At 39.2% G+C, this 140,586-nt stretch overlaps 1 protein-coding gene, 2 non-coding genes and 1 pseudogene across 5 annotated transcripts; 3 read left to right on the top strand and 1 right to left on the bottom strand.

Annotated features, from left to right (window-relative positions):
- Positions 1 to 20,970: 20,970 nt before the first annotated feature.
- On the top strand, positions 20,971 to 21,112 carry LOC136307061 (U4 spliceosomal RNA). Its single transcript, XR_010725756.1, has one exon. It is a non-coding gene; the product is annotated as a U4 spliceosomal RNA (small nuclear RNA).
- Positions 21,113 to 26,870: 5,758 nt separating this feature from the next.
- On the top strand, positions 26,871 to 36,757 carry NABP1 (nucleic acid binding protein 1). 3 transcript variants are annotated; one of them, XM_066280809.1, is made up of 7 exons: positions 26,875 to 26,983; positions 27,195 to 27,462; positions 27,774 to 27,912; positions 31,274 to 31,345; positions 32,967 to 33,042; positions 33,654 to 33,702; positions 34,730 to 36,757. In XM_066280809.1, exons 2-7 carry the CDS (start codon positions 27,372 to 27,374, stop codon positions 34,897 to 34,899), a joined length of 597 nt encoding a protein of 198 aa, XP_066136906.1. In that variant the 5' UTR covers positions 26,875 to 26,983; positions 27,195 to 27,371; the 3' UTR covers positions 34,900 to 36,757. The 3 variants fall into 3 exon arrangements, with proteins under 3 accessions (XP_066136907.1, XP_066136905.1, XP_066136906.1); XM_066280810.1 differs by lacking the exon at positions 27,195 to 27,462 and having other exon boundaries at positions 26,871 to 26,983; XM_066280808.1 differs by having other exon boundaries at positions 26,871 to 27,462.
- Positions 36,758 to 39,394: 2,637 nt separating this feature from the next.
- Positions 39,395 to 114,016, bottom strand: LOC136306464 (2,4-dienoyl-CoA reductase [(3E)-enoyl-CoA-producing], mitochondrial-like; annotated as a pseudogene).
- On the top strand, positions 57,672 to 57,815 carry LOC136307280 (small nucleolar RNA SNORA48). The gene has a single exon (XR_010725937.1). It is a non-coding gene; the product is annotated as a small nucleolar RNA SNORA48 (small nucleolar RNA).
- Positions 114,017 to 140,586: the final 26,570 nt, after the last annotated feature.

The raw sequence follows: 140,586 nt of genomic DNA, 5'->3' as shown, positions 1-140,586 counted from the left end.
CAAGTGAGATTTATTACTGGGTTGCAAGGTTGGAACAATATCTGAAAATCAATAAATGTAATACACCACATAAACAAAATGAAAGATAAAACCACATAATCATATTAACAGATACAGAAAAAACATTTAACAAAATTCAGCACCCTTTTATTATAAAAACTCTCAGCAAAGTGGGAATAGAGGGCACACATCACAACATAATAAAGGCCATACATGATAAAACCACAGCTGATATTATACTCAATGGACAAAATCTAAAAGTGTTTCCTTTAAGATCAGGAATAAGATGGGGAATTTCGCTGTCACCGCTATTATTCAATATAATACTGGAAGTCATAGTCACAAGAATCAGACAAGAAGAGGAAATAAAAGGCATCCAAATTGGAAAAGAAGTAAAATTGTCATTATTTGCAAATGAAATGGTATTGTATATAGAAAATCCTATAGATTCCACTACAAAACTACTAGAACTGATAAATGAATTCAATTAAGTAGCAAGATACAAAATAAATATTCAGAAATCAGTTACATTTTTATATACCAATAATAAACTATCAGGAAGGGAAAGTAAGAAAACAATCCTATTTACATTGCATCCAAAAAAAACAAAAAACAAAAAAACCCAAAACCTAGCAATAAATTTAACCAAGGAATTAAAGAGCTGACTCAGAAAATTATAAGATACTGGAGAAAGATATTGAAGAAGATACAAACAAATGCAAGCATATACTGTGCTTATGGATAAGTTGAGTTAACAGCATTAAAATGTCCATACTGCCTGACCAGGTGGTGGTGCAGTGGATAGAGCATCGGACTGGGATGCAGAGGACCCAGGTTCGAGACCCTGAGGTCGCCAGCTTGTGTGCGGGCTCATCTGGTGAGCAAAAGCCCACCAGCTTGAACCCAGGGTCGCTGGCTCCAGCAAGGGGTTACTCGGTCTGCTGAAGGCCCGCGGTTAAGGCACATATGAGAAAGCAATCAATGAACAACTAAGGTGTTGAAACGTGCAATGGAAAACTAATGATTGATGCTTCTCATCTCTCTCCGTTCTTGTCTGTCTGTCCCTGTCTATCTCTCTCTCTGACTCACTCTCTGTCTCTGTAAAAATAAATAAATAAATAAATAAAATAAAATAAATAAAATGTCCATACTGTCCAAAGCAATTTATATGTTCAATGCAACCGCTATCAAAATACCAATGGTATATACTTCACATAACTGGAACAAATAATCCAAAAATTTATATGGAATCACAAAAGACCCTTAACAGCAATCTTGAGAAAGAAGAACAGAACTGGAGGAGTCATATTACCTGATATCAAACCATAATATGAGTCCATATTAATCAAAACAATATGATACTGGCAAGAAAATAGACATATAGATCAGTGGAATAGAATCAAGAGCCCCAAAACAAACTCATGCCTATATGGGCAATTAATATTTGACAAAGGAGGGAAGAACATACAATGGGGATAAAGACAGTCTATTCAATAAATGATGTTGGGAAAATTGGAAAGATACATGGAAAAATCAAACTAGACCACCTTCTTACACCATATACTAGAATAAACTTAAAATGTATTAAAGACTTAACTGTAAGACTTGAAACATAAAATTCTTACTTAGAAGAAAACATAGGCAGTAAAATCTCTGACATTTCTCTTAGCAATATTTTTTTTTCTGGTATATTCCCCCCAGCAAGGGAAACAAACAAAGAAAAAATAAACAAATGGGACTACATCAAACGAAAAAGTTTTTTCACAGCAAAGGAAACTATTCAACAAAATGATAAGCCAACATACTAAATGGGAAGATATTCACTAACGGTACATCAAAAAAGAGCTTAATATCCAAAATTTATGAAGAACTCATACAACTCAACACTAAAAACACAATAATCCAATTTAAAAATGGGCAAAAGTCCATGAATAGACACATCTTCAAAGATGACATACAGATGACAAGAGATATGATCATATGCTTATTGTCACTTCCATCATCATAAAAATTAAAATCGTAATGAAATATTACCTCAGACCTGTCAGTATGGCTATCATCAATAAATCCACAAATAACAAGTATTGGTGAGGGTGTAGAGAAAAGGAAATTCTTGTGTATTGTTGGTGGGAATGCAGATTGGCACAGCTGTTATGGAAACAGTACAGTTTCCTCACAAAATTAAAAATTGATCCAGCAATTCCACTTCAAGGACTATATTTGAAGAAACCCAAAATATGAATTCAGAAGAATATATACACCCCTCTGTTCATTCCAGTGTTATTTATAATATCCACTATGTGGAAGCAACCCAAGTGCCCATTAGTAATTAAGTGGATAAAAAAAGTGGTGGTGAATATATACAATGGACTATTACTCAACCATAAAAAGGAATGAAATTTTACTATTTGTGTCAGCATGGATGGACCTAGAAAGTATTATGCTAAGCAAAATAAGTCAGTCAGAGAAAGATAAATACTATATGACTTCACCTATATGTGAAATCTAATAAAAATAAATGAACAAACAAAATAAAACAGAGTCAAAGATACAGAGAACAGACTGATGCTTGCCAGGGGAAAAGGGAATTGAGGGACTGGGTGAAAAATGTAAAGGGATTAAAAAATACAAATTCAGCCCTGGCTGAGTAAGTCAGTTGGTTAGAGCATTGTTTCAATACGCCAAGGTTGTGGGTTCTATCTCAGGACTCTGTCTCTGCCACAAAACAAACAAACAAATAAATAAATAATTGGTTTTATTACAAAATTTCTTAGGGAATTTACTTTCATTGCCATACATAGTGGATCATAAAAACAAAACCACTTGAAATTATTACCTTTTGAACAGTTTAATTAAAGAATATGCACATATATATGAGGCACTAGCAATAACAGTACATTCATAGCAGGAAAGTGATTCTGTGTGTCTACTTGTATAAACATGCTCAGATACCACAAAATTGAGTATATTTGGCATATACTTTTTAGTTGAGGAATATTTAGGTCCTCCCATAATTAAAAAATAAAAATAAAAAATAACTTGTTTCCTCACTAGGGAAATGATTAGAATCAAATCTAACATGGCTCTTTAACATCTATAAAGTAATAACACCTTCAAAGAAATAATGTAGTGCAAAGCAATATAATTTTGGAAAATAATAAGTACCCTAATGGGTAAAAAAATATTGTTTTAAACATGAGAATTAAGAACTGATCAAGGAGCTTTGTCCTTGACTCCTGAGATCAGAACTCTTCAGTATATGACTAATAAAACTTGTTTCTTGGCTTATTCACTTATTCATTTACCAAATACACGTTTACTAAAGAAATATCATTTGTAAAGCACTATGCTAAGTATTAGAAACATAATTTACATCAGAGACAGATGCATAAATACTGATGACAATATGTTTTATGCTGGTTACTACAAAATTATGTATTAAGAGCTGAGAGAGCAGTACAGAGGGAAGGATTCATTCTAGAGGAACCAGGCAAGAGTGTGGGGAGAAAGCTGGTCAGAGAGACTTCAGAGCATTTGAGCTAGGTATTTTTTGAGGATGAACAGACTAGGAATTTTAGACAGAGGGAACTACATGATGAAAACTGAAAAAGCATGAAAGTGCTCTTTGTATCTGAGCACAGTTGTGCTGGAACATGGCCTCGTGGTGGTGGGTAGAAGATTTCATGCAGTCTTACAAATCTTGGTCCTTCATCCAGTTGGCCAGTGATCTCTTGGTCAACATAATAGTTATTTCCTATGAAGTCTATGCCTTGAATGGCTTACAACCCAGGCATATTAGTGAGGTGCTTTGAGGTTTCAGAGGGCACAGAGATGCCTTTGATCTTGGGTGATTGGAGTTTATTACAAGGAGAGAAGAGGAAATTAGGAGGCAAGTATGGGAAACCATCTTAATGAAACAATCAGGCCTTTTGAAGAACCAAAGCATTGCTCGTTGGTCTCCAGGATCATATAACAATTGTAATGTCCCATAAGCAGTACTGGGGTCATTTCCAAATGGGGGATGTTAGTTCTTCCTTCACTCACTCGATTAAGCTGCTTTCTCTGCTTCTTCCTCCTGCTGTTATTACTGTCCTTTGTCTACTTCTCAGTTTATTTATCTCACGGATTCGATTTACACATTGCTTCTACTACCTCACTGGAGTCTGCTTGGTCCCTGCTTAGTTTCCTGGTTCCTATTGCCACTGTGCTTCCTGCATCATTCACTGTGTGCTTTTGTACAGGAAAGAGTTAACAACAACAGGCCCAAGACTACAATTCTTAGAAAGACCTGCCTGCAAGGTTGGCCCTTGACTGGCATCTGAGCACTTAGGTTTCAGATTTCTGACCATTTGCTAAATTTGTATGGCTCACTATGACTAAATCATTTATACAAATAATATAGTTTATACTAAAGACCTGCTTTTCTTCTGACAATCAAGAATTTGGTATGTTCCAGTAAGAGGGTACTTATGTGACCAGTACTCAATATAATCGTGGGCGCTAATTGTTTGTAATGAGTTTCCCTGGTAGACAGTATTTCATACCTATTGTTATAACTTATTGCTGGAGGAATTAAGTGTCTCCTGTGTGACTCTAGTGAAGGAAGACTCTTGGGGCTTATAACTGTTTTCTGTAGACTTTGCCTTATACACTTTTTCTTTTGCTGATTTTGCTATGTATTTTGTCACCATCACAGCCAGGAGCCAAGTGTACACTGAGTACAGCCATCTGCTGAGTCTTGTGAATTCTCCTAGCAAATCTTTGAATCAAAAGGTGATCTTGAGGACCTCAGACGCAATTTTACTTTTAGACTTTTGAAGAAAGAATATCTTTTTCATAACCCACCACTTAGTCCTTTTTATGAATCTGACCTCTGGTTATCTCTTTATCTCCTGTCACTCTTCTACCTCTAGTTCTAGTTATGCCAGATTCCTTGCTGTTCCTCAAACATTCTAAGCACTACTTTAAGGTTTTTGTACTTATTGTTCCCTCTGTCTGTGTCTTTTCTCCCAGATATCAGCATGACTCTTCCTCCTCACCTCATTCATTCATGTCCCTGCTCATATGCCACCTATCTAAAATAAATACCCCTTCCCACCCACAGGCCATTTTATCTATCCGTTTGTCTAAATTACTTATTCACAACACTTATAAATGCTTTATATTGTACTGTTCTCTTGTTTATTGACTATCTTTCCAAATTATAGTATAACTAAATGGAGGCAGAGAATCTGTTTTGTTCAGTGCTCTCTTTTTTAGAAACTAAAGCAGTGCTTAGCATATAGAAAGAATTCAATAAAGATTATGTTTGCAGAAGGAATGAATTAATAAATGACAGATCTCTGTTAGGCATATTAGTCATATAGGCCACATTACATGCTCATGTACAGTGTACAAATATCTGTTTAGATGAAGCACTATGGTAGAGATTGCTAATAATCCATCAATATTTACTCTCTGATCTTCTGTTGTAATAGAACCCCCAAATTTTGGCTGAGCACATGACCACTAAAAATAAAAAGTACGTTTCCCAGTCCTCCCATGCTGTCATTACTTGACTAAGTATGAGCCAATGGGATATAAGTTGAATTTGGGTGTGCGACTTCTAAGATGTATCTGTAATTAGAATTGATGCAATTTTCCCCACAGTTTTTTCCTTTCTGCTGGATAAAATGGGCTGTAATACTTGGCAGCAATCTTGAATCATGCGGCAATGTTAGGAATAGAAGATGCAGTTAATGGAGCAACAAAATAGAAGTGGCCAGATAATTGGAGGCCAATACTAATTCTGAGGAACTGACTTCTGAATTTTGACAAGAGCCAGAAATAAACTTCTATTTTGTTTAAGCACAGCCATGTGGGGTGTTTCTTTCACTTGACGTTAGCCTTAATCCCTGCTAATGCAAATACTAGTCTCCAGTCCAACTCCTTGAAGTCATGTGGGAGTTACAGAATACAAAGCATGATACCATATGAATGATTCACTTTGTTTAAAGGAAGCCATGGGCATGGCAGGAAGGCTGGCAAAGCAGAAGGTTATTCTGTGAGAAATGTCAGCTATGGACAAACATTATAGTGATGGCCACCTCCTCCCATGAATCACATTTTCCTGTGTCCACACGCTTCTTTGCAATGTGTTTAGCCACTCCTCTCATTGAAAGACATAGGCTATCCATAAACCCCTTGAGTTGGGGTTGACCTTGTGACTGGCTTTGACCATCGGAATGAAATAAAAGTACCATAACACTGTGCTCATTGTAGTTGGTTGTAAGAGACCTTGCTTTTTCTACTCTTACCTTCTTGGAACCCTAAGATCGCCAAGCCCTGAAGCCTGGAGTAGCTGAGCAGAGGAGGTGAACCACATAGAGGACAGCAGAAGCACTCCCATACAGGGCCACCATCAACTGCTAGACGTGAGTGAGGCCACATGAGTGATTGTAGGCAAGGCCATCAGAAGTCACTCCCAGATGACCTGCTTATAGAATCATGAAAGTAAAATAGCTGTTGTTTTTAAGTCATGAAGTTTTTACAAGGTTTGTTATGCAGTAATAGAAAACTGAAAATTATTATTATTTTTTTGTGTGGCAGAGACAGAGAGAGTCAGAGAGAGGGACAGACAGATAGGAAGGGAGAGAGATGAGAATCATTAATTCTTCATTGCGATTCTTTAGTTGCTCATTGATTGATTTCTCATATGTGCCTTGACCAGGGGGCTACAGCAGATCGAGTGACCCCTTGCTCAAGCCAGCAACCTTGGGCTCAAGCTGGTGAGCCTTGCCCAAACCTGATGAGCCTGCGCTCAAGCTGGTGACCTTGGGGTCTTGAACCTGGGTCCTCCGCATCCCAGTCCGACGCTCTATCCACTGGGCCACTGCCTGATCAGGCTGAAAATTAATCTTGAGCAAGCATCTGTTTTTTTGCTACAAAAAGAGAAGGGCAAATGTAAATGAAGAGCACTTAAATTTATTAGCTTGGTAAGTTTAAAAGTGAAATATAAAATTTTCAATTTTACCATGAAAAATGAGGAACATGAATATTCAATAATTACAATGAATATTAAAAAGTACTAGCATAGGATAGTAGGAAGAACATTAAATGAGAAATTGGTAGAACTGGGTTATGGTCCTCCTTTCATTAAGTAGTTTTATGATCTTGAGAAAGTCACCTAGCTCTTGGTACATCTTTCTCTTCAGGTTCAATGTGGGTACCATACCATTGCTCACTCATTTATTCAGGAAACACTGATTATCCCAAAGTGTTGAGAGCTCTTTTCATGAGGGATGAAATGATAGGAGACTGACTTTCTACTTATATACATTTCTGTATAAATTTGATTTTAAAAACATAGATTACTGTTTAAATCAGCAAAGATTATAAAGATGTTATTATGGGCTAAATTGTGCCCCTTTCTCACAAATGGTATGTTAAATCCTAACCCACAGTGCCTCAGAATATGACTGGTTTTGAAATAGGGCCTTCAAAGAGGTGACTAAGTTAAAATAAAGTGGTTAGGGTGGATCCTAATCCAAAAAGAAGAGGAAATTTGGATGCATAAAGAGACACCAGGGATCTGTGGGCACAGAGTAAAAACCATGTGAGGACAGAGAGAAAGTGACCATTTGCAAGCTAGAAAGAGAAGCCTTAGAAAAAACTGATTCTGACAATACATTGATCTTGGATTTCTAGACTATAACTATGAGAAAATAAATTTCTGTTGTTTAAGCTACCCAGTCTATATTATTTTGTCATGGCAGTCCTACTGAACTAATATAGGGGTTTTGTGTGTGTATGTTGAAAAAGAATTAGTGAGCATATAGTTCTTTTTCTTGAGGTGCTCATATTCAAGTAGAGGAGAAAGACATTAACTTTTAATACACTGCAATATGATAAATGTTATAGTGGAAACAGAGGAAGGAGTCCAGAGGAGGGAGATCTAACTGGCTATGGAAAGGGATACAGATGATGGTGGATCCAGTGGGCAGAGTTTAGGGAACTTACCCTGGGGGTGAGATGCCATCTTCAGTGTTGAAGGAGTAGTAAGATAATAACTGTCCTAACCATTGGCCTCTCTGCTGACCTTCTGTGCTTCGTTTTCAAGAATCTATAAAATATTAACAAATATACATCCACAAACTGGGGAGTGGCTATGTTGGTAATTTTACTTTAAATAAAAAAAGAAGGACAGAAGAAGAAGGAGGAGGAGGAGGAGAAGGAGGAGGAGGAGGAGGAGAAGGAGGAGGAGGAGGAGGAGAAGAAACAAAAGAAGAAGAAGAAGAAGGAGGAGAAGGAGGAGGAGGAGAAAGAAGAGGAGGGGGAGGAGGAAGAGGAAGAAGGAGAAAAGAAAGGACACTGATGCGGGGGAGCATACCCACTCCTGTCCCTCTTCCCTCTTCTTCTCCTGGGTACACATTTCCTAAACTCTAAGGGTCTCCTTGAGACTTGCAACTAGGGAAGCAACGGGCAGTAACAGCTCTTCCTAGGCTAACCCCTAAACCTGTCTACAGGGCTGCTTTTACTCTGACTGCTCAGTGAGCCAAAGCAGCAGTGCTGAGGCTCTCCTGTTGCTTCTTTTGTCCCATTCTCGTCCTATTTCACTGTCCCCAGCTTTAATAAACATATTTTCCCTCTCCAAAAAAAAAAAAAAAGATCTTTAAAATACTATCTACCATCATCACCATGCATTACAGACATTTTGACAAAAAACATAAAATACATTATCTCATAAAAAGGACAAGAAATTTTGGAAAGAGACTGCATGGTGCAGTGGCCGGGGGACGGGGGGACCATGCAGTGTGTAGAGGGTGTTATATTGAGGCGACACTTGAAACCATGTCAATACAATAAATTAAAAAAAAACAACTCAACTAGAGCTTGCATTATTTGAGGGGCTTTCATACATTTCTTTTTGAGAAATGTTAGTATATGTGGTTACATTTTAGAAAACACATACTGTATACAAATGGAGGTTAGACCAAGAAGATTTAAATTGCATTTCAAATTTTGCAACGTTTTACTTTGTAGAGCCTTGGGGGTGTGTGTGAAATGCTATCTACCATCATCATCATGCATTATAGACATTTTAACAAAGAACAATAAGTACGTTAACTCATAATAAGGAACAACTGCTTAAATGAAATATAGTTAGCGTTAAGTTCTGTCCACTGTCCTTGGTTTTTGTGCTGCACATGGATTAGTAGTCTGAGACAAGCATTTGATGATCACTAGAGTTTCAGGTTATAAACAAAATATTAATTTTTTTATATTGCAAAATTTCTAGTTTTTCATCAAAATTCATACTTCTCTTCTTCCATGGAAATAAAAATTACACTAGGTAATTTCACATGGGCTGCACAACTACCGACTACCTCTTCAGCCTCTTTTCACAACTGGAAATGATTATATGTAAATTGTTATATGTAGTTTCTAGGTCATCTCTACCTTAAAAAATAAGCCACTTGCCTTTGAGTTCCTCCGTTTTCCCTTAATCACAAATTGGAACACTGAATGTGCCCACAACCTAACTTCTACTGTGAGGATAAAAGTATCACCTTAAGGAATAGTGAAGCGATCTGGGTCTTTGGGTGACTTTGTGAAGTAGTCTCTTTGACAAGCTGGACTGCTTACATTGGGAGAGTGACATGAGAAAGAAATGAACTTCCATGTTATTTAAGTCTCTATCTATAGATGTATGTATACTTTTGATATTTCTTTTTGGGGACAGCTTAGTCTTTAACCTAATTAGCAAGTCCTGCTCTCCCTTGTTTTTACAGTGATATTTGACTCCCAATTTTTTTTTTCTCCCAATTTACCCTTTAAAAGTTCCATGCTACTGCTATGTATCCCACTCATTTAGGATGACTACTAGGTCGTCAGAGAAATACATTTACATAATATTCTCCTACCTAAGTGTGGAATTCCCCCATTGGAGAAGACCAGTTACCTCCTTATTATTCTTGTGTGGTTTCTCTCACAAGTCTCCACCTTGTTTCCTTTGACCTACTTAGATTACAGTTAAGGGAACTACTCCCATGGTGGTTTGGCAGCTCAACCAATGAACACAGCTCACCCTCAGGACTTTCCACCCTGCCTATGTCGCTTCCCTTTACTACCTTCTGAACATTGCCTTTTTCACTTTCCAGAGAACTAGATGATACACTTTCTCTTTCAAATCATAGCAATACTTTCAACTAATAGTTATAAAAGTGGTACTTTGTAAGGTATGATATAAAATGATGAAATAAGGAAAGTATCTGACTTTTCATTCTACTTGAAAACATAGATAGATAGGCAATTATAAGTTAAAGTGAAAAGTTCTATAATTGGAGTAAGTACAGTGTATCCTGGGAATTCATAGAAGAGGCATTTAATGCAGTGTTTGTAGAGGAGGGAGTGTGGTTAACAGTGTCAAGTGAAATAAAGGCATGGAAAAAGATGAAGCAAATGTGTACCTTGGTTATACAAAACTATATACCTGTTAATTAGTAATAAGACATAATTTTACTATTTCATTTTACTTTTTATTTATTGATATCAGAAGGGAGGGAGAGAGAGACAACCATTAATTGTTCTACTTTACTTATGCATTCATTGGTTGATCCTTGTGTGTGCCCTGACCAGAGATCAAACCCACAACTCTGGTGTATCAGAACAACACTCTAACCAACTGAGGTATACCCAAAGCAGTAATAAGACATCATTTTAACCTGACCAGGCAGAGGCGCAGTGGATAGAGCATTGGACTGGGATGCAGAAGGACCCAGGTTCAAGACCCCAAGGTCGCCAGCTTGAGTGCGAGCTCATCTGGTTTGAGCAAGGCTCACCAGCTTGGACCCAAGGTCGCTGGCTCCAGCAAGGGATTGCTTGGTCTGCTGAAGGCCCGCGGTCAAGGCACATGTGAGAAAGCAATCAATGAACAACTAAGGTGTTGCAACACGCAATGAAAAACTAATGACTGATGCTTCTCATCTCTCTCCGTTCCTGTCTGTCTGTCCTTGTCTATTCCTCTCTCTGACTCATTCTCTGTCTCTGTAAAAAATAAATAAATAAATAAAAAATTAAAAAAGACATAATTTTAAAACTTCAAATAATTTAGAGTATATAAAGTAAAAGTGAAAGTTCTTCCTCCTCCATGCATTAATCTTAATTTCCATAGTGGTTTGTTAATATTTGGCACCTATTCTTCCAGATATATAGATACAAAAATAGATATAACATGTATATAATATATATATCCTTATGGAATTTTATTTTTCAAAAATCTAATCACAGTACATATGATATATTGTTATTCATTCTCCTTTTTTTTTCTCCTGGACTTGTTTTCTTATCAATAGATGTTTATTTCTCTCATTAAAAAAATCATTTATAGACTTTTTTACTAATGATACACTAACTTATTTAATATATCTCTTCTTTTTTTTTTGCAATTTAGGTTGTTTTCTATTTTTTTCTTCTAATAGTAGTGTTTCAAGAAACATTCCTTCCATCAGCCTTAGTGATACATATTAAGAGGAAAGAATTACAATATAAAAACCCTATACCTGCCCAAACTATTTATATATGAGAAAAAGGGATTAGATATTTTTGTATTTGTAAAGCATCAGAAAGTTACCTTCTGCTTTTCTTTCTGGGGTGTACTTGAGGAATCACTTTAACAAAATCAAAATCAAAGCAAAAGTGTATCTGAGAGGAATTTAAAGTGTATAAAAACATAAATGAGGCCCTGGCCGGTTGGCTCAGTGGAAGAGCGTCAGCCTGGCGTGCAGGAGTCCCAGGTTCGATTCCCGGCCAGGGCACACAGGAGAAGCACCCATCTGCTTCTCCACCCCTCTCCCTCTCCTTCCTCTCTGTCTCTCTCTTCCCCTCCTGCAGCCGAGGCTCCATTGGAGCAAAGTTGGCCTGGGCGCTGAGGATGGCTCTGTGGCCTCTGCCTCAGGTGCTAGAATGGCTCTGGTTGCAACAGAGCAACGCCCCAGATGAGCAGAGCATTGCCCCCTGGTGGGCGTGCCGGGTGAATTTCGGTCAGGCACATGTGGAAGTGTGTCTGACTGCCTCCCCGTTTCCAACTTCAGAAAAATATAAAAAAAATAAAATACAACAACAAAAAAAACAAATGAGTAATCAATTCAGTAAGATTTAAAACAATAGAGAATCATAGCATGGTTCATGAATGGGAAATTTAAATATTATAAATTGATAATTTTTAATTAAATGTTTAGGTTTCTTTCAATTCCAGCCCTATCCTGAGAGGGGTTCTGTTTTGAGTCATAATAAAATTTTCTAGAAAAATAAGTAAAAATGGTTAAAGAATGTTTATTAAAAAGGGGTCTGAATGTTAGTATTTACCTTATTGGATGCTGAAAAATTATAAATCTGTAATAGTGAAAGCATGTGAAATACTGTGAATAAACAGAAATCAGTGACTTTGAAGTGATAAACTGAAAATAAAGCCTACAAAATATTTAAAAAATAATAAAATAATATATTTGAAAGAAATTTCAAAGCTAAAGGTATAAGGCCAGTAGCCATGGCCACCATCACAGCACCTGGCCCATCAGGTTCCCATTTGATTCAGACAAGAAAGCCAAGAACTAATGAAACAAAGGAGCCAAGAACTGGTGGGCCATTAGCTTTAATCCTAGCTTGCACTTGGTGGGCAAGAAATACACACAGTGGGAAAACACTTCCCTTTCCATTCAGGGCTCCTAAAGCCACTGACTTATCCAAGTTTCCTAGAATCAAAGGTTTGTACCTCACCAGCCTTATTCTCCTCTATTCCCCATCTCCTTCTCTCTGCACAAACTGGCTTCTCCCTCAGTACTCCAGCATCTTGGCTGCTTCTCCTCTCCTCCACGTGGCCTTTCTCTGCTCTCCCCTCTAGAGCTAATCTCAGAAACCGAGAGCGCAAGTTCCCAGTCTGCCCCATTTTATAGCGTAGAAATCCAAACCTTTAATCCAATATACAAATAAAGAAGTCTCTGATACAAAGTCACTTATCTGAGGTATAAATGGGATTCCTTATAAGTGTACAACACCCCACCATGCAACAGTCAAGGGTGTGGGGAAAAGCTTAGTTTTAGAACTAAGCCTTAGGCTATAAGGATCCTGCCTGCTTAGAGCTTGCCCCCCCCACACAATGCAAACTATAAGTGAGCAAACATATATATCATATTTACAAACTTATTTGACCAACAGAAGGTAAGAAATTGTTTCTTTAAAAATTAACATGGGGGGGGGGAAACTTTTGGGTAAATATTTCATTAAAGTTTTGTATCACAGCATATCTACAGATAGATTAAAGAGTTAAAAATTCAACCATAAAAAGTTGGTGAAGCCTGACCTGTGGTGGCGCAGTGGATAAAGCGTCGACCTGGAATGCTGAGGTCGCTGGTTCAAAACCCTGGGCTTGCCTGGTCAAGGCACATATGGGAGTTGATGCTTCCTGCTCCTCCCTTCTCTCTCTCTCTCTCTCTCTCTCTCTATCTCCTGTTGTAAAGCCAGTAGCCAGGGCTGCCACTATCAAAGCAGCCGCCTGGCTCATGCAGGTTCGCATTGGATTTGGACAGTCGGCAAAGAAACAATGTAGCCAAAAACTAATAGGCCATTTTCTTTAATTCTAGCTTGCACCCGGCGGGCAAGTAAAAACACACACTGGGCTCCAAAACCCACTCACATTCAGTGCTCACAAAGCCACTGCCTTATCCGAGTTTCCTAGAATCAAAGGTTTCTAGCTCACCAGCCTTATTCTCCTCAGTTCCCCATCTCCTTCCTTATCCCAGATACAAACTCTGCACAAACTGGCATCTCACTCAGCACTCCGCCATCTTGGCTGCTTCTCCTGGTCACATGGCCTCTTTCTGCTCTCTGCTCTGCTCTCACCTCTAATGATTATCTCAGGAACCAAGAGTGCAAGCTCCCGCTCTGTCCCTATTTTATAGTGTAGAAATCCAAACCCTTAATCCAATATACAAAACAGGGAAGTCTCTAATACAGACACTTCTCTGAGGCATGATTGGATTGTACCACCCCACATCAAAACGGGTGGGAAAGGCCTAATCCCAAAACCAAGCCCCAGGCTACAAGGATTGTACCTGCCCACAGAGACACACATTAATATCACCTGGGCGATGGCCTCCTCGTGGGCAGCGCCGTCTTTAACAAAGTGAGCATAATATATTTTATCTGCCCAACAATCTACCCCTATGCTCACTTTACTACCCACCATTTTACATCACCAGCATCCCCGTGCAAGGAAATTAGGCACATTACACAAATTACAACATGACAAATCATACAGTTTCAACAATCACAAAGGTACACTTCACCAGTCTCTGAGCACTTTGCCCAAAGCGCAAAATGTCCTCGGCCTTCTTTCTAGCCATGGGAGAAGCTTCCTGGGGTAGGGGAAGGGCCTCCATCAAAGCCACCCCCCAACCCCATCAGGGTATTTCACATTGTCCAAAATCCGTAATCCGTAAGTCCATCCAACAAAGGAGTCAGTGCCCACTCCGGTCGTAGTCTAGGAAATCAGTCCATACACATGGGGTGTCAGCCACCCCCCTCATCCCTGCCATCCTGGCAGGTCTTACACTGTCCCAAAGAGGAGCATATGGCATACAGCCCTATGTCCCCAAATTGCAGGCCTACCAGGGCCGTAGTAGGTGCTGCTTCCAGCTGGGCTCCCATCTTATGGAGACTGTGGATTGCAACTCCAGCCCGATTCTCCTCAACTTCCAAAGAGGAACTGGAAACATCAGCTCCCACTGCTGGGCTCGAACCCTGGGCTGCCACAGCCTTCTGCTCTGCAGACCTTGCAGCTCCAGCCTCATCTCCGGCCTCAGCCCCAGCCTCCTGCCGCTGCTGGCTCTCCGCAACATCCAGGGCAAGCTGCAACACACGAACCTCTGAATCCTCCTCCAGCGTTTGCTCCATTTCCAAGCGAATCTCGCAAACCTGGTCGGCCTCCTCCTCCAGCACTTCCTCCAGCTCCAGGGTCCACATCTGTTTCTCCCGCGTTTGCTCCAGCTCCTTCCACTGCTTGGTTTGCAGGTCCCAGGCAGCCTCTTCCACAGAGCTCTTGGTTTCCTCACGCATGGCTGTAAAAGTCAGCCAGCCTATGGTCCCCAAAAGGACAGCCATGGGGAACCCTAACACTAGCCAGTCCTCTAATCCACCACTCAAAGGCTCCTTGCTGATCTGTATCACATCCTGCCACAGACTACGCCAAATGTAAAGCCAGCAACCAGGGCCAGGGCCACCATCACAGCCGCCCGGTCTATGCAGGTTCGCATTGGATTCGGACAGTCGGTAAAGAAACAACGGAGCCACAAACTAGTGGGCCATAGTCTTTAATCCTAGCTTGCACCCGGCGGGCAAGTAAAAACATACACTGGGCTCCAAAACCCACTCACACTCACATTCAGTGCTCACAAAGCCACTGACTTATCTGAGTTTCCTAGAATCAAAGGTTTCTAGCTCACCAGCCTTATTCTCCTCAGTTCCCCATCTCCTTCCTTATCCCAGATACAAACTCTGTACAAACTGGCATCTCACTCAGCACTCCGCCATCTTGGCTGCTTCTCCTGGTCACATGGCCTCTTTCTGCTCTCTGCTCTGCTCTCACCTCTAATGATTATCTCAGGAACCAAGAGTGCAAGCTCCCGCTCTGTCCCTATTTTATAGTGTAGAAATCCAAACCCTTAATCCAATATACAAAACAGGGAAGTCTCTAATACAGACACTTCTCTGAGGCATGATTGGATTGTACCACCCCACATCAAAACGGGTGGGAAAGGCCTAATCCCAAAACCAAGCCCCAGGCTACAAGGATTGTACCTGCCCACAGAGACACACATTAATATCACCTGGGCGACGGCCTCCTCATGGGCAGCACCGTCTTTAACAAAGTGAGCATAATATATTTTATCTGCCCAACATTTATGTATTGCTTTATGGGATGACTCCTTCAAGCAAAAAAGCAAATGGAAGAAACCATAGGAAAAGATAGCTTCTCTGTTCTCTTTGAAGCAGTCGCCTTAGAAAGAGCTATATACACTTGCTTTGACATTTCCAGTTCCTCGACTTCTATACTGTCTTTAACTTAATTCATTCAGGTTTTCACCCCCACCAACTCCATTACAACTGCTCTTGCTTGTCAAGGTCATCAAAGACCTTCATTTTTGCTAAATCCAACTATCAGTTTTATCTCACTGGATCTATCAGCAGTATTTGACACAACATCTCCTCTTCCCAGAAACATTTGATTAACCTGGCATACCTAGCACACCATTCCCCTTATTGTGTACTTCCTACCTCGTTGTTTTTCATGTCTAAGTGGTTCTCCTAAAACCACCTTCAAAGATTCTTTTCACCTCCCCCAAAACTGTTTTACTTCTCGTTTTCCTCATTTCAGTGAATAACAACTCCATCACCCAGTTACTTAGACCAAAATCTAGAAGTCATATTTGACTTAATCTCATTTTCTTATACTGCACTTCCAACCAGATAGAGCATCGATTGGCTCTATCTTTAAAATTGATCCAGATGCTGATCACATTTTACCACTGTCACTGCTACCACCCTGGAGCAAACTACCATACATTTCAAGTGCATTAATAAAATAACCACCTAACTGACTTTCCTGCCTCCATCCTGATCTTTCTGTTCTCCACCTAGCAGTCAGAGTGATTCTCGAGTCAGATTAACATGTCAGTTCTTTGCTGAAAACATTCCAACTGATCCTGGTCTCAGAGTAAAAGCCAAAGTCCTCATTATAATGACTCCTCCTTGTCCTCATGGTCTACACTCCTCATGGTCTACACTCCTTGCTTTAGTCACAGAAGTCTTCTTACTGTTTTGGGAGAAAGCCAGGCAGCTCAGGGCTTTTCAATGGCTCCCTCCCTTCCTTTGTATCTGTACTCAAATACCACCTTCCCTGCCCACTGTCTGCAGCCATTCCTGCTAAATCCCCATTCCCTCCTTCCTTCACTCATCACTGATAGATATGTGAATTCTAAACTGCCCCCTTGATGTTCTGCTTATCTGTCAGACCTCACCCTTACTCGACTATCGCCCCTGAGACAGGAATTCCAAGAAGCTGGCAAGTCCCCCAAGGAGGAGCATTCCGGACATACCAGGACTTTTGCCTCAGTATCCCCTCAGGCTCTCCCAAACACTATATAACTCACCCCTAGTCTGTAACCTGTGCTCTTCTCCCCGGGAGAAGTGCCCGGCAGGGTTCCTTTCTTCCTTTCAATAAGGCCTGTTACTCTGGTCTTTCGGACTCCCATGGATTCCAACAATCACCCTCTAATATATCATATGATTTTACTTATTTATTGTGTCTATTGCCTGTCTACTTACATTAGAATATAAGCTCTATGCAGTCAGGGATTTTTGCTTTTATAATTTTTTACTGATGCAGTCCCAGTGCTGGCACATAGTAGTTGCTCAATAAATATTTGTTGAATAAATTAATGATTTAATAAACATACAAAGGATAAATGGGAATGTAAATCACTTCAAAATTCCTGACATGTACTTTTACAATACATATCTGAAGTTTTAACTACATATTCAGTAATTTTACTTCTCGAAATTTATCCCAATGCAGGATTCCCAAAGCTAATATTAAAAAAAAATGCTGTTTCAGAGTATGAAGCCAGTAGCCATGTGGCCCGTGCAGGTTCAGATTTGATTTGGACAGATGGTAATGAAACAAGGGAGCCAAGAACTGGTAGGCCATTAGCATTAATCCTAGCTTGCACCCTGCAGGCAAGAAATACACATAGTGGGAAAACACTTCCCTTTCCATTCAGGGCTTCCAAAGCCACCGACTTATCTGAGTTTCTTAGAATCAAAGGTTTTTATTTTTACCAGCTTTATTTACCTCTGTTTCTCATATCCTTCTCTATGCACAAACTCGGCCCAAACTGGCTTCTCCTTCAGCACTCTGCCATCTTGGCTGCTTCTCCTCTCCTCCACGTGGCCTTTCTCTGCTCTCCTCCAACACAGAATCCTCTGCCCAGTCTGCCCCATTTTATAGTGTAGAAATTAAAACTTTTAATCCAATATACAAACAAGGAAGTCTCTGATACAAAGTCACTTATCTGAGGCATAATGGGATTTCTCATGAAAGTACACCATCCACATCATGCAACAGTCAAGGGTGTGGGGAAAAGCTTAGTTTTGAAAAGATCTTAGTATTAAAAGGGTGGGAAAGGCTTAGTCTTAAACTAAGCCTTTAGAGTCTAAAGTTTAGACTATAACGATCCTGCTTGCTTACAGCCTGTCCCCCACACCCAATGCAAACTATAAGCGAGCAAACATATACATTATATTTACAAACTTCTTTGACCAACACAGAATATGAATAGGTATGTGGAAAACAAAGAAAATGGTGTGTGTGTGTGTGTGTGTGTGTGTGTGTGTGTGTGTGTGTGTGTATGTAGAGCCAGCAGCCAAGGCCAGGACCACTATCACAGCAGCCCGGCCTATGCAAGTTCGCATTGGATTCGGACAGTCGGTAAAGAAACAACGGAGCCACAAACTGGTGGGCCATAGTCTTTAATTCTAGTTTGCACCCAGCAGGCAAGTAAAAATACACACTGGGCTCCAAAACCCAGTCACATTCAGTGCTCACAAAGCTACTGACTTATCCGAGTTTCCTAGAATCAAAGATTTCTAGCTCACCAGACTTATTCACCTGTTCCCCATCTCCTTCCTTATCCCAAATACAAACTCTACACAAACTGGCTTCTCACTCAGCACTCCACCATCTTGGCTGCTTCTCCTGGCCTCCTCCACGTGGCCTTTCTCTGCTCTCCTCTGCTCTCTCTTCTAATGATAATCTCAGGAACCAAGAGCCAAGTCCCGTTCTGCCTCCATTTTATAGTGTAGAAGTCCAAACCCTTAATCCAATATACATAATAGGGAAGTCTCTAATACAAAGTCACTTCTCTGAGGCATGATAGGATTGTAACACCTCACACCAAAAAGGGTGGGACAGGCTTAATCCCAAAACCAAGCCTCAGGCTACAACAATTCTCAACACACATTAATATCACCTGGGCAATGGCCTCACGTGGGCAGCGCCTATTTTTAACAAAGTGAGCATAATACATTTTATCTGCCCAACATCCATTAATTCAGTAGGGGCTGTAGGTGGTAATTTTGTTGACAACTCTGGGCCTTTTCTTTTTTCTTTTTTTAATCTACAAAATAAAGAGATTAAGAGTACATTATCTGTAAATATCCTTCCAACTTGGACATTCTATGCTCATAGGGTAATGCTCTCATTTAGGGGTTGTAGGAAGTATTTGCTGTTTCTTTGTGGTGTTTTACTGGTATATATGTATGTGTGCATGTGTGATACCTAAGTATCACTCAAAGGTCCCACATACCTCCAAATACCATCACAATGGGGATTTGATTTTAACATATGAATTATTATTATTTTTTAGAAGCTGGAAATGGGGAGAGACAGTCAGACAGACTCCCGCATGTGCCCGACCGGGATCCACCCAGCACGCCCACCAGGGGCGAGGCTCTGCCCAACAGGGGGCAATGCTCTGCCCCTCCGGGGCGTTGCTCTGCCGCGACCAGAGCCACTCTAGCGCCTGGGGCAGAGGCCAAGGAGCCATCCCCAGCGCCCAGGGCCATCTTTGCTCCAATGGAGCCTTGGCTGCGGGAGGGGAAGAGAGAGACAGAGAGGAAGGAGGGGGGGTGGAGAAGCAAATGGGTGCTTCTCCTATGTGCCCTGGCCGGGAATCGAACCCAGGTCCCCCGCACGCCAGGCCGACGCTCTGCCGCTGAGCCAACCGGCCAGGGCCAACATATGAATTTTTTAGAGGGGGACACAAACATTGAGTCTATAGCAACATAGTATACTGTATTGGGAAATATCAGCAAATAGTAGCAAGCAACTCTTTTTGAAGCATCTAGACATGAAATATGAAAAGGACTTTTGATCCTACAGGAGGTTTCTCTTGCTCTATTTGTGCATATAATTTATAGCAATTTCTACAATATCCTTTTATGTATGAGGACTATAATATATACTACAATTAGATAAATCTTCCAGCAATAAAGAAATAATTCTGAGCCCTGGCCGGCTGGCTCAGTGGTAGAGCATCGGCCTGGCATGCAGAGGTCTCGGGTTCGATTCCCAGCCAGGGCACACAGGCGCCCATTTGCTTCTCCACCCCCCCCCTCCTCTCTGTCTCTCTCTTCCCCTCGCGCAGCCAAGGCCCCATTGGAGCAAAGATGGCCCGAGCGCTGGGGATGGCTCCTTGGCCTCTGCCCCAGGCGCTAGAGTGGCTCTGGTCGCAACAGAGTGATGCCCCGAAGGGGCAGAGCATCGCCCCCTGGTGGGCAGAGTTTTGCCCCTGGTGGGCGTGCCGGGTGGATCCCGGTCGGGCGCATGCGGGAGTCTGTCTGACTATCTCTCCCCGTTTCCAGCTTCAGAAAAATACAAAAAAAAAAAAAAAAAAAGAAAGAAATAATTCTGTTTTATTAGTTTTGAGTTAGTTCGGTTGTGAATAATATTTTTTCAGCCTGACCAGGCGGTGGCGCAGTGGATAGAGCATCGGACTGGGATGCGGAAGGACCCAGGTTCAAGACCCTGAGGTCGCCAGCTTAAGCGCAGGCTCATCTGGCTTGAGCAAAGCTCACCAGCTTGGACCCAAGGTCGCTGGCTCCAGCAAGGGGTTCCTTGGTCTGCTGAAGGCCCGTGGTCAAGGCACATATGAGAAAGCAGTCAATGAACAGCTAAGGTGTCGCAACGAAAAAAACTGATGTTTGATGCTTCTCATCTCTCTCTGTCCCTATCTGTCCCTCTCTCTGACTCTCTCTCTCTGTCTCTGTAAAATAATAATAATAATAATTTTTTTCAGCAGAATAAACAATAAATTAAGGCAACTCTTACATGTATTGGTGTACTTGGAAAAAAAACTTTTTAGAACACAGAAGCCGAGCTTTTATCAGTGGCGGTATTGTAGCCAATGAAGTTTATCTGAGGTGTGATTATTGCTAATTGAGAACATAGAAGCCAACATTTTTCACTCCATCATTGAAAAAATAATACAGCTGGATTGAATGTGCCCATATAGGGATGCATTTCTTCCCAAGAGAAACTACAAAATTATTTGACTATACTGTCCCCCCACAATTAGACATTGGAGATCAGATAAAATATTACTGCACTTATCACTGTGAACTACAAAGCCTTAAAAAAATCAAATTATCCACTTAGATAACCAAAAATTGTGCTTTTTATTTATTTATTTTTTGTATTTTTCTGAAGTTGGAAACGGGGAGGCAGTCAGACAGACTCCCGCATGTGCCCGACCGGGATCCACCAGGCATGCCCACCAGGGGGTGATGCTCTGCCCATCTGGGGCATTGCTCTGTTGCAACCAGAGCCACTCTAGCTCCTGAGGCAGAGGGCATAGAGCCATCCTCAGCGCCCGGGCCAACTTTGCTCCAATGGAGCCTTGGCTGTGGGAGGGGAAGAGAGAGACAGAGAGGAAGGAGAGGGGGAGGGGTGGAGAAGCAGATGAGCACTTCTCCTGTGTGCCCTGGCCGGGAATCCAACCTGGGACTCCTGCATGCCAGGCCTATGCTCTACCACTGAGCAAACTGGCCAGGGCCAAAATTGTGCTTTTTAAAGTAAATAAACTGTTTTGTAAAAAAAGTTATTGCATGGGCCTGACTTGTAGTGGTGCAGTGGATAAAGCGTCGACCTGGAACACTGAGGTCACCGATTCAAAACCCTGGGCTTGCCTGGTCAAGGCACAGATGGGAGTTGATGCTTCCTGCTCCTCCCTCCCCCTTCTCTCTCTCTCTCACTCCCTCTCTCTCCTCTCTAAAAATTAATAAAAAAATTAAAGAAAAATTAAAAAAAAGTTATTGCATGTAATAGTTTTAAATCCCAGCTGCATAATAATATAAAATGAGAAAATCCATTTCACATATATTAATTATTAGATAATATATCAATAAGTATAATGAGCTTATGAATGTAAAATGTCTGGCACATAGCAAATGCTCCTTGTGTGTTAGTGTTTATCATTATAGAGATGGTTTGTGTGACTATTGTAAATATTATTAAATATTACTTGTGAGTCTTTTGGCTAAATATTTTTAAGAATATTAATACTTTCTGTTTAACCTTGCCTAGTTATGCTACAAAATGGACTCTATCATGTGAGAACATTGTAGTTCTTGTTAAATTTTTATTGTTAAGTTTCATCACACAAGATGCCTGGTATCAAACAGTGCTCATTTTATTGACGTTATAATAGTTTTAAATTGATGGACAGTGCAAAGAAAGTGAAAATAAACTTAGTGATCCCAGGAATCAGAACATGGCAGTAAGCATGGGTAGTGGGTGGCAAGCAGGAAAAATTTATAAGAAAACCTTTGTCAACAAGGACCTAGATGACTAAAACCTTATGTTCCAGGATTCTAATGGATGCTCTCCTGTATTGTACTTGGTGACTAAGCAATATCTTCTTTACATGGAGCAATGGTGTTGATTCTGAGCCTAAGCCTCTCACCATCTCAGAATAAGTTTATGTTTGGGCTATGAAAATGGGGAAATCTGAAGAATAACTCTTTTTTTTTTTTTTTTTCATTTTTCCGAAGCTGGAAACGGGGAGGCAGTCAGACAGACTCCCGCATGCGCCTGACCGGGATCCACCTGGCACGCCCACCAGGGGGCGATGTTCTGCCCCTCTGGGGTGTCGCTCTGTTGCATCCAGAGCCATCCCCAGCGCCCAGGCCATCTTTGCTCCAGTGGAGCCTTGGCTGTGGGAGGGGAAGAGAGAGACAGAGAGGAAGGAGAGGGGGAGGGGTGGAGAAGCAGATGGGCACTTCTCCTGTGTGCCCTGTCTGGGAATCGAACCCGGGACTCCTGCATGCCAGGCCAACGCTCTACCACTGAGCCAACCGGCCAGGTCGAAGAATAACTCTTAGAAGGAAGTAGGCCATCTTGTGAATATAGTCAAGATTCAGCAATACACTGTATAATCTTCATGACCTAACTGGCTGAGAAAAGCGATGGATTTGTTTATTTTATTGAATGGTAATATAAGAAAAGTTTATCTGGCCTGACCAGGCGGTGGCGCAGTGGATAGAGCGTCGGACTGGGATGCGGAAGACCCAGGTTCGAGACCTTGAGGTTGCCAGCTTGAGCGCGGGCTCATCTGGTTTGAGCAAAAGCTCACCAGCTTGGACCCAAGGTCACTGGCTCGAGCAAGGGGTTACTCGGTCTGCTGAAGGCCCACAGTCAAGGCACATATGAAAAAGCAATTAATGAACAACTAAGGTGTTGCAACGCCAACGAGAAACTAATGATTGATGCTTCTCATCTCTCCGTTCCTGTCTTTCCCTTTCTATCCCTCTCTCTGATTCTCTCTCTGTCTCTGTAAAAACAAACAAAACAAAAAAAAGAAAAAAAAAAGAAAAGTTTATCTGAGTGACAATGGTTGTTCTTCTGGACAGCTCCTGTCTCTTTTTATTAACCACTACCCTTGAGGAGTGATTTGGGGATAGCTGAAACCAACTGACCTGGGTTGAAGAGTTCTTATACTGCCCTCATCATTTTGTTTCTCAAGAGTGTCTTTAGTTTTGGTAAATGAGAAATACTTGGTTGCCATTTCCTGTCTGAGAACTGCTAGTTAGTAGGGAAGGAAGTAGATATTTGGCCCAAGTTCTGTTCTGTGGGGGTAGGGGAGGGCTGGGCTGTTCCTCTGAGCACTAGCTTCTGCTCTTGTGGGGCTTCGTTTCCTAACTGTTTGGTTCTCCTTCATAAATGTCAATAAAATTGGTCTGAGCAACCCTACCTAATCCCCCCCTTTTTTTTAATAAATAAATTTTTATTAATTTTAATGGGGTGCCATCAATAAATCAGGGTACATATATTCAAAGAAAACATGTCCAGGTTATCTTGTCATTCAATTATGTTGCATACCCATCACCCAAAGTCAGATTGTCCTCTGTCACCTTCTATCTAGTTTTCTCTGTGTCTCTCCCCTCCCCCTCCCCCTACCTAATCCCTTTTTTGGGAACAATTGATTGAATGTGCAAGGAGTGGCTAACTTTCTTTGTCCAAATTTCTGCCCACAACTTTGCTCAACATTCTTAATTGGTTTTCTGTCCACTGTTAATCTTGTAAAGATCTTGTCAAAACTTTTTTTTTTTTAAAAAAAGGTCTCATTTAAATATTGATTCTGTAAGAATGTTTTTTGCCAATGTTGATGAAAATCCAATTGAAGCATTCTGTCCTATGAGATAATCACGGTAGAATCAGAGCTTCTGATTCAGATTGGGAATCTTTGTGAGCCCTGAGGCTGGATATTGTTCTGCCATTAAATGACATGTTTCATTATATATTTGATGTTGAGATCATGTTTTTAATATTTTACACCACTTTCTAGCATTACATCAATGTCTTTGGCACTCTGGGCCTTATTTGTGAATGAAATGGAAGCTTCTGCCTCCTTAATATTGTCTTGATATTGTCTCCTGTTAATGTTGTGATTTTGACACTCTTTTCTCAGGCATTAATATATCTATGCCATTTGTTTACAGATGTCTGGAAAGTGGCAGTTGATCTAAAAATATTCAGAAAGAATCAAGAAAAAAAATTAAGGCTTCTGCCATGCAAATTCTCTGACATTCTTCTCAACATCTCTGTTATTATCACAAATAGTTAGATGATTCTTTAAAGCCCAGCAAGATAGATCTTACTGTGAATACTTTATTTCTTCATTTTGCTTTTGACTTTTATAGTTTCATCACTGCAATTTAAGTAAAAAAAAAAATTACCTTTAAGTTGGAGGGCTCTGGTGTCAAGATTGCCTAGATCCAAAACCCACTTTGACTCTTCTCTAGCTCTGTGGTCTCTGGTGAGTTTCATCACGGGTAAAATGGGGATAATAATCAGCAGTCAGCACTGGATGGATGAAAGGACTAAATAACCACAATTTAAAGTATTATTTTCTTTTCTTCAATAAAAAAAGTAGGTGAGGGGAAATACTTATTGAGTAACTAGTCATTGCTAGACAATTGTTGAATAATTTATTTATAGTCCATGTAATCCTCTAAAGAAAACATTCTTCTATTTTCCAGATGACTAAATTAAACTAGAAATCTAAATCAAATGTCTAAAGGTCACACAGCTAGTAAACAGTGTGAGCCTAGGTTTATATCTAAAGTCATGCTTTTTTCACTACCTGGCATAAAGAAAACTTTATTCACCTCCTTGTCCCCCCCAGGTTATAATGTTTCAGTGTTTCCCACATGTTATATGATTTTTTTTGATATCTATAAACAAGTTGATGACTTGATAGCTCATAAAAAGACATGAAGGAAACTTAAATGCATATTATCATGAAGTGAAGGAAGGCAGTCTGAAAAGGCTATATATTGTATGATTCCGACTATACTGCTCACAAAAATTAAGGGATCAGGAAACATGCAGATGCTCCAGTGCTTTTGTATAGTGCATTTTCACCAATGAAATAAAAGTTGGTTTGCATCTCATTTGCATAATTGAACAACTTTCTTTGACTTGTCCTTTGCTTTTCTGATGTTCTTGTTTAATTAAAAAAAAACAACCAAATGCTTCTTTTATTGCTTCATATTCCTTTAAAAATATCTCTTAATTTTTTGTGAGCAGTATACATGACATTCTAGAAAAGTCAAAACTATGAAGACAATAAAAAGACCAGTGGTTGCCAGGGGTTAGGGGAGGGGAAAGGAGGAATAGGTGGCAGATTTTTCAAGGCAGTGAAACTACCATGTACTGTATACTCTAATGGTGGATGTCATTATATATTTGTATCAACCCATGAAAATCTACAACACTAAGATTGAACCTTAAGGTAAACTATGGACTTTGGATGATAGTGGTGTGTTAAATGTAGGCTCACCAACTGTAATAAATGAACCAGTCAGGTGGGGGATATTGGTAATGGGGGAGACTAAGTATAAGTGGGGATAAGGAGTATGTAAGAAATCTCTGTCCCTGGCCAATTTTTTTTGGAACCTAAAACTCTCAAAAATAGCTTATCTATCTCTATATATAAAGCCTAGAGAAGAAAAGCAAATGGCTCTAATCAAAGGGGTGAGAGGGAAGGGGTAATGAAAAACTATAAGCTTACTCAGCAATTTAACACCTTGTCTATCCACCTAATTATTACAGAGTGAAAAGTGAAAGCCCAAGTCAGTCTTGTGGACTCCTCCTACTTGCTTAGAAGTTGCTGGGTGACCCTACCTCACCATTCCAGATCTCAATTTAAAGAAGGTTAAAAATGAGGCGGTTGAAATGATCTCCAAGTTTCCCCTGGTCCTAAAATCCCAGACTGGCAAGTTAAGAACCCATCTCTTCTTGGTTTTCTCCTTCAACCCGACCAGCCACCATTGCATGAACCTGTTCTTACTGGACCACATACTTTTTGACGTACCCTCTGGGTCCTATACACAGCACACGGCAACCGTTCCCCGTGACTGCGGGACTACAGGGCCCAAGTGGAGGACTGAACTCATAGGAGGGGAAAAAACTCAAGAAAACCCTAAGAGTGACAGTGACTGGTGGAAACAGAGAGAACCTACACCAAGCCCAGCGAAGCGGTCGCGGCGCAGCGATTGCAGAAGCGGTAGGAGGGCGGAGCGGTGCCGAGAGCCGATTGGAAGGACGAGGGGGCGGGGCCCGCACTGACAGCCCGGGAGGAGCGAGGGAGGCTGCGCTGTAGTCTCCGGCCTTTTCCAGCCCCGGCACCTGGCAGGCGGGGCAGTGGGCGTGCCGACGCCATGTGACGCCATAAGGGGCGGGGAACCCCGGAGGGTTCAGCTGGCGCGCGGGCGCATTCGGCAGTCGCTGTTGGGACGCCGTGTGTGCAGAAGCTCGGTCTCTGCTCCCGGTGCGCTGTGACAGCAGGTCTCTTCCCGGAGCCCGAGCAGATTGGGCGCGCGCCCATGTGTATGTGAGCGGGACTCAGGGCAGAGGCGTCCCCTCGCTTTTTTTTCTGCCTTTTATCCAAAGAAGGGGGCATTTCGCACGTTTGCCTTCCTGTTGCCCGGTTGGGAGCGGGGTTGGTGTGCGGAGTGGTTCTTTTTTTCTTGTGAACTTGTGAGGTTTTTTGTTTTGTTTTGTTTTGGCATTTTTTTTCCTTTTTTTTTTTTTTTTAAAGCTCAGTGTCATCTGGGCTAGTTTCCTCGATACCTGACTAATCGCTTTGTGCCCCTTCTCTGGCCGTCCCCGCCCAAGGTCGCCCCTTTGCCCTCGCCCCTGGCCCGGGAGGGTGGGAAGCTCTGTCCCGCTCCCTTCCCACCCGCGTCTCCGCAGCCGTAACCGCACCTGCCTCAGTATGAATGGGGTAAACGACCCACCTATTTTTATAAAAGATATTAAGCCCGGACTGAAAAACTTAAATGTCGTCTTTATTGTCCTGGAGATAGGTAAGTTGGGCCCGCAGCGCATCTCGCCGCCACTGTGCGTCGCGGGGCAGGAGGGAAGGGTGCCGCCGCCGCGAGCTGGGGGCCCGGTTCCCCCTTTCTTCTCTTCCCCTCCCCCACCCACGTGGTACTGTGTCCCCCCCCCCCCCACTCCCCGCCCCCCGGCTTGGATGTTTGCGGCGAGAATCAGGGCTCGACTTTTTATTACCTTTCTCGTGAATTAAGATCCTGGAGCAAGAGTTAGCCTTTTTGAAAGTCCTTATTATCTATCTAATACACCCCCCTCTCCTCTTTTGATTTTTAAATCCTCACAGGACGCGTGACCAAAACCAAAGACGGCCATGAAGTGAGATCATGCAAAGTAGCAGATAAAACGGGGAGCATCACTATTTCCGTGTGGGATGAAATCGGAGGTCTTATACAACCAGGGGATATTATTCGGTTAACCAGAGGGTAGGTTTGCATAAAAGTGGGTGGGGTGGAGGACAGTGCTTTCCAAGTTGCAGCCTCAGGAATCGGTATTGGTTGACACCGGGACCTTGGAAAGTTTTAAAATTCCATTTCTATTCTGTGGGTCACTCCGGAGGAGTTTTGCGCCCCTTCGATTTTAATTTCGGATGGTGGACAGCGTTAGGATGTAACAGCCTTGCCCTTTAAAAGTAGTCAGTTTTAGCCGAGAATCTACACCCCTCACCTCCTGCCTCAGTTTACAGGTTAAATAAATTTTTATATACTATTCTGGGATTTTTTTAGTCTAAAGTAGATTGATCAGATTAATATACTATTTTATCTTTTTCAGAAATAATTTAATAAAGTCAGGTTTTTTTCTCCCTTTTAAATGACTTGAAATCCTGCCAACATTTTGTCCATATTTGATTTACAGAGGAAGTTTACAATAAGTGGAAAGCACATTCTCGAAATGATTTCCTGTGCCTACTTCTGTAAGATCAGTGTGGTGCAGAAACAGAATGATGTGCAGAAAATATTTGGCAGAAAGACGTCTATATCAAAAAAAGTCAGAAGATTGGCTTTTAAGAATAGCATAACCTTTTTTTGTTTGTTTGGTAATTAGACTGCCTTAAAAATTTACCAAATCTTGGGAAGATAAAAGGCAAGAAAAGGGTTTTGTAAATAATAGATATTGGAAACTTTGTGGTCAATAGAATAGTAATAATTTATTGGTCTTTAACTAGGAAAAGTGGATGTTGTTGGCATAGTGAGTAGAATATCAGAGAAGTGATGGATAAGTCTGAATGTAGGAACCCTTTGATAGTATCTTACAGGCCTTACTTACATCCTCAGGAAGTGAGGCAGAGTATCAAAGAAGGAAGTGGGAGTCAGAATTTAGACATTTTATTCTTTTACAGTGACTCATTATGACACTAATTGTGTCTTACACTTCCCCATGTGTTTAATCAAAAGAATTCCTACTTGGGAGGGTGTGGTGAGGATTTGCATAACTAAAGTTGTTATAGCTGCCAAAGTATCTTATCTAGTGATTTAAAGTATTTTAAATACTGTAAACACCATCTCCTTTCAAATATTTCATACTTTGTAGTCAGAAAAAATACATAGATGTGTCCATTCAAAAAACTAGAAAACTTGAATTCAGTACCTTTATACTATCTGTAGGGTTTTAAGGAATATGGTTACTAAGGAATACAATTTAAAGGAAAATCAAAACTGAAGAAACTTTATGTCCTAACTTTAGTGTGACCTTGAAGTTATATACTTTATCAACTTTGTTTCTATAAAATGGGAATAATTATACCTTACTTAATGAAATATTGCATCCAGTAGAGTCTGAGCCATTGTAAGGCCCTTAACTCTGGTTGAATCTAAGAAAAGTGGCTTTTGAAGAAAGATATACATCTAAACAATGGTAGTTTGAATATTGATTGTTTATCAGAAAACTGCAAATGTGGCTCTCAGTCCTAAAATAAGTAAAAGTTAAATGTTTTAATTGTAGTAACTTCAAGTTTTTTCTCAAAATATGCACTAATTTTACTTAGTAAGGTGAAATATTAATGTACTGTCTCCTAAGTCACTTTTTATTTAACAAAATTGTTGGAGTCTTTAATAAATAACCCTTACTAAATGAAGAGAAATGTGTAATGTGGAACTAGCAAATTTTTATTACCTATATAAAAGATAAACTATCACTGTACTTAAACAATATTTAATTATAATTTACTATAAGTCATTAACTTTAATTTAAATTTTTTTTTATTTTATTTTAGTGAGAGCAGGGGAGGCAGAGAGACAGATTCTGGCATGCACCCTGACCGGGATCCACTCAGCAAGCCCACTAGGGGGTGATGCTCTGCCCATCTGGGGCTGTTGCTCTGTTCCTCAGTAACCAAGCCATTTTTTTTTAGTGCCTGAGGTAGAGGCCATGAAGCCATCATCAGTGTTCGAGGCCAGCTCGCCCAAACCAATCAAGCCATTTCTGCGGGAGGGGGCGAGCGAGAGAAGGAGAGAAGCAGATGGTTGCTTCTCCTGTGTTCCCTGACTGAGAATTGAACCCAGGACATCTATACACTGGGCCGATGCTCTACCACTGAGCCAACCCGCCATGGCCTCTAAGTCATTAACATAGTAGTTGTACAAACAACCACTGAAAACCAAACTTTGGACTGGTTTTTATAATATTTATTAATTTACATTTTTTCTTAGATTTATGTGTATGGTCATTTTCCCTAATGATGCTATCTACATTAAAATTTTAAAAAGGAAGTAAATGTTCAGCCAACTTGGTGTTAAAAGTTGCAAATTTGGAAAGGCAGATGAGTGAAAGATTTGTAAACTTAGTTTTTTAGCCCCTTGATTAAATTTTACCAAATTTCCTATAGCTTGGGAACCCTATGTGTATTCTGGAGGAAAAGAAAACAATTATATCAATATCTTACTAGACCAAGGAAATGAATATAGAAGTCAACATTAGGATGTTGATTATATATACAATATATTCTGTGATTGAAAAAGAACTTTTTCTTGAATCCCTGCAATTGTAAGTTCTCCCTTTGATAACTGACTGAAGATGTGACCTTTGGAGTATAATAATTCTTGTTTTGCTCAAATAAGAATGTTTTGTTTTCTAGAGTTAGTTACAGTTTAGATCAGTGATTTTCAACCTTTTTACACTTGAGGATCAGTGAAAATAGAATTATTTCAGGGACCACAGGCAGAAATCACCCTGAGCATAAGCTAATTTAAGATCATAAGCTAATTTAAGATCATTTAGTCTATAATTTTCATACAACTTTAGGGTAGTTAACACTGACGGACTGTCATGAAATTTCTGGAGGACTGGTCCTGTGGTTGAAAAGCACTAGTTTAGATGATTATGTCAAAATTGGGCAGTAGAGTTTTCTTTGTATTATTACTAACTAACAAGTTAATCCAAATTAGATTAATTAATTATATTTGATTTGCTGTGGTAGACTGAGAGCTTGGTCCCCATCTGCACCTAATACAAAAATTACGGTATAAGGATTAACTTGATTTAGACTGTGCCTCAGTGAATAGAGCATCGGCCCAATGTATGAATGTCTGGGTTCGATTCCAGGCCAGGGCACACAAGAGAAATAACCATCTGCTTCTCTCCCCTTTCTCTCCCTCTTCCCCTCCTGCAGCCAGTGGCTCAATTGGTTCAAGTGTTGACTCCAGATGGGGGTTGCTGGGTGGATCTTGGTCGGGATGCATGCAGGAATCTGTCTCATTTTCTCTCCTCCTCTCACTTAAGAAAAAAAATTACTTGCTTTAAGTAGAAGGCAATATACAGATTTCTACAGAACTGATGTTTTCTTTCTAGGTATGCATCCATGTGGAAAGGATGTCTGACACTTTATACTGGAAGAGGTGGAGAACTTCAAAAAATCGGAGAGTAAGTGTTAAATTCATTTTGTATAACTGAATAAATTACAAATAATATTTACTAAAATAACTGATAGGTATAAACTATAAACATTTTCCTTGGTTTGTTTTTGACTGGTAACCCGAATGCCTTCAGCAAGTTATGAAAACTTTCCATGTATGTATTAGTTGAACAGCTATCAGTACAGTTTTCTGTGGTTGAGAATGTCAATTATTCTGGCAAATAGCAGTAAGAAGCTGCACTTGAGGCAAGCCCCAGTGGAACCATTTCTGTAGGCTTTGGGGATGTCCATTTTTCAGGTGTCAGAAGTGCCTTTGAGGTAGGTTCTGTCTTCTAGTGAATTGCCAGATAAAAAGCTAGGTGTGGGTTTTGGCCATGTGTTCAGATTTTCCTTTTCTCTCTTTCTGGGTGAATATGTACTCATGGTAAGAGGACTTGTAGCAATGACAAATGAAGTACTGTATTTATCCACAGTCTAGGTACCACACAGGCATTGCGAGTTTCCATGCGCTACTTACTACCTTGGTAACCTCCACCCTGACTTGGAGGAACCAGCCTCTCTAGAGGTGTAAAGGTAATTCAGCCTCCATGCTAGCCTTGACATTTGGAATGTACTCATAAAGTTTGGGGTCGGCACTAAGTCAAATCATTAGTCTGTTCTACTTGATTAATGCTTAGACTTCTACTTCATGCCCATTAAATCAGAGGATATTGAAAGAGAAGCCATAACTGGCAACCACTAAATAAATAAATGCTCTCTTTCTTACTGTAGGGATAAGATACTTTGGAAAAATAAACAATCTTGCCAGGTTTTAAAGATCAGAAATTGGTAACATTGTCTTTATTAGGGGGGAAATCACTTATAAATGTTTGTATTTAGAGCAATGTGTTATGAAGGGCTTAACATCAATATTACTGAAAGATTAGGATCCTGTCCTGACCTTCCTGTGTGGAGAAGTATTTATAATAATGGAGGTCAGTTAAGTGAAGAACCACTGAAGGTCACACAGTTCTTAGTGACTTGACTTTGTCAGGGTCAGTTTAGCATTTACCAAAACTAGTTCTAAATCCTTATTAGAGGGGTGAAGAGCTTGTGTGTAATGCTAATACATGCCTTAGTCAACTTACAAGAAACATTGGGATAAACTGATAGCCATTTATCTGTTCATGCCTGCAGAACCCATTGTTAACCTTGAATGATTATCTTTGCAGATTCACAGTGATTGCTCAAAGAGGGACTGGATGAGAGTGTGTGAATGGATCAGTGCTAATCCATTACCACTGCTGGAAAACCCACTCTGGAACCCTAAACATGGTTCAGTGGCATCAGCCTATGTGGAAAAAACAGGACAAATGTTTCTAGGTCCTTGATCTTTAACACGATTTATTTTTGCAGTACAGAAGAATTAAAATAGAAAATAGAATGTTTCATACAGTGTTGTCAATCAAATATTTGTTACTTTCATGGAACATAAGCATTTAGAAAGTTTCTGTTGTAAATGGAGTTAGTGTTGCTTTTTAGTTAATTCATCTCATACCTAAATTCTTCATTCCTGTAAGTTATGCATATTATATAAAGAAAGGTTGATTATTTAAGAAGTCGTTTAACTTGTCCTTTATTCTCTTTCAGATTTTGTATGGTTTATTCAGAAGTGCCAAATTTCAGTGAACCCAATCCAGATTATCGAGGACAACAAAACAAAGGGGTAATTTATCTAAAAGTATAGTCTATTTTTGTGATTAGGCTAATTTTGATCATGCATTATAATAACACGGTGAGATTGCCAACCCTGTCATACCCAAAGTATAATGAAGACAATTTACATTTTTTAAAAATTGATTTTAAAAGAAGGGTGAGAGAGAAATATTGATTTGTGGTTCCACTTATTTATGCATTCATTGGTTGATTCTTGTATGAGCCCTGACTGGGGATCAAACCCACAGCCTTTTCATATCAGGGCTACATTCTAACCAACTGAGCTAGCTGGCCAGAGCATAAAGAAAATTTAAAAAGGAATCTTCTTTTTAATTCATTTTTATCCTTTATTATAAGTCTGAATATGTATCTGTAGTGTCATATTAAGTATATGTGTCATTTAACACTTTGCAGAGTGGGGAATAATATCAAGAAATACAGTAAGATGAAAGTTTGGGAAACATTCACAAATATTTTAATAATTAAATGAACCTGGACAGATCTTTAAAACTTTTGTTTAAAAAATTAAAAATCGGAATGGATACAATTATAATAATGTAAATGTGTGTTTTTTTTTAAATTTTTTAATCTTCATTTGGATAAATTAAAATTTTTTTTTAGGCACATAGTGAACAGAAGAATAATTCCATGAATAGTAATATGGGTACAGGTACGTTTGGACCAGTGGGTGAGACCTTTTTTTTTTTAATATAATTTAATCAGGTTTGAGTGTAAGAGAATATATTTTTTAAGCTTTAGAGGAGAAAGTTGTCATTAGGCATAAATTAGTTCCAAAAGGGAACTATTGGTAAATAGGGAATTCCCAAATAGCTGATTTTCTAGAGAGCAGTTACCCTCTTAAACTAATTTATTGAGCTCATTCTATATTTAAATATTTGGGCCAGTTACTGGGACTACAGTGATGAACCTTGGCTAATAATATAGAAATCTTAAATTATGGTGATTTAGAAATCTTAAATTTTGGTGATGTGTCATGTTGTTTCTCCATCGACTTCAGTAAAATATCTGTAACTAGTGATTATGATAGATGCAGAATTACTGGTTATTTTGATGCACTGAAAGCCTTTATCTTCAGACTAATAACTCACCTTAATTTTTCACATGTTGATAGCTGCCTCTTTAAAATATTAGCCTTTACCCTTCAAATACCCTCAGCTGTAATGTTAATGGTTGTTGCAGCCATGTTAAAGGTTTTTGAAGTCTTAAATAACTGAGGACAGTCTTTTTGATGATGTGGTATTCATTACATTGTGAGAAACTGCCGTCTTTTCTTCAGAAAGTTAGAATTACATTGTCTTTTAGAAGTGTTAGTAACCATATTTGAACCAAATGCTAGTACTCTCACCATTTGCCCTGTCTCTTTTGCTTTTTCCCTTATAATGTAGGCAATGTATTATCTATACTTTTTTCCTACTTGGCCAATTTCTTATATTATGCTCTTTTTTCTCCTCCCTGTTAATACAGGATCAAGTTAAAATATTTACTATAGTCATATGTTTGAAAAAAAACCTAGAACCCACATTGAGTTTTTTCCCAGTAGTTGAAAAAAAAAAAAAGGGCATTTGTTTTCCCTAATATTACTTGTATTAATTAGCATGTGTTAGAACTTCAAATAGGTGTACCTCTGTCGATCAGTATCTGAAAATGATGATGAATTTTTATATATTTTTTTTTAGGAAATGGGGTTCAGCCTGTCTCAGAATCAAGGGAATGCCAGTTTTCATATGCTGGTAGAAGCAATGGCCGGGGACCTATAAACTCACAGCTACCAAGAACAGCTAATAATCAGACGGTCACGACCACAATAAGTAATGGCAGGGACCCTCGGAGAGCTTTGAAAAGATGACCTATGCCAATTATTCACTTGTAGTTTTTAAACTACATGTTTGTACTTGAACACTTAATTGCACTTTTATTTGTTGTTAACTGTGAAAACTGTGTTCTTTATCGGTTTCCTTTTATATGTTTGGTTTGTTAACAAGAGTGGTTTTTTTTATAGCAAAACTGTTAAGCTGCTCAAGTCTCCTATTGAAGAATGGAAACATACTGAAAAGTAGGGGCATTTATTCCTAGAGCAAAAATGTCTTTGGATATCCTCTAGCTTGCCTGCACCCTTTTCATGGGTGAGTTATTTAAGACATCAGCATTACAGCCTCTATGAGTCTATCCTGTGTACATTTTGAAATATTTAAAATAAGGCTTAGTGGGACACGTTCTCTGTCTTAAATTCAGATATTGCTAACTAAAGCAATAATTACCAAAAAACCCCACAAAACCCTAAAAACAAATTCTATCAAAGCTAACAGTAATTTGAGGGTATTTGTGATTCCAGAAATGATTGGCTTTTTTATTGAGTGACTGCCATTAAGATTTTTCCAAGGACTGAATCATCCTAAAGTCTTGTTTTATTACCAAAAAAAAGTAATTTTCACCAGAGTTACAGAATAGAATGTGATTTTTAGTATAACAAGTGATTTTTAGAAGAAAGCTACATTTGCTTTATTTTAGGGTAGTCCTGTTAATATTTGTTAGCAACTTTGTACATTACAATGAAGGAAAATTTAAAACTAAGGCCTTGAATATTTATTTTTTTGAAACTACCGTGTCAGATAAAGTATAATTTGAGAGAGTTATAAAGTTATAAACATTGATCTAATTATTGTTAAAAATTATGGGAGGTAAACCCAGTGAAAGCAGTTCAGATTGATTCATGGAGAAATAGGCAGTCTTAAGTTACAGGGTCCTAGGTACTTGCAAAAACTCAGCCTGGAGACTTTGAGGAGCTACGTGCGTGCGTGCGCATGTGCGTGCGTGTGTGTGTGCGTGTGTGTGTGTGTGTGTGTGTGTGTGTTTTGTGTATTGTCAACGTTTCTGAGTGCGATTTACAAAGCCTTATCAGCAAAAGTTAAGAAATGGCTCTCTCGGAAGCGAATACAGCTTTATTCAGAAATGTAAAAGAGTTTATTTATGTGCTACACATGGTCTCCAGTTCCACTTTTTATTGTAGAGTGGATGACTGGTAAAATTTTCCTTTGTTAGAATTCACCTTTTTATTATCTTGTGAATAAAAACTTGCATTAATGTTAACAGACCTACCTTATTTTTGCTCTTTCAGTGATTTACAATGGAGAGCCAGTACATTTTATTGTAGTTGTAATGATGACCTCAACCTGGTAATTGCTAAGCTCTGCATTTATGGCTTTGTCTTTTTTCCCCACTTCAAATCACAAAATAATTTTAAGCAGACTTTGTTTCCTGAAAATTCCATAGTATTTGAATATAAAATTTGTGCCAATTTATTTATTTGCTCTACTTCAGTATATCTAACAAATATTTTAGTACATGCTATATATAGTGGTACCTTGAGATACGAACAGACCAATGTACAATTTTTTTTTTTTTTAAATATACGAGCTGCGACTTGATTTGTATTTTTGTTTGAGATCCAAGCGAAATTCCGAGAAATGAGTCGTGATTTAGGAAGCTGCCGCTAGTTGGCGCGTTGGCACATGGGTCCAGTTTCAGCAGTTTGATATACGAGTTGACTGACTTCCGAGCTCGGTTACAGAACAAATTAAATTCGTATCTCAAGGTACCACTGTATTAGGTACTGTGAGAAGAGTTAAGGGCTAGACAAAATAATGAATAATCCCAAGGAATTTATTTATGGTTTATAGTATGTTGGTAACTGGGGTTTATATACAGGGTGGGGCAAAAGTAGGTTTACAGTTGTGAGTATGTGAATCAATTTATTCTATTCGTTAATAATTCCTGCGTTTTCTGTATGAACAACTGTAAACCTACTTTTGCCCCAGCTTGTATTATAAAAGTTTTTCCTTTATGTACTGATGATTATAGTTAATTTGGCTTTATGACTATTATTTTCTTAATATGCTTGCAAAATTACTGATATTACAGATAAAAATACAGAAAAGTATTATAAATTATAACTTTTTCTTTTAAATCAAGTAGTGGTAGGAGCACTAATATTGTTATTTGTGGGAGAATATAGTGCTAAAGGTGGTTTTAAAAGAAAGAATTTTGAAGTTTTGGAAAACAAAAATACGGTATGGATTACTGAGCTTCCAATTCTGGTTTCATTATCTCATCACTTGTGATGTTGGGAAGGTTATATTAGAAACCTGTAAGCCTTAGGCTCCGTTACTATAAAAACAAGTAATATTAGTTCTTTGTATAGTTATTTAAGATTCTTCATATAAATGATTAGAGTGATTTCTGGCACATACTAAGTAAGCAGTCAAGTGTGTGTTGTCTAATTATACCTCAAGAATGGAAACAGTGCAGGATTAGATGGGGAAGTCTTTAACATGTTGAGATTAACTAGAGAAAGACTCAACTTGTACTTTTGTAATTTATACTTGTCTTAATAATCTAACCTTGTTCTGTTTTTCTTTTTTTAAGCATTTATTAACAACTTTCTTTTTTTCTTAAGGGAAGCCTCTAAAACCAAAGCAAAGTGAGTTATAATCCATAATGAATATTTTGCCTTACCAGTCTACTTGGACAGTACTCCAGAAGAAGAAGGAGAAAGTTTCCTACCTTCCTCCTTCCTGGTGCTTTCAGCTTTCAACTGATTTTTAAATAAGTTTAAACACCTATTGAACACAAAACCATTTAGTATAGAAATGCATGCTCCTAGGATTGGGTCCCATTTTATTTCTACAACACGGTTTGGAAGTGAATGAAGTCTCATCAACCAGCTGGCCCCTCCTGTGTGGTCAGGTTCTTTGGGGCAGTTGCTACTGTATAGAAACAGAAAGATGAAACCCATGAGACCAGGTGCCTTCCCACCGGTGCCCCCCCAGGTTTTCCTGTCATAGTCCACCACTCAGGCTTTGTTTCTGCAGTTTCAGTCATTCTGTTTGAATTTGAGGACAGTTTAACTTGAAGATACCCTGAATATTTGTAGGGCCATTTGTCTCTTGTATTTTTATCATTTACATTTTAAAAGGATGCTTAATTTGCTTGGTTGAGTAATAATGCCAAGGGAATGATGGCGGAAAACAAATAGATGTGAGGTTAGTTAAAAATAAAAGTTATACTTTATGATATGAGATTGTTTAACGAATAAGAAACAGGTTAACTGGCCCTAAAAAGTGTCTGAAGAAGGTATAAATTGAAGGAGTTTTACATCAGTTTGAAGTCACAGTGGAAATTGTTTTAAGTTTATACAGACCTGACATTGCGGTTTACTGAGATTTCCCTTTTCTGGTGTCAAGGTCATGACTGCTGCAAGCGGTTATAGGTCGCCAGGATTCTTAAGACTGAAGTATTTGGAAAGGTTCTAGAGACAGTAAACCTGGAAACAATGTGAAAACTATCAACATGGAACATTTTTCAAAATTTACGTCCATTCTTACCTCTAGGCTTATTCTTGGGATTACTTGCCCTAAGATAGCTCTTCCAGTTTTTTTAAACCTATTTTTCCTGCTCTTTTTTTTTATACCCTATCTGATAAGAGTCTGAACATTTCTAGTAGAAAAGAGGGTCACAGTTGTTCCCACTGTGGATTTACTGACAAGGTAAAGGCAGATGTACTTGTCTGTGATACATTTGTATATTGAGGTTCCTAAATGTAGGGGTACAGAGTCCCTTATTTCACAAAGTTTATAATGATTAATACTAAGATATGCTTCTGAGAAATCTGTGACCTTTGAAATATAGCACTATTAGGTTAGTCCCTGAGGGAGAAGCTAGAAAAACATCTTACTTCTCAGGTATATTCAGATTTTCTCCAGACTCCTTGAAGTTTGCTTTCTCGGGGATGCACCAGAGTTTGTATTCAAATAGTGCGACCCAATTTTAGGTTTCAGAGCTAAAAGGATGTAAGGATTAATTTCAAAGCACAGATTACAGAATAAAGAATGGACCAGAGAAAATCAAAACCAGACTGACAACCCATTTATTTAGCTTTTTTTTTTTCTCATTTAGAACAGAAAGGAGTGAAGCACCACAATGAGAAGAATTGTGATAAAAAGAAAATGAACATTTTAACATGTTTAACTAGACATTTCATTTAAGTCTGGAAAGGCCTTCATAATTAGCCCACAATTATATCGTGGCTTCCCACATTCTAAGAACATGTCAACCGGAGCTTGGTCCTGAACTATAACAGCCTAGGTTTCTTGAGATCCCATTGACACTGCAGTCCTCACGATTGCACCATATTTGTCTAACTTAACCTCAACTATAGGCCTATTGACATGTCAATTTTTTTTAATTAAATTTTTTTAAAAATAATTTGTTAGACTCGAAAATATTCAAAAGGTTATAGGCAGTTTGTGTTATTTCCATAGTAACCAAGATGAAGGTCAGAGGTCTTAGGAGCCTTTTGTTTTCCTGACCAGCCCTTGAATGGTATTCCACTGCTCTTTCGTGACTTTTCTCAGGCCATTGAGTCCCCTGAAATAAATACTCTCCACCATCAAATCTAATGATGGCCCTATTAATTCAAAGAGCATAATCACACAGGAAAGCGGCAAGATGGGCAAGCTCTTCCACAGTGCGCAGCCAAGCACAGAATTCTGTCAACCATTTTTTTTTTCTTTTTAAAAAGTATTTTTTTAAGCCTTTATTATTTATTTATTTATTTTTTACAGAGACAGTGAGTCAGAGCGAGAGATAGACAGGGACAGAGAGAGATGAGAAGCATCAATCATTAGTTTTTCATTGCGCTTGCAACACCTTAGTTGTTCATTGATTGCTTTCTCATATGTGCCTTGACCATGGGCCCTCAGCAGATCGAGTAACCCTTTGTTGGACCCAGCGACCTTGGGTTCAAGCTGGTAGACTTTTGCTCAAACCAGATGAGCCCATGCTCAAGATGGCGACCTTGGGGTCTCGAACCTGGGTCCTCCACATCCCAGTCCGATGCTCTATCCACTGCGCCACTGCCTGGTCAGGCTGTCGACCATTTCTTAAGTGATCCATTTGGGTCCATACAGCTCAAGGCATTTTTGGTTTGAATAGTCCTTGTTGAATCACGTTGAATTGCATTCCATATTCCATTCAGCTACAAGAGACTTACTTGTTCAGGGCTTCCACTCTGGCTTTGGCTGAAGTTCTGGGCATTGCAAGCCTGACTCAAACTCAGCATAGATGGAGGTGATAGCAAGAAATGTTGTCCCTTTCTGTGCTTTAGTTGCTTCCCAATCTCGAGCCAGGATGGCCATGCCATTCAGAACTATCGTGATGGGCTTTCATTCCATCTTTCAGTGGGAGAAATAGCTGCTGCATTTATCATGATGTCAGGGTGGCTCATCAGCTCCAACACCGCGTATTGTACCATGTCAGGATTCCAAATGTCACATTGAACCGCATGAACCTTGTTTCCAGCTTGAGAAGAAGTTTGTTCTGCAGTGGCATTCAAAACGCCAATCTTTCGGCTGCCTATCACAGCGTGCACTGAGGCTGGACAGGAGACTGGTCATTCCTCTGCCAAGGCCAGTTCCTGTCCTGGTAATGAAAGCCACATTTTCCTGAAGAATATTAGGTGGTGGCATCATTTTTTGAATAGGTGAAAATAATTTAGACTGAAAAGTCACGGTTTTGATATTTTTGTTCCCTAACTGAAAAAAAAAATCAAGGACTGTGACACCAAGCAAAGGAAGCCCTGCCCAGCAGTGCCATGGCAGACTCGGGACTGACATGTTTATCCACTTCCAGCCTGAATTCAAGGACATCTTTTATTACATCAGAATTTATGCTTCTGGACAGAAAAGAATCTAGTTTCTTGGTCCACACTAAATCCAAAGATGGTTATGTATCACCTGTATGAGATTCTCCACAGGAACTTGTTAGGAGTATGAAATGGCTCTCAGCTGTTCCAGAATGCATTGTAAGCATAGGTCTGGCAGAGCAGCACTTGAAAGAAAGCCTAAAGAATTTTGTTTCCTGCCCTTAATATCAAACCTTAGCACAGAAATAACTTCTAAAAAAAAAAAAAAGATTGATTTTAGAGGAAAGGGAGAGAAACATCTGTTTGTTGCACTTACCTTACATTCATTGGTTGATTCTTGTATGTGCCCTGACAGGAGATAGAACCCACAACCTTGGCATACGGGGAGGACTCGCCATCTGACCTACCTGGCCAGGGGTGGGGGATCTTTATTTTGAAGCAGCTTTTACCGTTTCAAAGCTAGAGTATACGGAAGTTCTAGATAGTAAAACAAAAAATTATATTTAGAATCATATGTCTCCAAAGGACAGAATTGAGGGGGAAAGCAGGGTAGTCCTGAGCAGAACAGAAGTGTGGCTGCAGGATGTGAGTACTTTTTTTTGAACTAGGTTTAAATATGTGGAATGATTTAAATTCTATCAATGTTGACATCAGATTACATTGGAGTCACCCTGGCTTCTTCTGGGCCTATATAGATCAAAGTAAAAAAGTTTACCCTTAGGTTCCTGTTAAATTTTTTAAAAATTAGGCTTTATTGTTGCTTATCTCAGGAAACACATGGCAGCTTTGCCTCCCCCCCCCACCCATAGCCTTCCTCTTATTACCTGTTTTAGTATGGGGGCAGAGGCTGGCCAAATGGAAAAGTAGTTGGGTTGGAGGTATGATAAACATTCCTGAGCATGCCTGCAGAACCTACCTCTTAGAGATTTCAATCCTGTTTTCTACAGAGGGGCAGCTGCAATAAGTATTCTCCACAAACATAGTAGGCAAGGCATGATTTGGCCGCAATATGATGCTAGGTTCCTCTCAAATATTTATAACCTTAGTAGGAGACTAAGGCCTTAGACCTAAGTCACTGGACTAAAGCTAGAAAACGAATAAAAACAGGATAGCCAGCACAGTTAGTGCCACCTATTTGGATGTTCCTGTAGTTTAGGAATCTGGGTTAATGGAAAAAAGGTTTCAGAATCCACTGGATAAGAATTTTTATCTAATAGTTTAAGCATGATATGGAAAATCATTACAGGGTTGTTGGGCCATCTGTTTCTAATTTATGAACAGGCAACACTGACATAAGTAAAGTCCCCTTAGTTGAGAAGGTTTGTTAAACCCTGAACTGCCCCTAAAACTACAGAAAATGGGGAAAAGTTGTCCAAGTATTGTTACATTTGTTAAAACTTAGGGGAAGTGTAAACTTAAAAAATACCTTTTGGTGGGTGGTGTTTTAGCAAAAATATTTGAAACAGAACAAGAAACTCTTAGAAATTTCATTTCCTTACCAGTGGTATTGTGTAAAGTCCTGGCCAAATGCGGCTGTTGTATTAGCTTTGCAGATCATAACCTATTTTAAATGTCAGAGATGAGCTTTGGTGAAAATAACATGGTTTTGAACTAATGAGACTATGGTTTGAATCTTGGATCTGCTGCTTATTGGCTCCATGACCATGAGCTTTCTTAGGAAAAGATAATGGGGATCCATACCTTGTAGGGCTATGAGAACTATGGGCGCCAGTGTATGCAAAACATGTGTTCCTTTTCCAGGGCTAAGCAAATGTTAAGCTCTTTCCCCTTGAGCAGTAGAAATAAGAGGCAAATACTGACAATTTCTCTGTGCCATTATTAGAAGACAGTCTTTTCTATAATTTAAAATTCTAAGCAATTTATATAAAATTATTGCAACTAGGGGTTCTCCTTTAATAGTTGAGCTTTTATAGTCTTGTCTGGGCACAGAAAGGCATGCTGCCAATTTACCGTGACTTCATGTAGGGTTGAGTCTTCAAAAAGACCTCGGTAGCCGAGTACCCTAGGCTGTTTTTTATTCATCTTTGCCCAGAGGGTGAGGGCATGGTTATGTAGGTGTCGAGGAAGAGAGAGGACATGTGACACAGGTTTTGTGCCAGAAAAGGAGGTCAATAGTCAAAAGGAAGGCACTGGGCACACTGGAAGGAATTCTGTATTCCCAGTGACAGCCCTCAGGGCTGCTGCACACACACGCAGTGCAGAGTAATTTATTTGCTTCTGATAAAGCATTGCATAACTCCTAAATTGTATGAAAACTTTCAAATATATAGCAATGTTAAATTTTAGTATAAACATCTGTGTATTCACCTCCTAGATTTTACCATTACCATTACCATCCAACTAGTTTGTATGACATCTATCCCTCTCATTCATTCATTAATCCAGATTTAATACATTTCAAGTAAACTGCAGCCATCAGTATACTACATATTTCTGCATGTCTATCTACCCACCAGAGTTCAATATTGTTAGTTTTTAGTCTAAAATTTATATACAAGGAAATGTACAAATCTTAAGTGTACATTTTTGGGTTAACAAAGGCCCACACCTGTGAAATTCAAACCATCTATCAAGATACAGAACATTGCCATTACTCCAGAAACTTCCCTCGTGGGCCTTGTCAAGTCAAGCCCCCTCCGCAGCACCCATTGGTAGTCACTCTTCTGATAGTTAAAAACCACTTTCAACTGAAGGGAAGCCAAAGTCAGCTCTAGATTTCTTCACTGAGTTCTATAATTCCAAGTCTACCCGCAACAGAGTATAACTAAACCTGGCCACCTCGCACATCTCAGAAATGTAGTCCCAAAGACCTTGGTTATTTGTTATTCTGTCCTTTTGTTTAAATTTAGCACCAGCTCAGTGCCTACTGTCTATTTCTTCCCTCAATATTGACAGCTGGCACCTTAGACTCTCGGGGCAAAAACTGATGGAATGAAGACCAGCTGAGCAGGAGGACTTTTAGTTCTAGGACTGTGGCTTGAATGGATTGGCTACTGGGGGCACACCATTCTGTCCCCTAGCATCTCTGGGTAAAGAGGGCGCCTCTGGCAGGACACGGTGCAAAGTCCTCTGGGATGGAGTGTCACCGGTGGGAGGGATGCACTGGAACGTCCGTGTTTTCAGGTCAAGGGCTCAGCTATTCAGCAGATTTTGATTCTAACACTGATTTTCTTAATGTATGAACTGACCACAGTACCTTCCGCTTTGGATTTTGCTTTCTCCTCAGTAGGGATTCAAAGCTGGCATTCTCAACAGCGTATGTGTCCATAAATTGCCAAAGACCCTGTCACTCAGTCTATAAGGAAGCATCCCTGAAGGAACACACTAAATAAAACACAAGTGTGTGTTATTTCCCAGTTCATGCATATCTGTACACACACATGCACACGCACATACTACAATCACTGCTGACAAAGTCATTTTTGTCATTTAAGCTCCACATTTCCCATTTTTAGATTTTTTTTCATCACTTGGTCCTTAAGGATACACTCTAATACTTTAATGGGCTGCCCATAACTTATTGAGCACTTACTATGTGTCAGTACTGTGTTAATGAGTTACCCATGTTATGCTATAAAATGACCCTGTTAAGTTTTTTAATCCTCATGTTGCAGCTAGAGAAACTAAGATTTAGAAGGATTGAGTAATTTACTCAGGTTCACACCCAGGAATGTACAAAGTCGCATACACCAAAGCTACTTTGCTATATGGAAACAGGTTCCTGCTGACTCACTGCTCAGTGCTGGATAGGAGATGGGGTTTAAGTTGGTTGTAAAGGGAGTGTAGGCTAGCCCTGGCTGGTTGGCTGCTCATTGGTAGAGTGTTGGGCCGGCATGTAGATGTCCCAGGTTTGATTTCCTGTCAGGGCACACAGGAGAAGTGACCATCTGATTCTCCCCCTTTCTCCTCCCCCCGCCTTTCTCTTCTCCTCCCGCAACCATGACTTGATCAGTTCTAGCACATAGGGCCCAGGTGCTGAGGATGGCTCCATGGAGCCTCCGTGTCAGGCACTAAAAATAAGTTGGTTGTGAGCACAGCCTCAGATGGGCAGAGCATCTGACCCAGAAGGGAATTGCCGACTGGATCCCAGTTGGAGCACATGCCAGAATCTGTCTATCTCTTTTCCTTTCATTTGAGAAAATAAGAAAAATAGATTAAAGGGAGTGTAGGTTCAGCTATAGACAGAGGGGAAGATGGCAACAAATAGAGTAATTCACATATTTTTAATATTTGTTGATTTTAGAGAGAAAGGAAAGAGAGAGGAACATTGATCTGTTTCTGTAAGTTCCCTGACCAGGAATTGAACCAGCAACCTCTGTGTTTTGGGTGATGCTTTAACCAACTGAGCTATCCAGCCAGGGCAGTAATTCACATTTTTTTATCTGGGAGTAGTCATACTTCAAACATTAACTGAATATAGACTCAATTAAAGAAATTTAATCTAGAGTATATGTATCTTGATAGGAGAAATGAAATAACTGGAAACCCCCTTCCACACACAAATATCAGAAAAAGCAAATAGTGAATGCATTTGGGAATGAAGAAAGCTTTTCTAATAATGGCCCAAAATCAAGAAACAAAGGAAAAATAGATCAATTTGACTACTTTTGGTGGTTAAAAAAGTGTATAAAGACAGGGCGGCTCCGGGAGCATGCCCGCGCCTTTCTTCCCTCCCAGGCTACATCTCCTGAAGTCTAGGGGTCCTCGTGAGACCTGCAACCAGGGAAGCAATGGGCGGCGGCCGCTCATCCCTGGCTAACTTCCCAAGCCTGTCTCCAAGGCTCACCTTTCTCTCTGACTTTTCAGGGACCCAGTAGCAGCCCTGCCTAGGCCTCCTTCTTTCCTGTAACACAGGGATCCCCAAACTACGGCCCGCGGGCCGCATGCGGCCCCTGAGGCCATTTATCCGGCCCTCGCCGCACTTCCGGAAGGGGCACCTCTTTCATTGGTGGTCAGTGAGAGGAGCATAGTTCCCATTGAAAATACTGGTCAGTTTGTTGATTTAAATTTACTTGTTCTTTATTTTAAATATTGTATTTGTTCCTGTTTTGTTTTTTTACTTTAAAATAAGATATGTGCAGTGTGCATAGGGATTTGTTCATAGTTTTTTATAGTCCGGCCCTCCAACGGTCTGAGGGACAGTGAACTGGCCCCCTGTGTAAAAAGTTTGGGGACCCCTGCAGTGTAACATTTCTAGAGAGCCAACGCAGCTCTGACGAGGCTTTCTCCTGTTGCTGCTTCTGTTCTAGGCCCATCTTTGTTTCACTGTCCTCAGCTTTAATAAATGTACCTTAAAAAATGTGTAAAGAGAAATGAAAAAAAGTATTTGTAATTCATATCATTGACAAAGGACTAATATTTCTAATACACAAAAAGCCTGTAAAAGTAAAGATCAATCACACTATGGAAAATGGACAGGAAATATAGGCAGTTTACAGAAAAAAAAAAGGCTCCTAAGCATATGAAAAGAATGCTCAACCTCATAATGAGAGATGCAAATTAAAATGCCATTAAGATATCATTACTCATTTTTGATTTGCAAAATATTAAGTTTTAAAGCATACTGTATGGTTGACACTATAAAAAACAGGCACTTTTCCTTCGCAGTTGGAATGCAAACTGTCTAATTCCTAGTGTTGATGAAGGGGAGGATTTATTTGGTAATTTTATATTGAATTTACCCTGTGAACCAACCATCCTGGCTCTGGGGATTTAGTCCTGTGGAAGACTGCAAATACTGTTAGAACCCCCTGCTTGTATGCGGGTCTTTCTGTGATCACCAATGACGCTGGGTTTGACACTGTACCCTAAGATAACAATCAAGGCAAGCAGAAGGTTAATTAATACTTGTGCATTGGGGCTTGCTTTCCTTGATGCCCTTAGAACTCTGAGAGTGCCCTGAGAACATCTAGACAAGCGCTAGCTGGCCTAGTGGAGGTGAGAGGCCACTTGAGACACCTGGCTGACAGCCTGCCAACCTCTGGACATGTGAATGAGTCTATCTTGGATTATCCAGCACCAACTGAGTTGCCAGCTGACTTCAGTCACATGTGTGAGAAGAGCAGAAGGAAGGGCAGGGCTGAGCTTGCCACAATTGCTGACCTACAGGATATTGAGCTAGATAACGTTGCTTTGTGCCACTAAGTTTTGAGATAGTGTGCTATTTGTAGCAAAAGCTAACTGATAACAATACTAAAGATACACCGGCAAAAATATGAAAGGACATGTTCACTGAAGCATTGACTATAACAGCAAAAGACTGGAAACTCAGATGTCCACCAATTTAAGAATGATTGAACATTGCATGCACTCAGTGGAATACCAAGCAGGTGCAATAGAATCTCTGTACATACTTTTATGAAGTGATGTTCACAATATATTAAGTGGAAAAAAAACATATCATAGAATAGTATGTATATTAATGTATTACCTTTTATTTAAGAAGGGGAATGTGAATATTTTTTATGTATTAAAATGGAAGAATTGACAGTAAATGATTTCTTAAAAGTAAGGGGGCACAGATGGAAGCTAGACTTCACTAAATATTCCTTGTTTTGTAGATATAATTTTAGAATCATGGAAATGTTTTACACATAAATGTATACACACATCTACATAAAATCAAGATAAAAATTCATATCTAAAGCAAAAGCAAAATGAAATAATGAAAATTCTGTTGATGGCTTAACCACACAGAAGAATTATTTCAAGTACAGTGTTTTAAAAACATGGTCATTTCTCTATGAATTCTTGATGGATTCTTAAGGTAAAGATGAATTTAGAATAAATATTACTAATAATAATATTGTTATTCTAAATCCTATTTTTTTCAGTAAGAAATATAAAAATTTGTTAGTAATATTAGGAATCAAGAAAAGATATACAGGCCCTGGTCGGTTGGCTCAGCGGTAGAGCGTCGGCCTGGCATGCAGGGGACCCGGGTTCGATTCCCGGCCAGGGTACATAGGAGAAGCGCCCATTTGCTTCTCCACCCCTCCCTCCTTCCTCTCTGCCTCTCTCTTCCCTTCCCGCAGCCAAGGCTCCATTGGAGCAAAGATGGCCTGGGCGCTGGGAATGGCTCCTTGGCCTCTGCCCCAGGCGCTAGAGTGGCTCTGGTCGCGGCAGAGCGATGCCCCGGAGGGGCAGAGCATTGCCTCCTGGTGGGCAGAGCGTCGCCCCTGGTGGGCGTGCCGGGTGGATCCCGGTAGGGCGCATGTGGGAGTCTGTCTGACTGTCTCTCCCCATTTCCAGCTTAAGAAAGAAAATTAAAAAAGAGAGAGAGAAAAAAAAGAAAAGATATATAAGTATAAAATCAAAGATGCTAAGTAAATTCTAAATATAATTACAAATTTGAATTGGAAATATCACTATAGTGTATTTCCTTAAAAAAAGAGACATCTGGCTTTGGCCAGTTGGCTCAGTGATAGAGCATCAGCCCAGTGTGTGAATGTCCTGGGTTCAATTCCTAGTCAGGGCACACAGGAGAAGCGACTATCTGCTTCTCCACTCCTCCCCCTTCTCTCTCTCCCTTCACCTCCCACAGCCATAGCTTGATTGGTTCAAGTGCATTGGCTCTGACACTGAGGATGGTTTTGTGGAGCTTCTGACTCAGGTGCTAAAAATAGGTCAGTTGTGAGCATGACACCAGATGGGCAGAGCATCAGCCCCAGACAAGGGTTGCTGGGTGTAGCCCAGTGGGGTGCATGTGAGAGTCTGTCTGTCTCTATCTCCCCTCCTATCACTTGGAAAAAGAAGAAGAAAAAAGAAAAGCGACATCTTCAAAGATTATTTTGGAAGAATTGGCGATAAACATTTTGAGAAATCTAGTTGACAATTCAGAATCCCCTTGATCAATTACACAAAAATATGAACAAACAGCCAACCCTGGCCAGTGGTGCAGTGGATAGAGCATCTTTCCAAGAGTGCTGAGGTTGCCAGCTTGAGCCCCGGTCAGTGCACATATAAAAGCAATTAATGGTAAAACTAAGTGGAACAATGAGCTGATGCTTCTCTCTCTCTTTCCCTTTATTTCTCTCTTAAAAAAACAAACAAAAAACAAAAACAAAAACCTCAGACAATCCTCCTCCTGATATGAAACAACAAGAAGTACTAGCACCAGTATTTTTTTTAATTGAACTTGAATCTATTTAGGTTTCTAGAACTAACTGCTAGTTACAGGATGTACAAGGTACAGAGGAGCAAGTTGAACAGTACCAGGGAAATTACAGGGCCAATGGTCCCGATTCTTCAACAAATCAATCACAAAAACAAGGGAGGAGGCTGGCCGGTTGGCTCAGCAGTAGAGCGTTGGCCCAGTGTGTGGAAGTCTTGGGTTCAGTTCCCTGTCAGGGCACACGAGAAGTGTCCATCTGCTTCTCCACCCTTTCTCTCATTTCTCTCTCTCTCTATCTCTCTCTTCCCCTCCCGCAGCCAAGGCTGCATTGGAGCAAAGTTAGCCTGGATGCTGAGGACAGCTCCATGACCTCTGCCTCAGGCACTAGAATGGCTTCGGCCACAACGGAGCAACAGCAAGGTCCCAGAAGGGCAGAGTATTGCCCCCTGGTGGGCATGCTGGGTGGATCCCGGTTAGGCGCATGTGGGAGTCTGTGTGACTGCCTCCCTGATTCTGACTTTGGAAAAATACAAAACAAAAAACAAAAAACCAAAAACCAAAAAAACAAAAATAAACAAGAACAAAAAAATAAAAACAAGGGAGGAGGCTAGGTGGTTGTGGGAAAAAACAATTAGGAGAAATATCAATTGAATGCAACATGTAGACTTTGAATTTTGATTGGAAAAGAACTGGATAAAAACCATTAGACCTCTGAGGAAATATGAAGTGATTAGATATTAATGATATTAAGAAATTAATTTTTTAATGTGTTATATGGTTTTGTTGCTATGTTGTCTTATTTTTTTACATTCCATATCAGCTGATGTTGTCAGAAAAAAACCCATACAGTACTATGAACAGAAAATTTAAAAAAAATTATAATTTTTTTAGGAAACTACCTACAAAGGGATAAAGGAAACACTAAAGAACAGAGAAAAAGGAGTTGTAAGGAACAGCCACTAATGACTTCCAGGGTTGAGACCGAACAGCCAACAAAAGAATGGCCTTTTCCTAACCACTCCCCACCCCATGATGAGATCTCTTTGGAGATGTTGAGTTCTTGGGTCCACTGGATGGCAGAGAAGTTCACTGAGGTGTGGTGCAGGCGAAGAGTGGCCATCCAACTCAATGGGAAGAGATCAACTGCAGCTGTAAAACTCCCTAGGAAGCTGGCTGAGATGCCAGCAGGACTCACTGGGAGGCCATCTTTTTGGGAGTTGCTCTCTGGGAAGTGAGTGCCACCGTGTGGCTCCTGAGCTGTAGCTGCCTTCAGCTACAAGAACAAGCAAAAGAGCACAGTGGACCCTGACACACATGCCCCTCCCTCTTCCAATGTCCCTTTGGTGTAATCTAGTGAAAAAGTTTAACATCTTGCCAGCTGGCAAAAGAGAAATCTTTATGTGGTCTGGCTCCAGCATCACACTTTGAAATAAAGAAAGGTGGGTTTGGAGCTGAGGAGTGTTAAACTAATAACTGGCACACCTATTGAAGTAATTATTCACATGTTGGTAATTGTTGAAGACTAATATGTAAGCGTTTATTGTACTCTTCTCTGTACTTTTTATATATATTTATCTTTTATATATGATATGTATATATTTATTTGTATATGAGAGCTATAAATGAGAGATATGTTTATCTCATGCATATGAGATGAACATAAATGCATATGTATGCATGTATATATTAACATTCCTTACTCATTTTTATCATAAAAAATGTTAAAATATGAGTTAACACATTTTGTGTTCCTAGGAAGTTTAAGCTTTCTACTATAATCTAGTAATTTGGACTGCTCAGAATTTAGAAGAAGCCAGGTGTCAACCTTATGCAATCTGAATATGCCCTGACTGGGAAGACAGAACTGTCACTCTGGCTGATTATGGGAGGGAAAGAGATTTCCCTTCTATTAGAATGTTCGGGGCTGGGGCTGACAGGCCAATATAGGCATAAACATGTTCTTAGCATTGAGAGGGACCAAAAACTGCCTTGAATGAGTTTATGTGTATCAAGCACTTAAAACAGTGCCTAGAATATTCTATGTGTTATGTAAGTGTTTGCTATTATTCCATGTTAATTTCCCCATTGTCAGCCAACCTGAAAGATGACCAATGGCTGATGAGGACCCCTTCTGTACTCCTGATCTAGTATTATCAAGATTCCATATAACCCAGGAAGTCAGTCCTTGGACTCCCGAGGGAGCTGACGAGTACCTAAGAGTGTCCTGTTTGCCTGTTTCATGATTCTCTAAGGAAGAGGCAGCAGTAGCGTTGGTTGTCTCAGCAAATACAGCAATAATAGAGGCTCTGCTAGCAGTGCCAGGGGCAGAAAGGCGGTGACTTCAAACATGCTGGCAAAGCATGGACAGCAGAGTGTGCAGTGCACAGCATTGATGAGGCCCCGGAGGAGCTCACAGACAAACAGGCACTGTGATCACCATGTAGTACCCACAGGAGCACAGGGGAGTAGGTCAGACATCTTGTCACATGGTGAGGGTCAGGTGCCAAAGAGTTTAACAGCTAGTGGGAGGAAGTTGATTGAACTTGGACTGGAGATTTAGGGGGAGGTTTTCATTGCCTGCCTCTCGGTGGTGGCGGAATGTTGCGTGTGTGCCTGTGCTTGTGTGACACAAGCATGCATATATATGTGCATATATGAACATCTGTTTGTAGTAGTGGCAACAGAAGGATTCAGATTCAATCGCCTGGTAAAAAAGAGTCAGACTTTACATTTAGATCAAGTCAACAAATAAGGGCACATTGCTAGGTAATCAACGTGATGTATTTTTTTCCCCCTGTACAGTGGAGTTGCATTTCATACACATTTAATTTATGGGAAGGCAACTAAAAGTACTTGGCTTAGCAAACAAACAGACCACAAAACAAAACAAAATAAAAAAAATAGAAGTGAGAAAAAGACAAAAATATCTGTTTTCCAAGTGTATCCTCCATGACACCAACAACTGGGGACCCTTGGGTAGTCTGAGTTCTTGTGTGATTCTCAGACGGGAGCATCTGCTGCTCTATGGGATATTATCCCTTAAGGGCATGTTTTGTTTTATTTTGCTTTAAATTTTTATTTATTCATTTCAGCGAGAGAGGAAGCGAGAAGAAAGAGAGACAGGAACATCAAATTGTTCCTGTATGTGCCCTGACCAGGAATTGAACTGGCAACCTCTGCACTTCCAGACAATGCTCCAATCAACCGAGCTATCTGGCCAGGCCATCTTTTTTTTAAATAGAACATGCACTTTAACTGTAAACCAGCTACTTCTCCAGAGCTCAATGAGAAATACCAACTTCTCACTCTTTTTCTTTTTTTCTTTGTCTCATTCTTTTCCTATGAACTTAAAAAACATTTTAATATTATATTTCTCATGTCTGTTATACTAAGTGGAATCATTGGAAAGTGATATATAGTACTGTATAGGGCTGCATATACTAAATATGCATTCTAAATTAGTTAAGGAAATTTTCAATAAATTTGGGCATTACAGGATTTTATTCAATATTCTGGCTTCAGATTCTTATTGCTGCATAAAACATGACTCCTCTTTATGATTTCTATTACACGTATTGAATCAAAACAAAAGTCTCAATTGAATGTGTTGAATCAGTGTTGCACATTGGGTGTGTCAAAATTCAATGTTCATCATTTTGTCTTGTACAAAACAGTAGCTGCATAAGAGCAGGGTGGGTTGAGCGTTGTAAAGTGAAGATGAAGTTTAAAAGTATCATTTGGGGCCTGACCAGGCGGTGGCGCAGTGGATAGAGCGTGGGACTGGGATGCAGAGGACCCAGGTTCGAGGCCCTGAGGTCGCCAGCTTGAGCGCGGGCTCATCTGGTTTGAGCAAAGCTCACCAGCTTGAGCCCAAGGTTGCTGGCTTGAGCAAAGGGTTACTTGGTCTACCGAAGGCCCATGGTCAAGGCACATATGAGAAAGCAATCAATGAACAACTAAGGTGTTGCAACGAAAAACAGATGATTGATGCTTCTCATCTCTCTTTGTTCCTGTCTGTCTGTCCCTCTCTCTGACTCTCTCTGTCTCTGTAAAAAAAAAAAAAAAAAAAAGTAGCATCTGGGGAAAGAAGCTTCAGGAGCTGCTGGAAAACAGCCCTTTCATCATATCTCAAAGGGACCAGACAGTAATAACTAGAAATGTGATAAAGTTGCCACAAGGACCTGAACTTGGCCATGTAAATTGCAAAGTGTCAGTCTGGTCTTACCTGGTCTAACGTGACAATATGAATAATATAAATTGCTTTGTCATCTTGCAGCCATTGGAGTCCACCCTCATCCTACATTTTAGCCATGCTATGTAATAGCACAAAGCACCCACTGATCCAAGGCCCTGGCCGGTTGGCTCAGTGGTAGAACGTCGGCCTGGCATGCAGGAGTCCTGGGTTCGATTACCGGCCAGGGCACACAGGAGAAGCGTCCATCTGCTTCTCCACCCCTCCACCTCTCCTTCCTCTCTGACTCTCTCTTCCCCTCCCGCAGCCGAGGCTCCATTGGAGCAAAGATGGCCCGGGCGCTGGGGATGGCTCCTTGGCTCTGCCCCAGGCGCTAGAGTGGCTCTGGTCACAACAGAGCGACCCCCCGGATGGGCAGAGCATTGCCCCCCTGGTGGGCGTGCCGGTGGATCCCGGTCGGGCGCATGCGGAAGTCTTTCTGACTGCCTCCCAGTTTCCAGCTTCAGAAAAATACAAAAAAACAAACAAACAAAAAAAACAAAAACAAAAATCACCCATTGATCCAAAGCAATCTTGGGGTTTCTGCTCAGTGGGACTGAAATGCTCTCGATTCTGCCCATTATCTTCCCTGTTCTTTTTCCGGACTCTTCCTTGGAATTAATTATCCATACTTCTGTGATTTCAGCTTGCCTAGATTTCTTGGCGACTGAAGGCAAAAGAGCCTCCTGGGAAGTGAACTCAAGCTGGCCCACACTGCTCACACTGCTGGGGCTCTGGGAGCACTGGCCTCCCTCAGTGAGCTGGTGAGAATGCCTGATAGTTGTGTTTTAGGGGGAATGTGGTAGGAGAGGGTGAGAAATGTCCTGGGAGGAAAGGATCTGAGCATGTGGAACCTGACCCACAGCAAAGCCTTAGTCATCAGGGCAGGAGGAAGCTCTGAATACAATGCAGTGACTGTTCCCAGAATGTGTCCTTGATCCTACAGTGCTGGCTGGGTCCTGGGAAGGTGAGAGCTGCGGAAACCAGGGGAAAATGCTGATGAGCTAAGCCACAGGCCACTTTCAAGTGCCAGCATGTCACCTGAGATTTCTCTGGCGTAAGGTCAAATAGTACTAGGGTCAAAGATCAGGGAGCTGGTCTGTTCTCCACCCACCTGAATCTCAGGACTCACCAGAGGAATGATTCAGGGGTTGCCAACTGACAGAAAGTTCACTGCTGGGCTCAGAGGTGAGCAGGGGCGCAGGTGCACACAGAGAGAAGTGGTGGCCCGTGGCTGGTGGGGGCTCCGCGAACTCTCAGGTGTGAGGAACAGTTCTCAGGGAGCTGGTGTGCCCACACTCAGCCCTTCAGTGTGGGCTTTAACGCAGTATTAGCAGTTTGCTTTTAACTTTTTCCAGGACTTCAGATCATCTCCTTACATGGTATAGAATTCTGTGACTCTATAAAATTATAGTTTTGGATGTATTAATACAACATAAATTCATTATGCTCTAAAACTCTAACTTGTCTTTTCTGTTGGGGATTCAAGCCTCTTGCTGTGGGGCATATGCATGAGTTTCTTGGCTTTCCTGTTCTATTTTCTTTAGACTCCAGAATGTTAATAATGCAACTAATTTTTTTTTTTTAAATAAGGGAGTACACTAGAAAAATCTCCAACACTTTTTAAGAACAGTTTGGGAAGAAAATCAGTTTTCTCAGTTTGTTTTATGTGATTTCCACAGAAAACTCCTAAAGCAAAATCAATACGCAATAAAATCCTGGAGCTGTTGCTGTCAGTTTCTCACAATTAAGTATATTCTATATCGAATACCCTGTTCTCCTCATATACCCTGCATTGTGTGTCCATTTGAGAAAGGTTCATTTTGAGAAAACCAAATGTAAAATGTCATGCTATATAATTTCCATCTTGCCCCCCTATTAACTTCTGCTTCCAGTAGAAGTTTTACAAAGCTACATTGTATTTACAAAAAACAAACAAACAAGAAAACTTGACAAGAAAAAAGGAATGTCAATTGACAAGCATCATTGGTTGCATTTTCTGATTATGGACAAGAAAAGAAAGTCAGCAAGCAGGTCTCTCTTCTCAAATGTTTACTTCTTCCCTTCACTCTCTCTCTTTCAGATTGGGGTTGAGGTTTACCTCAATTCTGGAGGAGCTAATGTGACCATTAGCTGGGCCACTTAGAGGCCGGCCCCTTCTACGCATCAAGCAGGCTTGGGCCCAATTCTGAATGCTGCCATTCGAACACTGCCTGCTAATCACAGACAGGTCATATCTACTGGCTTCTCTTTTTCTTTCTTCCACAATCACACACAGAACCTTGCTTTAAGCTTCTAGAAATTAATAAAGGAAGAGACAAACTTTAGACTGCCAAGATTCTAATTAACTTTGATGTGGATTTATGTGTAGAGTTGGATGAGTCACTGATTTTTAATAAATGAGAGAGAAAATCTTAAAGATTAATGTAATAGCTGAGAACACAGGAGCTAGAACTTTGATGCTTGCTTAATTCTTTTTCCCAACCCACATCATTTGGAGAAAAAAAAAAAATCAAAGACCTTTACAAAGAGGGAAAAAGAAGGAGGATTATGCAAATTAAAAGTTCACAGGACTAAATCATTACTCTTGCGCAAATGAACTTCTCCTTCATCGTCTTTTTTAGGAGTGTTTTAGGGCTATATGTGCCAAGGCTACATTTCTGAGGATAATGAGAAATGGAGGCATGATAAAAAAAAATGAGACTGATTATAAACCAATTTATCTTCCTGTGTACTACAAGAGGTTAAGAAAAAGGAAAAAATACCAAAATCTGAGGTTCAGTAAAAAGTTGATGTTGTTTACATTAATACTCATCTTAATGAATTAGTACTCATCACTAGTACTCATCAATAATAAATTAATGGTATATACAGTTGAATTTTTTGCCTTCTGTCACCCAGCTCAGACAGCATGTCAGAAACCTAGGCCAATATGGCTGCTTTTCCAGCTGTCCTTACACATTGCCTAAGCTCTCTCTTGATTAGCTTCAGGGCCATTGCTGCTCTGTCCCCTCTTTTGCCCTGATCTGGGGAGTAAGCAGAGTGACAGTCTCTGTCTGACTGCTAACTGAACCTTCTTGGGTGCAGTGGTTCAAACCCGCAGTGCTGTGGGCTCCAAGGCCACTCTCTTCCCCGTCTGGTGGAATGTTCTAGTGTGGAGTGCCACCAAGGTTAAATAATTTATCCTGAAACTCCCTTCGGCCTGATAGTAGATAGCTGTGACATATGAAGATATATATTGAGTGGCTGTACCATTTTTTCCTCAGTGATGAATGATCATGGTGATAGATCTGAAGCAAGGCACGAGGCCTTATTGCATTTGCTTAACCTTGAATGCAGATGCTTTTATAGTTCAGGCAGCTGGTTTAAACAAACTTATAATTTCACAGCCTTATGAAAAAAGTCATTAATCTTTTGTTATTTTATAAATTAGGAACTTAGTATATATGTTTACTGATAATGAGGGGACATGTAGCTTGACATAATTTATTGATACTTTTTTTTTTTTGACTTTTCTGAAGCTGGAAACAGGGAGAGACAGTCAGACAGACTCCCGCATGCGCCCGACCGGGATCCACCCGGCACGCCCACCAGGGGCGATGCTCTGCCCACCAGGGGGCGATGCTCTGCCCATCCTGGGCGTCGCCATGTTGCGACCAGAGCCACTCTAGCGCCTGAGGCAGAGGCCACAGAGCCATCCCCAGCGCCCGGGCCATCTTTGCTCCAATGGAGCCTTGGCTGCGGGAGGGAAAGAGAGAGACAGAGAGGAAAGCGCGGCGGAGGGGTGGAGAAGCAAATAGGCGCTTCTCCTGTGTGCCCTGGCCGGGAATCGAACCCGGGTCCTCCGCACGCTAGGCCGACGCGATTTATTGATACTTTATTTCACACTTGAGTTCTGTGGACAAATTTTATAAATAACATTCTGGGATGTACAGCTTTTCTCACCTGTCATACATTTTTGTTAGAATAAATTCATCAGGCTATCTGCCACAAGGACGATTGAGTAATTAAAACTTTAGTTCTTATTAGCCGTGCAGTATTGTTTAAATCAGTGGTCCCCAACCCCCCGGGCCATGGACTGGTACCGGTCTGTGGGCCATTTGGTACTGGTCTGCACAGAAAGAATAAATAACTTATATTATTTCCGTTTTATTTATATTTAAGTCTGAACGATGTTTTATTTTGAAAAAATGACCAGATTCCCTCTGTTACATCTGTCTAAGACTCACTCTTGATGCTTGTCTCAGTCACATGATACATTTATCCATCCCACCCTAAAGGCCGGTCCGTGAAAATATTTTCTGACGTTAAACTGGTCCGTGGCCCAAAAAAGGTTGGGGACCACTGGTTTAAATCACTTAACCTTTCTCTAAGCTCGATTTTTTTTTAGCTCAAAATGAAGATGATAGCACTTTATCCTAGAGTTCTGTAATAAATGAAATAATATCTGCAATGTGCTTTGTGTTGAGGACATTGAATATCACTTCCTAGTATAAGTATTATCCTTAGAAACAAAATTGCCGGGTTAGAGGTATGTATATTAAAACTACTGAAAGCCCCTGGCAATGGGCAAGGAAGCACCTGATTGGTGGTGCTGTTCATATATCAGTCAGGGGCAAAGCAGGTGTTCAGCCCTAGTTCATCCTAGCTTGATGCCTGTTTTGGTAGCCAGAGCTGTTTCATGCCTAGGGCACATAAAAAAACAACAACAAAAAAACAAAAAACAAAAAAACCAAACAAACAAAAAAAACTGATATACATTGATAAAATTCACATTAAATTGTGATTATAAAGCTGTGGGACTCATATCTAGTGAGAGATAATAAGCATATTTAGGAACTTAAGAATCTGCCTTTTTTGTTTTGCATTTGCTCTTCCTTTTTCTGATAACGGAACCTTGATTTTCTTTGGGAGGACCACATTCCTTGTATTCTTGGTCTATGTAGTTCAATGCTCTGGCATCTGCAGAAGGCAGGATGAGACAGTATATCAGACAGTCCTAGGTAATCCCCCACCATAGTGACTGGTTCAGTAATGGGCATATAACTTAAGCTGGGCTAATGTGAACTCACTCTAGGATGTTTATGGTATTATAGGGAAAGTGACATCATCCTTCTGCTGAAGTGGCTAAGCCTGGAGCTGTTGGTGACTATCTTTGCTCCTATGTGGAAAGAGTCTGCTGGGGAGTGAAGCATGGGAAAATGCAGAGCTGAGATATGGAGAAGTGTCCCTATGGCCATGTTTGACCATTTAGGTGTAGACATGTCTGGACTTTTGAGTTATATGAGTTAGTATGTTTTCTCTATTGTTCAAATCACTTTGTTTTGAGTTCTTATTAAAAGGTGACCACATGTCATATCTTGCATGAGAAATAAGCAGAGTTTCTATTACATTAAACGTCAGAGACATTTATGTTTAGGATATTCTGAATGATGTTAAGTCACAAGTCAATATGAGTTATGTGATGCCTGTCTGATGTTGTCATTGGTTTAGAACCTACACTGGACAAATTTAGATTTTTTGGAAAGCATGACTGGAACCATGGATACCTGTTTATTACTTGGTAACTAGTCATAGTTCTATGAATGTATGTTAGTGTTTGTGAAAAAATTTTTTTAAAGAAGCTAAAAATGAAAATCTGCAAGCTGTACCTATTGGTGTTCATTTCTAAGAATTATTTCCTATAGATGTACATTACAAAACATAAACATTGTTTGTGTATATATATATATATATATATATATTTATTTATTTTTTATTTTTTTCCACAGGGAGTATACAAAGGCTGAAAAAGAAGGTCCATGTTGAAGGGTCACAGAAAGCAAAGACATACCAGAACATAAATGCCAAATTTGGGAAGGCTTTGAGCTCTGATTTAAGGCATTTGCACTTTATCCTTCGTGTAATGAGAAACCCTTAAATATTTGAATGAGAAAGTTTCTAGAAGATTAATAAAGTAATAATAAATAGGTGAGAAGAATTCCTAAGGAAGAGACAAGGAAGGAATTCCTGCTACTGTAGTAATTCAGTTTGAGATTTTAAAAAAAGAGGGGCAGTAGCTGTCCAATTTTCCCAACACCATTTGTTAAAGAGACTGTCTTTACTCCATTATATTCTCTTACCTCCTTTGTCAAATATCATTTGTCCATAAAGGTGTAGGTTTATTTCTGGGTTCTCTGTTCTGTTCCATTGATCTATATGCCTGTTCTTATGCCAGTACCATGCTGTTTTGAGTACAATGGCTTTGTAGTATAACTTGATATCAGGAAGTGTGATACCACCCACTTTATTTTTCTTTTTCAAGATTGCTGAGGCTATTTGTGTTCTTTTTTGGTTCCATATAAATTTTTGGAATATTTATTATATATCTTTGAAGTAAGTCATTGGTATTTTAATAGGAATTGCATTGAATTTATAAATTGCTTTGGGTAAATAGACATTTTAATGATGTTTATTCTCCTAACCATGAACACGGTATATGCTTCCGCTTGTTTGTATCTTCCTTGATTTCTTTTATCAATGTTTTATAATTTTCTGAGTATAAGTCTTTAACCTCCTTGGTTAAATTTACTCCTAGGTACTTTATTTATTTTGTTGAAATAGTGAAGGACATTGTTTTCTTAATTTCTCTTTCAGACTATTCATTGTTGGTGTATAAAAATGTCTCTGATTTCTGAATATTAATTTTATATCCTGCCACCTTGCTGAATTCATTTATCAGGTCCAGTAGTTTTTTGACTGAGACTTTAGAGTTTTCTATGTACAGTATCATATCATCAGCAAATAATGATAGTTTTACTTCTTCTTTTCCAATTTGGATACTCTTTATTTCTTCTTGCCTGATTGCTGTGGCTAGGACTTCCAGAACTATGTTGAATAAGAGTGGTGAAAGGGGGCACCCCTGCCTGTTCCTGATCTTAAGGAGATTGCTTTTAATTTTTGCCCATTGAGTATGATTTGGCTGTGGGTTTGTCATAGATGGCCTTTATCATGTTGAGGTATGTTCCCTGTATTCCCACTTTGTTGAGAGTTTCGATCATAAATGGGTGCTGGATTTTATCAAATATTTTTTCTGCATCTATTGATATTATCATGTGATTTTTCTCCTTCCTTTTGTTTGTATGATGAATCACATTGATTGATTTGTGAATTGTGTACCAGCCTTTCCTCCCCAGAATAAATTCCATTTGATCATGATGTATGATATTTTCATGTATTGCTGGATCTGGTTTGCTAATATTTTGTTGAGGATTTTAGCATCTAAATTCATCGGGGAAATGAAAATAGACCACCAACTTACACCATTCACAAAAATAAACTCAAAATGGATAGAAAACTTAAATATAAGTCGGGAAACCAAAAGCATCTTAGAAGAAAACATAGGCAGTAAGCTCTATGACATCTCTTGCAGCAATATATTTGCTGATTTATCTTCACGGGCAAGTGAAATAAAGGACAGAATGAACAAATGGGACTATATCAAACTAAAAAGCTTTTGCACAGCTAAAGACAATATGAGCAAAATAAAAAGACAAACCACACAATGGGAGAACAATACATCTGATAAGGGGTTAATTACCAAAATTTATAAAGAACTTGTAAAACTCAACACCAGCAAGACAAACAATCCAATCAAAAAATGGACAAAAAAGATGAATAGACACTTCTCCAAAGAGGGCATTCAGATGGCCAATAGGCAGATGAAAAAATGCTCAACATCACTAATCATTAGAGAAATGCAAATTAAAACCACAATGAGATATCATCTCACACCAGTCAGAATGGTGCTCATTAACAAAACAACACAAAATAAGTGCTGGCGAGGATGTGGAGAAAAGGGAACCCTCCTGCACTGCTGGTGGGAATGCAGACTGGTGCAGCCACTGTGGAAAACAGTATGGAAATTCCTCAAAAAAATTAAAAATGGAACTGCCTTTTGACCCAGCCTTCCCACATTTAGGAATATATCCTAAGAACACCAAATAACTGATTCAAAAGAAGAAATGCACCCCCATGTTTATGGCAGCATTGTTCCCAATAGCCAAGATCTGGAAACAGCCCAAGTGTCCGTCAGTGGGCAAGTGGATTGAAATGCTATGGTACATATACACAATGGAATACTATGTGGTCACGGAAAAGAAGAAAATCTTACCTTTTGCAACAACATGAATAGGCCTGGAAACTATTATGTTAAGTGAAATAAGCCAGGCAGAGAAAAAAAAATATCATATGACCTTACTCATTTGAGGAATCTAATGAACAATGTGAACTGAGGAATGGAATAGAGGCAGAGGTGGGATCAAAGGGACCAGAGGGGAATTGGACAGAAGGGAAAGGGAATGATAGGATGGGACTGGAGAAGGGAAAGAGATTGGTGAAATTATATACACATAACACAACGTTATAGAGAGCAGAAAAGCAAATCCTGGAGCGAAGGGAGGAGGGCATTAGGGGGAGGGGTGCAAGGGGAATGTTGAGGGGAACACGGGAGTGGGGGGATGTATTCTGTGAGACACTAGAATTGTGCAAACACAGTAAATTAAAATCAATAGAAAAAAACACCTAAAAATAAAAAGTATTTAATAAATCTAAAAAAAAAAAAAAGTGGGGCAGTAGTAGTGTGAAGAAAATGATAGATGAAAGACACATTGAGGAGATGTAACAAGACTTGACAGCCCCAAGAATAAGGGGTAAGATAGAGAGAAGAGTCAAAGATGAGCATATTAATCTTTTAAATGAGCATTTTAATTAAAAAAAAAAGTCAATTCGAAGAACTGGTTTGGCTTGGTAGACGAACTGTGGAAAAGATAATGAGTTTGCTTTTATGTTATTTAAACTCTTTTCTGTTTGGATTTTAGCTGTAATAGAACTTAAATGTAGTATGTAGAGTGGGAGGTAATCAGGATGTGGTCATGAAACTTGAAAACTGCTCTCCCAGAGCTAAACCTTTAAGAAGGAATGAGAAAAGTAACTTTGGCCCTGGTTCAGTGATACATCAATGGCCTGGTGTGTGGATGTCCTGGGTTCAATTCCCAGTCAAGGCACACAGGAGAAGCAACCATCTGCTTCTCCATACCTCCCCCTCCCCTCCTCCTTCTCTCTCTCTCTTCCCCTTCTGCAGCCATGGCTGGATTGGTTCAAGAGCATTTTCCCTGGGTGCTGAGGATGGCTCCGTGGAGCCTCTGCCTCAGGTACTAAAAATAACTCAATTGTGAGCATGGCCCCAGATGGGAAGAGCATCGGCTCCAGACAGGGGTTGTCAGGTAGATCCTGGTGTGGGCAGATGTGGGAGTCTGTCTCTCTATCTCCCTTCCTCTCACTTGGAAGAAGAAGAAGAAGAAGAAGAAGAAGAAGAAGAAGAAGAAGAAGAAGAAGGAGGAGGAGGAGGAGGAGGAGGAGGAGGAGGAGGAGGAGGAGAAGAAGAAGAAGAAGAAGAAGAAGAAGAAGAAGAGGAAGAAGAAGAAGAAGAAGAAGAAGAAGAAGAACAAGAAGAACAAGAACAAGAAGAAGGAGAAGGAGGAGGAGGAAAAGAAAAGTGACTAAGAACAATAATCTTTATTTATAACCTGTGATTGTATTAACTGATCTAAAGGAGTTTCTTTGGTAATGAAGTAAGCAAAATGGTGGGGCATAAAGACAAAATTTGACATTGCCCAAAAAACAATGTTCTGATTTGGCCTGAGGTCTTAGGCAGTCTGGTGTGGTAGGCAGATATGACCTAATGTGTTGGTGGATGCACCAGACTATTTTAACCTTCTGCCACATCATAGTTCTAATTTTATGCTTATAAAATCAACCTTCTAATTATAATTTGGCTCCCCATATGGTTTCTATGCTGGAATAAAAGTTCCTTGTGAGTAGCAAATCCCTTTTAATTGTCTTCATTAAATTAGTATTCTGGGTAAGAAGCACATGTCACTTATAAGTTTCTACTGTGTTGAGTCATTATCATAATGATCTGTCCAACCCTGTGGCACAGGCAAAATTGGATTTCCCCATCTGTAAGGCTGAGAACCAGTCTCTGCCTGGTGTTGACCTACCAGGTCAAGGTTTCCTAATAAGCAGGCAGCTGACTTTCCCTGGTACATTCAGACTTTCTTATGATCTCTTCTCCTCAAGTGTGTTCACTCCCTGACTGAGAACACATCACTCTTCTCTTCAAGTGAGTTCACTCCCTGACTCAGAACACACCAGGCAGCAGGAAATCAGCAACAAGACTTTCGATGTGCTAGAAGCACTATCACTAGCTGTGAGAATTAATAACCAGGACGTTTTTCTACTTGGAGAATTCTAGGCACCACCCAAATCCTCTTTTCTTTGTTTAATTGTGTGTGTGTGTGTGTGTGTGTGTGTGTGTGTGTGGCATATGTGTGAGTGGTTTATAAATGTATGTGAGAGAGATCAGAAAAGTCACTCAATCATTATAGAAAAAAATAATGAGGAAACAAAAAAATAAATAAAACCAAGTTAATGTCCCTACTCAGAGGCAAACACAGTTTGCATTTTGGCATGTTTCCTCCTTAGGCAATTTCATTTTTACTTTTAATTTATACACAATTTTAGAAGCTTCATTATGTTGTTCTCAATTTCACTGTAGATTAGAAGTAGCAATTTAGAGAAAGGGAAGAGAAAGAGAAGTCATAAAAAGTAGACACAATTTGTTAAAGTGCATAGCGCTCTGGAGTCATTTAATGGGCTACAACCATGCACAGCTGAATAACTCCAGGGGTCAGCAATTGTATTGTAATTGATACAATAATAAATTTACATCATCATGACCTCAAATCATCATTAAATGGTTCAATAATGTTCATTGTATTTCTGTTAAAAGTCGGAGATAAAAAGAATACACTTTTGAACTATGTCATTCAAACTGGTTAATATATATAACGAGTGAAGTGAATCTTCTGCTGTCTGGACGCTTGACTATCCAGAATTTTCCTTTTTCTCTGTGTTCAAAATAGACAGGACATAGCTATAACTTTGGTTGTTTCTCTGGCATCCATTTCACCTCTCTCTCATTAGGGGGTGGCCATGTTCTTGGTGGGACTGACCACCTCTTGCTCCAGAGAAGGGCTCTGCTTGGCTTAAGCTAATCAAGATAATCATATCCCCTTGCCCCAGTAACTGGTTCAGGAAGGAGCCTGAAGCCATGGCCTACATCAACAGCTCAAAGTATTTCTAGGGAAGAAATTCAAAATTTTAGTGTTCAGTCAGATTTCCTTTCTAGATTACACCAGCGTAGTTCTTTGTAAACATTTTCTTCTCCCAAGATGCAGTTTTTGCCTCCTTATTTGCCTGATCATCTTCTATTCATGTGGATTTTATTCCAAACATAAGTCTCATATACTTGATTAGAATTCTACCCTTCATTAAATGCCAACTCCGCTCCATGAGCCCACTCTCAGTCACCTTGATTGAAGTTTTAATTGTTCATAAGCATCACCTTCATACATTTTTTAAAGATAACCTTTGGAGTTTATTTCCATAGTTGAAAAATGTATATTCAGTGAAGTAGATATTTTCTAGTTTGTTCATTCATTCATTCATCTATCCTTATTTGGTCTATAAATATTCAATGCATATCTACTATGTATCAGGTATTGTGTTAGATGCTGGGATAATAATGATTTGTAATACAGGCACAGTTTGGCCTTTCTCAGTTCCTGATAATGAGTACTTAGGAGACAATTTCTTCTAGACCTTGGGTGAGGTGATAGTTCCTGTTGTGCTGGAGTCCAAAATGTCAATGCTTCTAAGGAGTTATCAACGATGGTCAGTTTTCTTTGTTGGTGGCTCCATTGCTTTAGTACCTAGTACTGCCTCCTATTAGAGATAGCCATTGGTGGTAGTAGTTAGCTAGGACCATTTAAGTCTGGGCTCAGGGCAGCCAAGGCTGTGAGAGCATATATAATATATATGGAGGGTACTATTTTGATGCTGTGAAGGTTGGTGGCTTCTATGCCAACCACTCTGCTTTCCTGAACTTCCATCTCTTTTAACATTTCTCACTTTTCTCTCCACCACCGCTGTATTGAGATGTAATTGACACATAACATTGTGTCAGACACACATGTAGTGGTGGGACGAGGGCCAGTAGCAGGAGCCAGGATCAATTGTGAGAGCATACTAGCAACTGTAGGGGCCAGCTGCTGGAGTGCAGTTCTCTGGCTGCAGGCTCTCCCCACGTGTGTGTACATGGCAGCAAAGTCAGGAATGGGACTTGAGCCAGGAGCACACAGGTGCCCAGCTGGAGGGGCTAGCTGCCAGTGAGCCAGCAGTGCGGGCCAGTGAGAGGGGACCAGGCCAGGTTGGGGCCCACAACCAGCTTCTGTATCCCTGGTGGTCAGTGTGGGCTCCTGTGGCTTCAGAGTCTCCCCATGGGCATGTGCATGACACTAAAGGCTGGTTAGGGAGTCAGGCTGTGATTTTTCAGGAACACGGCTGAATTGACATGTAACAGTGGAGGTCAGCTGCCGGGGTCTAGGCTGACATCTTGCGTTCCCAGAGCAGCAGAGGCTGGGGCTGGATGCTAGCATGAACTAGCTGCGGTAGGGATGAGGAGAAGGCAGGGTCAGAAGGGAGCTGGTGCCTGCAAACGAGAACACCTGGGAGGGAAACCTCAGTGGTGAGACGTGGAGGGGCCTGTGGCAGCTGTGCTGGCCCTTGGTTTCTCCAGCAGTGGGAGCTGCCGGGTCCTCCGCTGGGTAGGACTCTGGGCACTGTCGTCACCCCCTCTGCATGTCTAACACTGACCTCCTTTGTTCCTAGCTGCCTCTAGATGTCTCAGCTTGGTTGGTCTCTGGATAGGATGAAACCAAAGAGGGTACTTTGTGAAGTGTCATGAAAGGCTGGAGAAGCTGGTCACTCACTCCGCTCTCCCTCTCCCGTTAAGGGGAATTCTTTTGAGCCAAGGGGTACATCTTGGTGCTGTGCTTTGTCAGCCTGGAGGCCGGGATGATGCAGGGAAAACAAAGCTGTTCTTCTTCCTCTTTTGTTCAGTTATTTTTTAGAAGACTTTGTGTCACTGTGTTGCTAAAGTTTCTTTCTTTCTTTCTTTCTTTCTTTCTTTCTTTCTTTCTTTCTTTCTTTCTTTCTCTCTCTCTCTCTCTCTCTCTTTCTCTCTCTTTTATAATTTTGTTTATTGATTTCACAGAGAGAGGAGCGGGAGAAGGGGAGAAAAAGAAGTAGTTGCTTCACTCTAGCTGTTCATTGGTTGCTTTTTGTATGTGCCTTGACAAGGCAAGCCCAGAGTTTCAAACCAGTGACCTCAGAGCTCTGATTTGGCACTCTATCCACTGTGCCACCACAGGCCAGGCCAAGGTTTCTTGGTTTTTGTTTTTTTTTTACAAAGACAGAGAGAGAGTCAGAGAGAGGGATAAACAGAAACAGACAGACAGGAACGGAGAGATGAGAAGCATCCATCATTAGTTTCTCATTGAGCATTGCTACACCTTAGTTGTCCATTGATTGCTTTCTCATATGTGCCTGGACCTCAGACCTTCAGGAGACTGAGTGATCCCTTGCTCGAGCCAGCGACCTTGGGTCTAAGCTGGTGAGCTTTGCTCAAACCAGATGAGCCTGTGCTCAAGCTGGCAACCTCAGAGTCTCGAATCTGGGTCCCTCCACATCCCAGTCCGACGCTCTATTCACTGCACCACCGCCTGGTCAGGCAGGCCAAGGTTTCTTAAGTGGACTCTCCAGCCCTCTCAGAGCTATTTTTGTTTGTGGATAGCTGCTTAATTGCTGATCTTTGTGGAGGAACTGAGGCTGGGGTCTCCTACTCAGCTATGATGGTGACATCACTTGGCTTTCTCACTCTTTTATTATAGTTCTTTGTCTAGGACTCACCACCCTCACCTCTACAACTAAAATGTGTGTCTTGACTCTCTCTTCCCTTAGAATGAGTTCTTTTTAAAGAAATTCTTTTCTTTCCACCCCCACTGCTGTAAACAGACTCCTGGCTTCCTGTACCACCATTCCTCATGGTATACAAAAACATCCTAAATCCCTCAGCAAGCAAAACTTTGGGTCAAGTCAGTGTATCTATAACAGATTAATTTAACTCTATCATCAAAAACACATACATATTTATGTACATAACATTAATCCAGGGCCTAACAAAAGTCTGTGCACAATAAGAAGAAAAGACAGGAGAGAGGGAATGAAAAGGAAAGAAAAATGATGGAGTGGAAAGAAATAAAGAATAAGTTCTAGTGTAGAATTCAAGAAACTGAGCACATAATAAATCCTTAATGATATAAGATAAGAATGGGTGGATGTAAGTAATGATTTATAGTTTTCTAGAAATTCTGGTACATTTTTTTTGTACGTTAAATAATCTAGAATGAATAAAGAGAAACAAGGTCATGATTGTCAATAGATATAATGCAACTAGAATATAACATTATATTTTAAGCAGAATCCTCAAATATGTTTAAGAATTTACTTTATATTTCCAGGGATAGAAATGTCACTTCTTCAGAAACTTTAGATGGCTAGGTGGTGCCAGATTCATACGAACTATTTGTGAAATTCATGTGAGAAAAATAACAGTATAGAAACTGCTTATCCAGAATGTAAGAAGGCTGCAGCATCAGCTGGAAAGTCAGCCTGTGACAGGCTTTTCACATCACTGAGAGGCAGAGCCCCACGCTGTGAGAGGCTGAGGCCCCTGCTGGGAAATGCTGTCTGCACATTTGCTGGGATTCTTGTATTGCTGGGCTCTTTGTGTTTTGTGGTGCAAGCCATACGCAGCAGAACATGTGAAATGAGGGCAGGTATATTAAAGATATCCTGTAGCTTTTGGTTGCATGTATTTAGAGACAGTAGCTCCAGGTTCATAGCTTCTGTTCTTTATTCGTGTTTAATCAGTCACACAGCCTATCTCTGCTTTGTAAAGCAATAACTGGGAGGCTGATCTTTATGTTTAGAAGAAAGAGACAGATCAAACTCACTGTTATCAGGAGTCTTATGCATATAAAACAGTGTTTATTGGCTGGAAAGGACTAGGTCCAGAAAGGCTCTTTCTCCCTGAACTGAAATCTTTACTGTAAGTTTAATTACATGCCCCCGAGCATAGACTGTCTTGTCCAGCTAAAGAGACAAAAGCGTTTGCAGAGAAAGTGATATGTGTGCCACTGCCCATCTGAGCTCTTTACGGGGAGAAGGGGACCTGGACATCTCCCACTACATTCTTCCCTTCTCGCAAAAACTCTGATCTAGGTGAAGTAAGACTGATGAAGGTAGAAGACAGAAATGGTATAATAACAATGGAATCATGCTCTACATGGAATTAACAATAATAAAAAGTATTATATTATTCATGCTCTCTCAGTTGTAAGTAATAAAAATTTGATTTGAACAAAATAAGTGTGTTGACTCCAGGGTATGTGATCAGGCCAGGCTGGGACTTGCTGGGCAGGCTACTTGTCAGTCACCTGACTCTATCACTTTCTTTTTCTTGTTCTTGCTGTTGGCTCTGTGCTTAGGTTCTTTCTCAAAAACCAAAGGCTTACATTCTATCACTTAGCAACACCAGCAGAGTGTCTCTCTTTCCTAATAAATCCAGAAACAGTTCTTAGCTGTTCTATTGGACCAGATCAGCTCATATATTCATTTCTGTACTCAACATTGCTCTGGTGGGCAGAAGCTGGGTCATATGCCCACTTTTCCTCCTCAGTCCGATCAGGCTCAGCATCCCTCTAACCCTCCCCAACCCCCACACAGACACCAGTGGTATGAGATTGAGAGAGGGATAGCTCAGTGAACTGTATAAAAGTAAAGAAAAGAGAAAACTTAAACAAATGGAAAGGTATTTTTTTGTGTATTTGGTTAGAATGTCTTAACCTCATAGAAATGTCAATTTTTTCAAGTTAATAAAAAATTTAAGGCAAGCTCAATAAAAATACTAGTGAATTTTTTCCGAGAGCTAGACACATTGAATCTATTGATAATTTGGAAAATAATCAAGCAAGAACAACTGGGCAAACCTTGAAATAAAAAGCAATGAAAGAAATCATACTTTATTCCCCTTTAAATTTCCCAATATTAATGTTATAAATATCACAGTAAATAGTTTTCTTTTTATGTATTCCTGTGCATATATGCAAGGTTTTCCTTTAAAGTATCTCCTTAGAAGGGGAATTAGTGGATTTATGTGCATCTACTAAACAGCTCTTTAAAATTTTTGCCTTGGTTCTAAAGGTTTAGAAATGTAACCACAGTGTGACATAGATATTTCTGTATAAATACTTCAAAGTACAATTTTTATGCTTATCAAAAATACTGAGAATAATAGAACCTATCCCACAGAATGAGAGTTGAGTTTAGTCAACAATTAATATAATAATTACATTAGAGAAAATCTAAAACTAACAGGCATTGTGATGGTGTTAACTGAACCTCCAAACTTTCTTGAGCAGGAAAGTCATAGAACTCATGGCCACCCTTTGTCTTTTTCAATTGCCTTAGTTCTTTATGGCCTATGATTTTCATTGTGATCTTTTCTCATCCTTTTTGAATCAATCAGAATCTTGTATCAGTGTCTGTAATATTTAAAAGAATTCTCAGACTCTTTGAGTTTCTTTTTTAAGTTCACACTTGACTGAGTTTTCTGTTTCAAGCATCTAGCACAGTGCTTGGCAAATAGAGGGCCTTCTGTTCAACTGAAGTCTTCGTCAATTATAGCTTATAGCTCTAACCACCCCTGACCTTATTTGCATAGCTCCATGCTAAGTTCCACACTGAAATGTCCCATGCATGTTTGGAAATAGTATTGCCAGATGGTTCCAACAAAAATATAAGATTACTTGAGGAAAAAAAATTGACCACAAACCCAAATTACACATGCTATAAAGAGCAGTTTGTTGCTGATAATCTAAATTACATCTTCTGCTTTACATTAGATAGTTTTTAATCAAATATTTATTTTTCAAGAACTTACTGTTTCCAAAGAAGTGCATAATAAATCCCCAAAAAAGGAAATTCACTTTTTCTTAAGCCGACACTTAATCTACTGTAATAATTGGTCCATATATTAACCATGACTAGCACTGATTTTGTAGAGAACTTTCTCTAAAGTTTATTCCAGAATATTTTTTTCTGATAATTATGCAAACCAGAGTAGCATTTTACAGCTGAATTTATATTTACCAGTAAAATTTAATGTTCACATATATTTATGTCTATTAGTTATCCATTGCTGTGTAGCAAATTACCGCTCCAAATTTTTGTGGCTCTAAATAACATTTATTAACTCTCACAGTACTTATTATTTTTGTGGGTCAGAAATTCAGGAGTGTGTTGGCTGGGTGGTTCTGGCTCAGGATTTCTCAATAGGTTGAGTCAGTTGTCAACTGGGGCAGCAGCCATGGGAGGGCCCAACTGGGCCTGAAAGACACATGTCCAAGGTGGCTCACTCACATGGCTGGCAAGTTGGTGCTGGCTTCTTGCCACATGGGCCTCTCTAAGAAACCGAGTAATCAAATTGTCTGCAGAAACATGATACCAGAGACTCTGTGTGGAATTTTTAAAACATCATTGCTTGCCCTAGGATTCTGATAGTCTACTAACTTGTACTGATGGGTATTGTATGGGCAAGAGTTACAACTAATACTGTATGTAATAGAAAGAAATTACATCCATGTCATGGTTTTCTGAAGTCAAAGTCAGTAGCATTCTGTCTGCTAATCTTTAGATGTTATCTCAATATTATCTTCATGACAATCCAATCAAGTGGGTATTATTATTGTATTTTTGTCTCCAATTTACTAATCAGAAAACCAAGAAGGGTTTTGCTCAGACAACTCATTGCTCCATGGAGCTAAAATTTGAATTGGGCATTGGACTCTGAAGTCTATGCTCTTAAAAATCAAGCTATTTATTGTGTCCTCTTTAGGTCTTATGTAAGTACAAAATTAAAGACTTCATGTTATTCTGAGAATTTTGAATGTATAATAAATGGAGGCAGAATAATTCTATGAACCAATCTGTACTGAACATCCAACTCACCAATTTATGGCCATTTCTTTCTCATCTACACCTCTCTTCCTTATTTATACTGAAAGGAATCTCAGACCTCATATAATTTCATCCATAAATATTTCAGTATGACTCTCTAAAAGGTAAAGAATTTTAAAAAACATAATTGGGCCAAAAACTAAGACTAATTCCTTATTATCACCAACTATTCAGTCAATGTTCAAATTTCCAATTGTTTCATAAATATTATTTCTTTTAAAAATATTTTTATTTAAGCCATAATTCAAGTAATGTTCACATATTGTGATTTGTGGTTGTCTTTTAATTTTATTTTAAACTATGCACTTTTATTTTTAAATTTTTGTCATTGAATATGCAATTCCAAGACTTGATATTATATACAAAGCTGTAATAATTGTCCTTGTATTTATTTTTGTGGGAACTGATGCTTCTTGTCTTCATCTATTTTTTTATTGGAGTGTTTATTTTTTCAAATGAATTTATTTTATTTTATTTTTTTTATTTTACAGGGACAGAGAGAGAGCAGAGAGAGAGGGATAGACAAACAGGAATGGAGAGAGATGAGAAACATCAGTCATCAGTTTTTCCTTATGACACCTTAGTTCAGGGGTCCCCAAACTTTTTACACAGGGGGCCAGTTCACTGTCCCTCAGACCGTTGGAGGGCCATACTATAAAAAAAAAACTATGAACAAATCCCTAAGCACACTGCACATATCTTATTTTAAAGTAAAAATACAAAATGGGAACAAATACAATATTTAAAATAACAAGTAAATTTAAATCAACAAACTGACCAGTATTTCAATGGAAACCATGGGCCTGCTTTTGGCTAATGAGATGGTCAATGTCCAGTTCCATATGTGTCACTGCTAGCCATAACAAGTGATATGAGGCACTTCTGGAGCTGTGATGCGTGCGTCCCGCATCACTGGAAATAGTACTGTATGTGAGCGATGCAGTGCTTTGCGGCGCCGTCACATATAGTACTCCAGGAGCACAGGATGCAGATGCATCTTCTCTCACTTAGCACCAATGAAAGAGGTGCCCCTTCTGGAAGTGCAGTCAGGCCCGATAAATGGCCTCAGGGGGCTGCATGAGGCCCGCGGGCCGTAGTTTGGGGACCCCTGCCTTAGTTGTTCATTGATGGTTTTTTCATATGTGCCTTGACCGCGGTCCTTCAGCAGACCAAGTAACTCCTTGCTCCAGCCAGCGACCTTGGGTCCAAGCTGGTGAGTTGTTTTTGCTCAAACCAGATGAGCCCATGCTCAAGCTGGTGACCTTGGGGTCTTGAACCTGGGTCCTCCACATCCCAGTCCAACACTCTATCCACTGCGCCACCGCCTGCCTGGTCAGGCTCAAATGAATTTTTAAGAGTCTTTTAAATGTTAAAGAAATTACCTCATTTTATGTTTTACATATTACAAATATTCTTTTACAATTTTTTGTTTATTATTTGACATCTTTTGTAATGTTTTTCTCTATAAAAATTTAATGTGTGTTGTCAAATTTACCATTATTTTCTATTATAAATTTTGGGTTTGGCAACTTGCCTAGAAAGGCCCTCTCTCTGCCATTATCACAGAAAATAAATCACTTATGTATGTTTCTAGTTCATGCATTTAGAATATATTTAAATATTTTCTTTTTTGAGTTTTTTAAGTATAAATGATCTTGTTTTGTTTTAATGCCTGTCAGTAATTTTAATATCATGTGTTAAATGATCTATCTTTCTCCTCAATATTTGATGTACCACCTTTACTATACTCTCAATCCCATGTTATTTCTTTTCTTTTTTCCTTGCAATTTTTATATTAAAGAAACTGGGTTTTAGAGTTTTTCCCAATTTGGATTTGTACTGCATTCCTATGTTGTCCTCTGTTGTTCTTACAAACATGCATATAGCTTGTAGATTGATTGAATTCATGGCCTGATCTAGACTTTTTTCTGTCAGGACTACTTAGTAGCCAGTGTTGTAAACTTTCATCAGAAGGAAGAACTTGGACTTAGACTCAGACATTTTTCAAGGGTGTTGCACAGAGATGCAATGGGATATTTAAATTTTTGAGTAAAACACAGCAATACTCATCATCTATTAGACAGGACATAAACTACTGGTAAAAGATTGTTTCTATTTTCAACATTAGATAACACTATTATATTTTCAATGATGAAATATATTTGCAGTATAGGTTTTTTGTGGTTGCTGGGAGATAAAGCAAGTACTTCTGGAAATCAATATGGAACAGGAAATGAGGGTGACATATCTAATTTGATTCTAAGGTTTGAAAGCCAGTACAGTCCCCAATAGGTACATATATTCTATTTGTAAGTAACTATCACTGTTAAAGAATGAAGTAAAATTTTTTCAGTATTCTTTCAAATGGCTACTAAATTGTTAGGAAATACATACTTAAGTATTTTGGACTTAGCTACTTAATAAATGACACTATTGAATATTTAAAAATTTTTATCTAAGGATATTGAGAAAAAAACTACTAAGACATCAAGACATTGTGAACTAAAAAAGCTTGGGATCCTCTGGATCAAACTCTCCTTATTTTTATCTCTATGTGCCTCAGAATTCTCTTATAAGGTGTCACTGCTGCCATTTAAAAATTTACGTTTTTGGCCCTGGCCGGTTGGCTCAGCGGTAGAGCGTCGGCCTGGCGTGCGAGGGACCCGGGTTCGATTCCCGGCCAGGGCACATAGGAGAAGCACCCATTTGCTTCTCCACCCCCCTCCTTCCTCTCTGTCTCTCTCTTCCCCTCCCGCAGCCAAGGCTCCATTGGAGCAAAGATGGCCCGGGCGCTGGGGATGGCTCCTTGGTCTCTGCCCCAGGTGCTAGAGTGGCTCTGGTCGCAACAGAGCGACGCCCGGAGGGGCAGAGCATCGCCCCCTGGTGGTCAGAGCGTCGCCCCTGGTGGGCGTGCCGGGTGGATCCCGGTCGGGCGCATGCGGGAGTCTGTCTGACTGTCTCCCCGTTTCCAGCTTCAGAAAAATACAAAAAAAAAAAAATTATGTTTTTAAGTTATTTTTTTAATGTTTATTTTATTGATTCTAGAGAGAGAGAAAGGGAGGGAGAAAAAAGAATATTGATTTGTTCCTGTCTGTGCCCTGACTGGGGATTGCACTGGCAAGCTCTGCATTTTGAGTTGATACTCCAACTGAGCTATCCGGCCAGGGCTAAAAATGTGTTTAACTTCTTGTATTTGTATTTGCTTTGTTTCAATTTCTTTAAGTCACTTGTCCAACACTTCAGGGTGATTTTAGCTTAAATGAGATAATGCAGTTGAGAACAGTCATAGTCTCAGTTCAGTAGGACATTTATTTATTTGTTGAGACTTCATTTGTTTTCTCTAACAGTTGATATGTGGTGTTGCCTTAATCCAGGGATTGAATTTCTCATTGAAAAGCCACAAATTTAACTTCTAATGAATTTGGCTGCTTTATCAGGCAAAGGTTAACTATAATATATTACAATGCTGTCTGCATTTCTGAGTTTTCACAAAAATTGGGTAGAATACTCTGGGTGGCAGAATACATTCGAGAACCATTAGGATGAGTTTGCCTCTCAAGCATCCACTTCTTCACAGAGCCAACATGTTCCTCAGCCTCGGGAGGCATTCATTTACTCCAGGGATGGCCAGACACAGATGCATCAGGTTGGAAGAAAGAGTTATTTGCATTTCTAAGTATATTGAAAAATCCATAGTAGAATCAAGTCTTGAAAGCTTGAATGCTTTCCAAGAGCTTTCTTAGAGAGAAAATACATAGTTTAAAAAAAATATTATTCAGTGAGAGGAGGGGAGGCAGAGAGACAGACTCCTGCTTGCACCCCCACTGGGATCTACCTGATAAGCCCACAAGGGGGGATATTGTGCCCATCTGGGGTGTGGCTCCATTGTTCAGCAACTGAGCTCTTCCTAGTGCTTGAGGCAGAGGCCATGGAGCCATCCACAGGGTCCAGAGCAAACTTACTCCCATTGAGCCTTGGCTTCAGGAGGGGGCAGAAAGAGACAGAGAGACAGAAAGAGAAAGAGAGAAAAAAAAAGTGAGAGGGAGAGGGGTGGAGAAGAAGATGGGTGCTTCTCCTGTGTGTCCTGACTGGGGATCAAACCCAAGACATTCACATGCCAGGCCGATGCTCTACCAATGAGCCAACTGGCCAGGGCCAAAATATATAATTTTCAATTTCATAAGCTTCACTTTGAATATTAAAAATCTAAGGTTCTATCAATCTTTATGTATAAAATGTATGCATTAACTCTAAGTGTGAGAGAAAACTGCCACCTACCTTTACCTCCCAAACTGTGTCAACAGGCAGAGAAAAGCGATATAAAGACCTTTTCTGTGATGAAGAGGTGAAAAAGAATTTTCAAAGGTTTATTATTATGTCCTAACACCTCCATTCTCCAAGACAGAGAGAGTGATCACAACCCCACATAAAGTTGGTGATCAAAGATGGTGTAGCAAAGATCTGTGACTTATTTTAGAGGCTGCAGCCCAAGGATACTATCAGCTTCTCTGTGAATCCACGCTGGTGTGGTGCAGCAGCAATGAGAAAGGCAGAGACAAACGGGCTTGCAGGCAGCTGCGTGCGTCTCAGGCAGCAGAAGTTGTCAGGAGTTGGAGCAAGAGGGTGGGAGTTTCCAAAAGGACATCACAGTTGTTATAAAAAGGATGTAGAGAGGATGAGGAGAATGCAGTCAATTGGAAATCACGGAGAATACAAAAGCATTCCTTGTCATTTACTTCTGCTTGCTTGATTACTCTCATCTCTGACAGTAGCCAGGTGCCTCTTTCCCCGAGCTTCCATGATTCTACATACGCCCAAGTAAAACAAAGGTTCAGCCCCCAGGGAAAAGTAAGAAAGGCCCAAAGGTTAAAATGACTAAATTAATACCTAAAAGAGAGAGAGACAGAGAGAGAGAGAGAGAGAGAGAGAGAGAGAGAGAGAAATAACTTAATTCAACATGCATTTGAGTTCTTATAAAGTGCACAGATGGTTCTAGGGATTGAGGATACAGTAATGAACACAGGAGAGAAAATCTTTGCTTTTAAGAGCTTATATTCTCAAGGAGGAACACAGACAATAAAATATAATAAATTATATACATAGTATGTTTGATGATATGTTATGGAAAAGATGAAATCGGGGATATAGAATAAGCAGTGTTGAGTAAGTAGGTGATGGGCAGTGATTGGGAGGGGAGATTGAAATTTTAAATAGGGTTGATAGGAAAAACCTTGTTAAGAAGATAACATCTGAGTAAAGACCTGAGGAGGTGAAGGCATGAGTCATGTTGGTAAATTGGGAAGAAAGCATTCTGGGCAAAAGGAACTGTAAGTACAAAAGCCTTAAGGTGGAGGCATGCCTGGTGGGCTGATAGATGGCACAGAAAGCAGTGTAGGTGTGTAGAATGAATGAGGAGAGACTGTTAGGAGAAAAACTCAGAGCATAACACTGTGTGTGTGCATTTGTGGTGTAAGCAGCTGGGAAGGGGGAGTAGAGCAGATGTATAGAGAACAGTAGGCCACTGTAAGAACTGAGGCTAAGAAATTTGACCATTACTGTAAGTGAGACGGAACACCAAAAAGACTTTGAAGTGGAAGAACAGCATGATCCAACTTATGTTTAACAAGGTCACTGGGGCAGCAGTGTGAGAATGGGCTGGAGAACGGCTTGAGTGGACCAGGGTGATAGAGTGGAGTTGACAACAGATGCTGAGATTCTGCATATGTGGATGAACATAAAGAAGGGCCTGGGCACCAAGAAGTATGGAATCATCATGGCCTGAGATGGGTAGATTGAATGGGGCAGGAGAGGAAAATCAGATGTTCTGATTTGAACTTGCTGAGATGAGATGCCAATTAGATATTTAAGTGGAGATGAGTAGGAGGCAGAAGAACATAAAAATCTAGAGTTCACAGAAGAAGTCTGTAAGGCCAGTAGCCGTGGCCACCATCACAGCTGCCTGGCCCATGCAAGTTTGCATTTGATCTGGACAGATGGTAATGAAACAACAGAGCCAAGAACTGGTGGACCATTACCTTTATTCCTAGCTCACACTCGGCAAGCGAGTAAAACCAAACACCCTGAGCTCCAAAATCCACTCATTCAGCGCTTACAAAGCTACTGACACATTCGAGTTTTCCTAGAATCAAAGGCCTCCCTAGCCTCACTCAGTCCCCTCTGCATGCCTTCATCTTGCCTGCTTGCCTCCTCCGCATGGCCTCTCTGCTCTGCTACAACATGGTCTTTCCCCTCTCTACAACAAAGTGGTCTCTCTCTCCAAATATTCTCCTAGCTTCTCCTTTTAAAACGTTTTGGTGCAAAAGTCTTCCCTCAGCACACATTAGCATAACCAAGCCCCTTTCCAAGCATGAAAGCAATCAGCTGTACCACGTGAGAGCATCATCACGTGAGCAGTGGCCATTTTTAACAATAAGAGTGAGCAAAACCAGAAAATTCAGATATTACAACTCATCTGCCTAACGAAGTCTGAGCTAGAGATACACATTTTGGAATTCATCATGTACTCATATTGTTTAAAGCCAAGAGACTAGATACCAAGGGAATAAATGATGTAGTGCCAAGAAAAGAACTCCAAAACCCTTGGATAAAAAACAAAAAAATGGGATCATATCAAAATAACACAGGAGTCAACCGGAAAGAACTGGAATCATTTGAGCAACAAAGTAAATAACAAAGTATTGGGTTATAACCCAAAGTGCAAAATAAACACACATGGGGCCATACTAATAGGAATAAATGATTCGCTAAATAAGTAAATAAATGAAACAAAATCCTTTTTTTTTTCTTTTACAAAAGAATTCTACTGGTATATATAGATACTCTCCCCTTCAGTAGTTGGAAGCTTCCTTGCCATGAGTGTGGGCTAGACTTGGTGACTTACATATTTCTAAATAATACTCTAGGAAGGAAGAAGTAATAGCTTTGCAGTGGAGAAACCGGGCAAATACTGGGTAACTGTCACAGACCAGAGGAGACTGGGGAGCCATGACAGGAAAATGTACTGTGGTACCCTGAATTAAATCCTGGAGCAGAAAAAGAAGATTAATAGAAAAACTGGTGAAATCCAAGTAAATCTAGAGATTAGTTAACAATTATGTATGAAGGTTATTTTCTTCTTTTTGTTTTTTTTTTTTTCTTTTTATTTTTTGTATTTTTCTGAAGCTGGAAATGGGGAGAGACAGTCAGACAGACTCCCGCATGCGCCCGACTGGGATCCACCCGGCACGCCCACCAGGGGCGATGCTCTGCCCACCAGGGGGCGATGCTCTGCCCCTCCGGGCGTCGCTCTGCCGCGACCAGAGCCACTCTAGTACCTGGGGCAGAGGCCAAGGAGCCATCCCCAGCGCCCGGGCCATCTTTGCTCCAATGGAGCCTTGGCTGCGGGAGGGGAAGAGAGAGACAGAGAGGAAGGAGAGGGGGAGGGGTGGAGAAGCAAATGGGTGCTTCTCCTATGTGCCCTGGCCGGGAATCGAACCCGGGTCCCCCGCATGCCAGGCCGACGCTCTACTGCTGAGCCAACCGGCCAGGGCTTCTTCTTTTTATTTTTACTTTGACAAAGGTACTCTGGTAATTAAGATATTAATGATAGGTGAAGGGTATATTGAAATCATGTTTTCTCTCCTACTTTACCATCAACCTAAAATTCTTTCAAAGTAAAAAAGTTAACTTAATTAAATAAAAAGAACTAGGAAAAGGCAAGTATCTCTTTTCATTTAGAAAAAGCCTTCTCAGGACTGTACATATTGGCTGGAGCTCTGAAGTTATCAAAGATGTTCATTATGGCTGCAAATATAACCTTGGACAGTGCACCAATATGGAGTAAGTAACATAAGCCAATATCAGTTGCCTTGGTTACAGGAAACTTGCTGTTTATAAAGTTAAAAAAAAAAAGACAAGTAGATTCAAGTTTGACCTTGCTTCATGTGAACTATAAAAAGGAAAATACCGGCCCTGGCCGGTTGGCTCAGCGGTAGAGTGTCGGCCTAGCGTGTGGAGGACCCGGGTTCGATTCCCGGCCAGGGCACACAGGAGAAGCGCCCATTTGCTTCTCCACCCCTCCGCCGCGCTTTCCTCTCTGTCTCTCTCTTCCCCTCCCGCAGCCAAGGCTCCATTGGAGCAAAGATGGCCCGGGCGCTGGGGATGGCTCTGTGGCCTCTGCCTCAGGCGCTAGAGTGGCTCTGGTCGCAACATGGCGACTCCCCGGAGGGGCAGAGCATCACCCCCTGGTGGGCAGAGCCTCGCCCCTGGTGGGCGTGCCGGGTGGATCCCAGTCGGGCGCATGCGGGAGTCTGTCTGACTGTCTCTCCCTGTTTCCAGCTTCAGAAAAATGAAAAAAAAAAAAAAAAAAAAAAAAAAGGAAAATACCAGTCTTTCCCAGGGAATAATATAGCCTAGATCTCTGAGCCTGGGAGTCTGAGAAGGGAAAAATGAGACCTGTGTGGCGGGCTAAGGCCACTGCTTTACATGCTCCAGCTTGATAATCGTATTCCTTGATGCAGGTCTATTTTTTCAGTTAGAATTTTAATAATTTAAACATGTTTTTGTATTTTAAACATATGCTACCAATATTGTTCTAGTAGGTTATACTCATTAATTTATCATTTCTTTTACATATAAAATATTTCCATTCATTAAAACGACTATTAAACCAACAACAAAAAGAACATAGTATGGAAACCTAGGGACCTCTGAAACTTACATAATACTAACAGAGAATGGAATATGTTAGTAAATGCAATTTCTTGTTCCACCATTGACTATCTACATGATTGTGAAATTATTTCTCCTATTTCTTCAAAGTTTTTACTCTCAGATTGTTTTTGTTTTCATTATAAATGATAACTTTAGGGCATGTCATGTTCTCAGTGAATTTTATCATTAAGCACAATATTTTTTACGTGGCCTAGATGTATAATACACACATTACATTCTAATCAAAAATCTCTAAGGGTATGTATGCCTTGGGCAATTGTATTATCTTTTGAGATAGTGATATTTCATTCTTTTAAAATTATATAAACATACTTTTATGTAATTTCATTAAAAAATATATAGTAGGATCTGTTGACAGTAAAGTGAAAGGTAAAGATGTTACTACTGGCTTTAGAATGTCTCCTTTGGCTTAAATTCTCTTTGACATTTCTAGTGTGTGGCATCTTTTTTTTGTTTTTTATCTAACAGAAACTTCTCTCCCCCTTTCTGGACAAACAATGCCCTGGGCACAACATCATATTTCAATTCCCTTTTGCATTTCAATTTGTATGAATACCCGCCTGACGTAGGAAACTCAAGAGCAGTTCAGGAAGGAGCTGTACATTGCAGTCCCCATCTATCAGGTCACTACAGTAGGTCAAAGGGAGACTTTAATGATTTGTATCTGAGTTCCAGTAAGAAATTTTATTTTAAAAATGATACATATCACTTCAGGTATAAATTTCTAGTGACTTTAAGAAGGTCTAAAGGAACCACCACAATAAATAAAGGTTGACTAGAATACTGACATGATTCAATGGCCAAAGGATATTTTGGAACGTGTAAGTTTCACCTAACAAAACACATTTCTGGATTTTAACATCTTGGGGAATTTCAGCTCTCTCTTGGCTCCAGGCATACCTCTATACATATATTTAATTCAGATGTTGAAAAAAGAAAAAAATAGGATCATTGTCCTTTCATTATATTTTTAAGAACAATTAGAAACTTTGTTTCTTCTAGGGGAATGACGATGCTAAAATTTCTCTAGCCTTCAGGGCTGGCTTCTCAATCATAAAGGATCTCTGACCTTTGAAATCTTCAATTTGTCATGTCATAGCATGGAGTTGGCACCACCATGATGTTCACTCTGATCACTCACTTGTGTCAAACCAGTAATATTACTCCTTTTTAGTTTACATTTAGCTAAAGTAGGAAAATATGAAATCATTTGAATGTGCCAAGAAAACTATTAGCTTATGCTGTCCAAATTTTATTGAAATATATGTTCTATATTTGGATAGAGTCTTTTTATATTTTTTTTAAGAGAGAGAGGAACAGACAGGGATAGACAGGAAGAGAGAGAGATGAGAAGCATCAATTTATAGTAGAGGCACCTTAGTTATTCATTGATTGCTTTATCATACATGCCTTGACTGAGAGGCTCCAGCTGAGCCAGGGACCCCATGCTCAAGCCAGCGACCTTGAACTTCAAACCAGTGATCTTTAGGCTCAATCCAGCAACCATAGTATTATGTCTATGATCTTATGCTCAAGCTGGTGACCTCTCACTCAAGCTAGTGAGCCTGTGTTCAAGCCAACGACCTTGAATTTTCAAACTTGGGTCCTTTGCATCCCAGGTCAATTGCTCTATTCACTGTGCCAGACCAGGCTAAATAGAATCATTTATTTTAAAAGGTGAATGTTTATTAACAACCCTGAGAAAGCTGAAGAAAAATCATCATTAAAATATTTCTACTCAGTCACTTTGAATAGTATATTTAGAATATTTTAACAAAAATATGTTTTGAATAGTCCAGGTTGGGTAGTAAGTATTAAGCCTGTCCTTAAGATTTAAGATAATTATAAGATAATATAGAGTTTCAACTTGAAATATAACTAAAAAGGTATATTGTTGATATTATAACTACTCCTAAGTTTTTCAGAATTTTGATATTCCAGTTTGGTTACCATATTTTTCAGACAGATTTTTCTGTCTTCATCAATATAAGAGCTACATGGCACATACAGCTAGTGCTCGACTTATGACCACAATTGGTTCTGACAGACCGGTTGTAACACGATTTGGTCGTAAGTTGAGTAGGCTATATGTACAGTACTGTGAAATGATGTTATAAAAATCTTTAATTCATATTTTATCATAATTTTCTTTCATTATTGTTATATATCATAAATTTCTTTGTTCATTTTATGTCATTTGTATCATCTCTACACCATTTTGTTTCTTATTTTTACATTCATCAGGTTTAACTAAAACACTGCATGACCAGTACAACTGGTTTAATATTTGCAAAGACAATTTCCTCTTGGTAGACATCTTGGGAGGGGTTTGGTGAAAAATATCCAGGACACAAAACACAAATTGCTGTACCGAGTCTGGGATAACAGTTGAAATGGTGCACACGGAGATGGTAGTGCTGCTGGAAGCTGGTCCGCGCTGTTCTATGCCTAGCTAGGCAATGCTTGTGCTGCCAGTGGCTAGCGATTGTGGTCGTAAAGTCGAATGGTCATAAGTTGCATAGGTCATAAGTCAATCAATATTTGTACATATATTTTAAGTTAACGTAGATCTGAGTTAGCTTGGATTTGTGTGAAGCCTATTGTTTAGAGAAACTTTAGGCAATGCAGAACCAAGGTGGCAGTTAGCAACCAATTCTGAACACTCACTGAGTTTCGTCTTCCATTGTAAAAGCCCTCATTTTAGGTGGATCATTTTGAGAAAATCAGTATTCCATAAATTCATGATGAAAAAGACTGCGATTACTCAAGCATAATTACCGTGACTGACATAAATACTGTATAGTAAGTAACAAAACTATCTCTCAATACTATCAACGCCATCTGTATTTGAGACTCAATTTGTAGATAAGGACAATTACAAAGATGAGAAATGGCATGCATTTTATTTTATTATTTATTTATTTATTTATTTATTTTTGTATTTTTCTGAAACTGGAAACAGGGAGGCAGTCAGACAGACTCCCGCATGCGCCCGACTGGGATCCACCTGGCACGCCCACCAGGAGGCGATGCTCTGCCCCTCCGGAGCATCGCTCTGTTGCGACCAGAGCCACTCTAGCGCCTGGGGCAGAGGTCATGGAGCCATCCTCAGCACCGGGGCCATCTTTTGCTCCAATGGAGCCTCGGCTGCAGGAGGGGAAGAGAGAGACAGAGAGGAAGGAGAGGGCGAGGGGTGGAGAAGCAGATGGGCGCTTCTCCTGTGTACCCTGGCTGGAAATTGAACCCGGAACTCCTGCACACCAGGCCGACGCTCTACCACTGAGCCACTGGCCAGGGCCTGGCATGCATTTTAATCTGCCATCAGGGTTATTCAATAGTCAAATTCCTTTTAAAAAAAAAAAAAAATTTCATAACGTACTCTATTTTTTCTAAAATCTGATTATTTTAATAATACAGACTTACTTTCTAAAATAAAAGTGTATTTATCCAGGAGGCAGATTTCTCTTTGGGAAAAAAAAAAGACTTGGAAGAAAAAGTTAGAAAAGAAGAAAATCAAGTTATAAAAGATGACATAATTTGACTAGGCACTGTAAATGCTGCTGTGTCTAAGCTTTAATAGTTTCTTTTTTTTTCTGCAGTTGAAACAACCTATTTCTTTCATTGTGTATCTTACTGGAGAAAATTACTAATAGTCAAAAAGTCCTCATAGTCCTTCAACATGAACTTTTTGCTATAAAGCCTATTTTCTGGCCCAGCAGCATGACTTGAGGGTTAGAGATCATGGTTATGGATAGATTAGCCACAGGAATTTGGAGTTTCTACAGCTGTTACAGACCCATACATTTTTTTGCTTCAACTTTAAGTTTCTCTATGAGTTCAGTTTTAGAGTCACAGTGTGACCTTGGGCAAATTGCTTAACCTTTCTGGACATCGTTTGGCTCCAAGATTCCTTACTCAAGTGCTTTTCAGTTCTAGCATACAGTTGATGAATCCTTTAAATACAGAAAATATGTAAGTCAAACTGAAATGAGGGATTCATTCAATCACTAATTGTGTTCTTATTTAGGAGTGAAATACATTATTCAAACAAAATACTCTATATTAAAATATGCTGTGGTCTGAAGGGATCTTTCTAGAGTTTGGAATCGGTAGGGGTTCTGCCTCAAAACAGATAAGATCCATTTCTAATATAATGGAATAGAATATTTCTTCAGAGGAAAGGCTCTGCTGCTTCAATTCTGTTAAAAAATATAAAAAAATTAGAAATAAAGAAAAGGGATGGCTTTGTGTCCTTTCTGAGTCATATTGCAATAGTGTCCTAACAGGCTCACTCATGGATTATTTAATTCTTTTGGGAAATAAGTCTTTGATACATTATTTGTTATTGATTAGAACCATATTCTATGAAATTATATGCTAATATATAGAAATTTGTTTGGTATATAGCATATTATTTCTGTCTAGTGAAAAATATAACCCCTAAGATTATGGTTCTATTGCTCTGTAGAATATCCATGAGTTTATAGCTAACCTAGTAATCCTTTTTCCTATTTTTGGTTTTAGGGAGAGAAACATTAATTTGTTGTTCTACTTATTCATTTATTGTTTGATTCTTGTATGTGGCCTGACTGGGGGTCAAACCTGGAACCTTTACATATTGGGACAATGTTCTAACCAGCTGAGTTACCCAGCCAGGGCTCTTATCTGGTAATCTTATTCCAACATTCGTTCTTCAGAATTTCTATAACTGCTCAGTTCTGTAAATGCTCTTTGAACCAACTTCATCATCCTGCTGGTTCCGTTATCAATGAGTTACATAAAGTCTGACACACTTTATATATGTGAGAGTTCTAGTTATTAAGAAATTCTTACTTTGGCAGCTCCTTGTTGCTTTTGCTACCTCTCTACTGCCACCACCTGGAAGAGTAGAGGGCTGGCCAAGCAGGAAACGTTCTAACTAAATACTGAGTTCTCAGCTACTGTGTTTGGATTTCCATCTTTTTTTTTCTTTTTCATCTGTGTCCTGCTGTAGTAGGCAGTTAGACAGGCATGAGCAGAGTAGGAATGATAGGCCATGTATGAAATGTCACCATGGTGAAAAGCCCTGGATAACTAGAAATGGGCAAAACTGGGAAAATAAGGACTTCACCTTCAGGGTAACCTTTCCTCCCCTAGCATATCACTGGTCATGCCGTTTGGACCCTTTGTATTGCTAGTCATGTGGTTTGAATCCACCGCTGACCTTTCCTGCCTTGTCATGTCATTAGTCACGTAGTAGACTCCTTTAAAGGTGAAACAAGGAAGCCGAAGAATAACCTCATGCAACTTCCATACAAGCCCTTGCCTGACCACTTCTTAAAGTATTAAACCCTGATGACAGTAAGGTTCTGACTCACATCAAATAATCTTAGGAATAAAGCCTTGGGTCTGTTAACCACAGAAACAGAGTTTTGGTCAAACTAAAGATAAAATCTAGGCCTGACCTGTGGTGGCGCAGTGGATAAAGCGTCGACCTGGGAATGCTGAGGTTGCCAGTTCGAAACCCTGGGCTTGCCTGGTCAAGGCACATATGGGAGTTGATGCTTCCAGCTCCTCCCCACCTTCTCTCTCTCTGTCTCTCTCTCCTCTCTCTCCCTCTCTGTCTCTCTCTCTCCCTTTCTCTCTCCTCTCTAAAAAAAATGAATAAATAAAATTAAAAAAAAAATTAAAAAAAAAAAAAAAGATAAAATCTAGTCTTCAGTTGTGTTTCAGCTCCAGCCCAAAAAGCAATGAGACCAGGCAGAGCAAACCTATGACTAACCATATGCAGGACCAGCTGCAATGACTAATGAGCCCCTGCCCTGGCACTGACCAATTACAGAGACCACAATCCTGAAAGGACACACCTGGAAAGCTGATGAATATTCCATTGAGATCCTTATCTCAGACCTCCTGTAAAATCCCTGCCTTTAGAGAGGGGTTAAAATCCCTTGAGACAAAGATCTCAGCTGCTCTCTCTCGCTGTAGAGCTGCCAGCACCTTCTTCCTTTAGGTGTGTCTCTTTGCTTTTTTTCTCCTAAACTCCAAGGACCCTTCTTTTGCCTTTGTAACTTTTTTCCTGAGCCCACGCAGCCCAACTGGCTCACTTCCTCTATTGCTCACTTCTTCTACTCTGTGATTTTGAAATAAACTTTTGCTTGTATTTGAGTCTTAGCTTTGGATTCTTCCTTAGCCAACCTCAAATACTGAGGTTATTGCATGGAGGTCCAGTTGCTGGTAACATTCTACTGCCATATAGCCATGTGAAGCCAGTATCCATGGCCACCATCACAGCAGCCCAGCCCATGCAGGTTCGCGTTGGATTCGGACAGATGGTAATGAAACAACAGAGCCATGAACTGGTGGGCCATCATCTTTAATCCTAGCTTGCACCTAGCGGGCAAGTAAAAATACTCCCTGGGCTTCAGAACCCACTCATTCAGTGCTCATAAAGCTACTGACTTATCAGAGTTTCCTAGAATCAAAGGTTTCTAGCTCATCAGCCTTATTCACCTCTGTTCCTCATCTCCTTTCTTCTCCCTGCACAAACTGGCCTCTCACTCAGCACTCCATCATCTTAGCTGCTTCTCCTGGCCTCTAACGTGGCTGTACTCTGCTCTCCAACCTACTCTCTGCTCTCTCCTCTAATGCTAATCTCAGGAACCGAGAGAGCAAGCTCCCGGTCTGCCCCACTTTGTAGTGCAGAAATCAAAACCTTTAATCCAATATACAAATAAGGAAGCCTCTGATACAAAGTCACTTATCTGAGGCATAATTGGATTCCTCCTGAGAGTCCACCACCCCACATCAAGCAATCAGTCAAGGGTGTGGGGAAAAGTTTAAAACTAAGCCTTAGGCTATAATGACCCTGCCTGCTTACAGCCTGTCCCCACACCCAATACAAACTATAAGTGAGCAAACATATATATCATATTTACAAACTTATTTGACCAACAAGCCACTAACAATACTCTCTTCTTCATGGTGTCTGTTGTAATGATTGAGTCCAATTTCAGTAGATTACTCTGATTTGAGGCTTAAACATTTGTGCTTTTGACTATTTTCAAGCAATTTAACGTGTAGCGATTTGCAGTTTTGCTGAGGAATGAGTTTTGGTTGCAGACTTTGCAACACTGATGTGCTGGAATGACTCATGGAAGTAGAGAAAGACCAGCACAGCCTTTGATTTTCTACTTGGCAGTGTTGTTCTGCACTCATTAGTATGCACACAAACTCTCTTAAAGTGATAAAAACTTAGTTTATTCATGTAAAATGGGCTATAAAAGAAAATCATCTGCTAGTGTTGGTTGGTAGTAAAGAGAAAGTAAGGAGATCTAACAAAGCAATAATAGCAACAAAACAAAGTTTTGGAGATACAAAATGCACTGTCAATTAAGTGAATTCAGCGATGAAGAAGCATGAAAAATGTTGACCTGTTCTAATAATCAATTACTTAATTAAAACAATATGTTTTTTTCTTTTTTTTAAGGCTTTGTGATTGTTTTTCTTTTCTTTTTTTAAAAGGCTTTGTGATTGATTGTTGTTGGGCAGATAAAATGTATTATGCTCACTTTGTTAAAAATAGGCACTGCCCACGTGAGGTCATTGCCCAGGTGATATTAATGTGTGTTGAGAATTGTTGTAGCCTGAGGCTTGGTTTTGGGATTAAGCCTTTCCCACCCTTTTTGATGTAGGGTGGTACAATCCAATCATGCCTCAGAGGTGACTTTGTATTAGAGACTTCCCTACTTTGTATATTGGATTAGAGGTTGTGAAGCTACAGTATAAAGTGGGGGCAAAACGGGAGTTTGGGCTCTTGGTTCCTGGGATGATTAGAGGAGAGAGTAGAGCCAGCAGCAGAAGGAGGCCACGTGGAGTAGGCCAGGAGAAGCAGCCAAGATGGCGGAGTGCTGAGTGAGATGCCAGTTTGTGTAGAGTTTGTATCTGGGATAAGGAAGGAGATGGGGAACTGAGGAGAATAAGGCTGGTGAGCTAGAAACCTTTGATTCTAGGAAACTCGGATAAGTCAGTGGCTTTGTGAGCACTGAGTGTGACTGGGTTTTGGAACCCAGTGTGTATTTTTACTTGCCCGCCGGGTGCAAGCTAGGATTAAAGGCTATGGTCCACCAGTTTTTGGCTCCATGGTTTCTTTACCGACTGTCCGAATCCAATGCGAACCTGCATGGGCCAGAAGGCAGTTGTGATAGTGGCCCTGGCCCTGCCTCCTGGCTTTACAATTGTTTTTTTTGTTGTTGTTGGTTTTTACAGAGACAGAGAGAAAGTCAGAGAGAGGGATAGATAGGGACAGACAGACAGGAACAGAGAGAGATGAGAAGCATCAATCATTAGTTTTTTGTTGCGACACCTTAGTTGTTCATTGATGGCTTTCTCATATGTGCCTTGACCATGGGGCTACAGCAGGCCGAGTAACCCCTTGCTCGAGCCAGCGACCTTGGGTCCAAGCTGTTGAGCTTTGCTCAAACCAGATGAGCCCGTGCTCAAGCTGGCAACCTCGAGGTCTCTAACTTGGGTCCTCCTCATCCCAGTCCAACACTCTACCCACTGCGCCACCACCTGATCAGGCAAAAACAATATGTTTATTGTCATTAAACTGCAAAAATTTAACAAATAATGTTCGTGCTTCTAGGGTTTGAGGAAGGATTGTATTTATTTGAAAAATAATGCAACTGTCACTGAATTTGTATTCATAATGTCCAAGGGCAAGTTTTAGCTACTTTACTAATTAGCTATCGAAGCTATGTCTATAATCTCTGGGTTCTAAATTCCAGGAAAACATTGTTTATTAATTTATTGAATGTGTTACATAAAGTTCTAGATTTAGAATAAATCAGTAAATATTGCAAAGATCTCTACTCTCCAAGAGCTTTCATTTCATCTTGTAGGAAGGGGAAGTAGAGAAAAGGGGAGGATGGTAAATGGACAATAAAGAAATAAATTATCAAAAAAAAAAAAAAGAAATAAATTATCAAATACCTTAAATTTCCAAATACCGTAGACTATGATACATGACATAGAAAATAGAAAGAAATGGAACAGGCCAAGTAGGGACTGGCAAGAAGTCTGTGTGTATAATTGTGTTGTTACAGTAATAAGTAAGATGCTGAAGGTAAGCCTCTAAGTTATGAGCAAAGACGTGAAAATGGTGCGGGAGTTAGCCACGTCGGAAATTATATCTATATTAACATTGAAGTGTTGGTGTTAAGGTGGGAGCTTATCTGGCTGGGTCTAGGAATAGGGAGGAACCAGTGTGGCCAGAGTAGATTAATGAAAAGGAGGGTAGCTAGAGATGAGATCACAGAGGTAAATGAGATGGTGTGGTCAGTCCTGTAAGGTTCAGTAAGCCATTGGCTTTTTCTCTGTGTCAACAAGGAATATTTGAACAGAGAATGATATTGAACAGAGTGTTTTAATAGGATCACTCTTGCTGAGAGTAACTTGTAAAAGGCACAGAGGGAGGGGAGAGCTGGAGAACTGCAAAGAGGCTATTGCAGAAGCAGGTGAGAGATGGCTGAGACCAGATGGCATCAGAGAAGGTGGTGAGAAGCATTCAGATTCTGAATATACTTTGAAAGTACAGCCAGCAAGATCTGTGATTGGATTGAATGTGAGCTGCAAAAATAAAGTCAAAGAGCACTCCAGGGTTTTTTATCTGCTGAATGGGAAGGCAGGGCTTCCATCAAATGAGACAAAGAAGGCTGGTGGTAGAGCAGGTTTTGACAGTAAGCTCAAGAGTTCAGATTTGGGCCTGTTGTGTTTAAGATATTTATTTTATGTCCAAGGACATAACAAATCTGGAGCTTGTGACTAAATTCTGAGTTGGAGATAAATATTTAGAGATGAGTAGCATATTGGTGGTATTTAAAACCCAAATATGACTGTGAAGACCAAGGGAATTAGTATAGTTAGAGAAGAGAACAGAGTCAGGACTGAAACCTGGGTCATTGCAATAGCAAAGGGCCCAAGAAAAGAGGAAGGACCAACAAAGGAGGTTAAGGAGGAGCAGCCAGTGAGATAGGAGGAAAATAGGAAAATATGATATCATAGAAGCCAAGACAAGAAAATGGTTTTGTTTAAAATCACAGTTTTTGCAGTTATTGTATGCAGTAGATTTATTGATACTAGGGGCTTTTACAAATAATGATTGAATTTGAATTTTAGAACATTCAGTGGGTGGGTTTTGGGACTGGTGGAAGGCAGAGAGAAGGTGACAGAACAAGGCATGTAGAGCGTTTGAAGGGGGTTAAAGTATGGGCGATGAGAGGGAGTCTGAGAGGTTTTGTGGTGGTTGACATAACTGGGGATAAATGAAAAAAATGAGGTAGTTAACAAGATAGTGCTGGTAAGACTGCATTTGGTGGTGAAGGGGAGGGGATTTCTGGAAAACTGTCTTCACCTTTGATGATGGATGTGGAAGGTCTAGGGGAGGGTGGTCTTAGTCTCAGCTCCAGTTTACTCTTGGCCATTGGTCTTAAGTGTATGTACTGCTGATTGATATAAGTTGTATATTTTTCATTTAAAACTTTGTATATTATTATCCTCACTTCATAAATGAGTACATTGAGGCAAATGAGGTCAAGTAACTGGTTTGAAGTCCCACAGCTAGCAAGGTAGAATCAGAATTTGAACTTGGGTACCTTGACTTAGGGTTTTGCCCTCATTCAACATTTTACGTGAAGACAAGAAGCATTTTGAAACCAAAGTATTTTAATTTTCTAAAGATGGGAAAGTTATCTTAGATGTAGGTTTGTGAAATATAAACACTGTTTAAAAATTCCACATGCTGCATGTGCATAATGACATAGAAAGAAGTTCAACATGAGAACGATTAACCATGAACCATCTAATCAGAGTAATACTGAGACCTGGAAGATGCCAGCAAATAAAAGATATGAGAACCAGAAGTATGAAATAGATGAAAAATTCATTGTCTTATAATCTTTCTTCCCAGTTAGAATGTAAATTCTAGGAGAGCAGAAGGTTGCCTACTGCCTGGTACTAAGTAGGTGTTCAAGTAATATTAGTATGTGCTGAATGAATGAGGAATGGGCTCAGCCAAAGGAAAAGTGTTTTGGATGAAAACATCCTAATTAAAATGTTCAGTTTAAGAGGGGTTAGAAGAGTCAAAGGCAGAGTTATGAGGTTGAAGAAATTTGTCTTTAGGACTTCCTTCTCCACCCTGCTATACTACTGATCCAAACTCCAGGGCCTGTTCATATTCAGGGACATTTCCTCATCATTCTTATTGCTTTTTTTTTCTCTTTTAGTTCTTTTAGAAACACTAAGAAGCCAATAATTCTTACCTGGAAACTTGAAAACGAAAGAATATTCAAAACTAGTGTTTGGTGTCCCCTCGCCACACACAGTTTAATTTAATTGGCTTGTGGTGGTCTCAGACATTGGTACTTTTTAAAATTCCCTCAGGTGATTTTGTTGTGTGGCTAGTCTTTCGAAACAAAAAACAACTGAAAAGTATTATCTTTCTCAGATATTGAATGTTGAAATTTAAGCTTAATAGAAAAGAATAGAGGTTTTTTTTAAAAAAAAATTATTTATTGAATTTTAACCAGAGAGGAAGAGAGAGATAAAAACATCAGTTTTTCTTGTACGTGCCCTGATAGGTGATCAAACCAGCAACCTCTATACTTTGGGATGATACTCTAACCAACTGGGTACTTGGCCAGGGTAGGAATACAGTTTTGAAGAGTACAATTTCAGACATCAGTGGGTAGAGGAGTCCCCAGAAATCACACTAACCCAGCATAGACCTTGGAGAGTAGATGTTCAAGAAATCTTTGTTTAGGGATGAATGAATCCATACCAGACAAAGGCCCCTTCTTCTGAGTGTATAAAGACTGTCTTTATACCTGGAAAAGTCAAATTATAGACTACTCAGGCAATGGAATAGTCTGAGAAGTAAAAAATTCTAGATCAGTTGTGGAAAAATGTACTGGTGGGAGGATATTTATGAATCCATGTATCGATGAAACATAAATATGTGTTACATAATGTACTACTTTATTTTTTCCCCCAAAAGTGTGTTGATAATACCATCATGAATAAAAAACAGTTTTCATTCTAAATATATTGAATTCACCGAAGCCTTTTTTTTATTCTCTGTTTTCTTGTTCAACAGATAGTGAAATTACAATCATTGTCCCATGGGAGTTGTTTCTTAATATTGTAAAGAAGTGTTTATCTTTATGAAGAATTATCTTTCGTTCCTCTGGTCTGGAGGAAAGCTGTGTTAGAGATGTAAAAGACAGGCATGAGAGTGAGAGGAATTAAGGGAGGGCTGTTCAGTGTATACCCAATGCATCCCATTTTATTTTGCACTGGAAGAAGCTAGAGCTAATATGAGCTCTGACTGCACAAGTTTGATATAAAATAAAGCTTCCTCATCCTGCCTTTCTCAGAGGGTGACCTACCATCATTCTTAAATAAACATAAAGAGAGACAGGCCCAGAAACCTGTTTGGGGACTCTGGGTAAGTCGTTTATCCACTGAAGCTCTGATTCTTGTTAAAAGCAATGTATCTCCCTTTGGTCATGATAATTAGCACTCAAAAGAGTTATCTATTTCTTTACCAGCACTAAAAAAGAAAGGGCAAAAATAAAGTGGCATCCTTGCCTAAAATGAATGAATATAATGGCTAAATGCTTATTTTTATAGTGACCCACTGCTTCAATCTGACCTCAGAATGGACTATACACAAGCCACTTGTATATTCTCCATTAAATCATCAAGAAGTGAAATGACAATGACCAACCACTGTCTCTGACATTTATTACACTGGGGAATAGTTTTTTTTTTAATTTTCTTTTGCATGAAGTCTTAGAACTGTTTTTATATATTTCTGCATTGCTGATTCCAAATCTGAAATCTATTTTTTGGTGCATGCACTAGTTTTTATGCAATTTTAATTTCTTTTTGTTACAGTTAATGGCATGCATTGGTTTTTAAATTGGAGTTAAAGGGCAACGACTCTTGGATTGAAAATAACCACAAGGCAATTAATGTTTTACAAACATCACTTTTACATAATGGTAGTTGTTTTTAAATGTAAAAAATTACTATCTGATAAAAACACCCTCTTATTTTGTTTTAAGATTGAATCATGGCTTCTTAGAGTAGGCGTAAATGTAAGAATAGTCCTGACACCTTCTGTTATATATGTGGCTGTTACACACTTCAACATCAAAGGCAAATATTTCATCATTTGTGACATGTGCATATATTGCCTATTTTTAAGTTCCTCTTGGCAATCAAGACAAGAATTGGGCTCCTCATATTGTGTGTCATAATTGTGAAGAAATGCTTTGTGACTGGACAAAAGAAAAACGCAAAGGAATGCCTTTTGGTATTCCCATGGTTTGGCATGAACCTAAGGACCACAGCAGTGACTGTTATTTCTGTCTGATCTATACAAAGGGCATCGGTAAGAAAAAATGGCATATGATTGCATGTCCTAATATTCCTTCAGAAATATGACCTATCCCACACTCTGAGACATTCCTGGTTCCAGTTTTCAATGGTTTTTATTTCTTCTAAGGATGAAGAAAGTGAACATGGTGATCAAGTGCATTTTGATAAGATGCAGGAGGAAATGGTTGTAGAATCTAAAGGGTCTTCTTCTGATGCCAAGCAGTCATTAACACCTCAGCAGTTTAGCCAACCCGAATTGAATGACTTAGTAAGAATGACATAAAAATTGTCCTTGACTTTCTGAAGTATGAGAAGCATTACTGGATCATTTGTGTGGATCTTAAAATGGTAAATTTCCTGCTAAGACAACAGAGAGGTTTCACTAAGTATTCTTGCTTTCTGTGTTTGTGGGACAGCCGAGCTTGGGAGAAACACTGGACACAGAAGGATTGGTCAAAACATGAAGCTCTGGAAGTAGGGATGCAAAATATTGTGAATGAACCTGTAGTTAATCGAGACAGGTAAATCATTTTTCCTCCACTTCACATCAAACTTGGCTTAATGAAGCAGTTTGTTCAGGCTTTGAATAGAGAAAGTGAATGCTTTCAACATATTATTTCTGCTTTTCCTGCCTTGTCTTTCGAGAAGATAAAAGCAGATATATTCGATGTACCTCAAATTCAAACCCTCATATGTGACGAAGAATTTGCTAGGAAGATGAATAAGGAGGAGAAAGCAGCATGGCAGTCTTTTGTGGCAGTTACAAAGAACTTCCTTAGCAACAAAAAAGCAGAAGACTTTGAACTTCTAGTTCAAAGGATGCTGTTGGCTTTCTGCTACACTGGATGTAACATGAGCATTAAAATTCATTTCCTGAACAGTCACCTTGATAAGTTTCCCGAAAACCTTGGAGCTGTTAGTGATGAGCAGACTACTGCTGGAGAATCAAACGAGATTGTCCTCAATAAGTACACAAACGCAAGAGCTACAAACGCAAATTTTTGCTTGAATAGAATTTAAATAAGTTTTATGATTAAAATAAGTGTTTTAATATGTTCTATTTCAAAATTGTAGGCTAATTCTGATGCAATCATATCTTTTAGTGTATTAGTATATTCACTGCGTTATATAAACTATTATATTTTCACAAAGATGATGTCCAAGAAGACATTCTACTTCATTATGTTAAACTAAATGTTGAAAATTTTACAATAAGATGAAAACCTAAAATTTTGAATTGCAAAAAAACTGTAACATACAGAGAAAAACTAATGTCAGATTTGCGATCTGCACACTCGAATTAGGTAAGAACAAGTGTTTTTGTGGATGCAACAAACATTTTGTTCCCCAGTGTTATCTATGGAAAGCATTTAGGAGACAGACAGACTAGGCAGTTTTGAAACAACTATAAAGATGCAAGACTGAAAGCATCAGCAGTGATATTCAGCTACTCTGTTATTCCAGAAAATGGTTAGTGCCCTTTTGTTCGAGACTTTAGTTTTAATGTAAGTGCAAGACAGGCAAACGCCACTATTATATAATGGTGGATTAACTATATGACTTGGAAGTCGTGTGTCCTGGTTCTGAGGCACTGCTCTGACAGTTAAAACTTGTTGATCCTGAGCAAGTCACTTAATCTTCATCTCATTTTCCTCATCTGTAAACAGGAATCTCTGCTCTACTAGTTTAGTTATGTGGCTCCAATAACATAACAGGTATTGTAAAAAAAGAAATATTAAAATTATGCAGATATTTGTTATTACCACTGCATTGATCATCAGGGACATTATTTAGCCCAAAATAGTGCTGCCAACATCACGGCATTACAACTTCTAGGTTCTGTATTTACAGCATCTGTATCCCCATCAGCAATAAATATTTATTGTAGGGCCCAATAATAGTCATGTGACTTTAGGTTAAAGGTAAGTGTATACATCTCTATAGATATCCATAAGCAAATAAGGGAGAGGAAAATTGCCAAGACTTATATGAGGAGAGTCAAGTCTACTATTTATGCTAAAATGTTGACTCTTTGGTAAGGTTGATAATAAAGGGTTTTGAAGAGTTACAGAAAAATGGAGACACTGGAACCCTCAGAAGCATGTCACTAGCAGAGAAGAACTGCTCACTGAATAGAGACCAAGAGGGGCACAATGTGAGAACCATCAGGAGTTGCCAGGCTGAAAGTGGCCAACTGAGTGCACAGAAGTTTCTCTTGCTTTCTGGTAGAGCACGGCATGGATTATCGAAAATCCCACGAAAGGTAGAGAAAAATTAGTAGGTGTCTCACAGCTGAGGATTTGCTGTCTTTGCATGCTTCCAGAGTGCTCACACTTGAGGTTATGCCAGCACCATGTATAACTCTTCAGGACTCACATCTGTTTCACTTGCTTTGCTCTGCTCCATCCGTGAGGAATTTTGCTTCCATATTTATTAATATTTCCATTTCGGTTTCTGGCATTCAGATCACAACCCCAGACAAGTCTGCCTTTGCCCTCTGGCTTCCTGAATTGCAATCATGAGCATGAAGTTTCATATCTCAGTGTTCGGTATAAGCCTTCCAGACACACACCAGTTTCCACTAGGGGCCACCACCACGCATCCACATACCTGGGAAGAGAGATCATACAGACAGATTTATGATGAATTAACAATAAATATACAGCTCTCTGCTTTTGGACAAGCAAAGTAAGAAGGAAACCTAATGGGTTATATCATATTCATCTGGCTTTGAGGCATTGTGTGGTCTCTGTGTACCCAAAACTTGTTTGGCTTTGAACTCTTTCTCTCTAGTTCCTAATACACTTTGTCTGGAACTGGTCACTTGGTTAGACCTTACTATTACCTTTTCTTGTTTCCAGCACTAACTCCAATCTTTAACTGCTGCAATTGTTTCCTTTCTCAAAGGCCCCTGGGGAGTGAGTGGTTGAGTAGGTAAAACTTGGATAACACTCAATTTTGCCTGCTTTTTCAAGGCCAAACAGGGCATCTGAAAAAAAAAAAAAAGAACAATCATGTTTGCTTTTTCCTACCTGTGCTAAGTAGAATGAAAATAGACAGGCCTATCTTATCAATTTTGTGTTTCAAGTATAGAAACATATGGCCTCTCCATATTTTTCTATTTCCTAGATGAGTAGAGGAGTCAAAATTATAGAGATAGATTGAGGGAGATGATTGTCGTAAGCATTGGAGCCAGCTGCACAGAAGAAATTTAGGAAGGTGTAGTGATTTTGGCTAGCACAGTGTTGAAACCTCAGGAAACTCAGTGTGTACGTACCTACTCCCTTAGCTCATCCATGTAAAAATGGTGAGTCATCACTAAGCTTTCTATGAGCTCCTAAAGGAGAAGTTGTTCCGCAGACATGATCATAATGGTTCAGAAGACCTTCAGTTCCCAGAGGAATAATGCTTCACAATGAACAGTATGCAAACGTATCCTGTCCAGGAGCTGCTGGACAGATTGGTGTCCATATGAATTCCTTTGGCTAGAGATACTGAAAGTTCTGGCTTTGAGAAGTCAAAACCTGGCAGCAAATGAGCTTAATGACTCACAGAACAGGACAGTTCAGCTGCATGTGTATGGGATGTGTGTCCTATTAGCAGAATATTATTAACTGATGATACAGCAAAGGTGGTGCTGAGTCAGACTCCAGTGCCTCTGATCAGGGCAAGATTAGGGTTAATAAGAAAAAAAATTCTCTGGTGAGTAAGATGAACCGAAAGACTCATGGTATCCACTTTAAGAATTCTCTGTCTCTTTCTTGGGTTTGTTTGCACTTCCAGAATTCTTTAATCCCAGAAAGAACTTATTTTTTTTATAATATAATAATATTTTTAATATGCAACATTAATTTTTAAGAATTCAGATCTGTGGCCTGGTAACAGATTATTTTCTGCCCAAACAGATGATCAGAGTGGTATAATAAACTTGATTATGTAGGAGTTTACTTAGGACAGAATGAGTCATTCAGTGAAATAGAGTTCTTGCTGACCCTTTAGTCTCTAACTCCACTAGGAGAAAAAAAAGAATCTCTGCTAATATTTATTCAATCATTTAATATTTTATAATGAACATTGACAGCTTTTAAAGAACCTAGATATAGCAGCACACACATTTCTGTTTATTTCGTCATGGGTTTGGGAATTTTGTGCAGAATTTTCACGGTTCTCTAGTTCTCTGGTTTTTAAATAGATTAGTGTGACACTGCAGAAGATTTCATGTTAATGGGGAAAAATTGGCAGCAATAAGTGTCTAGGAAAAAATAGGGTTATATCTCCAAAAAAGAATATTCTTAAAGCTTTGGAGGCTAAAGGACTGTATTCTATTTGGTCTTACTGACACCATTAGTTTAGTTTGCTGTGTATCTTTCTCTTTTGCCTACTCATAACCCCTTACTAACTCTGACATCTCACATGTACCTGAATAGATCTAGGTCTTTCTGCTTCTGTCAAAATTAAAAGAAACCCAAATAAATTGTAAAATGCCTTTAAAACTTTTGTATGCTTTTGCTATAGTATTTTAAAGAGAGAGCCAGCTGGAATTACTTTGCATGGCACATGGCAAACATTCCCATTGTCCACATGCCCACAGGATGCCCCCTTCCCCCCCTCCCAGCTCTCTTTTCTCTCTCCTCGGCGGATAACCAGACCTCACCAGTTCCTCTGCCCTCCCTCTGCTTCTTCCATTCCTTAGTCTAGTCTACAGCTCTCTGCCCTCTTGGTTCTTTCTCTTTACCAAGCACTTCCTGCCAGCATAAAGAAGGCCGTGGAAGTGAGCAGCAACCAAGCCATCTTCTGAAGTTAGCAGAAGAAGAAGGGTGGTGAATAGACAATATTTTTAGCTCTGTCACATAGATTCAGACACATTCTAACACTGATTTAGAGCCCAGACCCTGCAAAAGATATATGACCTAGTGATTCCACTTCTGGGAACATATCTGAAGGAATTGAAAACACTAATTTTAGAATATATGTATGCGCATGTTCATTGCAGCATTAGCCCAGATATGGAAGCAACCCACATGCCCATCAGTAGATGAGTGTATAAAACAGCTGTGGTACATTTACACAATACAATACTACTCAGTCATAAAAAAAATGAAATCTTACCTTTAGTGACAGCATGGATGGACCTGGAGATTACTATGCTAAGTGAAATAAGTTAGAGAAAGACAAATACCATATGATTTCACTTATATGTGGAATCTAAATAACAAAATAAACAAAATAGAAACAGACTCATAGATACAGAGAACAGACTGATGATTGACAGAGGGGAGGGGAGTTGGGGGGTTGGGTGGCAAAGATGGAGATATTAAGAAGTACAAATTAGTAATTACAGAATAGTCACAGAGATGTAAATATAGCATAGGGAATACAGTCAATGATATAATAACTATGTATGAGGCCAGGTGGGTATTTGAAATATCAGGGTGCCCACTCTGTAAAGTACACAATTATTAAACCAATATGCTGTACATCTAAAACTAATACAGAATAATATTGAAAAAATAATGTTGTTTTCTACCAACCTCTATTCCATTCCAGCACCTTCCCTCAACATTTTCTGTTTTGACTGCTTTGCTGTATGCAATTACCTCAATAACAATAATGAGAAGTGCCAGAGGCCATTCAGGAGGTTGGGTTTGACTGACTTTTAACCCGACTCTGGGTTGTGGCATGGACACAGAGGAGAAGTGCTGTGTGTAGCTCTGTGTAGACACATTGAGGAGGATAGTTTCAAGTCAGGTTGCAAAGGAATAAGACAAGACAATGGGGCAGTAAATATGCATATTTATTTTGAGAAAGCAAAGACAGAAATTCATTGATGTGAAAGAAGGGACAGAGTGAACAAAACTAGACAGAGTGTCACAACTGAGGTAAGGAGCCAGAGACTCAGGTGCAAAGAAAGAGATAATGGAGACATTTGAGGGGGAGAGCTGGGCAACAGACCCAAATACACAGGAAGAAAGTGTTAAAATTTTCTGACAGGGTGGTTTTATTTCCTTTAAAGAACTTATCTTATATTGTCTTTATGGCTGTTATTTGCAAACATGGCTTCTCTTTTCTTCTAAACTTTCCCTGAGGGTGAGCTCCAGGTTTGGTTGGCCCATGTTGTGGGAGACCTTGGGAGCTCCCAGAGATGCAGTGCATGTCCAGAAGGGTGCTTGGTAATCTTGAATGTCTGTGAGGAGCTGAGGGAGGACAGGTACTAAGAGAGCAGACAGTAAAAGGCTTAATTAGTGTCTTGAAAATTCTGATGACAAGTCTAACTCCAGTTTTTGATCTTGATACTTTGTCTGTTTAAGAATTCATTTAAACACAATTATGTGTGATAGTCTTGCCCTATTACCTTCTTTATCTCTTATCTCACCAATGAAGGCTATTTCTGGCCATGTACCATGAATAAAATAAAATAATACATTCAAATTGCAATAGGAAGCTATGTTTATTGTGGGGAAAAAAAGTATGAATCAACTATAATTTCTGTCAGACATATTTATAGCCATACACTTTGGTACCATGCAGTTATTTGATAAATTGTTATTTTATTTAATAACATAAATATCTTCCCATGTCATCATAGTAAGATGTTGGCAAATGTTGAGAGCAAGTTATGTTGGAATAAATCTATACTGTGAATCATTTATTCTGTAACTTAAAAATCAGATGTTTGAAACAAATTGTATATCATTAGTGAGGAAAAGACCAAATTCTTCCAAGAACATGAATAACTATAAAATATAGAGTTCTAAGTATAGGAAAAGTCATTTGGAAGGCAGGACAAGGGTATGCCTTCTTTTAAAAGCATCTTTGATATATTCTACAAAGGAGTTTAGAAATGATTAATGAATTAATATTTGTAAAGCATTTCACAATCTATTCAATTTAAAACTATATTCTACATTATCTGTAAATATCACATTAAGGGATAATTTTCCCTTTAATATTTTTTCTACAAAGAATAAAAAATGTCTTTTAGGATAGAAAAATGTCTAGCATACTTTCTAGTTTTTAGTTTTGGACTTGTATTCTACTGAAAAACCAAGATATTTAGAAATGATTAAATGTCAGAATTATAATACCTGATTTATTATTCACAGTGTAATTTTTATTAAATACATTTTTAATCTCATTATCATTTTTAAACTATACTGCTCACAAAAATTAGGGGATATTTTATAGCTTCATATTCATTTTGAAATATCCCCTAATTTTTGTAAGCAGTATACTTAGCTCCAGTAAAAATGAAAATGCCTGTTTCTTCAACTTTATTCATGCCTTTCACATTCCAATGCCCTGGAAAAAGGTTTTCTCCATTTGTAAATGAAAAATTCTGGATTTCTCATTATATTTGAAAGATAGAAAGACATAGTGGAAATAAATGACAAGAAAGCTCTACAACAGCAACCATTTGCTTCCTTGTGATTGCTGCCCTAGAATAGAATCTGTTATTTTTGTCTTCACCGATATCAATTGGTTCCCTTTTTCTGGAAGTGTAGGTGGGTTAGTTGTCTGAGACTTGAAACTGTACTTTCTCCTTTATGCATCATAATTGGGGAAAGTTTTCCTCCAAATAGCACTAGGCTGAAAGTAAAGGTTTTCAAAAGGCATAAGAAAGCAGAGCTCTCTCTCCTCCCGCCCCCAGTAGATGTAAATAGAAATGTAGTGTAAGTAATGGGCCCTGGTAAGACCTAACTGATTTGTAACATAGAATGTATTTTCTCCAAACACCATGTTTCCTGGATGTTTATTTTCAAATGACAGGTCTTAGAAGGAAACATGATAGGTCCGCTGCTGTTTTAAAAGTCTGTGTTATTAAAAAAATATAAACGCTTTTCCAGATAAGAGATGTACAGAAGAACTGTCTTCTAACACAGACCTCGTTTTACTTTTTTACACAGCATAACAGAGATCTTGACTCCCAGTTTCATAGATGCCATCTGTTTCTGGTTGACCTTAATTTTCTGAATGACTGCTTTTCTTCAAATATTTTAAGTCATGACTAAATTTCATTTAACAAGAAATGTTTAGGTTAGTTTGTGAGCAAGAAATCAGATGTTCTGAATCTGAATATATTTTACCAAACTGATTTGTAATTGTGCTAATGCAGGATAAAGATTTTTGTTTATTTATTTGTGTTTTTTTTTAATCTGGCTCTTTAAAGTCTAACAACAAACATATAGGGCCTTATTTATTTTCAATTTTATTTTATTCTAATATTTCATAAACAATGGCATGATATTTATTATAAAGGCAAAGTCTGGCTTGTTAATAATAAAACACTAAAAAGTTTTAAAATTTAACTTAGAAATTAGAATTTATGATAGATCAATTCTACATTTTAGTTGATAAGTTTTATTTTATTTTTTGACAAAAATTAGTATTTTCCAAATTGGTATGACCATAAACATTACTGAAATGCTTATTAAAAATATGGACTACCAGCCTTCTTATTCTTGTATAATGAGTCTGGGATCCAGGTTTAATCATATTCCCATGTGATTCTTACCACCCAGTCAGGGTACATACAGAACACTGGTTCTCAACCCTTGTGATACATACAGTTATTTGGGGGAGAGTCCAAATGTCAATGCTTAGGTCGTCCTTCAAGACCAATTAATACAGACTCTTTGGGATGCAGCCTTTGAAATACTAATGTAAAAATTCCAATTCACTTCTCATGTGATTCTACACTACATACTGATGTTCTCATGGATTACAGTTATGTGAAAGGTTCTATGAAAATGATAGTTAGAATTCTAAGAGTTAGAATGTCAGCTCCATGAGGGCAGGAAACAACTATCTTGCTTTAGCACCAAGCACACTGACTTCCACATATATTATGAAGGCACAATAACTATTTCTTAAGTAAGTAAATAGTTCCTGTAGGCTAAAATTGTAATTGTCTCCAAATATTGAGGTCTTGCTACAAATGCATTTTAACAATTGGGCATGAAATACTGTCTAACAATGGTTAAAAGTAATACATATTATCATAGACATAAGAGATAGCCTGTGAAGTCAGAGGAAGACTGATTCCAAAGTGTGCCTGGTCAGCCAGACTAGACTTTCCCCCCAAAACCCAGAGTGAGTGTTCATCTCAGCAGCCATTACTGTCTGTTGATAGCAACCACATTTATGAGCTTCTATCTTTACTACTAATGCTGGTGGAGGGTAGAAGCCAGGCTCTGAGGACTAGGAGAGCAGAATCAGCCACCTTTGCCTCCCACCCTTCCAGCCTGCACCTGGTCCTTGTCAAAGCACACACTTACTTAATTTTGGCCCAAAGCCTTCTGCCCATGTCTAATTTCCATCCTGTTTATCAGCCATTGCCAGTGTGAGTTTGGCACTCTGAGACTGTCATTTTGTTGTGTGACCACAGTAGCACCTAGTATGATGCCAACCATACAGTCGTGGTCAATTCTAATACTTAGAGATGACGAACATAATAGACATAAGGAGATGACCAGGAAAATACCACCCCTTGGTGAATAGGAAAGAAAAAGGTAACGATAGAGGACAGCAAAATGGCAGAAGCTTTTAATGTAGTTCTCATTTTGCTTTTTATATAAATACTCAGATGTGAGCACTTGGCTAGAATGATTCTCAGCTGTGAGAGGAGAACGGAAGGCCAACTGGGACTGGAAAAGAAGTAATGAAAGAGTACCTGGAACATCTGTGTACAGTTGAACTAGTAGGGCCAGATGATTGGCAGTGTAATGCAGTAGAAAGAGAATTAGATGAATATTCAGAAATCCCAGTTCTGTTCTTGACTTACTAACTGATCGAGTAACCCTGGGAAAAGAAGGCCCTTGAACCTTGCTCTTCATACCTGTGAAATGGAGATAATGTTAGCTACCTCTTAAAGTGGCACAGAGTAAATGAAAGAAACTCATAAAATATCATTTGGACCTAGGGCATATTTAACCCTTGCAGATGTCACTGCACAGCTGCCAGCCTTTGTTTTTAAGAAATGGATGATAGTTCTCTGCAAGATAGCAAGCACTGTATCAATTTGCACTAATACCTGTGGAAAAAAATCATCAAGCAATTAATTAGTAACATTTTAAAAGAACAAAGAGGTTGGGAAGACATCTATTGGGATTTAAGATCAAATGATGCCTTACTAACTTTATTACCCTCTGTAATTGAGGAAAAGCTCCAAAGATAACAAAATGGCACTAGAATCCTGCAGACTGTCAAGATATTGTAAGTTGAGCTTAGTAGATGTGGGCAGGAAGTGTTGGGCCAAAATTAAGTGTGTCCTTTGAAAAGGACCAGGTGCAAAACTTCAAGTATTATTTTTATTTTTGCATTATGGATAAACTATTAATATGCTGCATGGTGTGCTGTGTATTAAAGAATAATAATAGGGTAAGCAAAATAAGGTATCGTCGGGGGATAAATGGTGATGAAAGGAGACTTGACTTGGGCTGGTGGACACATAATACAATATACAGATGATGTATCATAAAATTATACACCTGAAACCTATATGATTATATTAACCAATGTCACTCCAATAAGTTCAATAAAAAAGTAAAAAAAATAATAGTAGGGTAAGCAATCAGCTCAAGGGTTTCACATAAACTTGAGTCAATTTACCAGGATTTCATAAAACTTGATTTGAGTACACTGTAGACCCTGAAACAGGTGGTATTCGCTAACATTATCAAGAACAAAGGAAATCAAGCTACTTGTGATCAGTTTCTAATGGCTGATAAAATTGGAATGACTGTGCCATGGTTATTACAAAATGACTGAGTATGGTAGAAAGAGAAGACTTTTTCCATGTCTAGCCACTATCTATAGACCAGGTGCCCTGAGAGCAGTATTTTTCTGAAGGGTTGCCTGCTAATAACTAATAGCAGAATGATGTGAAGAACTTGTTAAAAATCTAATTTGTAAGCCCCTTTGCAGACTTACTGAATGGGAATAAGTGGAGCTTAGACTGTGAATTTTATCAAACACCCTGGAGAGTCTTACGCTCATTGAAGTTTGTGATCTTCAAGGAAGAATGGCATTATATCAATTAAATGTTTTTTACTATGAATATGGCTCAAAGAATAAAGAATATCATTAAATAGTCAGATGAGGGTAAATATGAGGGGATGGTAACTATTCCGAAAAGTTGGAATACAAACTAGTGACTTTGAAAAATTTGAAAGTGAGTCATTCAAACAGGATGAATTTCAATAATGAAAGAGAGAAGATATATTTAGAAACAAAAACTCTATGGTGTAATAATAATCATCCCCTTGGATTAGGAGTTTTCAGGTCACCTTCAAGAATCCTCAGAGGATCTTCACTCCTTTCTAGTTTTTTTTTCTTTTTTGCCTCCAGGTAAAGAATACTGTTACTAGGTTAATGAGCCAAATAGTTGTACTCCCAGGGCTCAGTAGTTCCCTAGGTTACACACTAGAATGCCTTGGAACAATTTTTAAAATACCAATTCCTTGCCTTATTCTCAGCTTTATTAGAATTTTTACAGGTGGGGCCCGGGCACTGGTGTTTTTTAAAATGCTGCCATGTGGTTCTAGGATTGAGAAATGGGACTGAGAACCACAGTGTTGATAAACAAAGGCAGGGTACAGAAGTGGGAGGGAAGATGGACACGCTTTCTTACTCAATTATGCTTATGTACAAAAAAGAAATTTCAAGCAAGTATATCTGAATTAACAATGTGACAATATGATTTTTCCTTTGAAATATTCTTACATCTTATTCCTACTGCAGCTTTGTCGTCCTTGCCAAATTTAAGGTTTTCATCCTGAATGGGTACAATTTCAGAAGTCCCAAAGCTGCCCTGCCTGTTTGTTTGAATTTTTTTTGGCTTGCCAGTGGCCTAAGATGTGAGGATGTGTCCCTGGGGGTCACTTCGTTCTCTGGTGACAGGCTTTGTGGATCTGTCAGGAGAGGTTTATGCAATAGATCGGTGACTAATTTTGTCCATTCAATGCTTGAGCTTGGGATAAGTGCCTCCGTAAGGAGCTGGCAGGTTATATTGGAAAGGTTTGTGATTTCTAGTTTGGCCATGACTATCTGTAGCAAAATTAGGCTGGTTTTCTCATTATTGGTTGATTGATTAATTATTTGTTCACTCACCAAATTTATATTAAACACCTGTAATATTACAGGCATTTTTACTGACACTGAATACAGTATATCAAGATAAAATACATAATCCTTGTCTGGCAGGCAGCTCATTGTTATTTCTTTCTCTCCTTTTTTCTTTCCCATTCTTCTTTCCACCTCCTTCTTTCCCTCCTTTTCATAGAACCTGCCTCTTCCATTTAATGAAAACATATTATATGTGTAAGTGTTTCAAAATGATAAAACAAGCTTATGAACTATTAAAGTATTCTGTATTCTGCTACACTAACAAATATATCCTTGTAATGAGATAGAGATGTTCAAATTTAGAATTCTCAGACTCCTCAGAGTTTTGAGCTAGAATACGGTGCTTCTGGAAGAGTCCATTCCTGATACCCAACACCTGGCTCCCTCCTTTTTTTCTCCACCTCTGCCTCCTCCAATTCTTGGAGAGGCCTCACATACATGCATGTTATGCAGCTTGCATGTCCATGCTCTGTCCAAGGCCTCTCCCCCACCCCTGCTAATCAGCAACCCTTGGCCATCCTGAAGTGTGTATAACAGGTTGGTTAGCCTTTAGGAGGACAGGCCCTGGGAGGAGGTTTAGGGAAGCACTGGAAGTGGATCAGGGTTAGTTAGGCAGGGAATTTAAGGTCTTTCATTCCTAGAGCATGGTCAGATTTGGGGGATCAGGGCAGGCTCCTGCTGGACATGTCCCCTTGGCTCCAGCGGGAGGGATGTAGCTAGAGTAGGGCCTGAGTGGGACTTCTTTTGAGTGTGCCACTCTCTAAAGTTGGGATCCCTCTTATCTGGGTCTAAGCGTGGTTCTGATATTACTTGTCTGCTTATTTTGCTAATTTGACATTTATTGAGCACCTCCATTAAGTTCAAGGCATAGCAGGTACTATGTTTGAGGGTGCAAAAAAGGATTAATGAGGAAAAGTGAAGAAAACTTGGTTTTTCTTGTAGTTTCACTTGATTTCTCTACTGATAACATTGGACAGGCTGCACATCTCTTTGGACCATGCCCTTCTGAAGGTGCCATGCCCAATGTTTGTCATGAATGTAATAGAAGAGATTTCCTGTCTGGAACTTTTGTGATGCTTAAAGGCTCTACTGGCCAAAGCCTGCTATGTCAGTCTGGGAGCAGAATAGTCTCAGTGCGATTTAAACTGCGGCACACTGTACATATTACATGCAAATAGGAGTTAGGCTTTACACTTGAGGTAAATTTCTAATTTAAGGAATCTTTGCCTCCATTTCAGGTTATGCTTTAATAAACACAAATAAATTTGTGTTGAAGTCTAATTTTATTTTACTCTTTCCTTGATGATGAGTAAAGGGAGTCCAGAGGCAGTTACAACCATTGACTATTGGGCCTAATAATAAATATGCAAATGTATGTTAAAGTAGAAATCCAATTTGAAATAATTCAAGTAAAATTACATAGAGATTAGCTTAAATGTGTATTTTATTTATTTATTTATTTATTTATTTATTTATTTATTTATTTATTTTTGTTAAATGAAAGGTGCGGAGGCAGAGAGACAGACTCTCACATGCACCCTGACCTGCATCCATCCGGCAAGCCTCCTACAGGGTGATGCTCTGACCATCTAGGGCCATTCCTCCATTGCTCGGCAACTGAGCTATTTCAGCACTGGAGGTGAGGCCATGGAGCCACCCTCAGTACCTGGGGCCAACTTGCTGAAACCACTTGAGCCATGGCTGCAGGAGGAAAATAGAGAGAGAGTGAAAGAGAAAGAGAGAGAGAAAGAGAGAGAGAGAGAGAGAGGAGAGAAGGAGAAGGGGAGGGGTGGAAAAGTAGATGATCATTTCTTCTGTGTGCCCTGACTAGGAATTGAACCTGGGAATTCCACACACTGAGCTGACTACCAGTGAGCCAACTGGCCAGGGTACTTTCTACCTGTCTCTTTTTTATGTAGCGCTGTGCAGAGAGTGGAGAACCAAAGACAAAGGTAGTAACTTAAATTACACTCAATACACCCAGATTCTTTCCAAACACCTTGCACTTTTGCAAGACTCTTGGGACAGCTGTTAGGTTATATTGTGTTTGTCTGGGTAAAAACATACCTGGTAGTAAATCCTTTTTGATAATCTTGAAATAGGAAACAATAATTGTGGAAAAGTACTAGTAAATACTCCATGAAGAAGTAAGTGTACTTTAAGAATAAGGAAAGGCAGTTGGCTGTGAAAATCCTTGAAAAATGTGCCATGGACTTTTGAGAGGAAAAGAAAGCATAAAAGGAAGAGATATTTTCAAAACTAATTTTGAGTGTAAATTGGATAGATCTCTGGTACTGTGCACCTTGATTGTTTAACTTCAGTAAATTGTATACAGGGAAAACTTTCTGGGTATTTGTTGTTGAATAATTTAGTTTATCCTGCAGATTCAAAAATATCTAAACCAACACCAAATTGGCTTTAAATTGTTTCCACATTAAGACCAGTGAGAACAATTTTCAAGTTTATTCTGGTTTCCTTTAAATACATTTCAGCTCTTTCCATAAAAATGGCTCATTTGGCAATTGAATAAAGGTAATTTGATTAAAATGACTAACATTCAAATAATCAAGAAATTTTAAAAAAAACCACTTCATGAGATTCATAAAGAGCCTACTTGTACAGTGCAATCCTTGAAAATCATTAGCTAATGTTCTGATGATTAAATAATAAATACATAAGTGGATTAAAGAAACAGAAATGCAAACTCATCTAAATTTAATTTACTTTAGATAAAATCCACATATATGTTTGAATATTGAATTTTAATGATGTAAATATTTTAGGGAGAAAGCAGGAGTTCAAGATTAAACATTATAAATTAAGTATAAGTTTCTAAGGAGTTCTCCTCAGGTATCTTTTATTCTCTACTCTTGGTTTTTGGTGAAGCATTGCATGAAAAACAACGTTGTAAATCTTTCCCTTTCTTTTTGTCTTCTTTAGACATTTTTTTCTTCTCTGAGCTAGTAAAACCATGTTAGAATGCGTTCTTCTATCTGGGTGAATCCTCTTCTCCTGGAGGTTGTGGTGGGAGAATTTTCAAAGATAGCCATGACTGATTTGAGTAACATGAATTTTTGAAGAAGAGAACTACAGTATGTTTCTTTCTGTTCTCCACTTCAAAGTTTCAGCTTTTCTATTTATGTTTTAATTTATAATTTATATATACCTACTGCTAACTATAATTTCAGATTATAGTGGAGGGCCCATTTACCATAAGAACATGACAGAAGTAGAAAATCATTGTGTGAGGAAGAATCCTACTAAAAACTTGGGTTAATGCTACCACAGTATTCATGCTGAAGCATGAAATCTAGCCATTCTTTTCTAAGTTGGTGAATTTGTGGATATAGGACTGGAGCTACGTTAGGTCAACAAAATGAACATTTCAGTTTAAGCTTCTGAGGGGATTCAAGTAAATGATAATCACATTTTTTAAAAGGGCAAATGAATTGTTTTGTGTTTATGTGATTTGTACTGTCTGCATTCATATTAGATTGTATTGAACCTGGAGGGAAATTTATGTGTTTACTGAAAAGGATATACTTGGCCCGGTAGGTAGTAAGAAAATTGTCTTCACAGTGCACTTTTTTTCTGGTGGTAAGGCTCATTTAAAAATCCAATTGATTTAGGAAGTTGCTTGATGTTTAATGAAATCATCAGGGAACAAGTAACAATAATGCAATACTTCTCGAATTCACCTAGGGAAGTGCTAGAAAAGTTAAGGAAAGTAAATATCAACTCAGTTTCATATTTATCATTAAAATTCACTCAAAATTTATGTTCTTTCCCATAATGTATCTAATAATTCTTTTGAAATTAATGTTTTAATTTGACATTTAGTAGTATTTTAGAAATGTGCTATGTTGCCTGACCAAGTGGTGGCGCATTGGATAGAGAGAGCATCAGACTGGGACAGGAGAACCCAAGTCCAAAACCCCGAGGTCACCAGCTTGAGCGCGGGCTCATCTGGTTTGAGCAAGGCTCACCAGCTTGAGCCCAAGGTCACTTGCTTGAGCAAGGGGTCACTCGGTCTGCTGTAGTCCCCGGTCAAGGCACATAGGAGAAAGCAATCAATGAACAACTAAGGTGCAGAAACAAAGAATTGATGCTTCTCAACTCTCTCCCTTCCTGTCTGTCCTTCTCTCTGTCTCTGTTACAAAAAAATAAAAAAACAAAAACAAAAAACAAATAGAAATGCGCTATGTTTACCATGGGGTTCCTCACATCTCCATAATCACCTTCAATACCCCTGTGGATATTCCTACATGATTGGAGAATCATTGTCCTGAAGGATAGTTCCATCAGACTGTGATGACTTTGTAAAATGTCCTTCTTAACCCCAGGGATGGTTCTATCTTGGGAAATTATTTTCTACACGTATTTGCTGATGTTGGAGACACAAGGAGCCATTTATTTCCAGGATCATCATTTCCAACACTTGTCACTGCAGTTCTCCTGATTATATAATTTTTTCTCCAGTCTCAAAACTTTACAATTACTCAACTACAAGTTTATGACTGCTTTAGGGAGACAGAACTTCGGAAATTGACCTTGCTTTACTGTCTTAATAATTTTTTCCCCTTCAACAGCAATAACAAAAAATTATTGAGTTTCTTTTATTGCTAGGGCATGCTCCTAGGGAATTAAAGAAGTACAGGGATGATTCATGCTCTTAAACTCCATAATACAGTAGAAAAGATAGATGACACACATGGAAAGATAAATAATTGTAAAAATAGCAAAACATGAATGGCACATTGTTTAATTAATTATTTCAGTCAACAAATGCATATTAAATGCTTACTCTTGATCAGGCATTGGGCAAAGCCATGCGAGAGGTCCAAAGGGGAATAAAACGTTCTTACACATGAACATAATCTCATGTGACATAATTAATATGGCAATTGATATACGTGGAACCTGTTATGGAAGCACAAGAGGGAATGATGGGCTCTTTGGGAGATTTTGTGACAGCAAGAAATTTCCACCATTTTACTAACTGCATCTGTTCTATTTTTGGCATCACTTCATTTATTTTCCAATTCCACAGTCCATCATGGGAATCATTCTCTCACTAATTTATTGGGATTTTGTCCTCTCTTTGAATGAGTTCACATTTTTGCCTGCTTAGCTCTGAGAACTGGACTATAGAATGAGAATGATGCCTATGCAAATACATGGACTTCAAACTTTGTTCTCCAACCTGCAGTGCTGCCAGTTCTCTTCTCTTCTCAAGAGCAGCTAATACAAACTTAGTATATCTTTTGCCCAGCCTCAGTTCTGTCAGCAGGTAACTTGTTTTTTGCTTCACAAAGAAGATTTAGGGACTGTTAGAATGAAGCACCATCAATTTCTGTCCAAACCCGAGATATGTTCCCACCTCAGATCCTTTGGAACCATCTGATCTCTTTACCTGGATTACTCTTCTCCCAGACACCTACCTGGCTAATCCACTTTTCTTTTTAATGTCGTTACTTAATTGTCACTTTCTCCACAAGGTTTACCTTATTTAGAATCCCATTCCACTCCCCCTACAGACTTACTCCATTTCTCTTACATGTACATGCTCAATAAATATTTGTTAAATGAATGTTGCATTTCTACACATTTTAACACCTCTCTCTCCTATTTAATAAAAGAGAGGTTCCTCTTCCTGCTAGGGATAGCTCCTCTTACCTCTAGTCCACTTTCTATCCCCAGATGTTTAGGACTCCAAAGTCACCAATCTATTCATCTCTGCAACTCTTCTCCATCAGCACATACATATTTTTCAGTCTTTCACAATAAAGCAATCATCTTCTCCATTCTAGACCTTTCCTCTAGCCACCTCACAACTAAACTTCTTGAAAGGAGAGTCTTTACTTACTGTGTCCACTGCTTCATTTCCTGTGCACGGCCTGATTTCAATATCTGAGTTTAGAAGAACTTGTTTTCATGAAATAGATCAAAGGCCTTCTATGAGATCAAGCCTTCTTCAACGGTCCTATCTCAAGCAGTTCCCTTCACCATGCATTTTATTTCATGACAAAGGGCTTGCTTTGTTTTTATTTTACCCATTGGACTTTTTATTGAACATATCCATTTTTTGTTATTTACTCCACAAATATCTATTGAATTTTAACATGTGCAGACACTATAATAGGTCCTGAGGAATTACTGGAAAACTAACACAAAGTTAATTCTAAATCCAGCTTATTGTCTTATGAAAGAAGCAGGCGTTGAATGAAGAAGTAAATAAACAGTTTTCCAGTTAGAACTGCTATCATGGTTTTGAAGAAGACTTATTGGTATTGTAAGAGTTCTTAATAAGAAAATAGGACCTTTCACAAGACTTGAAGAAGACATCCCTTAGAAAGGGGTGTGGGGCCGAGGAGTAAAGCAGAGCAGGAGTTAGCTAGTCAAAGACAAGTGCAAGACAGGAGCACATGGGATGTGTACGGCCCTGAGGTTGGAAGGAGCACAGAGTTCCAGAAGCTGGGAGACAGCTGATATGGCAAGAGTCCAAGGATAGAAGAGAGAGTGGCAGATGGAGTCCCCAGTGAGTTAAGGGCCAAAGTGACTTGTAGAAGAGATGAAGGATTTGGGTCTTTAATACTAATAATATGCGGATGTCTTTAGGATAGAGGCTGTGTCAGTTTCATATCTTCATTCTTAGCTACTAGTTCAGGGCAAGAATCATCACAGAGGCTCATTAAATGTTTATTAAATGACGGAAGAAATAGACATTTGAAGGAGGTCTCAAAGACTGAATGGGACTGGCCAGGTAGAAGGGGTGGAGAACGTTTCTTTGTCAGTGAACGTGTTTAAAGAAACATAGAGGTGCGAAAACCCCCCCACGTATTTTGCTTTAGATGTGGCAAGGGGTTCAATGTGATTGAATGGGGGTGAGGAGGGGAAAGAAAGATTAGAGACAACGAGAGCACCGCAGGGAAGGAGCACGGAGAGGAGCCGCTGAAAGAGACACCGCGAGAGTTCAAAGGAAGGAAGATCCTGCAAGGTCAGGATGGTCAGGGAAATTGTATCCGAAATGTAGCATTTTGGAGGTTAGATGAGGATCTATATTTTGTTTGAAAAGACAGGTCGGTCTTAGGCAAGCAGAGAGATATGAGAAAGCATTCTCGACATGGTAAATGAAAGGAATTATGGCTCAGAGGCCAGAAGATACTGGAATTATTTTTTTTCTTGTAAAAGCTCTGTCCCACTTTAACCTCTGTACATGTTTCAGCATTACCTCCCTCCCCCGGTCCATTTCCCATAATAAATTGTGTAAAAAAAAAAAAAGTTTTTACCAAAAATTTTCCTAAATCTTAAAAAAAAATCCTAAAGAGAGTATTTTGCTTTTACCAGGTATTTTGTTTGATTGAAAGTAATTTAGGAAAAATGAGGAGAATTGACCATATTTGTTCATAAATGTAGACTAGCTAATACATTTTGGACTGCATAGTATTTTGTTTATTAGCTCACTATCAACCTCTTTTCTTGCCAGCTGAAGTACAGTAACATGATTTTGTTCCAAATTTTACATTTTGCCAAAGGTCTGTTTCTCAGCTGCATTTGGGAACAGCTGTCAGCTCCAAGCAATCTGATTGCTTTTCATGAATGATAAATCACTTCCCTGCACACTGATTTGTTTAGGTACAACAGGAAGAGACAGCTTTCTGCCTAGGATGTTAGCAGAGGAATTGGTAGGATGAGGATTGTGGGAGAAAAGTGTGAAAGTTCTAGTGGGCGTTTCCTTAGCGCTTAATGTTCGACTAATGTTAATTTTATATTCAGTGAAGACTGGAAAGAAGTTTTCTTTATTAGCAGTTCTGAAAGCAGTAGGTCAAAGCAAACGGTCCTTTCTTTATTAAAAGACATTATCGATTTACTACTGGGTTATCTGCCGGAAAAATAAAAAGAAAAGATTCTCTGGAATCACACATTCTTTTGTTTTAAAAAATTGCCCATACAAAGGATGTTAGAAGTTACAAAGAGAAAGCCTGAGTTTCATTAAAGTGTCCAATTAGTGAGACTCAGCAGTCTATGAAAATATTTATCAATTTCCCAGCTCAGCTAAGACTTTATCTGCTCCATTTTTCCTTGCACAATATCACAGGAATCTACATTCGCTGCTTCACTTTCCGGAGGAACAGGGGGGAGTCTGGAGTCGGGGGGGGGGGGGGGGGGAGGTGGCATCTCATCTTTCACATATTAGGTTTGCTGCTTGCATTTTTGTTTTGGAAAAACAGTCTTGAGGTGAGAGAATTCAAATCTTTCCTTTGCCTTGAGGTGTGTTCATGTTGATGTCGTCCCTGTGTTTGCTTTTGGTGGGCTTGTATCCACATCTCTCTGTGAGAGGCTCCGGCAGTTTATCCAGCTACCTCTTAAATATTAAAAAAAAGTAACCACTAAATCACAGATTTTCACTAAGAACAGTAAGTGGCCTGCAATGGCATAATAGGATGCTTTGGTTCCTCAATTTATAAAAAAGCGTCTTCCTTCGCTGAAAGCACAGGGCCCTGTACCCTCATTCTGTGAGCCCCCCCATCGGGGCGGCTTGGGGGCTGCGGCTCCAGCCGAGCTGACTCGGTACAATCAGGCTGATCACCGATTGGCATCATTCCTCAGCTGCATGTCAGCAGGCCAGGCATTTACTGCAGGAATGCTCTTTTATTTTAATAAGTAATTTATTTAATGAGCCGACAATGGCAAAATGTCAAATACAGAGACTTCAAGGATAAATAGCACAATTACAAGGAGCAGGAAGTCTATTGGGTTTACCATATTTAGTGTCCTCAGAAATGACATTCCTTGAGCTGATTTCAAATTCACTTGGCAACTGATTTGAAAAAGGGTCTCTGTCCATTTGACTTGAGAGAAGTAATATCACTCATATTAAGTTTTAGTAAAATGAAAATGGCAGGTGCTGGGTATAAACAGTGTAAGGTAATATGGTTATATTTTGTGAGAAGAGAGAGAGGTAGGAGTCACTTAGCTGGCCCAATAGAACATGCCTTCACCTGCCTTGTCACTCACATGGCATCTCCTGACTGCTTGCCCTTAGAGTGGGCAAGGGAGAGAAAAAGGTTCTCCACTTTGTGCTATCAATTAGAGGTATGTCCTTGGACTAATCACTTCAGGCTCTGAGAGAATTGTTCTCTCCTGGTAAGTGGAAGAACCTGAATGTGAAGAGGTTGAAATGCCTTTCCAGATTCCAAGATACAATTTCCCTTAAAGTAATTATTTCCTCCAGCGTACAAATGTGTTCATTAATTCCCCAATACTAGTTGGTTGTGAGTTCGAATCCCATAAAAGTGGTAAGTCAGTTTACCTAAAGGTAGATAGAATATAAAGGTTTATAGTAATTCTACAGTTCCAACTTTAATTTAACAATTATGTATTGAATACCTACCCACAAGGCACAGTTTTAGGCACCAGAGATAAAGCAATGAATAGACTAACTTTTTATTTGCTTATTGACAAAGTTGACATGAGGGAGCCTTAACTCACACTTGAAATAAATATTTCTTTTAGGAGCCTGTATCCAAATATTATTACTATTATTTTGTCAAGTGAAAAAAAAAAGTTGCACTGTGCACTGTGCTATGTTGGATGTGTTTAGCTGGTGTATTTTTCAGCCATTCCAATTAGTTTCTTCTTCTTATGTTAAAATTTAATTAAAACTCATATTGCTTCATTCTTCCCTTCTGACTCTGGAGGGCTCTGCAATATGCCCATAATCCTTTCTAGGCTCAAATGCAGGAATGCAAAGCCTGTTTTTACTTGGGGTCTGAGGTTCTATGCTTGAACTTGTTCTGTGCAACATTCTCTCCTGGCAACAGTGCATAACTGTGAGATACTGATTTTTACATGCTGGCTGGTTTTGCTTCTAAACAGAATAGTGTGCATGGTTAGTCTCTGATTGATGTGTGGGAGCTGCCATTTGGGGGCGAATAACACTCTTTATTTTCCATCCTGCTTAGAATTCTAAGGCTCAGTGGCCAACATCTGTTCCTCACTCTGAAATTTTTAATTATCTTTTTTTAATGATTATAACAGTAATAGTATTTATTACTAAAATTTAGAAAATATGAAAGTATAATAAAGAAAATAACCCATAATCTCATGACTCTGAGTTAACCATTATTAGCTTTCTATTTGCATATATGATATATATGTATATATATATAGTTTCATATTCTGTGTATTTTCTTGTCCTCAGCAGTATCTTGTAAGAATATCCTCAATAATATTAAAAATATTTGTTGTTGTTTTTTTACACAGAGACACAGAGAGAGTTAAAGAGAGGGATAGACAGGGACAGACAGACAGGAACGGAGAGATGAGAAGCATCAATCATTAGTTTTTTGTTGCAACACCTTAGTTGTTCATTGATTGCTTTCTCATATGTGCCTTGACCGCGGGCCTTCAGCAGACCGAGTAACCCCTTGCTCCAGCCAGCGACCTTGGGGCTGGTGAGCTTTGCTCAAACCAGATGAGCCTGCACTCAAGCTGGCGACCTCCGGGTCTCGAACCTGGGTCCTCTGCATCCCAGTCCAATGCTCTATTCACTGCGCCACCGCCTGGTCAGGCAATATTAAAAATATTTGAAGATTAATTTTAATATCTGCATGGCATTTAATTATCACATTTTGTTTAACCAATATGTACTTTATTGTTGGCTATAGTTTCTAATTTATTATTCTTTTAAAATGCTGTGGGTAATAGCCTTGTTATGTATTCCAAAAAAATTCTTTAAGAAAAATTCTAAGAAATAAAATTATTAGATAACTTTTCATGTATCACCTGATTATTATTGTCTAGAATGGTTCAGAATATACTCGCTAGAATTGTGTATTCACATTTGAGAAAAATCTATGTCGATTTGTTAGGCAAAAGAATATTTTACTATTGTTTTATTTTCCAGTTGTTGGAATCTTACTGAGATTGGATATGTGTGTCACACCTGACCAGGCAGTGGCATAGTAGACAGAGGGTTGGCCTGGGATGCTGAAGACCCAGGTTTGAAACCCCAAGGTTGCAGGCTTGAGTGTGGGCTTATCTGGCTTGAGTGCGGGCTCATCTGGCTTGAGCGCAGGCTCACCAGATCGAGTGCGGGGTTGCTGGCTTGAGCAAGGGGTCACTGGTTTGGGTGGAGCTCCCCAGTCAAGGCACATGTGAGGAAGCAATTAATGAGTAACTAAGGTGCCTCAACTATGAGTTCATGCTTCTCATCTCTCTCCCTTCTTGTCTGTCCCCCCACTTCCCAATCTCTCTTTCTCTAAAAAAAAAAATGTGTTTCACATGTTTATTGGCTATTTATTTATTTTTTTAATTCTGTATATTGTCTTTTCTTTTTATCTATCTTTCCATCGATGTGTGTGGTGCACTGAATAGTGGCTTCTCAATGATGTTTATACTCTAATCACCAAAGCATGTGAATTTGTCAGTTGATCTGGCAGAAGGGATTTTGCAGATGTGATGAAATTAAGAACTTTAAAATGAAGAGATCAATTTTGGATTATCCAGGAGAAGTCATTACAGGAGGGAGACAGAAGGGTTGGCGTCTGAGCAGATACAATGAAGGAAGCAGAGGTTGGAACAGGAGAATCTGAAGATATTATACTGAGGGCTTTGAAGGTAGAAGGAGAAAGAAATGCAGGTGGCCTCTAGAAGCTAGAAAAGGCAGGGGAAAGGGTTCTTTTCTGGGGCCTCTAGAAAGAATCATCCCTGTGGACATCTTCAGCCCAGTGAAACTAACTTTGGAATTCTGACCTCTAGAAATGTAAGATAATAAATTTGGACTATTTTAGCCACTACATCTGTGACAATCTGTTATAGCTGCACAAAACGAATATAGCTGTGTTCTTATTTTTTCTCATTGATATCTAAATACTTTTTATACAATCAAGTTATTAACTTGTGATAAATGTTACAAATATTTTCCCAGTTTTCAGTTTACTTTCAAATATTTTTATACAAAGCTATTAAATTTTTAATTATACTTTCTACTACTTACTTGTGTGAGAAGACTTTTTTTGGCTCTATCACTAATAGAAATAAAACAGAGAAACCAAATGGATGTCAATATAGTGCTTTCTCTCTCGAAAAGGAAACTGTAGCCTTGGTTATCAAGTATTCTTGCAAAGAAGCAACAGCAGGTTTGTACTAGCTTTACTTGAATTAAATATTACTCTCTAGAAATTTCAGTTGTAGCTTATTTAAAAAGAGATATTTTTACTCTTCATCTGGTTATTTTAGAGAATTTTTATTTCATAGAATTATTATTAAAAGATAATGCACAAAATGCTAATGATGGTTTTATTTCTGCCTTCACAGTCCCCAAAATAATTCTCTATTTTCACTGGTCCCTCAAGTGTAAAAAGGTTGAAAACCACTGCTCTAACTGATTAAGCTAACCAACCAGGGCCTGTTCTTAACTTTTAAAATATTGTTGTTACATTACATAAGCTTTATTTTAGTGGCATACAAAATTTAAAAATTATGCAGTCAAATCTGTGTTTCTTTTCCTTGGTGATATATTCTATTGCTTTTAAATCAGTTTTATATTCACCAATGTTACTTCCAGAATTTTTATGGTATGCGATTTTTCATTTATCATTCTTTATTAAGTTTTTATATATTTTTAGTCCTATTTCAAGACTATCTAATCTGTTCTATTAATCTGCCAAGTCCTGTACTATTACTACACCATGTAAATTATTATCCGTTCATAAAAGTTTTTATATGTAGTAAGCCAAGTCCTCATTAACCATTCTATTCATTAACATTTTTAAAAAGCTGGTGTCATTTTACTTTTCCAGATTAGTCTTAGAATCATTTAGACATGTTAGAGAATTTCATGGGTATTTGAATTTGAGAAGTATAATAACTATAAATTAATTTGGAAAGATGGTATCTATTTAATATCAGCTCTTAACAGAGAAGAAGATGGTATGCTTTTCCATTTAGAAAACTAAAAGATTATATTTCTCTAAAGTTTTGTAGATTTACTGATGCAATCTCAGATGTTATTCAATAAGATTAGTTTCAGGCATTTTGTATGTTTGGTTACTATTGGAATTATCAATAGAATGTTCTTCTATGGTACTTACAAACCAATTTTAGGTGATGCATTGGAAACTCTCTATTTTTATATGCATATCTTCTGCTTTACTGAATTTCACTAATTATATGTTTTTCAGATGATTCTCTTCAGTGTTTTAGGTACACAATTACATCACAAGCAAATGCTGGCCCTGGCTGGTTTGCTAGGTAGATAGAGCATGGGCCCAGCGTTTGGATGTTCTGGATTTGATTTCCAGTCAGGCACACAGGAAAAGTGACCATCTGCTTCTTTCCCACCCCCACCTTCTCCCTTTTCCTTCCTGGCAGCCAGTCGCTCAGTTAGTTCAAGCATTGGCCTGGGGGCTGAGGATAGCTGGGTTGGTCCAAACGCATCAGCCTTAGGTACTAAGAATAGCTCGGTTGATTCGAGCAGAGCATTGGCCCCAGAAGGGGCTGCTGGGTGGATCCCCATTGGGACACTGTCTCACTATCTCTCTTCCTTTCACTTAAAAAAAATTTAAAAAACAACAACAAGAAGCAAATACCATACTGGTACTTTTGTTTCCTACATCCTGAAAGTTTACCTTTTTGATCTCAAAATTTTAAAGTATAGACTAGAACTTCTAAATCATGTTGAATATTAACTGTAACATGATGTGTTTTCAACTTATTTATACTTAAGCATAATGTTTCCAGTAGATTATAGGAAGTATGGCTTTGGCTATTAGTTGAGGGATGGCCTTATTTTTCATGTTAAGGAAGTATTCTCTTCCTAGTTTAAAGCACGGATTAAAATTATTTGAGTTTATTTTTCTAACTGGATCTATTAAGCTAATATTTTAGATGAATTGTTTTCTAAATGATAAAATCAATTTTTAGTTCTAAGATATTCTATTTTGCTTATTGGACATTCTTTACAATATATTATACAATTTAGCAGATTAGATTGTTTGTGTTTTAGAATTGTTAAACTTGTATTTATAATGAGACAAGATTGTAGCTTTAGTATTTTCTTCACCGCATCAAATTTTGATATTGGGGGCAGTCTTAAAATTTTTTGGTGCTTTACAGTTTTTTTTTTCTATTTCCTGAAATATATATTGTGTGGAAAATTGAAAGACGTCACCCATAAAACTAGCTGCTTTGGACCATTTTGGAGGTCATTTGTTTTTAAAGTTATTGAATTTTTTTTATGATTTTTTCTAATTAGTTTTCTTCTACTTAAGTCATTTTTAGTAATATATATATAATATCTATTATATATATTATATGTATATATTATATATTTATATGTACATGTATATACATATAAATACATAAATATATATGTGTAAGTATTTTCACCAAATTGTCCTTTTATTAAGATCTCAGTGAGGCCCTGGCCGGTTGGCTCAGCGGTAGAGCGTCGGCCTAGCGTGCGGAGGACCCAGGTTCGATTCCCGGCCAGGGCACACAGGAGAAGTGCCCATTTGCTTCTCCACCCCTCCGCCGAGCCTTCCTCTCTGTCTCTCTCTTCCCCTCCCGCAGCCAAGGCTCCATTGGAGCAAAGATGGCCCAGGCGCTGGGGATGGCTCTGTGGCCTCTGCCTCAGGTGCTAGAGTGGCTCTGGTCGCAACATGGCGACGCCCAGGATGGGCAGAGCATCGCCCCCTGGTGGGCAGAGCGTCGCCCCTGGTGGGCGTGCTGGGTGGATCCCGGTCGGGCGCATGCGGGAGTCTGTCTGACTGTCTCTTCCTGTTTACAGCTTCAGAAAAATGCAAAAAAAAAAAAATAATAATAATAAAATAAAATAAAAAAAGATCTCAGTGAATTAAGTTTTGAAAGAATGGTTTGTATTACTATGTTTTCAGTTCTTTCAGGATAGTGCAGAACTACTATTGTTCTACACGCACCGGAGAGAAGTCCATATGTTACATGCAATGGAACCTTAGGGCTTAATTCTCCCCTGAAACTAGTTGAAAAGGGCCGGAATAGTTATACATAATACTTTAAAATAATTGTGCAAATGTTCTCATCTGTTTCTGTAGTCTCTTTCTCCTTATATTCATTATGTGTAATTTAATTTTTTAGATTTTTTAAAATAATTTTCCCCAGAGAACCAGTTCTTGGATTTCATTTACAATTTGGTTATATTTGCTTTTATTTTTAATATTTTTTCCTTCAAATTGTATTGTTTCTTTTGCTGAACATTTTCTAATGGTTTGATTTGAGTACTAACCCATTTTAAAGGGAATGAATGATAGGATCACCGAGAAGAGCTGAATGGTTAAGGTACAGTATTGGGGGGTCGTTAGAGATATCATCTTGGAAGACTGGTATAGATAGCCCCAGGGAGGGTCATGAATTCAGAAACAGAGATGTTATTTTGAATAGCAGTCATTGGGTGTTACGGTTGTAGAGAGGAAAATGTTCTTTACTCTGTGGACAGTTTGACCCTAGAAACCAACCAGTCTCCCCTCCTAAAAACAGTCTGTACCGATTAACTTATTCCTTGGTGATAAGATTAGTGGAGGGTGTGCCATGAACCCTATACACAGAGCAGTGTCTTAGGGACAGTGCAGACAGTGCGAGGGGAGCTATGATATGTTTGAGCTTTTTGTTACAAAAGTAAACTACATTTGTAACAACATCAAAGAAGAAAGATCATAGTCCGGATTTGGCGTAAACAGAGAAGATTTTCTGAAAAGGCAGAATTTGAGCTGAGTCTGAAAGAAAGAAAACAATGAAGGGTTCAGGAGCACTCCTGACAGGTTTGGAGAGCAGTGTGGAGCAAGCCTCATGGAGAGGCGAGTACAGACTGTGGAGTGAGAGAATGGATTGATGATAACCAGAGCGTATCAGGCTTAGGAGACTCTTCACAAGCCAGCACATTTGGTGTCTTAATGTAGTAAAGAGTAGGAAGACATTGAAGGTTCTTGATAGGAGTGAACCAATAAAAACATCTTCTCACACGATTAAGCTGACAATAGTATTTAGGCTTGATTGAGAGAGGGAGGGAGAGACCTGACTGACAGACATCAAGGAAGCTGCCATAGTTCATTTACACAGTGTTAAGGGTGTGAATTTAGTGACTACTGGAATACAAATGCAGAGGCGATTCTGAGAAGTGACATGGAAAATCAGAGAAAGACAAGAAAAATTAACTGCATCTCTCAGTTTTGATTCTTAAATATTTGAAACCAGATGGTTGCAAAGAGGTCCCACTTGAGAAAAAAATATATAGTGTATAGAACTTTTGAATTCTTGAGTTTGAGGTTATGGCTGGACATTCACTGGGAGAGTACCTGTAGTTGGTAGGAAATGTGAAAATAGTGTGCAGAAGAATGGGGAACACAGAGACAGGATTGACCAGAATGATGGACTTGGAGGAGTCCATCGGAAGGTTAAATGCGAATAGAGAAGAGCAGAAGACAGTCCTTTTAACCGGTAGAGCTAAAACACAGTTTTGGAGATTGGTGGAAAATAAATTCAAGACGTACAAGCTACAAAGAGGGTGGGAAGTGTTCTATGGGAATTGAAGCCAATAAGTATAAAGTCACGTGCTAGGTTAGCTGGGCAGCAAAAGAAGAAATATGTGCTGCTTTAAAGATGAAAAACATGGTTAAGTGAACAATAACTTTACAATAATACTAACGTTAGGAAAGTTTTTATATAGTAGAAACATCAAATTATGCTTAAAGGTATGCAGGGAAAGGCAGAAAGAAGTTCTATAGACTAAGATGGGTAAGTAGAATAGCAAATTTTAGTCTTTCTCTGAAATGTATTAGCTACACTGACCCAAATACATTAATCAACTTGAATAAAATATAGTTTTTAAAGTCAGTAGAAATTCAGAAAAATGAAAGTAGACATAGTCTAGCTTCAGAAAGGTGTGTTCTGGGTGATAAAGAATAAAGTGGTATTCAATATCAGTTAGCAGGCTATGTCCAAGAGCAAAGACATTGACGATTGATGACAAATAGGTACTAAGTTCAGGCTCAGAAGTTGTAGGGTGGTTAAAATCTAGGGTTAGTCTGTCTTGAAAAAATAACTGGATGGTTTTATCAATATTTCGGACTTGGCCCTTTAATAAATGGAATCTGTATGTCTTTGAAGTTTATAAATGAAAGTGACTTTGATATGAGCTTCTTTGGAATAATTGAAAAATACTGACGTTTTTCACTTTTCTCTTCTCTTGAGTTGTTACTTGGAATTTGCATACTTCTCTCAGAGTAATAAAATTTAATCTAAAGTTCAAGGTAGTCATTTATATTTCATTAAACTATTAAGTTTCAGATAATATTTCTTAGAGTGATGATTTGCATATGACTGAAAACTTTACAGGAAAATAATTGATTACATAGGCTTATTATTATTATTATTATTATTATTATTATTATTATTTTAAGCGAAGAAAGGTGGAAAGCCCTGGGAGAAACAAAGTAGAAAATCATTTTTGTTTCTGATCAGAGAAAAGGAGATAAAAATGTATATGTGAAGGTGTAATTTAAAAGACTGTGCCCTTGGTAATACTGAGGAGGAGAGAAGGAAGCGAGGAGCTGGAATATTGAAGTTAGAAAGAAGGAGAGGGTGCTTGGAAATGGGGTCACCCAGCAGGAGACCAGCACAAAGATCAGAGTGTGCAGGGATACTTAGATAAAAATAAAGAGGGGCCGGCAAGGAAGAAAAGGATGGGACCTCAGGAGAGTCTGCACTGAACTGGTCTGATAGTGTTCTTTTGTGCAAAACCGCCTCTGAAGGCCCAAGGCCTTGTCTTTAGAGGTACCTCTCTACAGAGTTCAAAGCCCACCACGCTAAAGCCAGCATCTCTCTACAGTTGCCAAAGAAACATTCATTCTTCCAGTAGAAATGTAGTTTCTCTTAAACATAGCATAATTTTTTTTCCTCTAAATACCTTTGTTATTAGGCTTAAGTTCTCTACTCTGGAAAAAGTTCTTAAAAAAAAAAAAAGAATGATTCCACTGGGCTCGGTCCATGTTCAGACACACACCGCCCATGCTGCTGGGAAGGCAGTCAGAGTCAGACTGCGAGGAAACCTGGGGCTTGTACGCAGCTCCTCTGGTTCTGAGATGTCCTCAAGTAAATCAAGGTTCCTAGGTTCCCTGCCCAGTGTAGTTCCCATGAGGCCATGAACCGGAAGGGAAAGACATTTTATATCATCTGTGGAGATCTGCAGAGAACTCTTTTTGATGGGTCTAGCATTTCCTTTGTCTCGATTATGAAAATGAGTTTAGTTTGCTTCAGATGAATGGGATATTTTGGAAAAATTAAACAATAAACTAGAGGGGAAGGGCAGTGAAATGGTTAGGGGCATGGACTCTGGAGCCAGAATGACTAGATTTATATCTAGAGCTGCCACCAACCACCTGGGTGACCTTGGGCGAGGTCTGAATTTTTCTGTACCTCATTTATTCACCCATTAAATGAAGATGATGTAATGTGATAATATCTACCTTATAAGGTAATATATGATGATAATACTAGTATCATGATTATAACTATTATTACGTTATAAGGTTGTTGTACTGATTAAATGAGTTGGTATATGTAAAGAACTTAGAACTGCACCTGGCTCATATGAAGCACTTTGTAATTTAATTATTATTAAATAATGATTTTAATTTTGGAGATTGATCATACATTTTATGTTTTCTGTAACATGTGGATTATGGTTTGAGGTCAAAGTTGTCCTATAAAGCACCCCCACCAATATTTCTTTTGTTTCTGTTGAAACCACATAATACTTTTCCAGCTTGAAGATGACAATAATGTTGTTTACTTGCCATTTGGATATTGTGTCCCGTATTTTTGTTTTAGTGCTAACATGAAATGAAGATCTCTGACTAACTTCTTCAATATAGCTCAGTTGTGATTTAGTTCTGCTATTGGCTCCATCCACTGAGGCAGCTCTGCAAGGCTTTTTTAAAAATGATATTTCAATGAGTCACCCGCTAATTTTTTTTTTTTTTGAAAAAAACTCCTTGTTGAAACTGGAAGACAAAGCTTGTTGGTGTATATAGCACTCAAAATTATAAATCAGGTGACTAAAGTCAGTGACAGAAAAATTTTCAGGGGGATGTTTAAGCTCCCTGTCTTCCAAAAAATTGCTAAGAATTACATATTTGCTTGAAAAAGAACTTGAAAATTTGGGTTTCTTTGTAAGTTGTCATAGGTTATGTTTTAGGGTTAGACATTTATAGATACATCATTCCTTCAGTATATTATTATAAAACTTGTATTGAGCATCTACTTCATGGAAGGCAACCCACTATCTTAGATTCCAGTGGGTTGATGGATCAGACATGATTATAGTCCTTAAGGAACTAACCATTTTGTGATGTGGATAAGATATTATATGAATAACTATAATATGTAACATAATTTCCTTAATGGTATATCAGAAAAATGAGGGCAGTGCTATACAGATTTGGAGGACAGAAGCAGCAGTGTTAGCTTGAAGGATTGGGGAAATCTTCATGAAATAAATAAATATTTGAGTTGGATATTTGGAGGATAGGTAGAATTTAGATGTCAAGGGAAACTGGCAACAGGAAGTTTTTGCTAAGAGAATAGTGTGAATAAATGTGAAGAGATGGGAAAGAACAGGGGATACCTTCAGGGAGAAAACATATAAAGTTTGCACTATGCACCTTGTTCACCAAACTGAGGTGTACGGTACAAATTTATAAAATGAACACCTGTTATGTGCTTGCAGCTGCTGTAGGCACTGGAGATACAGAGCTGAACAAGCTGACCAGGTACCCAACCATGCATATTAAGGGGTGGAGACAGGCAATACATAAATAAACAAAGAAGATAATCTAACAGTGAGAGATACTATAAAATAAAAATAAAATAATGTAATGACAATGATAGAATTGGGAGGAGAAGATAAAGTGGGTGGGACAGGGAAGACTTCTCTGAAGGGGTGAAATGTGGTATGAGATTAGAATAAGAAGAGGTCTGGGGACAGGGAGCTGCAAGGGTACTGATAAAACAGGCATTGAACCAAAGGGCAGTATGACTGGAGAGTCATGACCAGTGGAGGAAATGATACCAGTTTAGACCAGAGAGACAGATGGAGGAAAAATCTAAAAGGATCTTAAGATCTCAAAGGATTTTAAAAATTAGGGCAACTGTTTTTTGGTTTTATCCCAAATGCAATGGGACACTATTGGAGGGTTTTATGCAAAGAAGTGATGTTTTCTGAATGACACTTTAGAAAGAACACTAAAGCTGCTGTGTAGAGCGGACGTCCCCAAACTACGGCCCGTGGCCATTTATCCAGCCCCCCGCTGCACTTCGGTAGGGGCACCTCTTTCATTGGTGGTCAGTGAGAGGAGCACTGTATGTGGTGTCCCTCCAACGGTCTGAGGGACAGTGAACTGGCCCCTGTGTAAAAAGTTTGGGGACCTCTGGTGTAGAGAATGGACTGTGAAGATGGGGCAACAAGATGAAAATTAAGGAGAGCTCTTGGAATTTCTTGTAACAAACAGGCAACAGATGACACTGTCTTAGGTAAGGGCAGCAGCAATGGAGATAGAAGGTAATTCTGGAAAGATAAGAGCCATACAGGGAAGGACTTTGCATTCACTCAGTCTGAAGATTTAAAATTTATTTCTGGAGGTAGAAAGGAGAATAAAAGTATTTATAGATTTAGATTTTTCCAAGGTCAATACTTTGATTTATGTTTTCCATTGCAAGATGATTTTTTTCAATATAGGTTAGGAATTCATTAGTACATTATATAATAATTGCTTCTGTAGTAACCTAGTGATTTGATAAAATAAGAGTGTTTTAAAAAGTTGTACACTCTATAATTGTCAAAGAATTAGATTTTCTTTCTCCTTGGGAAGGTCTTCAGGAAGACACAGAGTAGAGAAACTTTTTTTTTTCTTTTTTAGCATAACAAGTCCATATTATACAATGAAAAGAGGTCAATAGTAATACAATAAAATCTTGTTTGTCTCACAGATGCTCTCTTCTGGGGCATCTGGAAATCCTAAGGCAGGAATGTCCAACTAGGTGTTTATAAGACTGGAAAGGCCATGAGAATGATGTAAGTGGTGAGCCGGTAGGAATGGAAAACTAAAAAGCTTATCACCTCTTATAAGTGAGCAGTCATTCCTCAACTGTGGCCATGTGGATATTCTAATATTTTAAGAGAAGAATCTGGAAACCCCCTAATTTTTAAAAGATAACAACTAATGATAAGAAATTAATACACTGTGCAGGCCCAAGCAAGATGTGTTTGTAGGCTTGTTCTAGCCTAGGGGGCCACCATTTTGCAGCCTCTGAAATGAAGTCTTCTTTAGCCACCCACAGGAAGGCTCTGCTTCAGCTCATCTCTGGTGAGGCCAGAAAAGAAAGCTCAGTGCCTTGAAAACTGGGACCCAGTAGGAAGGGAATAGAAGCAAAAATGCCTTGAGAGTTGTGGGGAAAGGTTGATCAAGGAGAGGAGGCAGAATAGTGAAAGAGGGATGTACAGTGAGGTGGATGATGAGTTCTGATGGTGACAGGATAGGAAAAGCAAAGAAACATGCTACATATCATCACCTGGACCCCACGCACGTCTGTGATCATCTGACAGTAGTTTGTCCCTGCATGTCTTTGTAGACCCTACAGTTCTGAGGAGTTACGACGTCTTAAAGTGATCCAGACCATTAGAATCTGTGATTTCATTTTGAACAATTATAGATGTAAGCTTATTTTCCACTCTTTTTCTTACTAATTTTCCAACTAAAATCTCTTCTTCAGTTAGACGGGGCTTCCCGCTGGCCTCCTTGCCCAAACTGCTGGAATATTCCGACTCTCAGTGATCTTCTCATCTGCTGATATACAGCCCTTATTATGAAAATATTTATAAATTGACCAGTTATGTATTTTTTTGTGGGCTCTGTGTTATTATGATATTTGACAGCAATGATTTAACTTTTTTTTTCATATATTTATCTTATCTTTTTTCCAAATTCTGTGTAAGCTTGATGGCTGAAGACCTAAGTTTATTCTTCTTACACCCAGGAGAGAATTTAACCTAGTGACTTAATACTCTGTAGCAACCCCATCCCCAGTGTTTCTCATGTACGAAGTAACAAAATACTAAGTTTAAGAGCAAAAAATCAAAGTTAGCCAACTGAATTATTTATGTGAAATAAGGAAACTATCTTTGATTGGTTCCCCTTTCCCCGCTGGATTGAGGATTAATTTTTAAAACACCTAATTGACAAATATTTCATCATTGTGCAGGCATAGCTTCTGTGTTATGGAGCTCAAGAATGCCTCTATCCAAAGCAGAAGATGGTAATCGTTCATAAATCTGGAATTTACCCAAGCCATTTAATTAGCACGTATTTAATCAGTTTTTGTTTGTTTTGACAAGCAATCTTTAGAATTGTGGCTAATTTGTGGCTCAGTATCTACCATGGTTGCCTTGAGCCATTTGGATCAAGGATCATCAGAGAAAAGCATAACCAAGGAACTCTGCCTTTGCCGGACACGTCAGAGAGGAAGGATGTTGTGGTTCCTTCCGGACACTTATTGGTGGCTAAGAGAGAATTGCCTTGCAGTCTGTTTTGAGAAAATATAACAAACTTTAGTGGGTATTTTGAAAATAAATCTTAATATGACATGGAAAACAATAATATAAAATTTTAACAAAAAGAGGCAACACATCATAGACTACTTTGTCAAGGTCCTAGTTTAAAGCATTAACTTCAAGTTATCAAATATTTCTGGGGGACTATTTGTGCATAAGGTTTTAGGCACCTTGGGAGACATGAAGGGGGAAAAGGTGAAAATCCCTGCTTTCATGGTCTTTCAAAATTAGAGGAGAAGAAGGTTCCCTAAATAAGCAGTAATATTTTATGATACGTGTGTAATGACACTGAATACACAGTGAGGAAATGGAGGGGAACTGATCTAGTTGGGGAACTCTGAGGAAGCTTTATAGAATAGTTAGAATTTGATGAGTTGGAAGGATGGGTGCCCACAGAAAGGATGTGGAGCAAGGTATCCAGGTGAAGAGGGCCAGGTGAAAAAAGGTGCAGAGATAGGGGAGTGTTGTGTACCTTTAAGAATTGTGGATTGTCTTAAATGACTGGAGGAGAGAATTTCTGCCAACGGTGTGTTGGAGAAAGAGAGGTGGAGCCTTATGTGCGAGTTAAGAATAGACTAAAACTAGTCTCTCCCTGAGGATTTATATGCCTGCTTCCCAGGTAGAAGGGACCTTCTTGCCTGACCAGAAGGTGGTAGAATGGATAGAGCATTGGACTGGGATGCAGAGGACCCAGGTTCAAAACCCCAAGGTTTCCAGCTTGAGCGTGGGGTAGCTGGCTTGAGCGTGGGATCTTAGACGTGATCCCATGGTTGCTGGGTTAAGCCCAAAGTCACTGACTTGAGCAAGAGGTCAATCCACTGTAGCCCCCTGGTCAAGGCACATATGAGAAAGCAATCACTGAACAACTAAGGAGCCACAATGAAGAATTGATGTTTCTCATCTCTCTCCCTTCCTGTCTGTCCCTACCTTCTATCCCTCTCTTTGACTCTTTCTCTCTGTCTCTGTCAAAAAAAAAAAAAAAAAAAAGAAAGGACCTTCTTCTGGGGGAACCTTATTTCCTTCTTTTTTAAAAATCAATAAATGCTTAATGTTATTGTTAGTCTTTATAACCTTGGCATTTACATGAGTGTCTGGAAAATGAGGCTTTTTATAAACGTTGAATCTAGTATGCATGGGACTCAGCTATGAATGGTTTTGAAAGCCAGGTGAGGACATTTGGGTTTGCTTCTGTGTGCAACAAGGAGTCTTTGAAACTTTTTGAAAATGGGAATTTTATGATCAGAGCTGTGTTTTCTGAAGATAACACAGACAATGGTATGTAGAACAAATTAGAAAGAGGAAAAGCCCAAGGCAAGGAAACCTGTCAGCCATTGTAACAAAGATCTAGGTGAGGGGGCAGAGCCTGGACTGAGGGGGGCAGAGTCTGGGTGAGTAGAACAAAGAAATAAATCTGATTAGATTTGGCAACATTGTGATGTAAAGAAGAAAATGGAAAGAAAGACCTGGAGTCACCAGTACCTATCAAACTCACTTAAAAACCTTTCAACAATATGCCACTTCTGCGTGATTAAACAGGCGGCTCCGGTCTCTCCTTTCTGTCCTGCTGTGAAATCCAGCATGAAACGTGAGTCTTTAGAAACAAAAGCTGGACAAGTCAACAGCTGGATATTATCATCAGATTCCTGTGGCTGATGAAAACTTTTGAGGAGCCTTGAAGGCAGGAGCCACATACAGGAAAGATGAAAGGCTCCAAAGAAGGGGTTGGGGATAAGTGAACACAGAGACTCCTGTCACGTTTGCAGATAAGGAATAAAAGTGTCAGTTATGCCTCAGAGATTTTGCTTAATGATTTGGGGATGTCTTCAATGTGACAAGTCAATGCAGCTGGATTCGATTGTTTCCTTAAAGCATTTGCCTAGCTGAGGATTGTGATAAGGAGGAGTACTATTTTTTCCTGCATTTAGGGAATCTTATTTTCTCTTGACTTGAACAGTTTTGTATAAAAATCAATAAAATGTACTTCACACAAAAAAATTGTTTTCCTCTAGTGAGGAAGTATTTTGGCTGCTATCTTCATCATTGTGCTTATATAAAATGAAAGAAAATATTCATAGCAAATGGAGGCTATAGCTTGTTAAATTGGGAATGGCTTCCAAAAACAATAAATGTAAAGAAACCCATGACTTTACCAAGGATTTCACATTGGTTCGTGAAATGATAAAATTTCAAAAAAGCACCTTCTGACAGCCTTTTTTTTTTTTTTTTTACAGGGACGAGAGAGAGTCAGAGAGAGGGATAGATAGGGACAGACAGGAACAGAGAGAGATGAGAAGCATCAATCATCAGTTTTTCGTCATGACACCTTAGTTGTTCATTGATTGCTTTCTCATATGTGCCTTGACCGAGGGGCTACAGCAGACTGAGTAACCCCTTGCTCAAGTCAGCAACCTTGGGTCCAAGCTGGTGAGCTTTTTGCTCAAGCCAGATGAGCCCGTGCTCAAGTTAGTGACCTCGGGGTCTCGAACCTGGGTCCTCGGCATCCCAGTCTGATGCTCTATCCACTGTGCAACCATCTGGTCAGGCTTCTCACAGCCTTTAAAGTTTGTGTAGAATTATTCACTACCCACAGGTAAGCTACTAACTAAAGGAATTGAGAGGAATATCAACAGTCCAGGCATCAAAACAATACCAATTATCTATGGATTGCCAGAATCCACTGATGTGAGAAAAAAGGAAGTATGCAACAAATTGATAAACTACTTACAATTTTTTTTAAAAGATGGATGAAACTATATATATGAGAAGTATCCTGGAGTACTTCAAAAATGAAATATGCTGTAGCAAAATAACAGGCATTTTCTAACAGGCGAGAATCATGTCTACTCCCAAGTTCTTGGTGTTTGTAGCATTAAATCCAAAATAAGGATGAGGCCATTTTTTCTTGCATTGAATACTGAGTAGCCTGTGGAGGAGGAACTGGCATAAAACTGATGAGATCACTATTCATTAGATACAATTTGTTTCATTATGAAACAAGCAACAAGAATTAGCTTATTCAAATTTTGTTTATTTAGTAAACATTTACTTTGTAAAATTTTGCAACAATACAAATAAAATAAAAAGGATAAGTATATTTCCCAAGAGTAATTGGTAAATAACTAAAGAGCCTATTAAAGATAGTACTATCCTTTGGCAAAATTGGGATGGGATGGGATGATTCTCAATGCATTTTGTTTCTGCTTTTTTTCTCTCTGCATATTTCTCTTTTTTCAGTTTCCTACTTTTCTTGTCCTTTACCTGCTCCTGTCTGCTTTCCCAGACCTATTCTGTCCTAGAGGAATGTGAGAGAAAAAGTTAATTCACCGCATGGCAATTGTTCTCAGCTCTGGCTCACGTGAGTATCTGGAGGGTGCCAGAGAAGCTAACTTCATTTTTCCTAGATGGTATCTAGGCATTAATGATGTTGATGCAGGCATGGTTGAGAACCAAATGGTCCTCCAACTTTCTCCCTCACATAATTTTGAAAAATTGTTTCATTTTGCACATTTTTAAGTTGATATCAAAATTTTTAACCCCCCCCCCTTCTTTCCCAAGTGAGAGGAAGGGAGATAGAGTGAGACTCCCGCGTGTACCCTAGCCAGGATCCACCCAGTGTTTCCCATCTGGGCCTGATGCTCTTCCCATCTAGGGCCATCCTTGCAACTGAGCTATTTTTAGTGCCTGAGGCAGAGCCTCCAAGGAAACATCCTAAGCAGCCAGGGCCAGTGCTCTTGAATCAGTCGAGCCATGGCTGTGGGAAAGGAAGAAAGAGAGAGAACTTGAGAAAGGGGAAGGGAAAGAGTGGAGAAGCAGATGGTTGCTTCTCCTGTGTGCCTTGACTTGGAATCAACCTGGGACATCCACATACTGGGCCGATGCTCTACCACTGAGCCAACTGGTTAGAGCCTCAACTTTAAGCAGCTTCAAATAATGTGGTTTTCTACATATTACAAATTTTGATTATTTTAAAATAAAGCAGATAAATTACTACATGAGTCCAATGAACCAAAGACTATGGGATTTGATACCTACTACCATTATTCATTTAAGAAGTAGATAAGCAAGCCCTCTTTTTGCAGATGAATATTTGATATTATTCTTTTTTTCCCTTGAACTCCTATATCCATTCTATTTCTCTCAAATAATTTTAAATTTATTGGTTATTCCATTATATTTGTGCATGGCGATACACAGTTGGAAGCTAAACCTTGTACATTCTCCAACACTGTTTTGTAGATCTTAAGCCAGTTCTTCAAAAGCAGGAAGGGATGCAAATCCACTAGTTGACATTTTGCTAAATGACACTCTTTATCCCATCTCACATTTCTATGAAATCTGGCACTTTACTGAAGTTCTAATTAACTACTGATTTTTGCAGCATGTATCACTTCTTGGCAAATGTGCATGGTATAGTACTTATCACACTCCTAAATTACATTTGAAGTAGAATAATCAAGTCTATTTTTCATTAGAAAACTGATTTCTTTAAACTTTGTATCAGTGGTATGTGCTCCCTCTGAATTGTAAAAGTCAGTCATTTTAGATGCTTCCAAGCAACAGGCTCGGTTTGAGTTGAGATCTACTTCTAGTACCCATTTCCATGAGGACTGAGGCCCCCTTGTTCCTATTCCTCCTCTTCTTTATTCTTCACTTCCACTCCATACCTTTGCCCTCTGGCCTCCTTTTCTGCCATCAGAAGGCCAAGTTTAATTCAGGCCCCGACGTGCCCAGTTTTAGTAAATAAACAATAATTGGTAAATGATCCAGTTTTCCTTTCCCAGGGATTGGGGCAGTGGCTCTCAAACCTTAGCACGAATCCAAATCACATGGAGAACTTGTTACAACCCAGAATCCTGGGTCCTAACTCGATCTTCTGATTCCATAGGTTTGGGGTGGGACCTGAGAATTTGTATTTTTAACAAGTTCCCAGGTCATGCTGAGGTTGCAGGTCTGAGGACTACCCTTTGAGAAACATGGGTGTAGGGTTTAGGCTTGTGATTCATTTTGGTCAATAAGCCATAAGGAGAGCTGGGAAAGTTTGTCATTCCTGGTCAGAAACCATCCAGGCAAAGAAGACTTTGTTTTGTGTTATTATTTTTCCTCTCACCCCTCCATCTCCTTGCTTCCTGTTTTGGATGTTGTCATGTAAGGTCAAGGTTTCTGAAGCCGTTGGAGCCATCCTGTGACCATTGTAAGGGAACCACGAGGGATTCAGAGATGCCTTTCTACATTCTGGCTTTATGGCACTCCTGAAAAACTTCATGGTCTTGTTATATAAAATAACTTTAAAAGTCTTTATTTTCTGGCCCTGGCCGGTTGGCTCAGTGGTAGAGCGTCGGCCTGGCGTGCAGAGGTCCCAGGTTCGATTCCCGGCCAGGGCACACAGGAGAAGCGCCCATCTGCCTCTCCACCCCTCCCCCTCTCCTTCCTCTCTGTCTCTCTCTTCCCCTCCTGCAGCCAAGGCTCCATTGGAGCAAAGATGGCCCGGGCACTGGGGATGGCTCCTTGGCCTCTGCCCCAGGCGCTAGAGTGGCTCTGGTCGCGACAGAGCGACGCCCCGGAGGGGCAGAGCATCGCCTCCTGGTGGGCAGAGCGTCGCCCCCTGGTGGGCGTGCCAGGTGGATCCCGGTCGGGTGCATGCGGGAGTCTGTCTGACTGTCTCTCCCCGCTTCCAGCTTCAGAAAAATACAAAAAAAAAAAAAGATAGATTAAAAGTCTTTATTTTCTAGCCACATATTTTTTTTCTCCCTGTCGTTTGTAGCTCAAAAGCATTCAGCACAGATGTAGTGACTGCCCCTCTCACCATACCATCAACTGCGTGATTGGAATGGTGACAGAGACTTAAAACAAGGTTATCAGAGAATTGTTGTGAAACTATAATGTCTTTTCTTAAAATTACACCAAGTCTTTTTCTAATACACATGCCATATCTGGGTATGGTACCTCAGGGTAAAGAGAGGAAGCTATGTAGACTGAATGTCTCTATGTGTACGTTAGATCTCAACAAGTTGAAATACTATACAGTGCTGTTTCACGCTTTCAAGTTAAACTATGGGAGACATCCTAAGCAAATTCGCTGATAATATGCAGCTAGGAAAGGCTAGAGAATGTGGGATGTCTAGGACCTTCTGGTGAGTGGGAAAGATGGCTTGTTCTTGTTAGCTTCAGAGAAAAGAACTGGGATTAATGAATAGAATTATAAAAAGGCACATTTTGTCTCTCTATAAGGACACAAGTTTTCCAACACCTAGAGTTTGTGTATAAAGAAACTTTCATTGTGAAGTGATAAGGTCTGAATTACTTTTCTGTTCACTGAGCGGCTGAGAAACCACTTGCAGTCCTGTGGTTTATCTTTTAGCAAAAAGCATCACAGCAAACTAAAAATTTCCCATAATATATATTAGGTTTAAGCATATGAAATTGCTGGTGTTCAATCATTTTTGACTTTTAAAAATGGCAATTTCATATGACTCTACCTAATGGAGATAGGGTAGTACCCTGGGGTAGAACATAAAGTCCTTCAGGTCACGGATCGAAAGGCCAACATTTAAGCCATCCTCAGTCATCTTTATGTAGGTAGTGTGGACTGCATAAATCACAAAGTTGTATTCAGTTCCAGGAACCTTCTAAGAAGTCTTGATAAAAAAAGTTACTGACCTAGAATGAGCCCCTGCTCCAGCTAGCCCAGAGTTTTCCTGTTTGTTTTTTTTGTTGTTGTTTTTAATATTTTTTATAAGTTGAGAAGTATTTCCAGAATATCCTAAATTTTTCCAAGAAGTCACTGTTTATTTTGAATCTGTTTCACTTACTTGGGAAATCAACTTCATAAATTTGCAATCAGGGAAGTAGCAGCATTTCTATATTAGCTTTATATTTATAGTTACTCTTTCAAATATTTAAGATCCTCAGAATTTTATTATTTTGAAATATTATTCTGTTTTATCTATAATGTTTACTATTATTATTATTATTATTATTATTATGCCTTCTTGACCTCTGACTATATGCAATTTAAAGTTCAAAAATTTTAAGCTTATTCCTTAACTGTTCCCTTAATATTTTTAGTTGTCTTTAACGAACATTTTCATTCTAGTTATACAGATAAAATTCTGTTTCCTTTTCCTTCACCCTTGCAGTGGCTTCTCCTCCTCCTCCTTCAGATCTCAACTTCTAAGAATCCTTCCATGGGTTCTGTTACTTATTTTTAATTTTATAAATATCCCTATAGCATTTTTTATGTGGTTGATACTGTTTTAAGTGCTTCGTGATATTAACTTATTTAGTCTTTACAACAAACCTTTGAGGTAGAACTATTACTGCCTCCAACTTACGGATGAGACAAATGAGATAGTGTGAGGTTATCTTGCCCAAAGTCACAGCTAAGAAATAATGGAATAGGATTTGAACCAGATTTCTTTGTTCCTTCATCGTTCTTGCCACCATTCCTCTCACTTTATTATGGTTCTTTATGCAATGGTAATATCATCCCACCCACCCTGACTCCTTTCTAGCAGCCACGTCTATCTCATTAATCTCTGAATGTCGTTATCAGACTCTAAGCTCCTGCCAAAGGACAGTGATAATGTCTTCTTTGTTTCCTGTTGAGTGCTAGTACCTTCTAAGACAGTGCTTAACTTATAATTGGTATTCAATACATATTGGTTCAATAAATAGACATGTATGCTTATTGTAAGCATTTAACAAAGGTAATATTTCTAAAAGGAATGACATAATAACAACATCTCTTAAACAATCCAGGTGTGAACCAGTTATACTGGAGGAAAAAAAACATACTGACAAGTGGTATTTTGAAAGTTTCAAATGTCTAAAAAAGATTAAAGCTGAACGCGGTTTCCAGGTTGGTATCGGGCAGTTCAGTTTGAAGCAGAGCTGCAGCTATTCAAACCTTCAGCACCCTCAGCCACAGGAAAAGGCAGACAGTTACGAATGCTTACAGGCAGAAAAAGAAATTCTTATTTCTTGGAATGGCCCTGAAGAAGGAGGTAGAGCTGTAGACGCTTCTTTCCTGTAACACTCGCTTTTTTAAAAAAAGAAAAAAAATATATAAAACAGGGCACGAGCCAGATTAGAGGCCAAGTTGGAGCTGTGTTATCACAGGTCCTCAAGAAATCATCAGCAGGGCCAGAATTACGGCAGGCTGCAGGCAATTACAGATTCATTAAAGTTAAAAATATGACCCATAGCACTGTTGCTGTATTGCTTTAGGCTACTAAATCTCCATGCTGTCAGTTGTGACACAGAGCATGGAAAAGGACAGTCAAAATTCTGTGCTATTTCTGCATTTTGTTACAAAAATAAAAATCTGTACATTTTTATACAACTGAAATAAGTAGGCGCAGACTGATTTTCATGTCACAGAGAAAGAGAAGGCAGAAAAAGAGATGTTAGATTTACTCGAATAATAACATTCAAGTGATACTTCATAATTGCTGCGTTTACATGGTAATATAATCCATAAAAAGCATGAGTGTTTGACTGGTCCTCTTCAACAGTTTTTAAATTAAGGAATTGTGGACACTTGACAATGCAGGGTGTGGCATAAGGCGGTTTACAGCTGTGAGAAGTCGAAACACAGAATTTACTCTTGTATTATTACTTATTAATTACTGCATTCTTTCTTTTCTTTTGAAAGATTTTTTTTTTGCATTTTTCCAAAGTGAGAAGCAGTGGGGAGGCAGACAGAATTATTGCATTATTTTCCATAAGAACAACTGTAAACCAACTTTTGTTCCACCCTGTACAAGTATTGTGTCTGATGAATTTAAAAAAAATGCATGAGGATAATGGCCAAGTAACATTTCTAGTAGCTATTTAATGGGCTGAAAAAATTCACACTAATGACAGAACTAGATGATAAAAGATTCAGTTCTGAATGAGGGCACAAGGATTAAATGAATGTCAAGATGAACATCTCAGTATGGGTGCATTCTTTGTATAACAGTTGAATCCCTTTACAGCTCTGAAGAGTGTAATTTCACTTAAGAAGGAGTAAATAAGTTAAATAGAAATGATTTGGTTAAAAAAAAGGGATGTTTAATGTCAAGGCCAAAACAATTTGTAATTTGATTTTTTCTTAATTTAGAAATTAAATTTAATAGGGTGACATTGCTCAATAGGAATACATAGGTTTTAGATAAACATCTCTATAGCATGTGAACTGTTGATTGGGCTGTGTGCCTATTACCCAAAGTCATTTTCTTTTCTTTTTTCTTTTTTTTAATTGAGAGGTGGGGAGGCAGAGAGGCAGAGAGAGAGAGAGACTCCTGTATGCACCCTGACTTGGATCCAATCGGTAAGCTCCCTACAGGGTGATGCTCTGCCTGTTTGAGGCAGCTGCTCTGTTGCTTGGCAAATGAACTATTTCGATACCTGAGGCAAGGCCATAGAGCCATCCTCAGTGCTTGAGGCCAACTTGCTCGAATCATTCAAGCCATGGCTGCAGGAGGGGAAGATAGAGAGAGAAAGAAAGGGGGAGGGTGGAGAAAGAGATTATTGTTTCTCCTGTGTGCTCTGCCTGGAAATCGAACCTGGGACTCCCACTCACTGGGCCGATGCTCTACTGCTAAGCCAACTGACCAGGCCTCAAAGTCATTTTCCACTGCTATACATTTGTCCCTCTTTACTTGTCTTCTGCCCCCACCTCATAACCACTTCGCTTTTGTCTATATCTATGAATCTCATTTTTATATCCCACTTATGTATGAAATCATATAGTTTTTAGCTTTTTCTGATTTAATTTCACTTAGCATAATGTTCTCAAGGTCCATCTATGTTATTGTGTAATTTTATTTTTAATCTGCAGACAGTAGGTAGTATCAAGTCATCAAACAGTCCAAAGGACAGGCTGCTAATTGAAACAGAAAGTAGAAACATTAATGAAATTAATTAGAAATGACAAAGCAGCTGGATTGGTCAGCATTTCAGCAGTTGGAATAGCTCTGATTGATGCAATGACATGGCTTTAAAACAAAACTGAAAATTAAAAGTACAGCCAGATAATCCTGGCACCAAAAATGTACAATAGCATAAAATTTGAGGAACGGGCCAGGAAAAGATCTTGAGACATACTCCTGAATGTTGTTAAAGAAGACGGTCATTTGTCACTTGATTCAAGCCTGCCACTTCTGATAACTGTTAGAAATCAGAGAGTGTAGTAAAATACTTGATGCCATTGCTTGAGTTTAGGTGACAATATCACAGGTAATAGGAGTGCTTTCAAGTGACTGTCTCTTTGTGCTTATTTTATAACTACTGCTGGGGGAGCTTTGTCACATTACAAACAAATGCAGTGTTTTCTAAACTATGTGCCTTGAGCATGAGGGACCCCGTGAGGTGCTGATAGACATTCTGTGCAGAGGTTCCTTGGTCAAAGAGTCCCAACACACATGAGCATAGCAAAGGCAAAGTCCTGTACTAAAGGATGCATTTTCTAAGCTTCTATGACTACTGAAATGAATTTTTAAGAAACACCCATAATATCTCAGAAGGGCTATTGCTTTGTGGTGTCATTTGAAAATGTCACCCTGACCTCCCCAAAGCATTCATACACCTGGGCCCTTCTAAGTACCTGGGAGAATGATTTAACCCCCTCAAAGAACCTGGCTCATCATGAAATGTTTGCTCAACAAGTGACATTTCAAATATATCTGATTGTATTTGGAAAGATACTGCCTTATTTTTCCTGTTTCAATGTGTGTGAGTTATAGACTGAGTTTTTATAGATAATCATAGGCTGCAATTCTGCTTTGCTGAAAGCTTTTTTTCTGATATGCAGTCTCTATTTAAGGTAGCAATTCTGGGTAAGAAAAACAACTCTAGTGGTCAGTAACATCAAGTTCTGTAGTGCACAGGAGCATCTCTTTAGGTCTTCCTTAAAAAAACCAAGACATCTAATTAGATCAAACATTTCTTCTTCCATCCCCTTACATTTTTTCCTCCTTTTATTGGATTTATTGTGGTGATGCTGGTTAACAAAATTATACAGGTTTCAGGTGCACAATTCTACCACACATCACATCATCCGTACACTGTATTATGTGTTCATTACCCCAAGTCAAGTTTCTGTTCATCACCATTTATTCCCCCTATACCCTTTTCCACCTTTCTCCACTCCCCACCCCCCTGGCAATCACCACACTGTTGTTTGTTCATGAGTTTTTTCCTTTTCCCCCTTTTTTGGTTCAATCCCTCCACCCTCCAATCCCCCGACATCCCCCTGAACAGCTGTCAGCCTGCTCTCTCTCTATGAGTCTGTCTATTTTGCTTGTTAGTTCATTTTGTTCATCGAATTCCACATATGAGTAAAATCATATGGTACTTGTCTTTTACTGACTAGCTTATTTCACTTCATTGCCTTACTTTTTTTTTTTAATTAAGAAACTTGTCTAAGGATAATGTAAATAGTTCCCTAAGTTCATAGGGTCCCAAATACGCTATATGACTTTTAACATAAAAGATACATGTAAAATACCATCTTACTAGACCAGTGATTTTCAACCTTTTTTGGGCATCTTAGCCATGACTGTTTACAGACCTGTGGACATCGTTCTGCAGAATAACATGCCGTGTGTGTTCCCGGGAATTTCCACGTTTGGTCTGCTTCAGCCTGTTTGCAGCGTGCCTTTCTCTGATTTCTTAGCAAACTCACTCAGTGCCCTAGTTTTAGATATTTCATCTACAACTGAACATTATGATTTTAAAATGATTATTTCGCTGTCCTGATTTTTCCCAAGGCTTTAATCTTAACAATTAAAATTGAGATTGAGATAGAAGCAATCAGAAGTATATTCTCAAGGAAGAAAATCTCCTGAATGAGGTTGAGTTAATGAAATATTATCTTTGGTTTCAATTCTCTTACAAAAAAAAGAGAGTTCTTACTGTAATTCTTTTTTTTTTTTTTTTCTTTCGTATTTTTCTGAAGCTGGAAACGGGAGAGACAGTCAGACAGACTCCCGCATGTGCCTGACCGGGATCCACCCGGCACGCCCACCAGGGGGCGACGCTCTGCCCACCAGGGGGCAATGCTCTGCCCCTCCAGGGCGTCGCTCTGCCGCAACCAGAGCCACTCCAGCGCCTGGGGCAGAGGCCAAGGAGCCATCCCCAGCGCCCGGGCCATCTTTGCTCCAATGGAGTCTTGGCTGCGGGAGGGGAAGAGAGAGACTGAGAGGAAGGAGGGGGGGTGGAGAAGCAAATGGGCGCTTCTCCTATGTGTCCTGGCTGGGAATCGAACCCAGGTCCCCCGCACGCCAGGCCTATGCTCTACCGCTGAGCCAACCGGCCAGGGCCGCCTTACTGTAATTCTTATAGTTAGTGTGGACTTTATTTTTCAAATGTGACCAGATATAACATAGAGAAAGTCAGCAGTATTCTTTATTGGTGGCCTTATTTAATGAAGAAGTTTTTCTGGCGGAACCAAGAAGAGCACCCCATTTTGGGTTTAGATGGATTATTTCCTAGTTTAGAGAAGATAAGAGCACAGGAATTTTGGATATAGATACTATTAAG

The sequence above is a fragment of the Saccopteryx bilineata genome, chromosome 5 (genome assembly GCF_036850765.1).
Source record: "Saccopteryx bilineata isolate mSacBil1 chromosome 5, mSacBil1_pri_phased_curated, whole genome shotgun sequence".
Taxonomy (NCBI): Eukaryota; Metazoa; Chordata; class Mammalia; order Chiroptera; family Emballonuridae; genus Saccopteryx; species Saccopteryx bilineata.
The sequence above is the reverse complement of the archived record's forward strand: the minus strand, read 5'-3'. Positions and strand labels throughout refer to the sequence as shown.

Coding starts and splice junctions, on each gene's coding strand:
- NABP1 (XM_066280808.1), top strand. CDS start 27,372: ATGAATGGGGTAAACGACCCACCTATTTTTATAAAAGATATTAAGCCC. Junction 27,463..27,773: donor CTTTATTGTCCTGGAGATAG/GTAAGTTGGGCC, acceptor AAATCCTCACAG/GACGCGTGACCAAAACCAAA. Junction 31,346..32,966: donor GAACTTCAAAAAATCGGAGA/GTAAGTGTTAAA, acceptor ATTCTCTTTCAG/ATTTTGTATGGTTTATTCAG.